This window comes from Syngnathoides biaculeatus, chromosome 16 (assembly GCF_019802595.1).
Source record: "Syngnathoides biaculeatus isolate LvHL_M chromosome 16, ASM1980259v1, whole genome shotgun sequence".
NCBI lineage: Eukaryota > Metazoa > Chordata > Actinopteri > Syngnathiformes > Syngnathidae > Syngnathoides > Syngnathoides biaculeatus.
Window position 1 is genome coordinate 20,073,330 of NC_084655.1, and position 142,911 is coordinate 20,216,240.

Sequence of the window (142,911 nt, forward strand, 5' to 3'; positions counted from 1 at the left end):
ATTAATATGTTTGTTATTGTCTTATACTGCATTACTGATTTTTTTTTTTTTTTAGGTATACCAGGCACATAAAAGTGACTTTTGGGTACTACAATATATATTTATTAAAAAGGTAACTTTCACACGATCATAATACATTTCTATGAAAACAAAACAAAAACATGCATTCACAATAGATATATTTAAAGTTGAACATCAGTTTTGGTGATCAATACATCCCAAAACGTTTGACTAAAAATGTAATTGTGTGAAAACTGAAGCAATGTTTACCATTGGAAATAACGTAAATCTAGCTATTTCGTTCCAGACACCACAAAAATTAAAAAAAAAATTATTTATTTGACAGAGAATAACTGCCGTTTAATGAGCATTAAAGACCCTGTAAATTCGGATTACCTCCTCCCCCAAGTACATTATACATGCTTGAGGATCGTAAAAGGTCTCAAGATTGAAAAATATGAAGTACTAAATTGTGAAGCTATTGCATTTAACTGTTGTTCATTATTTCAGTTTTCTTTTTTTGTGTGTGGCTAAAGTGGGATCCAGCGACATACTTTAGCATGGGGTATGGTGTGTGTGCCCCCCCCCCCACTATATGAGAAATTATGCGCCCACGTTCACATTAGTGGTTATTCAGTGTATTTGCAAATTACTTGGCTGTCAATAGTAAGTAAGTTTCTTTCGGCTTGTCCCTTTCGGGGTCGCCACAGCGTGTCATCTCAGATGAACGCACATATGTTTGGCACAATTTTTACGCCGGATGCCCTTCCGGATGCCCTTCCTGACGCAACCCTTCTCAGGGAGTGGAGGCCCCAGTGGGATACGAACCCACAACCCCTGGTTTATCAAACCAGTGCTCTAACCACTGAGCTACGGGGCCTCTCAAATTACTTGGCTGTCAATACCAAGCCTAAATCTGTTAGCTTATGAGCTAGCCGGTGGCTAGCACCTCTCGTTGCAGCGTGAAAAAGCGCTGTGACAACCGGATGGGTTTATTTCAGCCAGAATTAAAGTGGATATTTTTTTTCACGGCTCAAACGTTCACCCCAATCTCCACAACTTTGGGCAGTTTAGTCTGTCATTTTTTCCGCTGTCCATTTTTGAAGCTGTGAAGATAGCTCGCTAGCGAAGGCGTTTCGCTGAAATAAGTCCTTGTTTAAACACCAAAAAAAAAAAAAAAAAAAAAAACCCGACAAATTATCACTGTCTCCAATTGTTACATTGTCATGGGAACCGTCACTTACTGTAAACATACCGGACTCATGTTATACATCTTTAATATGAACGTGTTGCCTAAGCATTAGCTCGAAGCTTTCAGCCTTTCAGAGCAGAGACAGACTACAGCAACTCGTTTGTCCACTTAATTTTTCAGATTTTAGACTTTTTTTAAGCATATAAAAATTAACCATTTCATGGAAAAAAAGAAAAAAAATGTTGTAACTGTACCTGTCTTGTCTGCATGAACTAAATTGAACATCAACCAAGCGCAAGGTGCCTTTGCGATTCCAGTCAAGAGCTCTTTATTGCCACTCCAAAATGAATTTAACAGCCATCAACGGTAGTGAATGACTTTTGTCACGTCAACAAACAATGTTCCATAGACGAGCTAGCAAGTAGCACTGGTATCAATGTGTTGCAATCTTTCAGGTAATAGATATTTGAAGAAAAACTGTGGCGCAACACATGCAGACAGACAGTCATATAGTCTTGTTCCTGGCAGTTCAGTCAACACAATTGAAGCAAAAAAATCACATTTAATCACATTTAGTTTCATTACGTCATTATCTAATGTTTTTATGTATTATATATCCATGTTTTTATCAAGTACAATATTATAGAGTGCCATTTCTTCATTAAAAACACATTCCCAATTATTTATTTATTTTGTGGGGGAGTGCTGCTTAAATTGCTGCGATGACACGACTCATTTCAATGGAGGAAAGAGGATTTGTGACTTATTTTGACTTACAAATGTGGTCACGGAACAAATTTAAATTTTTACCTCAAGGCAGTGGTGTATTACAAATTTTATTTTGACTATTTCTGTGGTGATTATCAATCATTCCATAAAAACATTGACAATTGCTCCTTATGTAACATCCTAAGAAGCACAGATAAATGCATATTCCATCCATCCATTCATTTTCTTTTGCCACTTATCCTCACGAGGGTCGCGGGGAGTGCCGCAGTCCATCCCAGCTGTCAACGGGCAGGAGGCGGGGTACACCCTGAACTGGTTCCCAGCCAATCGCAGGGCACATGGAGACAAACAGCCGCACTCACAATCACACCTAGGGGCAATTTAGAGTGTTCAATTAATGTCGCATGTTTTTGGGATGTGGGAGGAAACCGGAGTGCCCGGAGAAAAACCACGCAGGCACGGGGAGAACATGCAAACTCTACACAGGCGGGGCCGGGATCAAACCCAGATCCTCAGAACTGTGAGCCCAACGCTTTACCAGCTGAGTCACCGTGGCGATTTAAATGTATATTCAAATATCCATCCATCTTCTTCACTGCTTATCCTCACTAGGGTCGCGGGGAGTGCTGGAGCCTATCCCAGCTGTCAACGGGCAAGCGGCGGGGTACACCCTGAACTGGTTGCCAGCCAATTGCAATCTATATTAAAATAATTTTTAAAAAATTGTCGTCATATTTGTTTATTCTAACACCGGCTCATTTCTCAACCTATCCAAAACATTTGCACATCAACATGTTCAGATTACTGGTACAAGTGCGAGCGCGCCTAATAAACTGGCGTGTAAGTACTGACATCAGTGTGCACAACAAATACAAGAAGAGATAAACCCAACACTTTGCAATAAATAAATAAATAGCGCTTAAAAAAAAAAAGTATGTTGCTATTCGCTCGTCTTTGGTCCAGCGTGCGTTAAGTAGCTTTTAATATTTCCCGATGAGCAATCTTTCTCCCGCAAAAGACTCTTCAAAGATGCGATGTAATTGACTGCACATCTAACAGTATGGAACAAATCCCACTAGCGGAAGGAAGTTGACAAATTGCATTAAAAAATACACACACACACACGCACACACTCAATTGGGTTGAGATTGGCTAGAAAGAAGCTCATGTTGCTGCTTATCCCATTAAACATGAAACACTTTAAGCTCTCAAACTTGCTGACACGCGCGAGGAAGCGCTTAGACGCCGGGGCGCGGCGACCAAAATCAAAGCGGGAGAAGACGCAGGTCCGTGCACGCCATTGTTTCCGACGGCGGGGGCGCTGCGGAGCCGTTTTTAAGGGCGGGGAGGATGGGAGGGTGGGGGGGTCAGACGCTGGACCCCAAGTGTCAAATCACCCACGTTGGTTCCTTCAATAGGTCTCGCCTGACTAGAACACGTTCCGCTTCTTTTCAGCACATGGAAACGGGTTTTGACATGGGTCTTCTTAAATGTGAGGTGGTGAGGGTGGGGGGGGGGGGGGGGGGGATGCTGTCAACACGCAGTGTACCTGCTTTAAATCTGTTCCCCATTCCAGGCAATCTGTGGGAACCAGGCCTGTGGCGTCTAATCCTGTTTTCACCCCCCCCCCCCCCCTCCAACCCATACATATAGGAACCCCCCCCCCTAAAAAAAAAAAAAAAAACCACCGCCGAGCAACCCCTCCATCCTCGTCTGTATCATCAGACTTTCAATTCAAGTCCGCCGGAGCCTTTGTGCGATTTTCATTTGATCTCCGCTTTTAAAATTCCCAAATCTATTCAAGTTTTTTTTTTTTTTTTTTCCCGGTGCCGTCTCCGGCGGAGGAGCCCGATTTAGCGTCCCCCCCATTTTGAAGTGTGCGTCGAGAGTGTGTCATTGAAATGTGGAAGGGGGGGATGATTCTCCAGGTTTAAAATGTTAACAAGGGTCTTTTAGCAAGCTGATTTGTGCAGCCTGTTATTGGCCGTGTGTGTGTTTTCTTATGTACGTGCAGCCGCTGCTTCTATTTCCGGAGAACTCCATTAGGTGCACCTGCACAATTGAGCGGTATCCCAAAATTCTGCCTTCAGAAGAACTCTCAGAAGTTGCGCGAGTGACAAACGGCTCAGTTCAGTGAGCCACTTTTGCGACACTTCTTCCAAGAGATGTTAAAGCTTCTCTGATATTTGTTTTTTTGTCCGTCCAGCCATCCATCTATCCATCCATCCATTTTCTACCACTTCTCCGGGTTGGGTCGAAGTAGCTTCAGCAGGGATAACCAGACTTCCCTTTCCCCAGCCACTTCTTCCATCTCTTCCGGAGGGATCCCGAGGCGTTACCAGACCAGCTGAGAGACATGGTCTCTCCAGCGTGTCGCGGGTCATCCCCAGGGTGTCTTTGCGGTGGGTTTTACCCAGGCATCTGGGAAGCATCCGGATCAGATGCCCCAGCCACTTCATCTCTGGCTCCTCTCAATGCGGAGGAGCAACGGCTCGACACTGAGGTCCTCCCTGATGACCGAGCTTCTCGCCCTATCTCTAAAGGAGAGTCCGGACACCCTGCGGAGGAAACTCATTTCAGCCGCTTGTATCCGGGATCTTGTTCTTTCGTTCATGACCCAGAGCTCATGCCTACAGGTGAGGGTAGGAACGTAGATCGACTGGTAAATTGAGAGCTTCACCATTCGACTTAGCTCCCTCTTTCCCACAACGGACCGATACAAAGTCCGCATCACTGCAAACGATCAGTCTGTCGATCTCCCGCTCCGTTCTTCCCTCACTCGTGAACAAGACCCCGAGATAGTTGAAGTCTTCCACTTGGGGCAGGATCTCATCCCTGACCCGGAGAGGGCACGCCACCTTTGTGTCTTTGTCAGACTAAAAATCGTTTATGGCAACAACTAGTCATTATCCAAGCCGGTTATCCTCACAAGGGTCACGGGAGAGCTGGAGCCTAACCCAGCCAGCTACCCCCAGAACTGGTCACCAGTTAGTCACAGGGTGGAAATCAACACCATCACTGAGCGGGAATCGATCCCACGCTGCCCGTACCAAAGGCAAGCATGTGGTCCACTACACTGTCAGTGACTCTCCATGAACGTATTGGAAGCAAAATCGACAAACCTTACATCATATTTTATACATGCATGTAACTGAAATTTTCATATGATGATAAAAGGAGAGTTTTTTTTTTTCGTTTTCCCCGAGCAGTGAGTTAGAACTGCAATACAACGAAGAAAAACAACAACATACCTGTGACGCACACGTAATCGCTTTCCAAGAAGAAAGACTCCCGCATGGTTGAACAGTGTTGAACTTCTTTTTACACTTGAGAGACAATTTAGAATCCTGAAAAGTGACATGTCATGCAACTCATAACACCATTGTTCTTAAAACGTAACTGAAATGGTATTTGTGTTTACTTGGGCTGTGTAACAAATAAGTAGATTAAAATAATTTACATAAATCTGAAAACATTGCCACACATTGTACATTTTGTCAAGTATTATTGTAGAACACAATTAATGTACAGAATATTATATGAAGTGGACCCGCAGGTTCACCGATTCACAAATTTCTATTATTATTTTAGTTAACAATATTTGTTTTTCATTATATATTTATATATATATATATATATTTTTTTTCAATGCAAGTATAATGGTTAAATATGACTCACTCAAGAACAAAGAAGCTCACCACCTCAGCGACAAGCACTTGCTCAAGGGCACAGCAGTCTAATTTCGCCAGTGGACTGATGGGCAGGCCCTCCACACACCTGAATATTTGTATACAAACAATTAAAAGGTTATATTTCCATAATTTGGCCCCCTTCAAGTCTTCCTCCTTCACAACTTTTAAGATTTGAGAAGCAAATCCAGGTGAAAACAGAAACAACCTTTTCATTCCCGCCAAATGTCACAATATGATATTTCCACAATGCAAATCATCTAAGAATTGTTTGAAAAAGTCTGGGCGATATTTTTTTTTTTTTTTTGTGATTTGTTTATTTTTTTTCCCCCACACCCTTCCGTCAATAGTGAAAGGGCAATATCAATACTCCGCCAAATTAATAACGGAAAGACCCGAGGTGGCAGACATTTCGCTCCATAAGAAATTGCGTGAAAAAAAAAAAAAAAACTTTTGGTCCTCTTGAATATATTCCCAACAGCAATTTATGCAGACTTTTAATAACAGCCGCGCGTTCTCTCATCTCGTCGGCAACTTCTCGCGCTTCATATCGCTCCCATGTCAAGATAAAAAGAAGCTACGCTCGTCTGTTTTCCAAATGTCAAACAATAATAAACAAGTGGGTATTTTTATTTTTTCCCTTCATAAATCCCACAGAACCTGTGCCGTAAAGGCCGGGAGCTTCGCGGCTAATGTGTAAAATATAAACAATGATCGCATTGCACAGAACGGTGAAAAAAAAAAAAAAAAGGCTGTAGCGTTGATACCTGACATGTTGGATTTAGGCTCAAGACCACGACGGGCTCATCGCTTCCTGGAATATATGAAATGGACTTTTTGATGCGAAAAAATACAAAATCCTACATGCAAAAAGAAGCAAAACAAAAAAGTGGCAGCGTTAAGCTAAAAAAGCCGCGAGGTGACGCGAGTAATGGATGAAAGGACCAGCGTGTGGCCTTTTAGCATGTGATCCCGACCACGCCGGCTTCTATTAGAGTCCTGCAGACGCTACTTAGCGCGGAATAATCACGCACGAGGTTAATGGCAAACAATACGGCAGCTATCGTTACATTTGTGCATCGCTTTCTGTTTATTGACGCTAATGGGCCGATCGGATGAGCCACTGCATAATTCTATGAAAAACTAAATGTATTTTTCATGAATGCAAAGTGATATCAAAGGGTCAAAATTAGACGTGAAAGAAAAAAAATGGCTAGAAATGGAAAATTGACTTCAGAAATTCAAACAATACTCTCGTCTAAGATAGACAAATAATTGAGGAGGTGGATATACCTGTGAATAAGAGTGCTCGTTTGTCCTTACGTGTCAAATATTTCTTAATTGTATTACCGTAATTTCCGGCCTATAAACTGCGACTTATTTCACACGCTTTCAACACTGCGGCTTACGCGGTGATCCGGCTGATTTGTGCATTTTTTCGAACAGCCGCAAGGGGGCACTCGAGCGGAAAAGGGTGAGACCGGTGGAATATATGTGCCGAGGAAGTGACTTCTACCGGTATGTTTTATTTTAACAGGCCCTGTTAGCGCTGTGCTACCATGTAGCTGCTGCGTTACTGCCACATCTCAGTGATTTTTACTGGTATGTTTTTTTTTAACTGTCCCTGTTAGCGCTGTGCCAGCTAACTAGCATTTTTTTGCTGTATTACTGCTACGTCTCAGGAATTTTTTTTTTTTTTTTAAATGAGCTCTGTTAGCATTGTGCTACCACGTTGCTACTGTGTAGCTGCCACGGCTGTTTTTTTATTTTACTGTTTTTTTTTTTTTTTTTTTTTAACCAGCCCTGTTTGTGCAACCGTGTTGTTGCTATGTTAAGATAAAATATGGTATTAAAACTTTGAAAACTCTTTGTGTGTCCCATCTTTGTAAATATCTCGTGTTCCAATGTGGGTTTGAATGTGGGCACTTGCGGCTGTCACACAGGTGCAGCTTTATGTATGTACCAAATGGTATTTCTGTTAAAAATGTACTGGTGAGGCTTGTAATCCAGTGTGCTCTGTAGGCCGGAAATTATAGTATGTACGCTCGCTTATGAAAAGCAATAGGAAGCTAAAAAATATTTTAAAAATGATCTTTCAGTTGCAATTAAAATTTTTAAAAAAGTCTGGGGCTTTTGTTTTCTGAAACATTTGACAACTGCACAAGTCGAACATCACACAAAGTTTCCATATTTTGTGATTGTTACAAAACATTTTTACTACTAATAAAGCCTTCACTGCATCTCATTACTAAATATTTATTCAACATCCCGTGTCAGCAAGTGTATTTCTTTTCCCTTTTGAATGCTAGCAATAACGGCGTGGGCATTTCCCGTGACATTTGGAGGTTAATGCGCGCCGGCTTCATGGTCACTTATCGACGGAGTGCTCCGGAACAAGCATTCACCACGCTTCTTATTGGCAGGACTGTTTCGTTAGCCATCGGATGGAGCAAAAGTGTCGGGCCTGCATCTGCAAATCTACGCAGCGGATAAGACGAGCTAAACTTTGCAGGAAATATTCTCTTAAATAAACGAGACAATACAAGCAGGCTATTTTAAGATAAGTTTGCACAGCTTTGAAAAATTCCAATTTTTCCTCATTAGCTTTCACGTTGTTAAGGCGGCACGCAGTCACTTTCCTTTTTTTTTTCTCTTCATTTTACATTTGGTTCTGGAACAGCGCCGCTTGTTCCCAAAGTCCCCAGCAAAGCACCAGAAACCAAAGCAAATGAGAAAAATGAGTTCAAGGCGGTAAAACACTCGGCACGTCAATTTTTGGGTGACCTCTTTTCTAATTCCCGGCTCCTCCGCTCGCTCGCCTTATCTCCCCCGCTCGCTGTTGTGCGGCAGCGTGGATCATTTCCTGCGCGACACACGCCGCCAACCTCCCAGTGAAATATGCTTATGTTCAAAGGAGTTCTAATGTGGAGTGATGGGCGGGTCCACGCGAGCCTCGCTGCCGCTGACACACAGCTGTCTTTGCTGTAAATCTCACAAATCCACTCGGGAAGGGGCAAAAAAAAAAAAAAAAACCTGACTTGTACTGAAGCGCTGCAGTTGTGAAAGTCGTTGTTGTAAGGCGACATTTTCGACTGGAGGAATAAACCATTGATGGTGATTTGGAAGGATAGCTGACCTACGCTCGCTTTAGCTGAAGTCAAAGAGCAAATCGGTACACTTGTACTTCTATTCAGCCCTTGAGCAGTATCAAGTTTGACCAAATTGAAGAAGAATCTTGTTATGTGTGTGTTTCCATTCATACTTTTAAGTTATTATGATGCAGATCTTTTGTGATGCGGAATTCCGGAATGTTCCAAGGAGTACCCATATAAGGACGAGAAAGACCGTCAACGGGGATTCTTACCACCGGACCGGACGTCTTCTGCCTTTCGTCTGTAGACATTTCTGGAGCAGTCGTTCACTTGGAATATTCGCTGGAAAGAACATTGTCCTGTTTGGGAGCATTCGTTACACTTTGGTGACTATTCGTAGCTTGGCTCGACTACTGGTTCTTTTGAACTTCTATTTTGTCTTAGTTGTTTTATCGTGTTTGTTATTAAATCATTTGAAACGGAATACAACTGCTTTGTCACATTTTACCGGTTTGAGCAAAGGGGATTTTAGTCTAAATTCATACACAACAATCTCAAAAATGTTTTTTCGCAGCGCTCGACGCGCAAAGCTGTGTTAAGCAATCTTCCTGTTTGCTTACGTGGCAGCAAGTATTTACGTTACGGTGCAAATTGCTAGCCGAATACGTTCAAGTTAGCTAAAGTTCCGCGTCGACTTCTGGATCGTGTCGACGATGGCGTAACTTTCGGATCACTTATTTTCAATGTCGATCTGAGGCGCAAACAAAAACAAGGACACGACGCTCAAATGTGCAAAAGAGAATCGTGCTGATCTTCTCAAAATGACAGAGTTAGCTAACAACAACTTTCTTTCGGCTTGTCCCGTTAGGGGTCACCACAGCGTGTCATCTCAGATGAACCCTCATATTTGGTTGGCACAGTTTTACGCCGGATACCACCACTCAAGCAGACAAATTTTGCTAACCGATATTTCTTTGACAATCGATGTTGATGCAACTGAATTCAATTTTATTTCTAGAGTACCTGAACAAAGCTGCAGCTGTGATAAAGTTCTGTGCGTAAAACATAGAAGACAACAACTCAAATAATACAACAACGACTTGTTCTTCTTCAGGGCCAAACCCGCTTAGCTTCCGAGATCGGGTGTTCTCGGGGTAGCATGGCCGGATGTTAAATAATACAATAATGACTGACCCCCCAAAAAAATAAGTTTACGAATTAAAATATACCAGCGCTCCCTTTCCTTTGGCATTCAGCCTACAGGAGTTTTACTCCTGTTTGTTGCACGTCTCCAATGGCCAGTACGACGACGTCGGGACCGAGACACTGAAAGTGTAATCTCGCGATCACAGCGTTAACGATATCTCTCAAATTTGCTACACACTGAGTTTGAACGTAAACGAAACAAAACATCAACTGCACATTTTTCTCCGAAATGTCGACGTCGCTTGATTTTGTCCGCAATGTGTTACGGTCTAGGAGAGGCGGCTGAACTGTGGGGTGAAATTTTATAACTATCGATGCCTCCCCCGTATCGGCTCGATGTATCGGTCACAATGTCATCTTCTGCTCTTTTGTAGTTCTACAAAACAACTTCAAATTCAAGCACCGCTAACATCCATAATCAGCACAAAAACGTTGCAAAAATTCACATTTCCTGTGTAATGAATGTTCTATTATTTATACGATAAATTATGGATGAACTGGAAGGTGGAGGCGGCGGGGTGGAGGGCGGGGGCGGACCAGCTCAGCTCCAGAAAAACGACGGCTCGCAATCAATTCCTGTCTAGATGGTCTAACGGCACGTTCAGTTATTAGGCGGCACGCTAACCGGCGCGGTTATTACCTGCGCTCGCTGCCATTCGGGGGGGAATTTCCCCCAAACGGCGATGATTAAAAGATGCATAGTTCACTGATTTGGTGTCATTGAAAAGACAGTTAACGCCGGCTAAAGCGCCGAAGAGAATGCACATTAAAAGAGCTTTTGGATTAATGCACTTTGGAACTTCACAGGCGGCGGCGTTCACACTGAGCCGAGATAGCCGGGGAAACATTATTCATGGTGTTTTTTTTTTTTTTTTTTTTTCATCCCCGACTCCCACTTTATTAGCTTATTTGATTCGCCATTCTCCTCACAGTTGATTCAATACATTTCCTATTTGCATAAAACTGTCCGGTAAGATTATCTTCACTTATTCCATCTATCCTAAGAGTCACCTTGTTCAGGATCTTATATGAATAATGAGATTTTAAATTGGAAGACACTCACACAGAGAATGAGGCATTTACAGTTAATTCATCTCATTGAGTTACATTGCTTAGAGGTATTGGAGGGTTTAGATTTTCATTCAAGCATCATATTTAACACTGTCTGCCCCCCCCCCCCCCACACACCACCATCATTCCACTTTAGCGGCATTGAAATTTGAATGGCCCGAGCCACGACAGATCCAATATTGCGACACACTGTTGCTGTTTTCCTGCGAGCGAGTATATTGCCGCGGTCTTTACCGCCGGCGTTATGAGAAAAGAGCTCATCACCTCGCTCGCGTGCGCCCACCCCCCCCCACCCCCCCGAATAGTTAAAGCGGCCTATTTATAGAAAGACAAGCAAAAGGATGCTGGATCCCAAAAAATGTGCTGCGATTTGACAGCGAGGAGGCGACACACGCAGACTGAAAGGGACAGAGGGGAAAAAAAAGCAGGGGGGGAGGGGTTAATTGGCTTTTTATGACTCCAATTAAATAACATTATGCACATAGTGGCTTAACGGCTTATATGTGGCCTCTATTAACAATCTCCTCTTGATTGGTTCTTCGGCTTAAGGTCTCCTGCAACGCGCCGAGCCTGTCATGGCGCGCACGGAAGACGGGAAGTTGTCGGGTGAATACCGAGAGAGCGCAAGACCGTGACCTAACCAAAAAAAAAAAAACAAAAATCAAATAAAATACCCAAAATGAAATGGTTGCACAGCGACTTATAGCTGCGACATTTCAGCGGATTTGACGAGTTGCCGTTTGATCACAGCGAAAACACTGTGGTGCCTTGATTTAAAAGGTTGAAAGATGTTTATATCCACTATCAGTTCAAGTTTAGCGTGAAACTAAACATAAAACAAAGAGAATCATATTTGAACTCATTAGCGTGTTTGAAACAAACCTCAGAATCACCGCTAGCTGAATCCTAACACGCAATCGGGGCTGCAATTAAAGTTTTTTTTTAAATAATCCTTTATTACTCCCTTCATCGATTAATCATATAATAAAGCATTATTTTTAAAATCTATTCAAAAACAGGACAAATTGGCGCTGCAGAAAATGCACAAAAACTGATTCTGATTCGGTCACTGTTTTGGTCCCATAAAATCGTCAAAAACTGTTGATTTTCTTCCCAAAGCAAAAGCAAACGCTAGTAAATGCCTTACTTGGATTAAACACAAAGATAATCAACTCGGTTTGCTTGGATTACAGAAATCAGATTTGATCTATCAACAATAATCAGCAAAATGAAAAGATAATACATTTCCGCGCTACCGAGCGTTAGCTATTTGCTAGCTAACATCCCCTCCTACCTTTTTTCTTCAATGTAACGGTTTTCCACAGTTATTTTTTTTAAATATGCTACACATTGATCTAGGTATTAATCAATTTATTGATCATTTACTACTGAGTAGTGACTTTTTCACACGCTTCTCTGTGGCTCGCTTACATGACGTGATAAACAAAGCGGTCTGTGATTATTTTTTTCCCCCACATTTCTGCATTCAGATGCAGTCGCGGGTCCAATTTATAAGGCGAAACTTTGTAGATTCAAAGGATGAGGACGGAATCATTCCGTCTGGCGCTTGCAAGGCTTCAAAAAAAAAAGAAAGAAAAAGCTAAGCGGCGCCATTAAGGCTGCCTGTGATATGTTGAAAGGGAACAAGAGAGAGCGCGAGGAAAACAAGCATGTGCCTGTCCTGAAGCGCCACTCCTGAGGTGTTAACTAATCTCTGGTGGCCAGTCCACGCGCTGCCTCCTCTAATTGCTCCCCGTATTTCAGTCTGCCGCGAGAGCAGCCATTGTAGCGAGCGCCCAGTCGTCCCCCAGAGGTCTCGCACCTTCATTATCACTCTTTATTGCACAACCTTATACTGGCACTTGGCACCAAACAGCCTGCCCGTTAAAAATAGGAGCCTCCTTCTCGCCTTCTCCTTTTGCTGGTTTCACTTTTAATTACTAACACCCAGTCAAAGTCCTCAGCAGGCCCCGTGTGCTTCTTCTTCTTCTCTTTTCCTTCTCTCCCTTTCACTAATTAAAGCCAGGATGGAGTTTATTGAAGGGACCCTGACTCTGTGCTCGCTCTCATCTATTATTAAGAGGGCAGGACAAATCATTTTCAAATTTATATGCTGAAAAACTGTCCAGGGACTGACACAAGGTGGTAAAGGTTGGGGGAAGCTGGCGTGAAATGATGCTGAACACTGTTTTTTTTATTTTTTTTTTCCTGAATGTGTCAGTCCATCTAAAGAAGAACTGTTTCAAAATGTCTGCTTCTACAATGATAATAAGAATGAATATTCATCCAGGAATATGTTTAGTATTGCTGTTGCTGTGCTGCACAACCGGCCTGCACCCGTTTTTATCTTGAACTTGGTTGAAATGTTTTACCGTGAGTCACGTAATGCAAATTATGCCATTTTTTTTTTTTACACAACAGTGATGGCAACTGCAAAATTATAATTTTTTTCCTGATTTGATTAGATTTTCAAGTCACTGGCCTTGGCCATGCCCACAAGCTCATAAAATGGCGAAATTCCAGATAATACTGAGGTATGTTTTTTGCCAAATGCCTCAGACTTCTCAACTATTTCACGCAATGATATGTACACAGGATTAAGATTTTGGACGGAGCAGGACGCAACATCAGAGTTACAGCGAAACGTTGGCGATCGATGCAAAAAAAGTTTGACGCCTCACAAATTTGATATTGAAATCTAACAGGATAAAATAGTGGAATCGTACTGCGCATGTAAAGCAGGGTGAGTACTTTTTATTTGGAAAGATCACGAGTAGTATCATTGTAGTCTTTATAAGTGAGTGGGTGTATTCACTTGACTTGGCTCGTGATCGGACCCCGTGCTGTGTCTTAAAAGTCTGATGTGATTCAAATAGGCAAATAGACATTTCTCTTGCATGACATGGCACATTTACGTATCGCTAACCCGTCTCTTCGGCATAAAACATGACACACTTCATTCAGCAGGTCAGTGATACACTAACAATGTGAAAGTTGTTCTCTAGCACTGATAATAATTCAATCAAACTCAGGGAAGATACTTCTCCCTCACTTACCTTCGAACATACAGCCTTGTGTTTGTTGATATTGTCCACATTTAGTTGTACGTGCGCTCTTCCGCGAGCCTCAATCCATCGTAGACACTTCGTCAACTGTCTTTTAGGCTTTGTAAAATGAATCAAGCGGGCCCCTTGTAACCTAGCAGGATATCTTTCATCAGAATTCCCCAAGCGCATCTGAGGACCATTTTCTTCATAACATTAACTTTTCCAAGCGCACGCTACTGACAACCAGCATTGCTTGTGGGACAATAGGGCGAGAGGAGCGTGTCAAGCCAGCAGTTAAGACAATGCGGTCATCTGATTGGCTATTATTGTATGAGTGACTGACAGGTCAGAAAAGGTCCATTGGAACGTCCTTCAAACTCATTCATCTTTGATATCGCTTCGCTTAATTAGAATGAGCGAGACTTAGGAAACCACAGAAAAGCCCCTTTACCCCCATAAAAACCTTTATTTGGACGTGAATCCCTTGCGCACAACGTCAAATGTAAATTGGCAACCGCTACGCTGGCATTTTAACATTGTCGCATTGTGCGTTTACTATTTGCGGAATGCACACAAACCAAACAACGCGGAAAGCAGCGGCAGATCGATGGCGAGTTAGATTTGGACCAGGAAGGCACCGGTGGCACTCGCACGCATGACGCCATCGATCGAAAAGCTGCCTGTGCAGCACGACGTCCGGCCCAAATTGATGTTTCCCTGTGTGGCGCCCCCACCACGCCCCCCACACAAGTTGTACATTCGTAATTGTCTAAACAGGCGCGACCCCGACACCTGCACAGGTGAGCTAGCTTCTGCCGTGCAGCCGGGCGGCCGAGGAACATTGAGCGGAGGCGGTCCCCAAACAAAGATGGCCGCCTTTCGGGTACAATAAGACAACAGAGTTAGCATAGCATTAGCCGAAGAGCAACTGAACGTATTGCACTGAATATTAAATAGCTAAACGGCATTATGATGCACATGGAGAATTACAAACATACAATTAAAGCCAAAGAATGTTCGTCTTTTAACCTTTAATTGGAAAAGGATGGGGAGGAAGGGCGCGTGTGTGTGTGTCAATTGAACGGCAAAATAATGAATTTAGCAGGGAGGAAGAGGAAGGAAGAAAGAGGAAGGCGAGTGGCTGGGCCTAACGAGCAGCTCACACGGTCAGGGCAATTAGTCACTGTCACATGAGGGCAAATGTAGAAGCTTTTTGCAGGCTTGTTAAGTAAAAACTTACACGGGGGGTCAATGACACCAAAGAGAAAAGCAGCGGCGCGGAAACCTCGCGCTGGAAAAAAAAGAAAACTCGACAGTATGTTGAAGTCATGGATGAAATATTTGAAAAGAACGTACACCTGGGCGAGGTCACGAGAGCAAAAATTCCAAAAAATAAAAATTCAAAAAAATTACAGGAAGTCACATTGAGATTTTGTAGACAGACGCCATAAAACATTCTTGGAAAAAAAAAATTAAAAAGTGCAAATGTATTCTTGTAAAGTTATAACTTTATAGCCTCTTCTATCTTTCTTTCTTTTGGAAAATTCTCGTTTTTACAAATCAATTTTTTTTTAAAAATCATAACTTCATGCTTGTGGAATGAAATCTTTTTTTTCTCAACATTAGCACTTTATTTTGATGACTTTTCCCAAACAACATTTCACCTCATGGTCGTGGAACTCATTTCACAATGCAACATTTTTTAATCCTATATTAAAGTGTATCTTCCTAGAAATATATACATGAATTAATTCCGTTGACACAATAACCCAACTGGTTAGAGTGTCTGCCTCACAGTTCTGAGGTCCCGGGTTCAATCCCAACATTTTTCTTTTTTTTTTTCCATATAAAATTCCAACTGCATTCAAGAAATTACAACTTTAAGAGTAAAACTAGGACTCTTTTCTTGTAATATTTAAACATTTTCACAGTAATTTAATTTTTATACTATACTTGTTACTTTAAAATGTATTTATCTGTCAATAGCAGTATTCTTTTTCAGTCAAAAATCCAGACATTTTGGGGGTCAAACTACTACTTTTTACTCCATAAGAAATTCTATAGATATGTATATATCTTGTAAAAGCGTGACGATGACGTTGAGGACCTTTTAAATAAGATTTTGAAGGATAATCGATTCTCTCAATGTGTATTTTTTTTTCAAAAACTTTTTTTAAGATGCCAAAAATGTGTTCTCTGATAGTAAAACTGTGTTCCTCTCCTTTCGTGCGTTGCAAATTTTCTTTGGCGCCCCCCCCCGTCGGTAAACAACCTCCGTCCGCCACATTGCACGGCCACCCGGCCCCCAGTTTCGACCCGCTCTGCTCCTGCGCGGCGGCCTGAAGAACAAAAGGGAAATTTCACGGCTGCTCAATGAATTTAATTCCCTCCGTTCTTATGCATTATAAATGTACATTTCTTTCAGGGAGGATTTCTCCAATTTGCGCGGGGGCGAGGGGTTGCCACCGCCACCGGCGGCGGCGCCGGGCATATATGGGTCACAGACCCCGGCGCCTTATCAGTAATTCGCCATTGCCTGGTTATTAAGGACAGCTTAGGTGGAGAGGGCTGGAGTAGCAGGGAGGGTTGAGGTGAATTGATTGCCTGTGGACATGTTAAACATGACCCTGTCGGGCCTCCACTCCGCGGCTAAAACGCGCCAACCTGCGCGCCTCACTCCGAGTAATCAGCTGAGGCTTTAATAAAATTCAGAAAGCCCAGAGAAGAAGCGCATACACACACATGCGCAACCCCCCCGGCCCCCCAGGGAGCGCGGCAAGTTGAAAATAATGGAAAGCCGCGAGGCGAGAGGCATTTGACGCCGGGTTTAGCTTAGGTAGCGTCGCAAGAATCTGACTAAAATATTTTGGGGAGGCGTCAGTCAAGTTGTTGTCCGACGTTGAGCAAAGCGTTCCCGAACTTTTTTTTTTTTGCTGTACAGACTGGTTCGTCGCAGTGGGCAGATCAATCTGGTCCTGACATCGATCGCTATCGGGTGTCAAACACAAGGCCCGGGGGCCAGATCCGGCCCGCCTCATGACGTTATGTGGAGCGCGAAGGCAAATCATGCGTGTCAACTTCCATAACTCTTGTTCAAATCTGTATAAAAATTTCAAATTGTCATATCATGAATGATCACGGTGATATTTCTGCAAGCCATTTTGTGTTACTAAACATCAATAATAGTTGGGAAAAACACGTTACCCTTGATTTCTGATTCCAAAACTACTTAGGCGATCAAAGATTTGTATGGTCATAACTACAATGTGCCCCACGACAAAAATGACTTTGACACCTGAGTAAGACGAATGCACAAATAGAACTCAGATTTGATTGCATATAAAGTAGAACCGCAATTCAACAAGGGGAGGTTTCATCCGTTAAATATTATTATCCATTAAATTGAAGCCTTTTTTTTTTTCTACCAGCGTAAAACTACTGTAAATACAAAAATACATTAAAAAACCTCAAATGTTTGAAAAGTTTGGAATCCAAACTTCTCTTACTGATGGATGAACGGGGTCACTCTTTTCTATCTGTTAAATCCAAAGTCCATTAAATCGGGGTTTGTTGGATTGAGGTTCCCCTGTAAAAACACTTTTGGCTAAATTAAGTGTATCAACCTTATTTATGAATAAATTGGTATTGAAATTGGCGATACTGGCCCAGTACTTAGTGTGGGATCAATATCAAATTTTGCGGTATCGCACAGCACCACCGGTTTGGCCTAAAGCAGTATTTTTTAACAGAATGGTACACAAACTAATAAGAAGAAGTGATTAAAAATATCAGGCTCAATCAAAAATGCAAAGCACTCATCCAAATAAAGCCCAAAAAGTGTTAATTTCGTCACTACTTATCAATATAATTTCCCTTTTTCTCAACAACACCTCGATGCCAGACACATAAATTGCTGTCTGCCGTGGTTTCTTTCCCTTTTTAATTTTTTTTTTTTTTTTATCGCTTCGCTAACCTGTTGATCACCAAAGTGCTGACCCTAAGTCTTTCTCTGAAAGATCCACATAGTTAAGAATCTGCACGGATGGGGGAAAGGTTACGTTTCTGCACCTGAACCTATCGATGACCTCCCGACCTTTGAAGCCGGTGTGAGGCCGTCATATCGGCGCGAGAGGCTCGTGTTCTCCGCCTTTGGTCCCAGACAGCTTCCTCATGCACATCTTTGCTAGCTTTGGAAAAATGTTTCGGGTCTGGTTTCCCAAAATTCAATCAGAACCAACAGTCATATCACTTCCAAAATGGCTGACAGGAAGCGGACAGGTGATGTTTTGAAAAAACATGTACTTATGCATAACTTTACAGTGCGTTACATATTAAATATCCATCCATCCATTTTCTTGGCCACTTATCCTCACGAGGGTCGCGGGGAGTGCTGGAGCCTATCCCAGCTGTCAACGAACCTTGGACCTCAGAACTGTGAGGCCAACGCTTTACCAGCTGATCCACCGTGCCGCCAACATATTAAATATACAGTAGCTTTTAGAAATTCAATCTCTACTACATTTTTTTTTTTTTTTGGTGGGGGGGGGTAGCTATTTTGACTGATGATAAATTCCTTTTTGCTGATTCGCTGTGTACGGGTCGGTATCAAAATGTCCCACAGAACGGTACTGGTCTGCATCCCGGCGTTTGAAAGCAGCCCAGGAATTGTGGTGCCTCAACCCCTCCCGCCCTTTGGCAGAGGAAGAAGGTGTTTCCCTTGATTATGGGCGACTCGCAGGGGGGCGGGCGGGGGGTGAGGGCCCCCTTACGCAAACAGCAGATTGAAGTCCGCGACGGAGGGTCTCAGCTGCCGCCGCCCAGGCATGAATTGCGGGCGGCGGGAAGGTGTTGACAGCAGCAGCTGGACATCACAAAGTGATGAAACGGGACAGGAACGAGTCCAGACTCCAGTGGGGAGGGGTGGAAGGGTGGGGGTCCTCTACTGGTAGGGAGCGGAACTGCATTCTGTGCGCTTCCACTTGCACCAGGCCTGCGTTTTATCGGTCACAAATGGTGTTTTCGCAGTCAGGTATCACTGGAACGCAGCATACTGACAGTTTCCCTCATATTATTCATTGTTCATATTATTATAATTAATATATTAGTGTATTATAATAATATTATTTATTATACTTTTTCCTGGGAACATGACAAACTTATTCTCATAATGACCTTTTTGCGCAATAGGACAATCCAGAAAAGTAAATGTTTTTTTCTTCAAAAATTATTGTAATAAAATCACAACTTTTCACCCTAAAATACACTCACTCATTTCCTCACGATACTGCAAATTTATAGCCAACATTATTCTTGTAAGAGTACACATTTTCTATGTTAAAAATTCTTTTTCATCATGTTTTGATTTTATTCTTGTCAAATTACAGCTTTTTTCATGCAAAAAATAAAATCTAGTAAAAATTGTGACCTTCCCCCACCTAAAATAATTCCACAAAAGCATGTTTTAGATTTTGATTATTTTTGTAAAAATACTGCATAACAAGATGTTTATCATAGTGATTGCAGTTTGCAGTGTTGCATAACTGCATTGTAATATAATGAGAGTGTCCTTTAATCACTTTTTCTTATAACATTCATTTTAGTGCAACTATTCAGATGAAATCAAGCCTCGAGTAGAAAAAAAAATCATTTTCATGGTAATACTACCAATGTATTGTAATAATAAGAGTTTCATTTTTATGCAATATTCCTGATTTCATTAAAAAAAAGTTATTTGGAGAATGATGACTTCTTCTGGTCTAGCAATAAAATTACAACTTCCCCCCCTAAATATTCCAAATGAAGCCTCAAAGCGATCAGATGGACGTTTGTGAGATTATAGATTATAAAGATATGCACATTTTGTTTTTTTCTGGTCATTTTTCATATCTAGCAAAAGTTGCCGCAAGATGCCCCTTTGCCCTCAAGTGCGCCTTTTCCAGCCGCGACGTTCTTCATGCTTCCGATTGGCCAGAATGATTACTACGTGTTTTTATTTGCGATCCCGTATACATATTTCGGACGCGGTTTACGCTGACCGCTTGACTGGCGGGGCGTCGGCCAACCTCGTTCCGCGTCCGAATGAGGACGATTGACGCGGGACGGGCCTTTTAACACCGCCTCTCTGACCCTTATGCGGGCACCTCCCTCGTCGTCAGCCGCACAATGGAGACTGATGTTATTGGAAATGAGAGGTGTGTGCGGCTTTGATGAATAGAGATGGTGCCCTAAGGTGAGGACAGACTATATTGGTGTGATTCTACTATTCACTATTAATGAACTGCCTAAAGGTGCAAATTAGCTTTTAATGGGTGTTACTTTACTAGCCGCGCTTCTACCGCACACAAAGACATTCGGCTTTTTTTTCCTCCCCCCCCCCACTCTTCTTTTGAAGAGAAAGAGGAGGAAGATGTGAAAAGGGGAGGGGCAAAGCAATTACAACGTGTATTGTCGGCAGTTATGGTGAAATAAAACAAATAGATGATTCTGGGGGTGGTCGCTGTTGTCGTTTCCTTTGGACTGAGATGAACTACTGCTTGGTTGCTGTGTTAGCCACGCGCAGTCTTTCTTTTTGGTTTGGTTTGTTTTTTTTGGAAGCACAATAATGTGGAGTTGGGCCCTGCAATAGCCGTCCATCCATTTTCTTAGCCGCTTATCCTCACGAGGGTCAAGGGGCAGGAGGCGGGGTACATCCTGAACTGGTTGCAGGGCACATCGAGACAAAGAGCTGCACTCACAATTTAGAGTGTCCAATTAATATTACACGTTTTTGGGATGTGCGAGGAAACCGGAGTGCCCGGACAAAACCCACGCAGGCACGGGGAGAACATGCAAACTCCACACAGGCGGGTCCGGGATTGAACCCAGGACCTCAGAACTGTGAGGCTAACGTTTTCCAGCTTCGCCACCTGCCCTGCAATATATAGATTTGGAAAAGTTATATCTCATTAGGTGCTTGTAGCAACCTAATCTTGCGCAACAACTGAGTAGAAAATTGCTCAGAAAGACTCATCATAATTTTAAAAAGGTAATTCCCTCAGAAAAAGTGCCCATAAACATGACAGATGTTATTGTTAGTGTGACTGATGTAAAAAGTTGACACTAATCCCTCATTTGTTGCAGAGTTTGGTTACGGAACACCCCCGCAATAGCTGAAACCTGCCAAGTATGCGCCACTTATATTTCCATTCATACACATTTTAAATCTGTATGAACCTCCCAGACTTCCTCACACTCCGATTAACCCTCACCATACCGTTATAAATACTTTCTATTATTTTTAGTACATACAGTAATGTACAGTAGAACTGTACACCACGTGCCTTTTATTACTTTTAATCAATGTTCCCTCCAATTTTTGACGTGTCTGAGCAAACACAACAAGCCCGTGAGCGCCCCCTTTGACCACTGTGAGCAATATCAGACGTATGCACTGTGGTCAGATCATTGTCATCCGTACATGGCTCATTAACAGATTCACATTACAGCATTTACATTCCCATCAGAACATTTTTAAGAACAATTTTTATGACTTTGAAACGTTGCTTCCAGCTTTGTTTCATTTTTTTTTAACCCACAATGTTTTTCTTGGTTCACGTTGCCCAGACTGTGTTGCTAACTAAAGCACCGGTGGTTGGCGGTGTTAGTAATTGAGTGTACCCCTTTAAGAGCGGAGGGGGGCGGTGTCAGGTAGACTAGGAAGTAGAGTGTGTGGGCCTGCGTGGCCGAGCAGCAGCTGGTTGTTCGAACCGTGTGTTGCCGTGTCACAGGCTGTGGTTCACTGGGCTGCATCGGTTTACATCTGCGCTAAGAGAGTGTGCAACAAGTGCGCAAATGCGCAGTTGCGCAGCTTCGAGGGAACATTGCTTTTAATTGGTTTGAATTTTCTGTTTTGTTTACATAGTTTTATTTTAGAATAGGAAGCCTTTATCATGAAAAAAAATATTAGAGCATATGCTTTAAATCCTACAATATACTGAATTATGTGCAAAATAAATAAAAAAAATAACCCACTGAATATTCACTAGGTGAATAGCAATATAGCCAGGGAACACGGTATTCTCACTCTATCGTTGCAAAAGAGAATTAAACATTGACTATTTAAACATCAAATTATTCAACCAAGCCATATCAATCCGAAAAATCTGTTAGCTTAATGCTAACATACAAAGCAAAAATGTGGGTATTGCTTCAGGGATTTCACCTATTGTCGTGTTGGTCCGGTATCGAATCTTGCGGATTTCTGCACTTTAAAAAATGTGTTTGGACAAGTTTGAATCTGTTTAGAGAGAGCGGGAGGAGTACAATAATGAAAACATATTTTCATATGGCCGTTGTATATCATAGACCTTTGGGTCTTATTGAGTCACTGAATTGCTTTTTTTTCGCTATAATTTGTTTCTCTTGAGCAAGGCTGGTTAGCATCTAATTTCCGCGCTTTAACGGCGCCGCGTCCGAGCGCACGCCACAAAAATCAATTGCCTTATTGATCGCTGACTAATTAGGCAAAGATAAATGGTTGAACTAAATAAATACAGCCGACAGTAACGAGCCGATAGAGAGCGCGACACCCTAATTGACGTCCGCATGATACGGGGGCCACCTTTCCATCGGAGGTCGCTCCGGATTCAGCGGACCACCCCTCAACATTTTATTTTTTCATTTCCCCGAACACGTCTCTGTGAGTTTTGGCGTCACATGACCGTGAATGTGTGCGTGCGATCAAAAGCTAATTAGTGTGAGTTGACACAGGATCTGGCCCAGGGGTCAAAGGTCAGGACTGATGATACTGCAGGAGGTTGCTCATTAAACTGGATCACATGTGAACACGTGTACTTATTTCCCTCTATGAATCGCTATTTTGAAGGCACAATCATAAACATTGGAGCTGGGAGTTGACCACCAGGGGGCAACCTCTAGATGTCTGACAGTGACTCGCCTCATGTGTCAAGTCACAAAAAATAAAAAATAAAATTAAATAAAGGCTGGCAGAACAGTCACTGCCACTTATAGGAATGGAGTGCAACTACATCACATGGTCCTTATTTTTTGGATGAATGGGATCGGACTTGTTTGTTTGGGCTTGGGGGAGGAATGCACTCCACTGAGTCACAATTTTGTTGTTTGCTATAATTCTTGTGCTTTTTTTTTTTTTTTTTTACTGTGCCTTTTTCAGAAATGTATTTGTGATGTGGGTATAATTAAATAGCAAAAGTAGAAATGACCGCAAGTTATAGAGATTTAAATCACATTAAATCTAAATGGAGGAGACTGTCCTTTTTGATTATGTATTATTATTTTTATGATATTTATTTGAAAAGAAATACATTGTGGCCTTGTCATTTGTCGCACGATTTTTGCATAATGATTAAAAAAAATGCTTGTGGTCCACTTGCATCTGGGGCAAAGCTTGCAGATAGCGACTGCCACCGCATATCGGAGTGCAGTGGAATAGAATCTTCCTGTCCTTATTTTAATTTTTTTTAATTTTATCTAACAAGTCAGATGCGATTTTTTTTGGCCTCACAAAAATTAAAAAAAGAAAAGTTCAGTAATTATTTTGTGCGTTCAGTGTTTAGCTCTAGCTCATATTGCCACTGTCAGGCAGAGATCTCGGACGGCCAAATGTGGTCCTCGTCATTAGCAGTGGTTTCTCCCCTCACCGTCTGTTATTTTTGATGCATTAATAACCAACTTCAAATGTTGAAAATAGAACAAATCTAGTAACTCGTGCGAAGTGTCTAAGAAGCCTTGTAAAACTCGGCATCTTCCGTCACTCTGCGGGAGCCACGCACGTCACGTCACCTCAAGATTTAACATTTTTTTTAGACAATTAAAATACATTATATATGTCCATTCTGTTAAAAACGACTAGTTCTAATACTTTAACGCCATTCTGATTGTTTTATAAATCTACATAGGGGATCAAATCTGAATTGAGTCCATTTCCCTCCATTAATCACAATTACCACATGCCCTCGTTTACGTTGGTGGAGCTGAAAAGCAGAAGGCGCAATCTACAGGCTCGAACGTGACAAGCCTCATTCGTCATGCAACTTCCCCCCCCCCCCCCTTGAACGCAAAAAAAAAAAAAGTAAATGAATATGCTCTCCCCTCCCATTCTACGCCCCTCACACTAGTTCATCGCCCGCACTAAGTGCCCTTGTTGACTCAATTGGATTAGTGCTAATATGTAAACACAGGAGGTAATCCTCTAATGAGAGCAACTAAATAAGTTAAAATAGCCTAAATGTCAGCAGGTGTCTGCCAGGTGATGCGTTCGCAGCCGAAAACGCGGCATTAGGACGGCGAGGATGTTCGGCGGTGTTGTGACCTGCCAGGTGACAGCGTAATTACTCGCTTGTAACTCAGCGGGATAATAGCGAGGGCGCCTCCGGGGGATAAGACAAAGACCCGTTAATTATTAAAGCTCGCATCAGGCCCACACCAGAGAGTTGCAATTATTAACGTTGCTGTTCTTGTTTGTGCTTAAATGCCAGCGCCGCCGTTAATATGCTCATTAGGCAAAATGAGTGATTTTATTACTCTTGATTTGGTTTATCCTGGCTCGGCTGTCGCCACTCGTTGAAGGGGAACAAACGCTTCACGTGACAGCCCCGTCACCCCCACCACGAAAACAAATATGACCCTTCATTCATCAGAAAAGAAAATACTAAAGTACAGCATCCAACTTCTGGCGTGCAGGAAATGCTTCGATGTAAAGACATAATGGAAGAGGTCCGAGCGAACCAGAACAAAGTTGAAATGTTCCAGAAATAAATAATCTTTAAAGAATAAAATTGGGGCTCTTTTGGGGGCGGGGGGACTCAGATGATGATACTTAAGTCCAATTTGTTTGAGGAAATAAAAAAATATTTAAAAACTAAATTCCATCTTTTATTTTATTGTATTTATATAATTAGCATTATAATTTTATCTATTTTATATATATTTAAACTTTATTAGTTTAATGAATGAACAGAATTCTCGCAAGAACCTAAATTCAATCATCTGAGATTAGAAGAAATGAAGACTCCCCCTGTCCAAAAAAAAAAAAAAAAAATCTGCAAAATAAAGCTTTTACCCAATAAAACCTTTTTCTGAAAATAATAAATTTTACTTGGAAAATAATGTATATAAAGTCTTTTTTTTAAATCAGCAAAATACAAGTTCATTCTTGTGAAATGCAACCTTTTTTTTTTGGAATAAATAAATTCAGAATTTCCAGGGGAAAAAAACTCTCTCCAAACGATGCTTTGCACAAAACATTTTTCTGAGGTCTGTGTATCATCCAACTTTAAAAATCTTGCTCTCCTCCTGGTTTAAATTCTGCAAAAATCTCTTGTAACTCAAAACTGGAGGACATGCACGTGAGCGGCATTAAATTGAACTTTTAATTTCTGCTCTGTCATCATTTCTCGCGCACAATCGCAATCACTTTAAACACGACATACGGAACTGCGGTCACTCACATTTGACGAGCGTGACCCCGCGCGTGTGGTCTTGACATTAATTTACGTGTTTATTTCATAAACGTTGTTAACAAAACAAGCCTGCTCCTAACCAATCAGTATTCACCCGGAAACAAGAAATTGCAAGTTAACTGTACTGACCATGTTTTAAGGTCTTGAGATTCCATCCCTAATCACACCCGCAACTTTATCTGCGGGCATGACGGACCACACCCATACATTTTGACGTGACTGGAAGTGCGATTAAGGAAATGATAATTACACAATGTTGCTAAAAAAAAAAACCTGAACATGCGAAGAGCATTAATGAAACGCCGCCGAATCAATAGCGTACGATATTACCGCGTAATTGTTAGCAGCTGCAAAAGTCATTCAGTGGCACAACAATTAGGTCCTTCTTGTACGCGCTTATTGGATTGAACCGACTCTCGAGCGCAGATTGTCGGATGATCTCGTCGGACTTGTTTTGCGGAGCAGTCAAACGGGAATTGAATACCGGGCGTCGCGGGACTGCGACTCACGACTTGTGATTCAAGTTTTATCTGCCGTGAAATCCCTCATTTCACCTTATTTCCTCCGGCGGTGCGTCGCTTCGAGGCTTTTGCGTCCGATTTGGGGTTTGACGAAAAATTAGACGAAGAGAAGCGGGGGGGGGGGGGGCAACAAACAGGCAATTAGATGGCTTCTATTGTGGTGCGCGCAGACACGGCCATATTGCACGTGCAGCTCGTTGAGAAGGCTTTTTCTTCTCCATCCTCCTCCGCCCTAATGGGCCCCATGGGGACGAAGGGGTTAATTGATGCAGATGTTGATGGCTTTTACACATGATGCAGGGAGCATCTCCCCAGTGGCTCCTATTAGAGGCACTTTTAATGAAGTGCTAAACACCAGGCTTTTCCTGCGCCGCGCTCTGTCCTCAGCAAAACCCCCCCCCCCACACACACACACACACACACACACCTCCCCCCGAGCCCACCCCCCTTCAGCACCCAGCCACCCTGAACCCGATCAATGCTCCTTTCTCATGGAAGACAGCGTGAGAGGAAGCCAATTGGGGAGGTGTTAACGTTGTAATAAGGTCGTCGTAAAGCAGGGAAAAGAAATCTAAAAAATATATATAACTAGTCAAGATGGGTTTGGGGCAGCACGCTGGATCAGCTGGTAAAGTTTTGGCCTCACAGTTCTGAGGACCCGGGTTCGATCCAGGCCACGCCTGTGTGGGGTTTGCATGTTCTCCCCGTGCCTGCGTGGGTTTTCTCCGGGTACTCCGGTTACCTCCCACATCCCCAAAAAATCCAACAGTAATTGGACGCTCTAAATTGTCCCTCGGTGTGATTGTGACTCTGTGGCTGTTTATCTCGATGTGCCATGTGATTGGCTGCCAACCAATCCAGGGTGTACCCTGCCGTTGACAGCTGGGATAGGCTCCAGCACTCCTGCGACCCTCAGAATAAGCGGCTAAGAAAGTGGATGGATAAACCGTGTTAATGTTTCAGCTCAATAAAGATAGGGGAATAACTCGAAATGAGAGTTTCAAACAAAGTAGTCAGTGTCACAAGCCATTGGTGCGGAGGAGGACACAAATGCAGGACTCCGAGACAAAGGCATAATGTCCAGTGGGTTTTTCTGCATGTGCCCTGCGATTGGCTGTCAACCAGTTTAGGGTGTAGCCTGCCTCCTGCCCATTGACAGGTGGGATAGGCCCCAGCACTCCCCGCAACCCTAGTGAGGATAAGCGGCAAAGAAAATGTATGGATGGAAGATGGGTGGGGTAGAGCTACTTGAATAATTTTAGGGGGCTTTACATTCCCGCAAATTCTGCTTCGTTAATGAGCAACCAAAGAAGGCAGCCAAAGTTTACCTGCATAAAAGAATGATGACTCACAAGCCATAAAGATTATTATTCTCATTTTTTTTTTTTAGTAATATCAAATTTAAATTAATATGTCACCAACCCGTCATTTTGCAAATTATTGCAGCATACACGGGAAACCTGCAACCCGCCTTTGGTCACGTGACGTTCGGCACGTAGCGGGATTGTATCGGCCCAAGTGCGATAATTAACCCACTCAATAAAAAAAAACAACATCTATAAATAAAGCATTTGTCCAACTCCTTAAATTCAATATATTGGACCAATTGAGAGAGTCGGCCAGTAATTGCGCAGGAAACTGTGCAAATATAGACAAAATTAGGGAAAAAGTAAGCGCCGGATTCATTTTTCCCCCACTAATTTTGCACTTGGGGAAAAGACTCCCCCCAAAAAACAAATAAAATAGCAAGCGGCTAAGAATTGTCAGCGGCGTCGGGAGCGCGAGTAATGCTAATGCTAATGGCGCCTCTCACGCAGCGTTAGCAGCCCGCACTCACTAAATTGTGCTCATTAAAATGACAAAACCCAAAGACGCGCACGCGTGCAGTCAGGCGTGGTCTTCAGCTGCGTGCGGCATCTGGCCCCGACACCCCGGCAGCCCGCCCGCCCCCATCCCCCGCCTCCCCCGGGCCGTCACGTCGACGCACCGGTGCCAGCGCAACCCCATCACATTTGAAAACAATCAGCATCCTTTTCATATCCAATTTAGCCACCTGCCACAGCATCCCATTAGCGTCGGCCGTGATCTACTAGCAAAGCTTTATATACTGCGGCTGGATATATAAATACATAAGGCAACGCGTCTGAGTGTCTCCTTCCTGCTCGTCCTCGGTCTCCATCCATCACGAGACGCCAATTTCAAAGCGACGTCTTAATGGCGGTGTCGGCGTATTAATTAGAAGTGTTAATGAGCTAAAAAAGCAGCCCAAATTAAATTAATGCGGACGAGAGCGAGAGAGCGAAATTAGCTCCAATTTCTGCAAATGACTCTGTAGCGCGCAACATATCAGGCGGCCGCGCACGCTCCCCCCCCCGAGCTAATCAAGAGCTACATTGCAATTAGCTGCTTAATTAAGGCAACACTTGGGCCTCGCGCAATCCGCCACAATTAAGTAATGGCTGTTACAGCATGAAGGCGGGCCCGTATTTTTTTTTTTCCTGGTGGATGGAACATATTCTCGGGCTTAATGGCCTGCGGGGGATTTGCGGGGCGGCCCCGAGATGCTGCCAAGATGGAGAGCTTTCCATCTCACGCTTCGCTGGGGCTCTTTTGCTCCAGCTGGAATCGGCGAGGATCGGAGGGGCCGAGTCGCGGCGTTTTGGCGCCGGCGGCCTAATCGCCCGCTTTTTTTTTTGGGGTCACTTTGGCTCAAGGACTTGCAGTTGGACGCGGAAGCGGCACGCTATTGACACTCGGTACATATTTTGGGCAGTGGACGCGTGAGCGGTGTCGGGGACTGTGGACTCTGTTGTTGCCCCACGGTGCCTGCCAGTGTGTAAACAGTGGCTGAGTCAGCGTGCGTTCTAGTCCAGTGAAAGCATTCGTCCAATTTCTACAGAGCTCTGGTACCTCTACTTATGAACATCTCAAGTAGCGATAAAACGCTTACAAACACTTCCCTAGAAAATTATTGCCTTTGGATACAAAAGGAAAAAATAGTGGAAATAGAAATAAAAAAGTGAGCCCAATGCGTAATAGCGTAATGTGATGACCAGCCTTCCTCGGAGGCGGAGTCAAAGGGCCACGGTGAGAACGCCGTGCCGTTACGTAGTCAGGCAAGCGGGCCCGGACGCTTTGTTAAGACCGGCGCGCAACGCCGTCTGCTGCCGCTCACAAGCCGCCATCTGTCGGCGCGACGGCTCGGCCTGTTCTGCCAAAAGGGCGGCGCGTTCGGCTCAAAGCGTCACCACAGGAGGGCGCTGCTCTTTTAAAGCTACTCGCCTTGTTATACATTCAGTACTATTTTAGTGTAAACATATTTTTGTGAAATGGAACTGCGAATACGATGAGGTTTTCAATTATATAACAAAGCAACGGGTGGAGCTCAATGCTTAACTGTGAGCCAATCAGAAACTGAGGAAAAGGCACAGCGGCAACAATGATAAACAATCCAATTTGATTTACAGCAGTTACCTTGTATCGCATATTTTAAAGCAGTCTTCACGACTACGCTTTCACAGTTTATTTACTTACTGTAATGCCCTTCTCATATGGGAAAGGAGACCCTCAGTGTGGGTGTCATCCACTGACCTAGAAAAAAAAAGACTGGCTAGCGCATGCACATCGAGCGGGATGTCGATTGATTGAAGCCACTGGCCACCATCTTGGTACTCTCAAAACGTGTGGAGGACACGGTTTAAAGGTTGGCTTATGGTGGGGTTTTGCCTCAAAGTTTGGCATGTACAATTAAAACTGCACGTGTGAGCTTGACATTTTTGCAGGTCTGGTAACATGAAGGATTTTTAATTGGACTTGGTAAGCTAAAAAAGCCCAAGTGCAAAGGAAAGCCATATAACACCGTGACTAGCAAGAAACCTTGCATATTACCTAGCGCTCGATTTCCGTGACGTTAACTTTTCCCAAAATACGTTGTGAAACACTATCATCACAACACAGCAAAAAAATCTAAGCATTTTTTCCTTCATAAAAACATTGAATTTGAAGTCAATCAGTAAGATATATTTTTGTGAAATAACATCTCACTGTTCATTTGTTGTCTCTGTGGCGTCCGATTTCATACAGAAAATTTCAACGTGTTTCCTCGCATTTAAAAATCAAATTCACTTTGCAGAGTTCTGTATTGTATAATTCATCAAAAATTTCACAGAAATTGTGTTTTTTTTTGCTCATCCACTGATGAAGTTTGGGAAAATATTTACATTGCTTTTTGCGAAAAACCGTCGGCCTTTAAAGGTGAAGCAGAGAGTGAACGGTGAACAACAACAACCGTAAACAAAACTTTGTTCAAGTGAATGAAGCTCACCAGATAATTTAAAAAAAAAAACCTTGACAAACAAACTTTAACAGCGTCAAAAATAAATCTTTCTAACTTACCTGTGGAACGCAGTTAATCGCTGTCGCTGCACAGGTCGGCATGGTTGTTTTGGGAGTATCAAGATGGCGAATGTCGACTCCAGTTTTGGTGGCTAATGAGCCATCCAGTCTTTTTTTTTTTTTTTTAGATCAGTGATCCCACCTCTTAAAGGAAGATGCAAGTACATAAACACTACAATTCCTAGACTACTTTCTATACATTTTATGCATGCAATATTTTTTTTCTGTGTTCAAATAAGTTTACAATGTGTTTAAAACACGTTTAAACAAGTCAAAGTGTTCCAAAAATTTTGCTCCATGCTTGGAATGTGGGGGAAATTGAGCCATTTTTTGGACAAATATGTTTTTCCAATTCATCAGTACAGGGGAATCTTCAATTTACATAAATTGGAACACAATATAGTCTCTCTAACGTACCTTGAGATAATAATCGAATCATCGTTATTGTGAATATTTCTACGAAAAACACTTCTAGGCAAGAAACATAAAATAATCCAACGAAAAAAACGGGAGTATGGCGGAAAGCCTGAGTGGCTTTCTATTTGTTTTTTTTGTTTGTTTGTTTTTTGTTTTTCATGTAAAGTCAGTTTTTGGGGCGAACGTGAGACGGATGAGGAATCCGCAGAGCTCCGGGACACCGATTCCTTTGCCGAAAACCACGACGAGGCGCAGAGGAGAAAAGACACCTGAAGTGCTGGAAGCCAAATCAGCTTTTCAAAAGCAATAATTAGACTTGTGCCGCCTGCAGGTAAATTACCTGCTCACCAACTCAACTACCTTCTAATTATAGAGTTTTGCCCGGTAGCCACAGAAAAGAAAAAAATAAATAAATGAAACAAATCGGGAAAATGGTGTAAAACACGAAAAACAAGAAGAACGGAGGGAAACGCGCTCAGTGATAGATAACGGCGCCAACCTTTGAGAGGATTTCAATGAGATAGTTTCACACGGCAGCCAGGTGGCACTTTTATTTTTGAAAGAGGAGCAACGCTGGCTGGGTGACAAGCTGCTACTTATCTGCGCTTTGCATATTCCACAGTGGATGTCGTGACACCGCAAATTGATTTGTAAGACTCCCAGCCAGTCAAAGCGCATTGAATATTTACCCTCGCCAGAGAGGAGGGCTTAGTCGGCCTTTAGAGGGGGCCCGGGTTTGAAAAATGGACTTCTCGTAGTTTGTTTAGGAATACTGGAGTTGGATCTCTAGTATAGAGCTACGTCATAAAGTCACGTGACTTTTGTTTATCTCGCCATATTGCCGGTCAAGCTAAGCATTGCTCAATGCTAAGTCGTTGGAGACGACAAGGAAATATGTCCTGTAGCACGACGACCAGAGTCTTGTCTGACACCGTCAGACATTTAGAAGGTGAAAATAGACGACGGTACGTGGAGACATTAGATAAATTATTTTCATTTAATGCCGAAATCAATGTTTTCGCCGATAAGAAATTGGACCGTTAATTTGCTTCCGCTTATCTTGGACAACTGGATCTACACACGTGTCTGGTGAGTAAGATGTCGAGATTTACACGGAAGAGTTTGAAAGCGTACAAAAGTCTGGACGCATACGAATACTTGGTTGCTGGATCTGTTCTCACCCGAAACAAATCCCACATAGTGACGGTTTAGACGGCTCGTGAACGTGGACGCGTGTTCGGCGACAAGTTAACCTTTGCCGGAATCCATCGATCTTTTCAGCTAGTACTCAATACAAATACCAATATTTAAATAAATGACCCCTCATTAACTATGATTGAAAAGAGAGAAAAAAAAAAGAGGACGGAGTCGTCTCCACGGAACGTACACGGAAGCGATTGCGGCCACACAACCTCCGTGAAACCTCTGCAAAAGACAGTTTTTTTTTTTTTTTTTTTATCTGCATTGTTCTCAAATGAGCCAATTTGGCATTATAAACACTTTTTGGTAATTTAAACTTGAGAAGAATAATTCCTACCTGAAATGAAGCAATCCCTACACAGGCGTGTGTGTATTTTGGTCGGGCGCCATCCATCACGTTTAATTGCCGAAATCCATCGATATTTTCTGGTCTTCTCAGCTGGTATTCCGTAGAATGACCTATTTGACTGTCTCGTCTGTTGTGACAACCAACAGCACAACATGTCTCGGGTATTGTAAATATTCTCCTCCAGTTCGATGTCTCCCACAATGTCGACCAGTTCTGTTTGACCGGAAATACGGCGCCGAGAAAATGGTGACGTCACGTGCGCGAGCTCTATAGCTGGATGCTCGGAAAAGTGTTACCAGGGGCGAGTCTAGGTTTAGAGGTTTAGGGGTGCTTCAGCACCACCACACCTCCCCACCAATTAAATAAACAACCTATTCAGTAACAGCTTGGCTTTAATATTATCACATAATAACACGTCTCTCAGTTCAATCCAGTGGATGGATTTGTAAGCTAACGAGATAAACGGTGACATCCGATAAACTGCAGCAAAAATGAAAAGTGACAATCACTACGTGTTTTTCCTTTTGGAATAACTGCTGACGTTGTAGAATGTGTGGTTTCACACTGTACTGGAAATAAAGAAAAAAATGTAGTTTGAATGAATCACTTTTTTCCCGCAATTTGTTTGCATTTGTGCATTTTGGCCACAAACGCGTCGCCCGTTCGAAGCGAGGTGGCGGCGGCCGACGGGCGTCAAGTTCGGCGTCATCGCCGCGACGCTGATCAAAACGTAAACCTGCGCATCGTTTTTGTCTTTTCCGACAACGGGAGGAGATCCTGCGCCCGGTTGACGCTCGGCTGGCCCGCACCTCCGAACCCGCCTTGAAATGTAATATTTCATTTCAAAGCACCTGAGAGACAGTCGTGATAATTTATTAAGACGCACTAATTGAGAATCCCATCAAAATATGTAATTAAACACTTAAGCATAATTACCCAGCGCAGTAGGAACCCCGTGAATTAATTAAGCAGGGGGGAAAAAAATACATCAATTTATTTGAATCCATTTGTCCCCTTTCCACTTGTAATAATTAACATTTTAATTGCCTTAATCTGAGCGAAACAAAGTCGCACTTTACTTGACACCAAACCAAGAAATCCGCACTCATTAGGATGCGTTGCCGGGAAAATATACTTTTGGAGTGTGCGTGCGTTCCCGTTTTGCGTGTGTTGTTTTGCCCGTTTACGCTGGGGCGAGTCGTATCTCCATGGAAACACAACAGAGAACCCCCGCCCAACATGGTTAAAAAGGAAAAGGTTGGGCTCCGACTAATCTCTGGAACGTGAATGCCAGCGATAGAACACAATGTAGCCTGATGTGAAACAAACACCACCTTGTGTTTTGTGTGTGTGTGTGTGCGCGCGCATAACTATCAGCAGCCTGCATGGATTTCATGCATACCTGGAGAGCAACTTAATATCCTCAGGCCATAACCGCATGTCAGGGCCATGACAATGACACACACACACACACACAGAAAACAGCAATATCTGCGGCCCCGCTGGAGCCATTTACCTTTCTCCGAGTAAGTTCAAGATATTAATTAAGATAAATCTACCACAATTCTCACATTCTACCATCTGCTTATTTATCAGAATTATGTTAATCGTTTCTGTAGGGGCCCCCGAGAATTATTGGCCATTTTGAGTGCGTAATTCCTTTCAACGTCGGCGCGACGACTTGCTTTGCATACAGACGGCGTGACATCGCCAAGACGGGATCTGGGCGGCCGGAGCGGACGGTGAGCGCGGATGGCGAAAATTTGCGCTAAGTGCATTAAAAGACGTAGAATGTCCAAAAAGGTAATGTAAACTTTGTTAGCTAATTCAACATAGCCTGCCACTGCACTGCTAGCGTACTATAATAGCACTGCACGTGGTCACGGAAACTTTAATCGCTTATTTCGACAACAGAAACTCGTAACGAGCAAGTTCGCGCATTAACTTCAGCGACCTGCAAATGCAGACCGGCTAACAGTTAGCCAGTTAACACTCGGATGCTAATCATCCGCCGACACGCGCTAACGACACGCTCGTTCACTGATGCACTCATGTGGCCGGCCCCGCCACGCACATTCAAAGTCACAGATATTACAGTGTGGAACGGGAGGATAGGGACACCGAAGAGGATAAAAACAACATACACTTTATTATCGGACTGTGCGTTGGATTTGATTCATTATCCAACTCAATTAATATCTGATTACCACGACCAGGTCTATCAGGTAAGGTTTTTGGGCCACGGGTATTGGACTGTGTCATGTCATGTCATTATCCAAGCCGCTTATCCTCACAAGGGTTGCAGAAAAGCTAGAGCCTGTCCCAGCTAGCTTCGGACTACACCCTGAACTGGTCACCAGCCAGATATCGACACTATCACTGAGCGGGAATCGACCCCACACTGCCCGGACCAAAGGCAGGCAAGTGTACCACGACACCATTAGTGAACATAAGTAGTCATTATCCAAGCCACTTATCCTCACAAGAGTTGCGGGAAAGCTGGACGCTACCCCAGCTAGCTTTGGGCGAAAGGCAGACTACACCCTGAACTGGTCGCCAGCCAGTCGCAGGGCAGATATCAACACCATCACGGAGTGTGAATCCATCCCACGCTGCCTGCATCAAAGGCAGGTGTGTGTACCACTACACCATCAGTGACCATGAGTTGTCATTATCCACTTATCCTCATTAGGGTTGCGGGAAAGCTGGAGCCTATCTCCGCTAGCTTCAAGCGAAAGGCAGACTACACCCTGAACTAGTCGCCAGCCAGTCGCAGGACAGATATGGACAGCTACACTGAGCGGGAATCGATCCCACGGTACCCGCACCAAAGACAGGGGAGTGTACCACTACACTATCAATGACCATAAGTTGTCATTATCCAAGCCACTTATCCTCACAAGGGTTGCGGGAAACCTGGAGCCTATCCCAGCTCGCTTCGGGCGAAAGGCGGACTACACCTTGAACTGGTCACCAGCCAGTAGCAGGGCAGATATCGACACCATCACGGAGCGGGAATCGATCCCATGCTGCCCCCACCAAAGGCAAGTGTGTGTATCACTACACCATCAGTGAGCATGAGCAGTCGTTATCCAAGCCGCTTATCCTCACGAGGGTTGTGGGAAAGCTGGAGCCTATCCCAGCTAGCTTCGGGCGAAAGGCAGACTACACCCTGATCTGGTCGCCAGTCAGTTGCAGGGCAGATATGGACACCATCGCTGAGCGGGAATCGATCCCACGCTACCCGCACCAAAGGCAGGCGAGTGTACCACTACACCATCAGTGAGCATTGGACGATGTGGTTTACATATTGCTGGGTTCTATCAGGTCAAGGACTGCAGGGGTCAACGGAGGACATCAAGCTGAGACGTGGCTTGTCACGCTCCGGAGTTTGGTGTGGTTAAGCGGTAAAAGCGGCAGAAGCGGGACAGATCGGATTCCCGCTCGAGCCGGGGAGGACTAATGAGGGCGAGGCGATGCGTCGTGATTAAATTTAGATCCGGAGCGAGATCTTGACCTCCGCCGGCCCGCGTCTCTAAGTGACATTTGCTCAAGAGAAACACACTGCAGCTGAGGCTTATTAACCTTTTATAGATCCCAGCACCGCCTCGCCGTTTAATTGGCCACTGGATTATTCAATAGACTGAAATCACAGCGAATTCATCCCAACCAATCGGGTGTGTGGCGATGCACTCGCGTCAGATGTAATTCATCTCAGAAAACTTTTTGACCCGCACCAAGAACAAAACAAAAAAAAAAAAAACAACAAATGATTCTGCCAAATCGGTTTCCTACTCTGGACAAAATGGTTTTCCAGGTTAACAGTAAACAATAACGTTTTCAAATACTGTAATATTTTTCCACCGCCGGTGAGAAAATAAAAGACTGACCTTTTAGCAGAAGCTGTCAAAGCTGCTAACTTTTTCAAGATATGTTCTAGATGTAGTATTTCATAGGGCAAGGAAGCACATTTGACACTTTAAATTGGAGTCCAATATAATATACGAAAACTACAATATACAGTAACAGCTCTTAATTTAGGGAGTAGAAGGGCTATGGCTACAGGGTACTGGAAAAAAGTTCGTTTTGGGGTCTCTTTTACAGATTGGCAGTGACAGCTGGTCAATAGAGGGCGCTTGGGCGCTGCCCCGCCACTTGTCATTGTCATCTAATCATTTTCCTTGAAGACATGAATAAAGATCTTGATAGTAATACAAATGTATATTTATTCTTAGATGAACAGGATAAATGGTCTTTGTCATCAACGCCAGCGGATATTTTACGTACTTTGGCTAAAATACAAGGACGAACTTAAACTGCAATATAATCTTATCAGGGTGTCTTTTTTTTGTAGTACAACTTGCCATTTTTTTAAACAATAAGTGCAAATGCAAGATGTTATAAATACAATACTTAATAAAAAATATTCTGAAAAAATACATATATTCCAGCTGCAGCAACTGTTTTAATTTCCATAATTTGTAGTTGTCAATTTAAAAATATACAGTACATGAATGAAACCAACACATATGTTAAGATTTTCCAAAAACGTAGATCCTGACCTGTAAAAATGAAAACATACGCAGTACTTTTGAACGATGACGCATACAAAAGAACGCGTCCCCTGTGGCATGCGGCGCATTATTCGATTGTGGATTATTCAATCTCCACTTTACAAATGTCACGTCGGGGAGCGGCTCGAGCTAAGTAATCCGAGATTGCGAGGGAAAGGATTCCTGGCACAACTTTCAAAGTGATGCCAAATCTCCACGCGGAGATCAGCATCAGCGCTCGGCCAGCGTTGATGCAAACGTGAACCGGGGCTGACTTTGCTGCTCGCGTCCCAATCGGCGCAGATGACCGACAAGGAGCCGGCGGAACGTCGCTCGTCAACCAAAAAAAAAAAAGGGGGGGGGGATCAACATATTCCAAATGAGCAGACATAATCCCAGTGAATGTGAAGTTAAGCCATTTCATAATTAGCAGATTTTCCAATGTATGCCAGGCTTTAATGACCTTTGCAAATGAGAACGCTTGTTTGAATTCTCGCCGTCGCTCACATGCAATTTTTTTTTTCTTTTTTATCATCCCCGCCACATCGTCCTGATGATATGCGTAAGCTTAATGAACGAGTTGAATGGGGAGCGACGGGCTCGGGATGAGGCGGATTGGAAATGCATTTCCACACCTTGCATCTCATCAGCGCGCCTGTAAAGTGGCCCCCCCCCCCCCCACACACACACATACCCATCACCCCTGCCTGACCCGTTAACAATGCATTTTAAGCCTTTGCCTTCAATTAGGTACACTTCGTCTGACTCGCGTCGCTCTCGTTAAGGCGCCATTAGCATATTAGCGCACATCTACATCACACCCGAACGCCAGATCGGCAGATGACAACGCAGCCCGAAACAGAAGTCACTTTATAAACTTCCGGAGGCTGCGATAATACCGTATTTTCCGCACTATAAGCCGCACCTAAAAACCTTTTTCTCAAAAGCCGACGGTGCGCCTTATAATCTGGTGTGCCTTATATATGGATCAATATTGAGCCTTTAGTGCAGCGCCATCTAATGGATCCATAACGTAACCCCAACCTCTCCTGTAGCAGCTATTCTATGCGCCTTATCATGCAGTGCGGCTTATAGTGCGGAAAATACGATAAATAAATCAAAGGAAGGGTTGAAAGAGGACATCAAAATTGGAGTATTTTTTTTATCTTAAACTTAAATGTTCTATTCTTTTGTAATAACGATTTAAAAATGTTATGGTTTTGCCATTTTTATATTTTCATCTGATGCACAAAGAATGTTTTTTAAGCAGTCTTCTGAAATATTACCTTTTTATGTGACATAATGAAACATTTATGCTTATATTTTTGATTAAAAATGAAACTGCTGAGTTGTATATACAGAGAAATTGTTCTGTTTTGAATCTAAAACTGGTAAAAAAGTAAAGTTTCCATTCAAAGAAAAAAAAAAAAATCAAAAATACTGCTGTTATCTGACTTGCAAAGACGTTTTTTGATCAATGAAACTCCAATATTAGTTTTTGACTTTTTTGAAAAACAAGTAAAAATATTTTTTTTCAAAAACTGACACCCAAAAATACACAAAAAATTGTGACTTCAGTGTTTTATTTATATATGTATATTTTCTCCAAATTGTGTGACTTTTATTATTGTCTGACGTGCAAAGAAAATTTTGTTCAGTCGTTTTAAACACTGCAAAATTATTTCTAAATTGTGCTACTTTTTAAAATCCAAATGTTTTTAATTCAACCCTGCCACCTAAAATAGTTCCCCTTTTAATGACTTTTATGCCATTTTTAATCTAATAATTTCTTTCATTTCTAAAAATCCCCGAACTTCGCAGATTTTTTCTCATTTGAAAAAATATTATCTGATAAAAAAACAGCATAACATATTTCCAAATGTTGTGATTGATAATTTATGTTAAAACAAACCCCGCCCCCAAAAAATATTTAAAATTTTGTGACTTGTATTATTGTTTGATACTCAAGTAGGGAGGAAAAAAACAGCTATTTGTTGATTTTTAAAGTAAATCCAAACTATTTTGAAAATTCTGTATTTTCATCTGAGACACAAAAAGAAAAGAAATTGAGGGGGAAAGATTGAAAGTACCAGCTTCTGATTCTAAATGCTGTTAAAAATTCAAATTCAAATAGCTAACTTTTGTTTTATTTGTTATTTTTCCTTTCCCGCAAATGTATTATTGGCTACAGCACCACATTTAGCATGGACTTGACATGCCTACGAGTGGTTTTTGCTGCTTTTTGGTGTTCTTATGTGCAGAATATCAACAAAAAACATTGATTGCAGTGGGTAAGTTTATCATACGGTTTACATATTTAGCGTATATCGGAGAGGCAACACGTCACGCAATCTGGACGACAGAGCAAATTAACAGTCGGCAATCAGCAACAGAAAATGACGGCTGTGATGGGGAGCATTTGGCAAATGCGCCGGCGGCGGGGAAAACACGCGTCGCTTACGTGTGTCAGCTCTCGCGCTTGCTCATAATCTGTCTGGGATTTCCCGTGTGTTAACACAGCTCCCGATGCGGAGAGCAAAACACTTGAGCGCCGCTACATAAATGTCTCCATGTAGCAAGTTGACAATAAACAAGCTATTCACTCGCGGGGGGATTTGCATGGGAAATGGGCGCATTAGCAGCGCGGATGGGGAAAGATGGCTGCCGAAGAGACGCTTTGTCAGGGTGGTAGACGAGACTCTTGGCAGATTAGCGGCGGCCCTGACCACGGAGCTGGAATAAGCTAATTGCTTAATTAGCTGACCCAATTCCGTAAGCTTCTTTGGGCATATTAACAACAGCTAGGCCGCAAATACTTCACAGAGGCTTGTGTTTGTTTTTTATGGAATTACAGTAATGAGGATCAAACACAAGTCAGCGGTGAGGATGAGGTGCGCATGTATTTATTTATCCCGCTGAATGCAGATTTACACGGTAAAGGGAAGCTAATTTGCCGCCGCTGTTTACGCGCAGCTATCCCTCGATGTTTGTCTAAACAATTACGCCGCTCCGGGGAGTTTTCCCGGACCCTTTACAAGGCGTCGTTTTTGAGCAATGAGGAAATAACGAGGAGGAAAGTATTCGCATTAGACGGCGCGATGACTGAAATTGATTAATGTACAGTTTTAGTTGTGGCCTCTGCTCTTTTTACATACGTGATCGCGGATGAGCGCAAGGGAGGCAAAAGAGTGCGATTTGTGCGAGAGGAACTCATCTATATGCTAATTCGTCAGCTTCATTTCGGCCATACAGGACTGTTTACCTATTAGCTTGCGTGCATGTAAAGGGAATTGGAACATTACAAGCAACGGAAAGAAAAACCAAAGGATGAAGAATGGCAAGAATTAGCATTAGCTTATGTTGCTGCTTTTTTTGTCTAAACTGGAATCAGAAATTGACTTCCGTGTTTGTTTCCATGAATCGCGGGTGGAGCCGGTGAAGCTGGAGCCTGTCGCAGCTGCTGCTGGGCGAGAACCGGGGATCACCATGGACTGGTCGCCAGCTAATTGTTGAGCACATACAGACGAATGACCATTCATCCATTCACAATCTTTTTGTTTTGTTTTCACTTGGTTTAGCTTTTTTTCCAAATCTTCTTCTTCTCCTCTCAGCTTGTCCCGATTAGGGGTCGCCACAGCGTGTCATTTTTTTCCATCTAAGCCTATCTCGTGCATCTTCCTCTCTAACACCCGCATTCTTCATGTCCTCCCTCACAACATCCATCAACCTTTTCTTTGGTCTTCCTCTCGCTCTTTTGCCTGGCAGCTCCATTCTCAGCACCCTTCTACCAATATACTCCCTCTCTCGCCTCTGGACATGTCCAAACCATCGAAGTCTGCTCTCGCTAACCTTGTCTCCAAAACATTCAACTTTGGCTGTGATGTACGGATTAGAGATGGTGGCACTGAAGAAACAACAGGAAGCAGAATTTGAGGGAGCAGAAGTGAAGATATACTTTGCGGAGACTCTTCTGTCACATAGAACACCAGACACCTTCCGCCAACTGTTCGACCCCGCTCGGACCCGTTTCTTCACTTCCTTACCACACTCACCATTGCTGTGTATTGTTGACCCCAAATATTTGAAGTCGTCCACCCTCGCTATCTCTTCTCCCTGGAGCGTCACTCTTCCTCCTCCTCCGCCCCTCTCTTTCACGCACAAATTTTGTTTTACTTCAGCTAATCTTCATTCCTCTCCTTTCCAGTGCGTGACTCCATCTCTCTAATTGTTCCTCCGCCTGCTCCCTGCATTCACTGCAGTTCACAATATCATCTGCAAACATCATAGTCCAAGGGGATTCCAGTCTAACCTCGTCTGTCAGCCTATCCATTACTTCCGCAAACAGGAAGGGGCTCAGAGTGGATCCCTGATGCAGTCCCACCTCCACCTTAAATTCTTCTGACACACCTACAGCACATCTCACTGCTGTTCTGCTGCCCTCATACATGTCCTGTAATATTCTAACATATTTCTCCACCACACCGCGAATGCACATTTCCTCTCTTGGTACTGTCATCGGCTTTCATTAGGTCTACAAAGACATTTTTTTTTTTGCCAAATGTATTAGTTAATATTCCTTTGATTGACTGATCCAATAACTTAACAATAATGGTCCCAACGCCCTTTTTTTTATGTATTTATTTGTAGCGGCACAGTGGGTGACTGTTTAGAGCGTCTGCCTCCATGTTCCGAGGACCGGTGTATAAATCCCGGCCCCGCTTGTGTGGGTTTTCTCCGGGCACTCCGGTTTCCTCTCACATCCCAAAAACATGCATTAATTTAACACTAAATTTCCCATGGTGCAAATGGTTGGTTGTTTCTATATGTCCCGTGATTGGCTGGCAATCAATTAAGTGTGTACCCTGCCGCCTGCCCAAAGATAATTGGGTTAGGGTCATTGGGAGGATAAGCAGCTCAGAAAATGGATGGATGGATTTGTTTTCATGTATTATATTCTCATTTATGAGGAATTGACGTGTGTCCTTAAAATGCACATTTTGGTACATTGTGCATTAGGGTTAGGGCTAACCCTAACCCACAGTGCAAATTTGGTCTCCACAATTTGACATGACGAAATGGTAAATGGTTAGCAATTGTGATTAGCATGACTGCGCTAGGGTTGACAGTACAATCTTAGGTTAAAAAAATAAATAAATAACCTACCATTCAGATCACTTATACTACACATCTAACATCTATCCATTTTCTTCACCGCTCATCCTCACGGGAGTCACAGGGAGTGCTGGAGCCTATCCCAGCTGTCAACGGGCAGGAGGCGGGGTACACACTGAACTGGTTACCAGACAATCGCAGGGCACATAGAGACAAACATACACACTCACAATCACACCTAGGGGCAATTTAGAGTGTCCAATTAATGTTGCATGTTTTTGGGATGTGGGAGGAAACCGGAATGCCCACTTGGAGAAAACCAACGCAGGCACGGGGAGAACAGGCAAACTCCACACAGGCAGCTACGGGATTGAACCTTGAATTGTGAGGCCAAGGCTTTACCAGCAGAGCCGCCGTGCCGCCACAAATCTAACAGTTCCTTCAAAATCACTTTAGACGCTCCACTGTTGTTTTTGGCAAAGTTCGTCAGAGGCCCAACACTGCGTCCGTCTGCCATAAATGTCTGTGTGAAACATGACTTCCGGCGGTGTGACTATTGTTCCGGGCGGAACCTTTAATTTCTAGTTTTAGTCCTGGCAGAGCTTCAAAGGCAGAAAGTTTTGCATCGCCCTATTTTGTAAGTTGGCTTAGCTTTTTCCCAGATCTACAAAACATTCCATTGTTGTGGAAGGTTGTTAAGGGCTTTCGAATACAAAATGAGATGATGCCAACCTGACAACCGCATTCGAGGAAGCACGTCAGAACACTCGTAGAAGTATATTAACGCGATTTCACTCAACAAATATTGAACCTCAAGTGGCAAATGCAGGTTTGCAAATTTGCAAATGCTAATGTATCAAAAATATCGAGATAAAGAAGGGCTGGTTGACCCTGACCCCTCCCCGCTGTTAAAAAAAAAAGTCAGTGTGGCTTTCCCAAAACGCTCGCAAGGACTTCCGCTTTGACCCTTTGTTTAAGTCATACCAGCATAACATTCATCTTTTTTTTTGCTTATTAGCCTGAGCGTAAAGACAATCGGGAACATGTCAGAGCACAAAAACGGGATTAAATGCGTGACGGAGACATTCAAACAGCCGTATGAGGACTCGGTTGACAGCTTAACTTACAATGTTAATGTCATTCTTCATGAACCGGGCTGAAAGAGATGCAATCAACCCGTCCCCGTTCAGACGTCTGTTGTGTTTAAGAGGATGAGGACGCCCCCCTCCATCCTTCCCACCCAAGGCCCCCTTTTGCCATTCTCATTGTCTGTGGTGAACACAGCAGAATTGCCACTTACAGCCGCTAAGAGCTGGACGTTTCATCTCCAAGCTTCCTCTGGACTTTTCGCTACTCATCCCATTTCCACTTCCTCCAAAAGTGCCGGCACTTCATTAACCTTGCCGTCCGTGAGATAAAGAGGCAGTTGCATCAAAGCGCGGGCGCGCGCACACACACGGACGCTGTGGTGTCGCACACACGGGCCCGCCTAACATGCAGGAAGGTCGCTTTTGTGTAACAAACTGTCATATTTGTGCAGAGAGCGGTGTAAATTCACATGAAGGGGGAAAAAATGACTTCACTGGTTTAAAGACCCAGGAAGGAGTACTTTATCCATTTTTTTTACTCAATGTCTCCCCCTGTCGACAGGAAACTTGAAAAAAACAAATTGCCTTGAACACATTCCTAAATGCTAGCAATCTCCTGCATTTGCTTCTCACCACGTTGGAAGTGTCAAGATGTTTTCTGAGCGGAGACTGCGGGCAGCAAGTCAACGAACCACTGCGGCCAAATAGAGACTCTGGAGCCAGACGTCGAGCTGAGCTAAAGGCCCGAACCGCCGCGGTGCGTGTGGATGCGACATGCTCGTGAGGCCAAACACGACTTGTTTGAAAGGGCATCACGCCAATAATGTGTTTTCGAGTGACGTCACACGTCTTCCGATTTAGAACGCGGCCGCCATTTTGGTTTGGTGAATTCAAGTACACAAACAGTAACTAAGCGGGAATCACTTCAGAAAGGCGTATGAATGGGGGCGCACCGCGATGTTATTGGTTGCTCAAACGAAAACAGGCCTTGTAAAGCGACTTTTTTTCGACTGCCAGCTGTGATCAAGAAGCAGTGTGAGAAAATGGAGCAGTTAGCAACCAAACGGCGACAACTGTGGCTGTCTCGTATTAGCAGAGCCGATTTAGCAGCAAAGTCATTCCCTCCAGTCCGAGTTCGCTCGGAGCAAATAGTTCTTGGGAAGTATTGGATACCTTTTACAATTTCACACCTACTTAGCAATATTACTTGTTTGAATGCAACGCATGTCTCCAAAATCTGTATTTTCTGTTTTATTATCATAAGTTAGCAAAAACGCGTTACCGCACCACTAGCTTTTCGTGAGTTGAGTTAAAAATGTAGCCATGGGAGTGGAGAAAGGTGTGCGGGCTCGACTTGGGACTGATCCCGGTCAAACCTCTCAATCTCTCGGTAATAAAAACAAAAATAATAATCCACACCTCTTTTGTGGGTAGAATCAACATAATTGAACACAATGCTGACAGGAATCACGCGGTACATATTTAAATTGCATTGTGCGGTACGCTTACCTTAGCAGTGTGCTTCCAATGGATACCGCCGCATGATGAACCCAGTCATTGATGAATCGGTTGTAGGCCTCCAGACCTTTGCAATTCTTTAGTTGGTCCACGGTATAAGCGCTTGTCGAGGAGATAGTTGACGATGTCTGGATAGGTTACCGACGCCCACATTTGTGTGCTCCATTTGTGTTTCTCCAAGGCATATGGGTCGATATTGTCAATCAAATCACACTTCTTGCCGTGACAACATCTAACTAGCCCCGATAAGTCTTTTTTAGCCATCATGCGCCACTTTTTAAGTCGTACGAAGATTTGTGTCAGTAGAGTGAACCCATCCGACGTGACCTGGTGCCCCGGATGTCGTCAAGTGGTCGAAAACAGTCTATAGATCAACGATTGCTCCATTAAAAACATTTTAGCTCTAATTAAATACCATATATCAAAAGTATCGTAAACTACCCATTTTTGCTAGCAACATGAGAAGTGTCCTGGCCGGTCCACCACGATCAAGCTACAATGGGTCTCCGATTCTGTTGTGTGATTTGGGTTACCACGGTAACAAAAGACAAGCTCCACTTCTTCCTGGAAAGCCGGCGCGCCAAACCAAGCGATTCCCGAGCTGTTATTCGGAGCTGAAGCGACTCCACGTTGTGGCTTTAAGGAAGATTGATTGGGAGGTGATGCAAGTAATTGGCGCTGTCACAAAGTGTGACCCGCACACTTCAGACTCGCAGGCTCAGCCCGATGAGTAACGACTCCCGTTTCAGAAATAAAAAGAATTTAAAAATATAAACATGAAAGTGGATGCGAGCAAACGTATCGACTGAGTCACGACATTGTTTTACTCGCGCCACATACAAATCTCTGTGCTGCATTTAATCCCTCTACCCACAGTTTCTGCAAAAAAAAAAAAAAAAAAAAAAAAAAAAAAAGAGGATATAAATTATTTTCCTTTGGTGGAAACGGCAAATCCCCGTCTGGATTCTGTTAAAAGGCTTAAAATGTCACTAAATGCCAAGGCTGAGACTCGCGCTCGTGCGCTCGGGGTCTTTAAGACAAGATGTTCAAGCGTTGGAAGTTACCTGAAACCGATGAGGTTAATATTCTTATCGGCAGGCGGAGGCTCGTGTGAAAGTGGATATTGAAAAATAGCCAGGTAACCCCACGCATTAGCAGCTATCACGCGGATTAGCCTCGTAAATACAAATCGCGCATTTTAATTGTTTATTGTCGGGAGTATTTGGTTGGCGTGATAAAGCGCGTGAATGGGAAGCGGTGGGATGGAGGTGGGAGAAGCTGGCAAGTATGTCGACGAAAACAATAATAACTGCGCAAAAGATACACACCCCTCCAAAAGTATCAAACAGTGAAACCAGTTCCCCGTTTGTCTCTTATGTGCCCTGCGATTGGCTGGCAACCAGTTCTGGGTGTACCCCGCCTCCTGCCGGTTGGCAGCTGGGATAGGGTCCAGCACTCCCCGCGACCCTCGTGAGGATAAGTGGCAAAAAAATGGATGGATAATAGAAAATAAGTATTTGAACACCCATATTGCAAGTTCTGCCACTTAGAAATCATGGAGAGGTCTGAAATTTTCATGTAGGTGCATGTACATTGTGAGAGAGATAATCGAAAAAGAAAAATCTAGAAATCACAATGTGTGATGTTTTTTCATGATTTATTTGTCTAATACAGCTGCAAATAAGTATTTGAACACCTGTCCATCAGCTAGAATTCTGAGCCTCAAAGACCTGTTAGTCTGCCTTTAAAAGTCCACCTCCACTCCATGTATTAGACCAAAATGGAACTTTTTGGTCATAATTCCACTAACCGTGTTTGGAGGAAGACGAATGATGAGTTCCATCCCAAGAACACCATCCCTACTGTGAAATGTGGGTGTGGTAGCATCATGCTTTGGGGGTGTTTTTCTGCACATGCGACAGGACGACTGCACTGTATTAAGGAGAGGATGACCGTGGCCATGTATTGTGAGATTTGTGGACAACCTCTTTCCCTCCGTCAAAGCATTGAAGATGGGTCGTGGCTGGGTCTTCCGACATGACAATGACCCGAAGCACACAGCCAGGAAAACCAAGGAGTGGCTCCATAAGAAGCATATCAAGGTTCTGGTGTGGCCTCGCCAGTTTCCAGACCCAAACCCAATAGAAAATCTTTTCCACAGCCCAGAAACCTGTCTGATCTAGAGAAGATCTGTGTGGTGGAGTGGGCCAAAACCCCTTCTGCAGTGTGTGCAAACCTGGTGAACAACTACAGGAAACAAACACCTCTGTAATTGCAAACAAAGGCTACTGTACCAAACAAATATTAACATTGGTTTTCTCAGGTGTTCAACTACTTATTTGCAGCTGTATCACACAAAAAAATCATACATTGTGATTTCTGGATTTTTCTTTTTAGTTAATCTCTCTCACAGTGGACACAGACCCCTTCCATGATTTCTAAGTGGGAGAACTTGCAATATAGCAGGGTGTTCAAATACTTATTTTCTTCACTGTATACAACTTAAGACTTGGAACAAAAATGAAAACCAGAGTGGTACAAAAGTGGGGGGAAAAGCAACGCTGAAACTATTGAGCTTGTCACAGCTCTACGGTGGCCCTAAAGGGTTGAAAAGGGTTTAAATCGGACTAGTAGAGTAAATCCTGAACTAGCTACACAGTGACTGCTTTAGCGTAGCATATTAGCATAGCCGCGGCCTTGAAATGGATGACAAAAGGCCACCGGGGTGAACGAGTACCACAATCCCCGTGAACAGGCCGCCAGGGTGAATCACGGGTAAAACGCGACCAGCGACGAAAGACGAGGCCGAAGTGAGACGTGGCAAAATCTATCCGCGCCATGGCGTCACACGCTCACGTTGCGTCGCCGGGGAATTTCACTGATCCTGGCACGCGGCGGGAGAGGATAAAAAGTGAGTGGCTCAGACCACGAGCGCGCCTCGCGTGAATCTTCTGCGGCGTCGAGTCCAAAGTTGCGCCCGCCGTTGCGCCGGGGGAAGGGGGGAGGAAGTCTGTCAGAATCCTGCGTGCCCGCTGATAACATGCTTGGATTAGGGATGTTTAAGGCAAGTGAAAATTATTCATTTGAGATGGATGAAAGCCACACTTGTCAAGTCTACCAGTCATGCACTTTAGATATTTCATTTCCCACTCGGCCGCCATGCATAATTTCCCCTCAATGCAAATTTTTGCACGCTCCGCTTTCACCGCTAGCGCCGCGTAACAGAAAATGGATCTTTCCCAGGCAATAGGTAACAAAAACAATGCCTTTTTTTCCCCCTTTTTTTTGGGGTGGGGGCTTTGCAAGAAGGTGTGAGAATCTCATTCCAAGTGACAGAATGTAAACAAGCTTTTAAAGCATTGCGAGGCTGCGAGAAAAAACAAAAAACAACATAACGATAGAAGTCACACGTAGCGGAGCGTAGATCTACAAAAAGGTTTTAAGCTCGCTACTGAAACGTTACGACTGGCATGACGTGGAGGCTCGTTTTCCGCCGCGGACGACGGGCCCAATAAATTGGAGGCGCCCTTCTCGTTTACTCATCGGAGCTAATGAGGCTGATCAAATTACCTGGAGGATCGTAATTACAGGCCAGTGGCAGCTGATGAGGCCTGGGGGGGGCAGTGGGGGGTGCTAAAGATCATGCAACTGAGCTTAGGACCGTCTATGGCAGGGAAGGTCTAACTTTAGTGTTCAAGGGCCTTCTTGTTTCTTTCTTTTTTTAAACATTTTTATCCATGTGTAAAATGTGCTATATTTCAACAACAAAACAATAAGGAATTATAATGAGTATCCAAATTGTTTGGTACAATAAAAATGACAAACCGATCTGTCGTGTAATTTATTTGATTCATTATTTTCCTGTTTATTACTTAAAATGCATATCATGAAATGAATTAGAAGAAGCCACGAGGCAAAAGCATAAACAAAAATGTCTCTTATTGCATCATCACTGAGCGGTATTGCAAATGTTGTGGTCTGCTTGTTTAGCTCCATGCAGCATTCACACACCAATTTCAATTTCAATTTCATATGAGCACATATTTTGCACTTCAGCATGTTAAGCGATGCTACAAACTGACAAAAAGGATGTTTCGTTGCAAAGGAAAACCAAGGAAATATGCATATATTATATATTTTCACAAGTGATACAAATAAAAAACATTTATATTAATAGTATTAATAATAATAACAACAATAACTTATGATATTAATTAACAATTATTATTTATTTAAAATAAATGGTAAATAAAGGTACAAGTAATATTCACATTTTGTTTGGATTAAAAAATATATATATCCCTGACAATTTTCAGGAGAGAAATATTTTTGCACCATACTGGAGGATCAATTTTAAATGCGGAGCATCGAGAGGAAATGCATGTGCAAATATGAATCATTGTGAACAAATGTCAAACTTCTTTTTTTCCTGCAACAGAAATCTTTCCACAGTTTTTTTTTTGCATCCCTCACCAAATACAAAAAAAAAAAAGAAATCACCAACTATTTGAACTATTTTGGGCTTTGCCATGTTGAATTTTTAAGGCGGGATATTCAGACAAAGGCAAAAACCCATGCAGTGGACTTTTTGACTAACCCGCTCCTAAAGATTTTGTTAAAAATTGCATTACAACGCTTGCGAAGGAGTCGTTTTGGCGAGACAAAAAGTGGCGTGGGCGTAGCGTCCCGATTGCTGCGTTCCGGTGAGTTTGAGCCGTGGCAAAGTTCCCCCAACAACAAGATTACAAATTCAGTTGGAAAGAGACTTTTCATACAGATTAAGCACTTGACGGCTAATGGCGTATTCTAATGAGCAGCCTGGACACGAGAGCTCACCTCAGAGGATTCCATTTCATCACGCACACAAATTGTTTTACTTATGAATATTAATGTCCCTCTAATTTGAGGCTGTTGTTAATGCTTGTCGCTCGGCGCTAGCTGGGCGAATCGGGTCCCCCTTCCTGTTCCAACCGTGTATTAGACACCCCAACCCCCCCCCCCCCCTGACACTAAGCCCCCTCGCCTTTGATTCTTAATTGCACCAGTGCAAGCATTTGCAGGAGACGGGGCGCAAAGCTTTAATTAACTCTAATATCACGCATTCAAGTCTCGACTGTCACAAGCATCACACGCGTGCCACTTCTTCCTCTCTTTTTTTTTTTCTGACCCCCCCCCCCCCCAAAACATCATCTCGGAACTCAGTTCCGACTTCGTGATCACAATTTCATGCATTTCAACGTGAGATGTGTGTCATATCTGCTGCAGTTCATCTACATTTTGCTTTCAAAAACAAACAAAAAAAAAGGTGGGGTTGCTTTCTGCAAAAATAAATTAATAAATAGATGTGCATCAGGAAAATTTGATTGGTAGGTAAATTAAAATATTCAACACCTGGAGAAATTGCCAGTAGATGGCGAACGGCTGAACTGAAATGCTGAAGAATTTAATGAATTGTTGAAATGCAGACTGTGAGACTTGAAGATGGAATGGTTTGAATCCATTGAGAAATATACAGGGAGAAGGCAAAATATATCAAATTGCTCTCAAATTCATAGTGAAAATTTGTGATTATGTCCCAATAGGTCCTGAAAGGGCTGAATATTTTGACGTTGGAATCGGTCATTAAAGAAAGGAAGGAGGACGTGAAAATGGAAAATATCTCTTCAATTCGGATAAATTGGAATGTAACTTGAAAAACAACAAAAAAAAAAAAAACTGTCACGAATGTATGGAAGTAGATTCGTGCTACCAGGATTTGAATTTGAAATGTGAAGTATAATAGGATTTGAATTTTAAATGCCACAGAATACAGGATTTGAATTTGAAGTGTAAAGTGATCACATTTTCAATCGTTGCTACAATTCGCTGTCTAAAATTCACCGTCTGTGCCACCAGGCAGGGTTACTTCAGGTCAGAACCGAAAACCCAGCCAATCCAGTTACGCTTTCTTAGTATGTGACGTCACGTGACTGAGAAAGTGTAACTGCGATTGGCTGGGTGTTCTGCCTGGTGGCACAGACGATGAATTGTTGACAGTGAATTGTAGCCAGAAAATTTTAAGACAGCGAATTGTAGGAAATATTGAAAATGCGATCACTTTATAGAGTTCAAATTCAAATCCTGGTGGCACTAATCTGCTTCCATACAAATGATCTTAATATCTTTAAATTGGAATCAGTTGAATCGGTCAAGAAATGTAAAAGGAAGAGGTAACAATCTTAAATATCTCTTAAAAAGGAAATTTTACTGTAAAACTTTGGGGAACGTGATAACTAGTTCACAATATGTCTTACATGAGCTGAATATTTTGATGCTGGGAGCGGTTTGGATGCGTCAAGAACTTTGGAAGGAGAAGCTAACTGTAGAATATCTCAAAATTTGGGAATTTTATTGTAAGGTGTAAAAAATTGGGAAATGTGGGAATTATCGGAATGTGGCAAATATTGCGCAAGATGTTCTGAATGAGTTGAATATTTAAAATTTGAAATGGGAAAGACTATCGTCACGTGCTGAATTCTGTGAATATTTTGACGTTTGAATGGGTTGAACCCGTTGTGAAGTTCGATAGGCAGCATGTCCCAAAAAAAAAAAAAAAGCAGGCGCAATAATAAAAAAAAAAATAAAAAGTGTGCGCAGGATGACATACCCTGTATGTGTGAACGCTCTTCATCTTGCGCACAATAATTCCACCTCTTGCACATGCACACACTAATCCTCAAAGAATTGGTCGGAAACCCAAGTTTGAAGTTGCCACAACGCGCCTTTCCTTGCTTCACCAGCCGAAAACACTAAAAGCGAGCAGGCCCCACGGTCCGACGGCTCAGGTGCGGCGTAATCGCCGCACAGATATTAGTAAAGAGTAATGTTTAATTAAAGCACGTCAGACGCGTGATAAGGCCGCACTATAGTTTATAAGCCTTGGCCGCCATAAGCTAGCGCTGGAGCTAATCCTCTTTCACGTAGTGTTACTGCGTTTGCACAGCTCAAACTTTCTCTCCCCGTTTTTTTTCCTTTTTTTTTTTTTGCAGCATTTATAAAATTAGCAAAGAAATTAACTGTCTGCAAGTGTGGCAAATTGGATTTTGCAAGTGGTGGCTGTGTGTGAGTGTGTATGTGTGTGTGATAGAGCATAGCCAGGCTGCCACCTACAGTACAAAATGGAGGCTGCTCAACACGTGTGGCTTAATTAACAAGACTAGCGTCCCCCCCCACCCCACCCCCACCTCCTCTGTCTTCTTCGTGTGCTAATGTCGTTACAGGAAATTTGTTAAAATCCATTATTGAAATTATTAATAAAATAATTTCAATTTGGCTTGGAGACTGTGGAGGGATTACACGTGTGTCTAATATGCACATAATTCAGCGGGAATTATTTCAACAGCAGACGACCTACTTTTGACCTCGTGCCACCTGATTGGCTGCGTTTTGGGTTTTTTTGGGGGGTAAAAGATTAATGACTCATTAAAGAAGCGCACGCTGGCATAACATTGAAAGGTAGAGTTTAAAGAATAAATATCGGATCTTAGGTAGCGGAGTGTCACATGGGGAAATGTGAGCTGCAGGCGGTATTCAGTAAGTCACAGCAAACTAAAGAAAATGTGCAAAAATAACAATTTAGCGTCCAAAATCGGACATCTTTTACACAGCAGTCAAAAAGAATAGAAAGACAAGCGTACCAAGGAAGTCCAGACCTCAGCCAAGGCCAGATTTTGTCACACAAGTCTTTATGTTGCACTTTAGCGGTAGGTAATCTTGCAAAAGTAGGGTGCACACACGTTGAAAATCATTGATAATTTGGGCATTTTTTCTCTACCCTTACGATCAAAGGACGAATAAGCAAATTATCAAATTATTATCCTAAGGGATTCTCTTAAGAGTGTGGGGATAGGAGGGGGGTGAAGAATGCTACCTCCACAGCTGGCGTGGAAAACAGTCGCGTTGACGATCGTAAATAATAAACCTGTTCAATATTTACGATCATAAATCTCAACCGAACTCTGTCGGTTAAGATGTTCTAAAATGTTTGTGAGTGGACCCTGCTTTACACACATGAGAGCCTCAAGATGTTTGAAAGTTGTAAGACTAAAAGCGATGTTTTTTTTTGTCCGACAATTGTACTTTTATTCCACCCGCCGCTTACTTCTTCGACCGAACAGTTTTGAGACGGAGGACTTCCTTTTAGGTTTGCCTCTCTTTGTTCCTATTGATAGCAAAAAAGAAATGAAAAACGAAAAAAAAAATACTGTCACTAAAAATTGCCCCTGAAATGTTAAAAAAAAAAAAAAAAAGATACAAGGTACATACCCAAATTTTTCATCATCGTGTTAAGCGCCTCATCCTCCGCTAATTCTCTGAAATTGAACCAAAAAAAAAAAAAAGTTGCATTCGTGAATGAAATAATAGTGACGCTGCAATCGAGTCACTAATCCACCACAGGGTTTAATAATCAAATTAATTATGTCATTGATTTATAGACAATCATCACCTTAGTATCACCTGCAAAAAATATGAATATTACCCACGTGTTTTACATAAAACACCTTTGGAAATGAACACCAGATGTGTTGTTGTCCCTTCGTAATAAACCGCTCACCTTAGGCGGTCCTCATCCAGGACCTCCACGATGGCGTTCCTTCCGTCCACGATCGCCATCAGATTCCGCATCAGCGTTTTCTCTCGCGCCAGCTCCTCGGCCGACTTGGCGCCATCTACCGCACCAAACGCGCTCATCAGTTCAAAAAGCGGCGGCGGCGGCGAAGGCGTCGGAGCGCCGTGTCGACTCTTACCGGGCTTGTCCAGCAGCCTGCGTAGTTCCTGCTCCACGCAGGGCTGCTGCCGCTCCAGCTCGTGAGTCCTCGCTCTGAAACACAATGTGAAGACATTACAGGGCTTCCACTGATATGAAATAAAAATTTTAAAAAAGCTCAAGCAACAGCTGCTCATTCGAGTAGCGATTCAATCCCCACTCACGTGTAGACAAGTTCGGACTCCTTCCTGATGAACATTTGCTTCTTTCGGATGAGCTTGAACCAGTCGACCATCAGCGGGTCCATCAGCAGGTCGCCCTCCCCCTCTGGAAAGCGGCAAAACAACACGTTGCGGTTCTCATCCACGCAATTCTCTGCTGGGTACCAGCAAGAAAGGATACGGACATTGATTTTGAAGCACAACCACGCAAAGGCCAACTCCAATGAAGGCGTAAAACAAACAAAAACACAGACGCAATCATGCGCAAATCTTTGTGTGCGATTGAATACGCTACAAACGATCAAACTGATCTTTTTTTTGTTGTTGTTTTTTTTTGAAACCAGACCATTGTTTCGAATTTGAAGATGAAGATTAGCCGAAGTAAAACAGGATATATGTGCGTGAATGAGAGGGGCGGAGGGGGAAGAGTGAAGCTCCAGGGAGAAGAGATGGCGAGGGTGGAGGACTTCAAATACTTGGGGTCAACAATCCAGAGCAATGGTGAGTGTGGTAAGGAAGTGAAGAAACGGGTCCAAGCGGGGTGGAACAGTTGGCGGAAGGTGTCTGGTGTTCGATGTGATAGAAGGAAATGTTTATAAAACAGTAGTGAGGCCGGCCATGATGTACGGATTAGAGACGGTGGTGCTGAAGAAAAACAGGAAGCAGAACTGGAGGTAGCAGAAATGAAGATGCTGAGGTTCTCACTTGGAGTAAGCAGGTTGGATAGGCTTAGAAATGAGCTCGTGAGAGGGACACCAAAAGTTGGATGTTTTGGAGACAAAGTTAGAGAGCGGACTTCGATGGTTTGGACATGTCCAGAGACGAGAGAGTCTGTGGATGGAGCTGCCGGGCAAAAGAGTGAGAGGAAGACCAAAGAAAAGGTGGATGGATGTTGTGAGGGAGGACATGAGGACAGTGGGTGTTAAAACAGGAAGATGCACGAGAAAGGCTGAGATGGAAAAAGATGACGCGCTGTAGTGACCCCTAACCGGACAAGCCGAAAGAAAAAGAAAACTCTCGTTTCGAACTTGATGCCTGCAAGACGTTCCAAAAAAAAAAAAAAGAGGCTGGTACGGAAGTAAATTAGTGCCACCAGGATTTTAATTTGAAATGCCACAGAAAACATCACTTCAATTTCAAAGGGATCACATTTTCAATAGTTGCTACAATTCGCTGTCTAAAATTCACCACCAGGCAGAGGACCCAACCAATCGCAGTTACGCTTTCTTAGTCACGTGACGTTACATACTAAGAAAGCGTAACTGGATTGGCCGGCTGTTCAGTTCTGACCTTAAGTAACCCTGCCCGGTGGCACAGATGGTGAATTTTAGACAGCGAATTGTAGCAACTATTGAAAATGTGATCACTTTGAAATTGAAGTGATGTTTTCTGTGGCATTTCAAATTAAAATCCTGGTGGCACTAATCTACTTCCATAGCTGGGGACATCAGCACTGAAACTAAAACAAGATGTTTTGAGGTTTCACCACCAGATTTACCCCCAAAAGTTCCTTATCGATTTCCTTAAAATATCATGAACAGGACAACCAAGATTTCCATATCTCGTAGTTACTTTTAAAGGCCCACACTGGTAACCAAACCCTCGTAATCAGATTGATGGAAGACATTTTATGTCTTAAAGGTTTACTTGGGATTGTTTTTGTCTTTTTTTTCTGACTGTTATCTCTGAATTGTGCTTCTTTTTTGCCGTTTTCTCCACCGCCCGAGCGGGAAGACGAGTATGGACGACGCAGGCGAGCGCACCTCCCTCGCAGCGGCGGAGTTTCCTCTCGAGCTCCACACCTTCTCTCTCCAGCAGCGCCAGGTTGGTCTCGATGGCGACCAGCTCGCGCTCAATGAGCTCCGTCTGGATGCGATAAGGCGTGCGCTGATATAAAACAAAAAAAAAAACGCTTTTAAGAGCGCTAATCAAGTCCTTGACTTATTCAGAAAAATAAAAGTCTGACTTCTGATAAGTTAAATGAAAAATGTCCATTTTTGGGAGGGGGGGGGCAGGGTACGTGTCTCGCTGTTAATTAATCTCTTAAGAGACTTAATGGAGGGAACTTACGGAGGGTGACCTCATTTCGGCGCCGGAGGCGTTGGTGGGTGACAAATACTTTCCCTTTTTAGCGCCTAAGAGGTAGACGAAATAGGATTAGACGTCAGCTTTTGTCACATCTGACTCCGCCGGATGCTTTTCCAGTGAAAACTCACATTTCGCCAACAAAGATGGCTCGCGCGTGTTCAGGCGACGGCGTACCTGAAGGGATGTCCGCCGCGGAGGTCGGCGAGCTCTCGGCCTCCGCCGCTGGCCGTCCTGCGGGGGATTTGACGGGCGAGCGCCTCTTGGGAGGATCGGCTGGAATAAGGACAGGGAGCTTTACGTCTTATTGGTTCAATTTTCACGGGATTTTCATCGCAAACAAATAACGGCCTGGAATGAGCTAGAAAATTAAAAATGTGTCATCTTAATTTTTTTTTTTTTTTAATTAGAAGTCTCACAAATTTTCAACTGACTTTGTGTACATTTTCTGTATCCAGTAGTGGTACAGCTATTGATTTGGGGAGTATTTCGTATACCTTGTCATGCTGCAGCGAGTCCCCACGTGTTCGTGGTTTGGTATTCCTACATTTGCTGATTTGAAGAGATTTTTCCTCCGTTAGTCATTGAAAAACGCGTCTATTTCTTGTTTTTACACTGACATCAAAATCATGTCAAATGTAAAAACATTGCTTTGCTGCCAGATTAATCGATAGTACTGTAGTGACACACAAGATGGCGGACATATAGATAGGTTTCCAATTACCGGTGGTGACACACAAGATGGCGGACAAGGGAATGTGGTGACATCATCAGAAATCTATGTATTCTGAACATTTTTGTGGAGAGTGTCAGTGACATGAAGATAGCATCATAACAAGAACACGTTTAATTTTTCACTCAGCGCTCTAAAGTTAAACCTTGTGAGTTTTCCAGTGCATCCATTTTCCATTTTCTTCATCGGTTGTCCTCTTCCGGGTCATGGATGAGCATGATCCTGGACTGGTCACTAGCCAATCACAGAGCCCCTATAAACTAACAATCATTCACATTCATATTCACAGCTATGAACAGTTAAGACCACCCCGCTAAAACCTGCTCCATTCCTAATGGTTTTGAACACTCCGGCCTACTATGTTGTTTTATTGTGTGTTATGATGGTGGGAGGCCGCACGGTGGATGAACTGGTAAAGCGCTGGCCTCACAGTTCCGAGGACCCGGGTTAAATTCCCGGCCCCGCCTCTGTGGAGTTTGCATGCACTAAATTGCCCCTAGGTGTGATTGTGGGTGTGGCTGTTTGTCTCTGTGGCCTGCGATTGGCTGACAAGTTCTGGGTGTGCCCCGCCTCCTGCCCATTGACAGCTGGGATAGGCTACAGCGCGACCCTCGTGAGGATAAGCCGCAAAGAAAATGGATGGATGGACTATAAACTATTGCTACACATAGTACAATAAAGTGCATGTGAGTTGCAGGTATGAATTTTGTCCACTTGGGGCCAGCATCCTCACATTCTATGCGACTTTGAGTGTGCGTGGCTTTAAAAGGCGGGGCCTGGCCTGGTGAGCGATGTGAGAATGAATGACAGAGATGAACTGCTGCCTACTCATTGAGTGTCCAAGCCAATGACGTCGAGTCGAATAAAAACTAGACTGCGTCCAAACTCCTTTCACGTGGTAATTCGGTTTCAACCTCTGGCCGGGGCAAAACATCGCTTTGGGTACTATTTCACGCGCAAAGTTGACATCCTTTGATATCTTTACAACTGTACAATGTGAAACATAATATTGGAATACGTTGGTTTAGCTTTTTCGATGTCATTATGGTTCATTCTAGTTGCTGTCAAAACCGTGCAGGCGGTCGCAAAGAAGTAACTTTTCGCCGGTAAGTGTGTTTCACTTCAAACTTTGCAATTAATTTTTAGAATTATGACTATAGAAACTATATCATTACAATATTATGAAGGTCTGTACCTCCTATTACATACGTATGTGTCAATGTATCTTTGAAACCTTCCTGGCATGCTGCAAATGTTTAGATTATATTCATGCCTCTAGGAATCCAAAACATCCCAAGTACATAGATTTATCGCATCGTTTTCCATAACAATGTGTGTATTTTTTATCATCCTTTTTACCCTGACCGGAAGTCAGAGCCTGTTGACCACGGCAGAACCAATGTTGGATGCAGAGTGCGCAGTCTAGTTTTTATTTTACGTCACCGGTCCAAGAACCAGTTGTGGGCGAGGCATAGAAGCTAGTGTATTAATGTGTTTATGACATGTTTATGTTGTTCGGTCAAGTGACTAAAATTGCACATGCAGATGTTGTGTCTATCGTTGACCACTTACGTTCTAACCAGCAGCGGTGGGCGACTTTAAATTAGCTAACGATGTTTACATTACCTTGCGCGTTATCAGTTTTTAGGCATACAATAATACCAAAACTTTGAACATTTTTCTTTTATATTCCTTCTTCCTGGCTTCCTAGCATCACGCCAACTTTATTCCTACAAGGAGTTGCGCCTCCATCTGCATAAAGATTAATTCAAATGGAAAAATGACCCTTGCACAGCTTCAAGGCAGAGATTGTTAGTCAACTTTCTATTTGAATTAAATCATTTGAATTATTCGATTAATCCTTTCAGCCCTAGAAGCAACTCACCCAGATGTCCAGGACGAGGAGGCGGTACGGTCACTGGAATCGAGGGAGCCCTGGTCGGGGCGGTGGAGCCGCTGGAGAAAGATGTGGACTTGAAGTCACAGCGAAGTTCTTGGCCGGAGGGTTCGGCGTCTTTTCTGCACGATGGAAAGAACCACTGTGATTAAGGCGGATGACAATAAAGGAGGAAAGGAAGGCCTCGCCTTCTAATTTGACAGTGCTGAGAAGGGGATGGAAGTCACACTCGAGTCGTTAGCGGGGGGAGCATAGAAACGAGATGACTTGCTGTTAAAAGGAGGATAAGGCTGGGGGGGAGAAGCGGCGGCGTAGTTTGCAGATGCAAAGTCAGATTAGATAAGACCAAGAGTGACGGGTCCAATTAGCCAGTTAGTGATACTGATAAAACTTTACCTCGGCAGCTCTGCTTTGGTTTCCACAGGTTTAGGTTTTGATTGCCTCTCATAAGATGGATCTGCAGGTAAAATGGAACATTTATTGTGATTATAACATTTTTTTTGGTCTAGAAATACACAACGGATGATTTAATGGACTTTGGATTTAACAGACACAAAACAGTGCCCATTAGGAAATCCAAATCCCTCCCCACCCCCCTTCATAAACCAGTGAGGTGTGTTTGGATAAACTAACAATTCACTAACATTTTATACCTACTTCTTGACAATAATCTCGTGCTTGTAAGTAAATGTTTTTAGACAACGGGAAACAAATACAAAATAATAACTTTGTACTGTACTGTCAATTCAACGGAGAATCTAGTTTGACGGAAAGCCCCCCCGCAACCCCCACCCCATTAGCCCATTTACCTATCCAAGCTATCTTCAGGCGCGACACTAAACTGGTCATCAGCCAATTGCACCATCTTAACATGTCAAATACATCAAGTTGTTTAAAAATACAACATTTTATACCCATTTGACCACATTCAGTGCTGCATTTCACAGATTTTCCACCCACAAATTACTCCAGCTTTACAGATGCCATGTTTACTGCAACATATGGGAGTTGTATAGGTAATGACAGCCCCCTAGTGGTGGCACCTGGTATTTAAATTCTAAAAGGGCCGGGAAGCCTTTTTTTTTGAGGGGAGGCGTTCATTTTTTAAGCGGGAAAAGCTCAAGGAAAGAATTTGACTTTTTTGTCCATTAGAGCACAGGCCACAATTCCATGACAAAGTACAATCATTTGTCCTTTTAAATTTTGTTTTTGTGAATACTTTGCGGTGAGTGCCACTCATAAAATTGCAACTTGACACATGACAAAGGACTTTTGGCGTGGTGTAGACGGTGTGTGTGTGTGTGTGTGTGTGAGTGTTGGGTGCATGACTAAAATAAACAGCTACATTTGATAGCCTCCGGACGTGAAAATTCTCCACTGCCGGTGAGACAGTTCCTTGCGGAACTTTTGCGGCACGGCGTGGTGGAGTTTTCAGCTGGACCGGACTCTCCTCCAAAACTGCAGAATGTAAAAAATATCCATTGTCTTAATGAATTTTAAAAATTGAGAGAAAATCTAGTAAGAAACCAAAGGTCACCGTCTCTCTGCCGAGCAAATGGTAAACAGACGTTTGTTGTTATTGTTGCGGTTTTCCTCTGCCAGTATCTTTCCAGTTTGGACCCCGTGGATGCGCGGCCACTGCGGGAGCGCCGGCCTTCCCGGGGGCTCTGCGGACTTCCTCCACGGAGGAGAAGGCGGCAGCACCGCTTGGAAAAAGCTCTGCCGGGCTGCTTGAGTCTTCTGCGCCGAGACGGTCCAGCTTTGAGTCGGGGCGACGGGACGGACGGTCTTTGAGGCCGCCGCGGGCTGGATGTGGAGGGCGCTATCCAGCAAGCCAGATGCGGGCTTGAGCCAAACCTCACGGGAGGGTTTGGAAGTCTTCTCAGGGTGGACGCGGCAAACAAAAGTGTCCGGATCTTTCCCCGGCTTGTAGCCTCCCGTGTGGAGCGTGCCGGAACACTCGCAGCATCTGAAATACCGTCACGACAAAACCACCAGCTCATCCCTTAAGAAAGAGGTTTCTCAAACATTTTAGGCCCAGTGAATAACATTAAAGATACTTTTTAGGAATATAAACTTTGGCACTCAGGTCTATGGTCCGGTATTGTCATGATGGTGGTACTTGAGGAGAAATTATTTGGGATATTAGTTGGTTTAGCAAAAATTGGGAACCAGTAACTCACATGAAACAGCTCCGGTGAAAGAGTTTGCCCTCCACGAAGTGTCTTTGGACCAGATGAACGTGACTCTTGCAAGCCACACATTTGCTGTTAAGCGTTCCAGTTTTGTGGGGATTCGGCTTCTAGAAAATAACCGTCAGAACCACAATCAGATCTCATTGGAGGACACGGACGGCCGTGCCAAACGATGTGAACCGACCTGAGCCGAAGTGTTTTCCAACTTAGGAGAGGATCGGCCGGCGACGGTAGGAGGAGCCTGATTCTTGATGGCGGCCACTGGGAGAATCTTTTTCTCCGACGGCGCCGTCTTGGAACCCTCCACCGGCCGCTTCACTCCTACTGCGGTGCAAGGAAAAAACTTTCAAAACATGATAGAGTCTGTCGTTCTGTAGGAGCTTGGGAATAACTTTTTTTCCATGAAATCTTCTGTCAAATCTTTTAAATACGTTATATAAAAATAATAAATATGTAAATGTTTCATTCATATAAATATAGTTATTTTAAAAAACACATAACTTTGTGATTATTTATTTGAGGATGCAACGTACTGTAATTATAAACCGTGACTTTTTTTCACACACTTTCAACCCTGCAGTTTTTGCGGTCATACGGCTAATTTGTGCATTTTTTCTAACGGCTGCAAGGGGCACTTGAGCGGAAAAGGAATATATGTGCCGAGCAAGTGCTGTTTACCGGTCCGGCCCTATTAGCACTGCGCTAGCGTGTTACTGCCATGTCTCAGTGATTTTTACCAGTATGTCTTTTTTAACCGGCCCTGTTAGCGCGGCGCTAGCATTAGCGCGGCTCTTGCGTTTGCGTGGAGCTCGTGTTAGTGCGGCGCTAGCGTTAGCGTGGCAGCGCTAGGGTTAAACTCTGTGTACAGTCTTTGAAAATATCTTGTGTTTCAATGTGGGTAGGCCGGGAATTACAGTCGTTATGTTAGGCGGTTAATCGTCATCATTAAATATTATAGTTGTATTGGTAAAATAAACACTACATTTTTCAAAACTATACTGTAATTTCTTTTTAGATTTCCAAACAAATTATGAACAACATTGGCAATTATTGTGAAATAATAATAATAATAATTATAATAATGGTAAAGAGTTTTACAGTCTGTCACTTTCTAGTGTGTCACTGTCCTCACTGGGCGCTCGTGCTTTAAAGTAGTTGTAGTACTGAGACACGTAGGTGAGAATGCTGAGTCTGTCGGGGATCCTTAAGGCCACCATGTCCTCGGCGTCCAACAGGGCCGGGATCCCCAGCTTCTCCTCGGCCACCTGAAAAGCCTTGACAGGGGAAAAAACTCTTTGACAATCGGGAGGCCTGCGTCGCGTCACGTCACCAGTCTGACAAACACAATCGTCTTGAAATAGATCGAGATTGCTCACTTCCCGTGCGCTCCCGGGGATACAAGAGGGAAGTCGCCGGAACATGACTTTTAAATGTAAAGTCTGAGCGCTTTTGTCCAAAACTGTTTCTTATCTAACAGCTGAGCAGGAAATGTGACACTTCATGAAATATACAAAGGGTGTCCGTTACCAAATTGGGGTTTGCTTGACGAGGAGCCTCGTCGGGAGGAGTGGAAATGCTCTCAGAACCGCAGCTTTGTTGCAGGAACGTCCGGTAGGTCGTCATTCAGGCGAGAGCACAAAGTAATACGCCGGAAAGGTGCGACAACAACAGAAATGACGGAAGAGTCCCAGCTGTGGGGCTTTGCAGGTTAACAGAACTAGCGAGGTCAAGTAAATGTGCGCTAAATTGACAAAAAAATTAAATGCTCTTTGCATTCAAGCGCTGTTTTTGACCTGCTGATTTCATTTTCACCAATCGTTCCATTTTGCATGCGCAGAGCGAGACGCTTGGATTTTCCAAATGAAGATTTAGGCTGACACAGAAGACCGGAAATGACAGAACATATTTTTGAGCTCCAATCATCTGTTTTATACATTATTTGTCCTCACTCATCTCGAAGGCGAGCTGGAGACAACCTGTAAAGTACAAAATATTTTTTTTTTCATGTTTCAGGTCAATGAGACACTTTGCGAACTTTGCTTCTCTGCGGGGTGTCGAGATTGTGTGCAGTCATGTGACTTCCCTGCAACCCTTAGGCGAAGGGATTGCAATTTTTTTTATCATCCATCTGTCGAGGGTAAATGCCTCCGATTGGGCTTCATCTGGGCAAATCCTCTATTAGGAGTTTGGCAAAATATGATTCGCGGAATTCACAGCAAAATGGATGCTTCAAACCAAAACAGTCGACAACGTGTACAATTTTGAGCGTGACATTTTTCCGTTCGTCCTGTTATGACGTCCACTCAATTTTATGTCAATATGTGAATTTAGCGTTTGTCCGTATAGAGCTCATGCACCTACGTCACTAAATCACGTCACTGGCCGGAAGTGCCGGTCAAACAAAGCATTCTTCAATGCTAAGTCGGTTGGAGACGGTACGAAAATACGTCTTATAGCACGACGCCCAGAGTTTTGTCCGATGCCCTTAAAAATTTAGAAGGTGATAATAAAGGAGGCTAAGTGGAAAAATGAGAGACACTTGGGCATAGAGGATCCATATTTAATGCTGAAGTTGATGTTTTCGCCGATAAGAACGTGGACTGTTAACCCACTTCCACTTGTCTTAGGTTTCTAACTGGATCTACACATGGATCTGGTAAATCGGCGAGATTTACACGGAAAAGTTTGAAACCGTATTCATTGCTGGATCTGTTCTCAATCGAGAATAAATCCCACATAGCGATGGAGCCAATAAGACTTTTTCAATAATACCAATACCATTATTTAAATAAATGACGCCTGGTTTTACACAAACTCGCATTCACTAACTATGATTGGGGAAAAAAAAAAAAAAGACAGCGAGTCCGCTCCTCCGTACACGAAGCGTGTTGCGACCACACGTTAAACTTTGGTAAACATCTCCGTGACAGACGTATTTTTTTTTCCAAATATGCATTGTTCTCAAATGAGTCCAATGCATATTTAAAAAAAGAAAATAAACCGCTGGGATTGGCTTCAGCCCCCGTACACGGAAGCGTGTTGCGGCCACAAGTTAACCTACATAAATGTCTGCGTGACCAATGTTTTATTTTCTTTTTTTTAAATATGCATTGGACTCATTTGAGAACAATGCATATAAAAAAAATAAATAAAACAAGTCTGTCGGGGAGAGGTTTACCAAAGTTCAACGTGTGGCCGCAACACGCTTCCCTGTACGTTGGAGACTTTTTTTTTAAACGCATTTTTCTTAAATGAGCCAACTTGGCATAATAAATACTACTCGGGAATTTGAGATTGAGAAGAATAATTGGTACCTAAAATGAAGTGATCGCTACAGAGGCGTGTGCGTATTTTGGTTGGGCACCATCCATCATGTGTAATTGCCGAAATCCATCGATATTTTCTGATCTTTTCAGCTGGTATTCTGTAGAATGACTTCTTTGAGTATCTGTCTCGTCTGTTGTGACAACCAACAGCACAAGAAGTCTCGGGCATTGTGAATATTTTGCTCCGGTTCAATGTCCCCCACACTGTCGAGCAGCTCTTTTTGACCGGCAATATGGCGCCGTGAAAATGGTGATGTCACGTGCACGAGCTCTATTGAAGCAAATTAACTAAAAATGATTAATAAAGAGTGTAATAAATAATTGCCCTTTTGAGTGGCCCCCACCCTCAAGTTGCCCTTATCTAGTGAGTGCACATTGCTGGAGGCGCAACATCACCCGTCAAAAGTTTTAAAGGGCTCAACGAGACGACGTCTCACCAGCTTGTTGTTGTCAAACACGTCCTCAATGCGGAGAGAGTCGTAATCTCTGTACATAGACACACACAAACACATAGATGCATCTTTTCTACTCACAGTACAACTTTTTTAGAACTCATTTTAATTGTAATAAGAAGGATACGAAGCGAATGAAGAACTTGCCCTAAGGCCGTGTGACCACCAGGGGCTCCCGAGAGGAATTCCTATTTAATTTTTGCAGGAAGAAAGGAGATACTTAAACACATTGACTGCCATTGACGGCTTTTGTCGTCAAAACATCCAAGCTAACTGGGAAGGCGTGCAGTGACTTAAAAATAAGTTAAATGCTTGGATTAATGTTAAATATGATTTATTTTGCCCACTTAAGCTTGTGCACATCTATACACAGTTTGCACACTTGTTTTTAAACGTTTTATTTTACACAATACACGAGCATGCTGCGAGAGAGCATCACGACTGACAATTGGTCCAAATATTAATTTGCAACAAATAATACATCTTCATTCATCCATCTATCCCAGCGACACAAGGCAGAGCAATGAAATGTCCTTCCCTCAGCTTTAACCCATTCGTGGACTGCGTCCCATTTTTGGGACATCATGATTTTCATGCATTATATCCTTCAGTATATCAAAATATTTAAGTGTTTTAATCTGAAGCCATAATTTGGTGTCAGGAGAGGATAACTCATCGGTCAAAGTTAGCACGGAGTTATTTCCTTTTCCTTCCTGACCCCAACATGGCTGCCTCAAGTACACATAGAGCGTTTTCCAAGAGAAGAAAGGTCAGTATGCAACCACGTTTGTCTTCAAAACGCTAATCCATCAGTATTATCAATGCATAAGTGTCGTTCTAGAATAAGAATTAATTAATAAACATATGTCTAGTATGTACTACTTCACAGAACTGATAATATACCCGTCCAGGTTTTGGGACGCTGCCCGCGAGAGGGTGCATCATTTTTGCCCTTTGTTTTATGCGTTAAATGAAAACGAAGTATTTCCTTGATTGTGGCCTATTAGGAGACTTTTATCTTAATAAGGCAAAAAATTGCCACCCTGCCCATAAATGGGTTGATTTAGAAATGGAGGGGTGAGTATTTTGATTAAAAATCCAGTTACATACTTATGGAGCCCACAAGTGATGTTTTATAAGTGTGCGATGCTGTAATTAAGTGAAACTTTGCGCATTTTAATATAAGAAAAGTTCACTTAAAACATTTTCACCACAAATCCAAGATGTACAGGTAAAAGCAATATCAAATATGTGCGCTTGGTATGAAATGCAAGTACCTGTACTTGTACTGAAGTCACCAGTAAAAACGTAAATATGTAATGGAAAATATGTGCACATTTTGTTGTTCTTGCATTACAAATTATTTTTGGGACAACCTTGTTGCAGTTATTTGAAATCCAAAAACAGTTTTCACTGAACGTCTAATACGGAACGTGTACTGGCTGGTTTTTCTTACTTCACGTGGCCGATGGAGTGCAGTACTTACATGAGGTCGGGTCTGTGCCTGTGGATGAGGGCGCAGAAGGCCAGTCCGCTCCGGAACGACGTGGTCATGTTGGTGATATTCACGTCCCGGTAGCCGTCACACTGGGACCGGCACCACTGCTCCAAAGCCCGGATGGCAGCCATGCTCCACCGAAACGAGCGAAAGGAAGACGGGTGGGATGGGCTCGGGCTCGCTCAGTTGCGTCCGGTTGCTTTTGTCTGCTAGATTTTCATTTCAGGCAAAGAGATGAACTTTTGCCTTCAAGTTTCTTTCTGCGCCCCCAAAAATGACCCACAACTCGCCAAAGTCGACGGAGCGAACGAACGTAGAAAAGTCCACAAGACACTGCCAAAAAAAAAAAAAAAAAAAAACCCTCACACGTAGGGATAGAAATATATTCAGGCTAATTTCAAAATACTATATAATACTGACGAGTTATGGGGCAAATAACACGAAACTGCTCATTCGTCACAATTTAACAACGCCAAAGTGATCAAAGCTCACCTGTTGAATCTATATAAAAATAGCTAATAATGTAAAAAAAAAATGGAGGCTAATTTAATAGACTCATAATACAATTGTATTATTTTCTTCAATTACTGTGAAGTATGACTCGCCGCGACGCCACAAGGGTACTTTGTGGGTGGCAAAAGCTGCAAGCTTTTGTTCTGTCCAACTAAAGTAAACTAACGCTTCCAAGTCACGTGACCAAGAAAAAGGCATACAGAAAAACAATAAATGGCTCGAATGATTTTTTTTTTTTTTAAATAGAACCCCATAAGCACAACTAGTGTCTTCTTATCCTGTTTGCACAAGACAATGGTCACTTTTTGATCATCTTGTGTACCCAATTGTGAATGTTCTTATCGGGTGTGTTCAAGATAATACCCCACATTATATTGTATATTTATATATATTTTTAAAAATGTATTTTGTTCACGGATGTTTTGCAAACCACCACTCGTTGTGGATTTCTGAAATAATGTACCAAATATATGGAAATTATTTGTTTCTTGGGGTTACAATTGGGACAAGAAGAGTTTTTTTCTTCTTCTCCCCCCCCCCCGCACTGCATAATGCTGTCTGCAGATGGAGTCGTCCAGCAGGGCGCAGTATTAAACCGCACTAGTTCATGGCGATAAGGTATAGTTCTCATTTACAACATTCAAAAAATTAAAGTTGTCAAATTATTATAAATCCGTCCGTTTTCTGAGCCGCTTATCCTCGCAAAGGTTACAGGAGTGCTGGAGCCTTCTGGCTGTCATCGAGCATAAGGCAGGCAGGGTACACCCGGAACTGGTTGCCAGCCAATCGCAGGGCGTATGGAGACAAACAACAGTCGCACTCACAATCACACCTTGAGACAATTTAGAGTCTCCAATTAATGTTGCGTGTTTTTGGGATGTGAGAGGGAAACCCACGCAGGAACGGGGACAACACGCAAACTCTATATATGAGGCCAACGCTCTAACCAGTTGCTCCACCGTGCCGGCGTTATTATAAATGTAAACCATAAATGAGGTGTGCCAGAAAAGTTCCAGGACTGGCGTCAAAAATGTTCCTCTTCAAAGCCCCCCCCCCCCCCCCCACCTCCCCAGGAGTCCAACACACGTTTTCAGCCTTCTCCAATACATATTTGTCCGTGTTCCTTTGCAGCCGCGTCATCCATCAGAACCATCTTGATGTCGTCCACGTCTTCAAAGTGGTCCTCACGATGACCCCCTTTGACTTTGATGCATTTTCATCAAAGTGAATTCAGTACATTGCTTATTCTCCTGTATTTTCACACCGATAATTTCATATCTCTATGTAACGTGAAAAACTGGATTCATTCACTCGCTGTGATTTCATCCTCCAGCTATTTCCATTGTTTATCTCGCAGGGGCGAGCGCATCCTGCCTGTCAGCGAAGAAGGCCCCGGCGGTCAAGGATGTCGACATCAACGGCCCGTGACGTGTAAACATGTCACTGGAATCAAAGCTGCAGGACGTTTTAGTTTTCAAATGTAGAATATGTATTTTAATTGGCACAGGAAATAAGTACGACACACTTTCCGGCCACTGTATTAGGTACACAGACACTGGAGTCTCGGGGGAGGATACGAATCTCTTGACTGTGAGGCGGACGTGCTCACCGCTAGTGCACCGTGCTGCCCTGCTTGATCAAATGAGGTCCGATACAAGCGCTGCACAAAAAATGTCTTTAAAAAAATGTATTAGTCCTATAAAGGCAGGCATTTTTGATACAGGTCTACATAATGAAGTGAAAAATCCAAATCATTTTTTCATCTCGCATCAGGACAGCATGACATTTTTTTTTTTTTTTTGTCCGTAATGGTGATATGTAAAAACAGGAAGGAGGGAAGTGATCAGTCACCGTGTACAGCGTCCACTTCCTGTGCCGGGGACGGCGAGATGCCCGCCGCCACGCCGACGGCGCCGTTGATCTCGGCCTCGTGCTCCCTGGCTTTGGCCCTGAGCTGAGCGATGCTGCTGGAGCGCAGCTGCTCCGACCTCTGACCGGCCGCCGTCCACGGGTAGTTGTCGCCCCCGCCGCCGCCGTCATCTTCCTGAGCTCTCGGCCGGCGCTCGCCGTCGCAAGCGTCCGCGGGATGTTTTAAACGATGATTTGTTTTATCCGGGAGGTCCGCGCATTCTCCTTTCGGGTGAGGCTCGGCGCGTTGGCCCTGCAGCTTCAGCTGACGCCTCATCTTGGCACGCCGGTTTTGAAACCAAACCTGGAGGCGCAATCAGAATCCATCTCATCAAATATGGCGAATCAAAATATGTTTTTTTCAATTCAAGAACTACAATATTTTTCAGACATTTCCCATGATTGTCTAATTGAGATCCCCCAATAAATATACTGTACATGGAAAACAAACTTCAACCCTGCTGTTATATCCATTTCTCAAGAACAGCGAGAATGTTGCTTGAGTCACCACTTTAAGACCAAGTACATGCTTACCGTAATTTCCGGCCTATAAACTGCGACTTTTTTCCACACGCTTTCAACCCTGTGGCTCATGTGGTAATGCAGCTAACTTGTGCATTTTTTCTAACGCCCGTTAGGGGGCACTTGAGTGGGAAAGGTAAGAGCGAGATCGGTGGAATACATGCGCCGAGGAAGTGACTTTTACCGGTATGCTTTTTTTAAACAGCCCTGTTAGAGCTGCGCTAGCATTAGCGCTGTGCTAGCGTGTTGCTGCTGTGTTACTGCCGCATCTCAGTGATTTTTACCGGTATGTTTTTTTTTTTTTTTTTCCCAACTGGCCGTGTTAGCACCACGCTAGCGTTAATGCGTTTCTGCTGTGTTACTGCCACGTCTCAGTAATTTAGGTGTTTTTTTTTTAGCTGGCTCTGTTAGTGCTGTGCTACCGTGTTGCTATTGTGTAGCTACTACGGATGTTTTTGTTTTGTTTTTTTTCCCCCCCGGTATGTCCGTTTGTGCTACCGTGTTGTTGCTCTAGTAAACTAAGCTAAAGTATTAAAACTTAGAAAACTCGCTGTACCGTCTTTCTTTGTAAATATCACGTTTCAATGTGGGCACTTGCGGCTTTTACACAGGTGCGGCTTATGTATGTACCAAATGGAATTTCCTTTTCAAATGTACTGGGTGAGGCTTATAATGCGGTGCGCTCTGTAGGCCGGAAATTTATCCCCAAAAAATGTGTCCCAAAAAAACCCCATTAACATTGTTCCTATCACCATCACTACCAGTACTAACCAGTTTTTTTTTTTTTATATCGAGAAAATGTTTAGCAATATTTCATGGTATTTCTTTACCTTTAAAAAAAAAAAAAAAAGAGGAGTGTGAGTGAGGAGATCACAATCAATCCAAGTCCACTAAATAAACATAAAAAAGGGCAGCATAGCTTTAAATGAGTCACGTTGCAGCTGCTTCAGCCACGTTAGTTTTGGCTAGTGAGCGTTAGCAGGTGTGCAATCTCACATCCATCTTGACGCACTTCAAACTGATATGTCAGCGCACACCTTTTTGTTAATAATGTAGATCTTCCATTTCCATGCAAACTGTTTTCCAAAAGCCATTAGCTGCATCTTTGTTGTTGTTTTTTTTTTTTTTACTAACACATGAATTTGGTTTTTAAGGCGCTATCGGTTTATTAAACAGGACCCAACCACCCAAATACGGTATGAAAACACACGCAATGAGCCGTCGTTGTTGACCCCGACCACCATCCAGACGCTCACACGCAGACAAACCCGACCGCAGCTCATGATGTCACGTCACTTGGCCACACCCCTTAAAGTACACTGCAAGTTGTCGAGTAACATACGTCCACAAAATCAGTTTATTTCGTTACATTGTCTCTCGTGTTTTATTGTTTTTATACAACACAGCACTAATTTGGGGGTGCTGGAACAGATTAATGGCATATTAATTCATTTAAAAATTGGAAAATATCTTATCTATTAGTTTACCAAGTGATGCCATGACATCATGGAATATACCCTCGCTATAATGCACATATAAATGCAAAGCCTTGCACATCAATAAATTTTGAGTGTATGCTGTAATTTCTTTTTACGGACAAATAAAGACTTCCTACCCTAAAGCATTAAATCAGTAAAGACACGAAAAAAATATGATGAAAACACATTACAAGAAATAAAATATGCATATTGCACAATACTCCAATGCATTACTATGTTTAAGAGTTTTTTTTTTAAGAGTAAAGACTAATAAGTAAGAGATTTACATAGCTTTAAAAAAAAATAAATCTATTTATATTTGGTCAATTCTTCACAGATTTCACCTAGTGCAGGGAGCAGTCCAGAACCTAACCCCTGCGATAAAAAGGGAAAGCAATTATGTCGCGTATTACCAAGCCCAGGTAGGCTCACCTGAACTCTGGCTTCAATGAGGTCCAGTCTGAGTGCCAGGGCCTCCCTCATGAACACGTCGGGGTAGTGGGTGCTTTCGAAGGCCTTCTCCAACTCCTCCAGTTGCCAGCTGCTGTAGTTGGCGCGGGCGCGACGCTGCTTCAGCGGCCTCTGTTCGTCTAGGGATGGGAGGGGGGGTGAAAAAAATAAATACATCCATAAATAAATAAATGGCATGTGGGCAAATTAACGGAATTCGCCAAGGGGTGACAAGAGCTAATGGCTCGAGATTGGCTAATTAGCATCGCTGTCATTAGGTCCGCTTCGGGAAGGCTTGATAATTGATTGTTCGTCATGAGCTGTTAGCGGGTCTTTTGTAAACATTTACACTTGACGCTCACGTCTTTTGGACACTTGAGGGCAATTTTGAGGGCAACTCAAACTTTTTTTTTTGGCGTCCGGGGACCTGTCTGGGGGAGAATTTTTCCAAAGACCCCCTCACCATCCTAACATCAATTAAGCATTCATTCATATACGAAATACTGTTGCCCATTTTGTGAGAAAAGTGGTGATGTTATGACAATTTATTCTAAAAGTTGCAATATAGCAATTTTTTGGGGGGGATAAAATAGTTTTAGAAGGCAAAAAGTAATATTTTCAACAAAAAAGTTGCAATTATATGTGCAACAATTGATCAATGGACAATTGATATTTTGATAATCATCAATCTTTTCGATAGCTTGTTTAGCTTCGAATTGCCTAAATGCCAGAAATGTCAGCAACAATTGAAAATATTCTTATATTTCGGTGGTCTTGCATGAAAGCAGACTAAATGTGTTGATGCAAAATAACATTTGCAATTTTCTGCTTTTGGAAATCATGAACATTTGATTGTTGATTTTCCGATATGTTAGTGACCAAACCGGTCACTGAACCCTAATGAGTTCCCGTTCGCCTGTTTTTGAATAAAGGGATGGAAATAATTTTTTTTTCATGCGATTGATCAATAATAATAAAAACGACAGATTATTCGATTAAAATAATTGTTCGGTGCAGCACCAGTCGTGAACTTTACAAGATGTATTTTGTTGATGTGAGAAGTCGTAATCTCGAGATTGAAGTGGTATTCTTCCAATAGAAAGTTGTAAAAATGACTATTAAAGTCAGCAATTAATGAGATTATTAAAATATGATTTTATTCTTGGAATATTCCGCATTTATTTCTCCAAAAATTGAAAAATCCACCTGTTGATTTTGGACAAAACTGCACATTCTTCTTTTATATAAACTGCCTTTTGTTCCCCGCAAAAAAAAAAAAATATTCATGTAGATATGTGAGAGTTATGATATTTCGTAGTCATATCAGAACTTTTAATTTTAATTGGCCCAAAACAATCAGTTTATTCTGTTTAGTTAATTGCTGCACCTGTCCCCGTTTAGGCATGCACTTTTTGTTTTTCCAATGACAACATAATTAATTGGAATTTATTTTCTGGGCCCCACTTAGAGAAGCACCGCACGAGTGAATTCTGACCGATTCGGCGAAGTATATCATATGCGGTTTTGGCCGGACTCACCCACGCCATCCACCAGTGGACCCATGCCTACGGCCTGTGAGGCCAGCAGCAGCGCCTCCTTGCATGGTTCAGGCTGCAGGTAACTCCTCAGAGACTCGTAGCTGATGTAGGGCCCCGCCGGGATCAGGATCTGCCGGGCCGGGAAAGCGTGGAAAAACGGCGCTGCGGGTGAGTGGAAAACCGCAGGCAGGAGAGCGGAGACCAGTTGCCCGGGCCCGAACATGGCCGACGTGATCCAGTTCAGTCGGAAGGCATCCCAGTGAAGGAACAATCTCTCTTCTGGTTTCCCAGCTGGTTCTTGTGTGTGAGAGGCTCTGGGCAGGGACGATGTAAAAGGTGAGAGTGGTTCGGGTGGTCCCGCCCTTTCTCTTCCAAACCCCTTGCTAGTCACATGACCTCCTCTCACATCTAACCCCGTCTCTCATCGGATCGTCAGTGTCGTGTTCAGTCTGCCTGGGCGGGGTGAGACGCGAGTCTCGATCCGACCAACGTGTCGCAACATCTTCCGGCCTCTGAGGTTTCAATCGGTACCATAGACAGAAACTCAATCGAGGGGCCGTCTGTTCAGACACGCAAGCGACGCATCTTGAAAATGACTCGCCGGTCTTATCTGTGAAGAGTCGTCAAACCAGACCCGAAAGGCTGCGGCTTCCAGAATAAACACACGCCTGCTAACCGACAACTCTGGAGCGATGGCACTTTATCAAGAACACCTTTGCTGTTGTTTGCGGAACGATACGTCATGCTAAAAACTGATGATGTCACCTTCTTGGGACCAAAGGGTCCAGTGTTCAGAAAACAGTTTGACAAAACAACCAATCGTAAAGTTGTTTAACACTGAAGATCACGAATTCTTAAGATCCACAGAGTTTGGTCGATCTACGGACTCCATGGTTGTGGCGTGGAAACGGAACAATAGCTAATTAGGAATCGGGGTAGACCGATGAGTCTACGTCATTTTGACAAAGGATCCAAAAAAGGTTCTCAAAGATTAACCTGAGAGATTATCCCGTACTGTGTATTGTTAGTGATTTTTTCTCCCTTATCTGTCACGAAAACTGTCAACAATCATGAGTGTTAAACCGGTTCAGTATTTAATTGGGACATGAAACGGAACGATAGCCAAATGGACATGTTCTCCCCCCCCCGCCTCCATCATTTGCCAACTGGATACTAATTAACATAGATCAGTGGATGATGGTTTATCCATTGAGTCCTTCCTCTCACCCAGCACGCGTGACGAACACGACGATGACACGCCTGGTGTTACCCAACCCGATTAAAGCCCCTCAACACATTTGATCCCGATTAATAACACTCTGGCTACGTGAGCGCGCCAGCTGTAGCCTCGGCGTTGACGGAGCGCTGACGGAGTCGACGGTCGTCGCGAATTAAAGCGCAGGTGTGCGTGGATTAATCTCATCGCCCGGAAACGGCGAAAACACCGGCCTGTCAACGACGGTGACGCTCGGGCGGCTTTGATCAGCCCGCCGGCTCGGTGAAAGAGGCGACCAGTCAGAGTGCGAGGATGAGTCACATGGTGGTCATTCCTTCGCGCTCACCTGCAGCCCTTTCATCTGCACCTGTTCAAACACCGATTTAACACCTTGGCGGAGAAGGATTAAGGCTTTCCGCGAAGCTCTCATTCCACTTTCCAGGATTATTGCACAAAATAATGTCACTGATTTTGAATGGTACCGACACAAAATGGCCAAGTTAAAATTTCTGACTAGTTTTTAACCAATTTTTCTCAAATGGATCAATTTTTGCACTTTTTTTTCCTCCTTCAAAATACTATTCTTACTGAAAAAGGCAAGTAAAGATAGAATGAAAAGGTATTTTATATGTTTTATCCCATCATTTCTGATATAGTTATCAATGACTAAAGACGGAAAATACCTCATAGAACGCCACTCCGGCGCAAAGCGTATTTTCAAGATGATACAAGTACTTTGCACCTGGTCCCTAGCAAATAAACTAAATAACCTAATTTGTTTTGACTGTAAAATAATTAGTCTTGTAATTCATAAATATTCCAAACAATATTGCAGACTCTTTTCTGAAGAATTTATTTTATACCAATCTAAACATTGCATGACCTTTTTAAAGACTGAATGTCATTATGCAATTATTTAAAAAATATATAAATTTAATGGAATTTTATTTAATACCTACGTGTACTTAATTGGGTTATTTTATTTTAATTTGATTCATTTCATAGATTTTATTGATTTAATATTTATTTAATAATTACAATTAGTTAACTAATTATTTAAATAATTGACTCTTGAATTAATATTTTTTAAATAATAATAAAAAAACATTTAATTGACTTAATGACATTTACAACAGTCCCACTGATGACTGGTTAGCACATTTTCCCCAGTTCTGAGCTGCTGGGACAAATAAGGCCTCCCCTGTGTGGCAATCATAAGTTCTCCCTCTGCTTGCGTGAGATTTCTTCGGGCACTTAACTCTCCTCCCACATTCCAAAAACATACACGGTACGTTAATTGAAAACTAAATCGTCCGTACGTGGGAATGTGAGTGCAAACGGTTGTTTGTTTATATGTGCCCTGCGATTAGCCGGCAACCAGTGGAGGGTGTACCCCGCTAAGATAGCTGGGATAGGCTCCAGCACGCCCGTGACCCTAGTGAGGACAAGCGGCTAAGAAAATGGATGGATGTCTCACAATCCAACAAATCAACAACTCAGTCAATGAGGTGGAGGGTGGGGTCAACTAGATGAACTGAAATATATGCTCATATGCGCGATAAAAAAAGAAAAAAAAAACCCTTCCCGAAAAATTGGGGATACATGATTTTCACTGGACACCACAATAATTCATAAATGTACCATGAAATGAACTTCATTATTTGTCGCTGGAGTGCAGCCATCTTATTGGCTACTTAAGATTGAAATGGGTGCAAAACAGCAGCGAGTGTGAAGAGCGGCCGTGCAGTGTTTGCACAGCGTCGCGGCGACTGAACATTTGTCTAATGAATTACAGACCAAATGAAGCCAGTCAGCCTCAGTCGGATGCGTATGAAAATGTGACATGTCATTAACAACGCGGGCTTCACTTAGGCTCTCATTAGACGTTGCTCTTATCCATCCTGCAAATGACATCATACTGACAAATCATAATTGATGATTACCATCCATCGACGCACGACATTTAGCACAACTCTCGCTTTTTTTTTTTTTATGGGCTCAAGTGGCGGAGGAGGCGGTGAATCATAATGTAGGCAAAGTCCATTATGTCAGATCGGATCTCGTCACGCCGAGGGCGCCGGGGCAGCCCGGCATGTTTAGGGGGGTGGGGGGGTTGGGGCTTTCATTTAGGTGTCAAGTGTGTGTTACAAAATGTTCAAGATCTGATCATGAACTAATGTTAAAGTCAATATGGTTTTGGAACAACTGGCGTAAAAATGTGTTGATTCAATATATCTTATTATTATTATTATTTTCTTTTTGTGCAGTGGTGTTTCTATCGTCACTTCATTTTTGACTGCCGCTTTGCCTTCAGCCAAATGATGCCTGGAGAAATAAGCATATTGTCAATTTCCAATGAAAAGTCGTACCTGCTAATTTAGTGCCTTTTTATACACACAAAAAAAATAGATCAAAGTAAAAAGGAAAAAAAATGAACTACATGTGGACGTACACTACACACTTTAAATTTGAACAATGTGGTTGACAACTAAAATCATTAAAATGCCGATAAATGTAATTTGTGACATAGTAATCCAAACAAAAATGAAAATATAAACAAATTAGTATGTACCCGACTACATTGAGTCTAAATAAATCGAGCAAGATGCTTATTTTTAATTACTGTATTTTTTTTTTTTTTACATTTGTTTAACTCTGTTGTGACGATGATGTCGCTGTCTCAACAACTGCGAAACATCTACAGCCGGGGTGGTTGGAGCTAAAATGGCGTCCTGTGCGAGACACTTCTTTGTTGGCCCGTCGTCCAATAAGTGAACAGCATCCAAGTGATGAACCTCTATTTTTCTTTTGAAAATCCGCACCTGACAGCTTTGACCTTTTCCTCTCCATGTTTCCAATGTATAACTACATTTCCCATCATTCCCACAAACAAACACGTCTAGCGTCAGATGGCATTACAAACAGGGGGTCAAATTCCCCATGCAAACGCTGATAAGTTACATGATATGATGATGCCAATAGAAATCATTTCCCAAAAGCATTTTCATTCAAAGGTCTAATTAGCATCCTTCATGTCTTAAGTGCCTTGAGACAATATTCGCTGTTATTTGGCACTACGAAACTCTTGAACAGCTAAAAAAAAAAACCATACTGGTAAAAATCACTGAAACACGGCAGAAACAGTGCTAACAGGGCCGGTCCGGTAAAAGTCACTTCCACGTCACATATATTCCGCCGGTCTCACTCTAACCTTTTCCGCTCACGTGGTCCCTTGCGGGTGTTAGAAAAAAATGCACAAATTAGCTGCATAACCGCATAAACCGCAGGGTTGAAAGCGTGTGATAACGTCGCGGCTTATAGGCCGGAAATTACGGTAAGTGCACTCGCTGTGATAGTCTGACCACTCTGAAACCATCTGAACATCTGTTGCAGACCAATACCATCCTCTCGCACCTGACTAGCATCTGCAGCGCTTGCAAACTCGACTGAGGAGTACCTGCAACATTCGCACAATCGACAGACTGTCGCACCACTAGTGACTTTAAAGTCTTGACACCCTTTGCACAATGGTCACTAAACTGGAATATGGCTCTGATGGGCATCCTAACTGCTCTAAATGCTAGAAGACTGCATCCTTTGCACCAGTGTGAGTTAAAAACGAAAACAAAAACAAGTTCCCTGTCAACTGACTGCCTGTCTGCTGTCCTACTAGGGCGGCTCCAACTACCGGAGACAAATTCTCTCTGTGTTGTTTACACACTTGGCCAATAAAGCTGATTCTGATTCTGAAATGACACTCAGCCATTGACAGATCACAAAATGTCCTTCCCAACCAGAGATGACTTGACCTGTAGAGTTTGGGTCCCGATAGAGGAGCACAAGCTCAAACAAGTCAATACCAATTTCACCCCGAAAGGACATCTCATCGTTGGCTGCGTAAACCCACGGAAAACATTTGTCGTCTCGCTGCTGAGAACACAATGCAATCTCCGTGTGGTTAAGAGTGTCATCCTGGCAAGCCGTGCAACCACCGGAGAGGCGCGCAAGGCCCGACGCGTGAAGCCTGACGCGAGCCGTTCCCATTGTGGCCTTAAGGCCTGCTTCAATGATCCACCAGTGACTTCTTTAGAAGTGTCTGTCAAAACCTCAAGTCCTCCCCCAATTCTGTCCCTGATTATGTGGATCAATTGGCTTTAAAAGGACAGAAGCAAAGAATTTTGGCAAGGCGGCTCTGAGGGTTTACCTTCAGACTCTAAATCCTCCATAGGTAGGTGTGCACCCAGGACAAACGCAGGTGTCTATTCAGTTCGACAGTTGCGCCGCAATCTGTGATTGTTCAGCTTCAGCTCTGTGTGGACACTTTCCATCTATATGACTTCTACTCTGACAATTTGAAGGAAGTTCCAGAGCTCAAAAATGACTTTGCATGTGTTCAATTAGTAGAATTTTAGGGCAAAAGTCTTCTTCTTTTCCTTTTGGCTTATCCTGTTGGGGGTCGCCAAAGCGTGTAATCTTTTTCCATCTAAGCCTATCTCGTGCATCCACTCTCCTCATGTCCTCCCTCACAACATCCATCAACCTTTTCTTTGGTCTTCGTCTTGCTCTTTTGCCTGGCAGCTCCATCCTCAGCACCATTTTACCAATATACTCACTCTCTCGCCCCTGGACATGTCCAAACCGTCAAAGTCTGCTCTCTCTAACCTTGTCTCCAAAACAGTATCATCATTTCTGCTACCTCCAGTTCTGCTTCCTGTTGTTTCTTCAGCGCCACCGTCTCTAATCCGTACATCATGGCCGGCCTCACCACTGTTTTATAGACTTTGCCCTTCAACCTAGCGGGTACTCTTCTGTCACATAGAACACCAGACACCTTCCGCCAACTGTTCCACCCCGCTTGGACTAGTTTCTTCACTTCCTTACCACTGCGTGCCTCCATCTTTCTAATTGTTCCTCCGCCCGCTCCCTGCTTTCACTGCAGATCAATATCATCTGCCAACATCATAGTCCAAGGGAAATCCAGTCTAACCTGATCTGTCAACCTATCCATTACTACCGCAAACAGGAAGGGGCTCAGCGCGGATCCCTGATGCAGTCCCACCTCCACCTTAAATTCTTCTGACATGTCCTGTATTACTTTTAGAATTGAAATTTAGAATTTTAGGCCAAAAGTACTTTCAATAAATATTTTGTACTTAAAAAGTAAAATTTAAGTGGGGATTTATATTGGTTGCAGTTACAGTGAAGAATGTTAGAGACCAAAAATCACAAGTAATTTTACACCGGTTATATTTGCAGATAAATGCGTCAGGATGGAAGCCACGTACAACGCTTGTCTAGGTGAATATCCTCAACTCACTCTGACATCATTCCTTGACACCAAGATCGCAGCAAGGTGACACTTTTGCTGCTCTGACACCTTTTCCCGATCCAAAATTATTCCTCCCAGTTGTCGTGGTAATAAAAGCCAGGGTTGTCGCTAATCATTTCTTTTCGTTTTTGTTGTTGTTGCTTCATTGCATCTCCCGCCTCATTGTTGGCAGAGTCACTGGCGACATTGCGGTCCTGAGATTTGTTAACAGCTTAACTTTGGTGTAGGGCTATTCTATTTCTAAATGGTTTCAAGGCATAATTCAATCAGCACCCCCTAAAAGTCTTGTTTAAGTTGGAGGAAAAGTGGATGTCACGCCTGAGGAGGCCTCAACGCCTCGTGCCTCCTTCCAGGGTAATCGTATCCCGCAGAGCGCCGGGGCCGACTGTTTTAGTCGTGGATCAGAGGCCGTGGGACGAAGTCGAGGCCCGCGGCCCGCTTTTCATGTCAGCGGCATCAAGAGAAAGCAGACGCGATCCAAAAGCGAATCATACTTGAGACATCAAAGTGGCAGAGTGAAAGGCAGGGGGACGGGGGGGGGGGGCACTTTTTTGTTGTTGTTGGGTTTTTTTTTTCCAGGCAAGGACAAGTCAAGTGTGGCCGTGGAGGAGATGATCTAAGGCCAGCGTGCCACGGAGAGGAAGACGGAGAGCAGACAGATGTGCGACGGGGCAGGTCGCGGCAAATTCTCGGGAGGGGGTCGCGGGGGGCTACCTAAGACACCGGGGAGCGTCTGCATTCCTGCCAAGTTGATCACTGCGATCAATACGAGGATCACATGCTCAAGCGGGCGTGGAACCTCCCAGCTCTGGGCGAACAGGTTGGCACTATCATGATGACGATGACAGCAATAGTTTGTTAACTTCTCATCCCTGCCCTTCTTCTTGCTGTCACTCATCGCCGTTCCGCCTGGCTGCTGCCCGGCCGATCGGATGCTGGCGCCGGACCAAGAGCCCAGGCTGTCGGGACTTGTGCAGCGAGGTGATAGATCACCATAAACACAGCTCTCGGCGAGTTATAGGACACCATACAGCTGCAATTAAGGCATCAGGGGGAGACCATGTCAACGGGGGCACCGTGTTTGAAAATACAGTATTCCGTTGGCTACGTTGCATTTTTGAAGCCCTCGTTTTTGATGGCTTTTTACACGGTAGGTACTTACTGTAATGCCCTCACACGTATTTACTGTAATGCCCTCACATGAGGGAGAGTCACAGTCGCCAATTTCGACAGCCCGTGCTGTCGGCCAGGGCCCTCGCGGACGCTCAGCGCACTGGCGCAGCAACTTTAACTTGGCGTACTTGTCGGACAACTTCATGTTTCTAGTGAGGCACAACAACTAGTGATGCGATTGTTATGGTTCAATCGGACCAGGTATGGTTTACTAGCACAGCGCGCTAAGTTTAGTACTGTAATTGAGCACAAGTGCCGTAGGCCAAAAGTGGCATCAGTATTGCAAAAAGTAGTAATAATGTTCTATGAGTGTACCCAATTTGTTCTACTGGTGTGCTGAATTATCTGGCAAAGAGAACACTAGAACATTGATGTTAAACTCATCTGACTCATGACTATTTGGCTTGATATCAAGGTTCTCTTACAGCAACGGTGCCCAGACCTTTTTACCCCAAGATCTACTTTTCAAGCAGCCAGCCTCTCGCGAGCTACCGACGGGGGTTGGGATGATGACGATGCTCCCAAATCGTTTAAAGGTTAATGTTATGTTGCCTCCCATATTTAAGAGAAACAGAATTAGCTTTTTGTGCACTGCATTGTCAGTGCTTTCATCTTGGATTAGGCTGTGCCAAGGTGGAATTTTAAAATGACACACCATCTCATCCTGCACTACTTTGGCTTCAGACCAGACGCACGCAGTTTAGAGGGAACATTGGCTGACGTCTTTTTTTTTTTTTTTTTTTGGCACGCCGTCCCGCAACCGACCAAGACTGCCTCGCGATCGACGGCATTGAGCACCCCTGTCTTACGGTATTATCATGTGCAAAAGAGCTTTCCATAATATCTACTAGTGGTGAGCCCCCCAAACCCCCCCAAAAAAAGAAATCACTGCCTAAATACAGTTCAGTTTATATAATTTTTAATTAAGAAGTTTGTTATGACATTTACTTTTATTTTCAATTTACAATAAAAAAAATCTAACTACCTTTTTGCTTTGCTTGTGATATTTAATTGCAGGGTTTGTATGACTTACAACATTAATGACGGCACTTTTTAGGATGAAAACCTGTCCGATTTCTGATGTTTTTTGATCACTCCGGCCTACGATGTCATTTTATTGCTGGAAAGCAAAGATTTTTTTTTTTTTGCAAAAACACTTGGGAGTAAATTGTTTGAGAAGCACTGTGTTACAGGCACCACAGTATCACTTCGTTTCGGTTGAGAGACACTGAATGGTATAAATTACACATTAAAGTAATAGCTGGCGAGCTGCGAGCTGGGGGGAAAAAATACACTCAAGCAAATGACCCCCAAATGGTGTTCCTGCATTACAGTGTAAAACAAAGAGGTAGAGTAGAGCTAAAAGCTGCTCTCATTCATCCAGTTCAAGTATGTTATTGGACTTTTGATTAGTGAGCGACAGCTTCCACTGAACGACAAGTGAAGGCACGCCTGAGCCTTACTGAGGATCCTCAAGTTCCACGTAAGGCAACACCAGCGGCAAAGTGTCCGCATGGCGTCATCAAAGTGGACCTCTGGCTCGAAATGATTGAACAATTACCGCCACGGTTAATTTGGCCCCAATGGGGAAGTCCACTTTCCTCCTTGAGCCAGCATGCCTTCGCTGTTTGACTTGGCTCTTGTGACTCCGCGACGGGGCTTTCACGTCAACTCGGTGGCAGCGGGGCTAAACAAGATGCACTTTTCATGGCAAAATGGTTCCCATCGCGGCATGCTCATCGGCACCTTTAATCTGCCTGCCGCGCGCCGGCGAGGAGCGAGCCGCCAGGCAGCGTGACAGCCGCTTCCAGCTTTTGTCTGCGACCAAATGAAAGGGGGCCGCTGCTTATCTCGCTCCCCACCACCACCACGCGCCCCTCAATCTTTGGAATTTTACATGAAAGTTAATAATTGGCTTTGGTGCCATGTTTTATTTACAATTTTAGCTCATCATTTTGGGGTAAAATGAGCAGCTGGAGGAATTTGTTCCGCTACTCAAATGAAATTAAAGACGAATTATGTATATTTTTTCATTTTATTATTCAACAGGGGTACTCCATTAATGTTTCTGGGTGTCAGGAAAAGACTCGCGTCTATCATACAGAGGCTTTGTGGTCCCTCATTTAAAAGTCAAGCAATGTAGGCATTTTAGTTTCAAACATTCATACTGGACCTGATTTTATTTACAAGTGAATCCCAATAAATTAGTTGCGAAACACCAAATTTTTTTTTCCAGAGCGTGAATTCAAAAAGTGAAACTCATACATCTATATAATCAGTACACCCAGTTATTTCTTTTAATAATTTGGATTCCTATATCTTACAAAAACAAACCAAAAAAAAAAAAAAAAGAGAAAGCATGAATGAAATTAGAATATAACAAGAAACAATTTAAATGCTTTTAAATGTGGAATTGGGGTACTGAAAAGTGACCTGTTTCTTTGGGCTTCAGGTACTTTGCAAATCCTTCATTTGCTAAGAATGGGTCACAGGCATCAAAAGGGAAAAAAAACAAAAAAAAAAAAAACAAAAAAAAAACATACCTTATGGAGTCAAGGATTCGGAAGTGATGCGGAATTAGTAACATTTCTGCTAGACAGGCAAGTTTTTTGCCTCTTTTTGATTTAGAATTAATTGCAGAGTCCAAAAATAAAACTTTAAACAGGTAACATTTGTTCAGGGTGTAGGCCGCCTTTTGCCCGAAGCTTGCTGGGATAGGCTAAAGCTTTCCCGCAACCCTTGTGAGGATAAGCGGCTTGGATAGTGACACGACAGATAACATTCAGTGGCACTGTAACACAATCACAAATGTTATGCTGTCAACGTGCCAGCCTTAGCTAACATCAGCTAGTTTATGATAGCTTTTTAATACTCGCGCTTATACCTTGATGAAGCTGGACAGCGTTCTGTTAGTATCCATCACAACTGGAAACTTTCATAAAACGCAGGCTATTATGAACGGCGATGTTTGTGCTCATGCTCAGTGAGGGGCGGAGCTTTGGTAAAGGACTCGAATGACGGGGAAGGATTAGTGTAGTGGGGCTATGTTAAAATCTAGCTAGTGGTATTAAAACTGCAGACTTCCCTTTTAATGGATCGATATAGTACATATTTTTGAATCCGCTGACTTAAAAAAACAAACAAAAAAAAAAAAAACAGTGACAACGTTCAAATTTGAGACGCACATGTACAAACTAAAATTTATGTTTCCCCTAAGAAAGCAGCCTGAATGAAATAAATGCATTTGAACTATGAACTCCCCAATAAAAAGCTGATAGACAATTTCCCATGAAAATGCAACTGAATGAAGTTAAATTGCTTCCATGTGAAGGACCTTCATGGACTCTGATATCATTGAACTGGTGTCGATTTGTCCGTAGACGCCCACTAAGAACGCCTTGTGAAGCAAGATGTCTGCATGTTCTGGAGAGAAGAGGAAGGAAAGGAAACACTCACATGGTTGTCGACTGGAGGTGGAGCTGCGTTCACAGCAGTCCCGAGCAGAGGAGTCCTCGTGCCGACGGGGACGCCTCATCTTACCTTGGCAGAGCAGCACGTATTCCGGAAGATTCCTCAAAGCAGTCTGCACCACGTCGAAGTCGCTGCTGCCCATGCAGTACATGAACGTCGGCAGGAAGTCATTAGCCAGGCTGCAGGACGTAGATGCGCACGTCAGGTCAAATGTCACATTAATTAGTACATTTTGGATCTACCTTCCTCTTTTTTTTTAAATTACAGTAAAGCCTCGGTTCTCGAACGTCCCTGTTTTCAAAGAAATCGGTTTTCGAATGAAAATTCAAAGATTTTTTTTGCTTGTTTTCGAATAACAATCTGTTCTTGAACGCCCCCACAAAATCCAGAAATAATATAATGCGCGCAGCACAAGCAGATGACCCACCTATGACGTGTTTTGTTATTGTTAATTCGAACGCCCCCCCCCCCCCAAAAAAAAAAATAAATTGGAATGATATAACACGTGTGGTGCAACCAGCGCACTTTTGCTATTCTGTATAACGCAGCCTCTGTACACAGACGTGTCCCGGTAGTGGCTGTTGTTTTTCTTCTTATCGAAGACTACCGTATTAACCCCCAATCATTGCTCCAAAGATTGAAAGTTGCTTGTTTAAAGTTATTCTTCACTTTTTTTAAATAAAAAAAGTTTACAAGGCTGGGGGCCGAGTGGCTACAGATATGGCAGTGCACTCCCAGCTTAGCGTACTCTACTACTAAGGCATACAGTTTGAGCAAAAATAAACACATTTCTTAAATTATTTTATTGTATAAAGTATTTCAACTATACATGTATTTCTAGTATGCAGTTTATTATCAGGAAAAGTGAAAAAAGTGCTATAAAAAGCCACATTTTTTTTTCAGGTTTGGAACGCATTATTTCTTTTTCCATTCATTGTAATGGGAAACATCGATTCAGTTTTTGAACAAATCACTTCTCGAACCGTTTTCTGGAACGGATTGTGGTTGAGAACCGAGGCATCACTGGAGAGTCAAATTCGGTTGATTGAGACTTTACCGTGGATTATTCTGAATGCAGCGAAGCGCCAGGCTGAAGGCAATGTTCCGACATAACTCCTCCGAGGACATCATGAGTCTCTGCAGGTCATTCTGTATGAAGCCCAATGGTGAGAATATACATGACATTCTAGACAGTTCCTATTGTTTATTAGGGGTACTCTAAACGGCATGTTTTAATATCAATTTAGGATGAAGAATCGTGGGTACCACAGTTAACTAGCAGTTAACATATCTGCCTCACAGTCAAGTGGTCTTTGCGTTTGAGTCACAGTTCAGGCCCTCCCATGTGGATTTTGCATGTGCACGTGTTGGGTTTCTCCCATAAAATGCAAAAAACAGGTGCAAGGTGTTGTGGCTGTGAGGGAGATGCGGTAAATATTTGTCCATTGTGAAAAATATGATAGTCCACATATTTGTGGATTCACCAATTCACCCCAACCCCGCTTATTTTTCCACATTTCCCCACTTAATGGCCTGATCTGTTTTTTTTTAACCTAATCACCCACCTTTTTTTGTAAGAAAAAAAAAATGGAAGTTACAGTGTCATAAAAAAAAAATCTATTCAAATGTCAATAATTGACAAAACGGCACTTAATTTTTTTCCCAACCATTTTTGATTTGGATAAATCTAACAAAAACATTAAGCACAAACTTTTTGTTGAGTCATTTGTATTTGACTTTCTTATCTAGGTGCAACTATCATTTGGCAGGTGAAAATATTTAACCCAGAGGCCTGTGCTCTCTTTTCTTTTATTTCTTTAGTGACTCACGGTGAAGTACTGGATGATCTCCGGGCTCCTCCTCGACTTCTCATCCACCTCCGTCAACACTTCCAGCACATCTAAAGGAGGAGGAAAAAGCAAAAACCGGTGCGTGCGTCACCGTCAATCTACCGCGCTCGGCGCTCTCTCCGGCCAAAGCTGCCGAGTCAGCCTCACCCTCCATGGCCTCGCCTCTCGAAATCTTCCTCAGATACGTCGTCATGTCGGCGCTGCTCAGTGGAACCGATGCAGAGATATTGACCAGAGGGAGAGAACCGGCCGCCATCTCATCTGGGGAAGATGAATAATGAAAACTGCAATCTAAAAGGGTGATGGATTATGTTATGAATATGTCGAAGGAATCCTTTCAAAGTTTACCATCTCCATCTTCTGTGGAGACCTCCGTGGAGGAGCTTTTTACAGGGAGAGTGAGCCCGGCCAGCAGAGACTTGAGCTGGACCAAGTCTGGATTTTCTGCACTCATGCTCCTGGAAGAAGAAATTCCAAAAAAAGGGAAAACAATATTTTCAAAAAGCACAGGTTTTTATACAGCTCTTGTTCTTCATCAGTGTTTCTAATAATAGAACAAAAAATAGAATTACACGTATTACACATACAAAATCTTCTATCTTATAGCTAACGTTTATGTAAAACGCTATAGATAGGCGGACAAAATTAGCATAGAAGTTGTGGCATAAATTTTTAAATAAAAACTTGAGTACAAACACACAGCAACATATAAAGAAACATGACAATGCCCACAACTAAATACTGTTTCTACTCTTTAAAAAAGTTACTATGAACTGTTACTATGTTTCACTTTTACTAGTTACTATAAAGCGCTATGACAAGCTCCTCAGCTGACTTCAACATAGTTCCTTGGTTGCAAGATGGCACCAAAGCAACCCTTTTGCCCCTTTGGCCCAAGCACAAAAACAACAGTTAATCTTTTCAAAGAGTCACAGAATTCTGCGAATATGCGGCAGTTCACTTTACTAGCACGCTCTGCGTACTCACTAGTAAGATCATTCAGACAATTGATAGAACAACTGTCTTACTAGTCAATTTTTTCCACTACGAGTACCGCTTTTGGCGTGAAGATGGATTTTGATCAAATGCTCAAACCCTTCAATATCAAGCTTCAGGTTCTACTAGTACACTTCTTATTCCGACTGATAAAACAATTCAGGCTACTAGTAGAAAATCAACAGTACACCAGTAGAATGTCTTACTACGACCATTTTCCATTATTAGTACGACTAGTATGATATTAAGATGCTAATCAAGGAGATCAAATCTAAATAAATGTTTGGGCAAACATTTGATATCCTTGATAGAAGGCCCATGTTCTGTGTACTAGTATGCCCTTCGTCACAACTAGGACCACTTTGGAATAGTAGTATGACAACTACATGCTAACCTTGATACAAAACTGGGGGGGAATTGATTTGTGCGCTATTAGTACTATTAGGGATGCACTAAATGCTAACGAAGGGCGAATTTTTCAATTTCCTTATCATTTTTGTAAAAGTGTTATATTTGAGTGTCGCTTATGCTATGTTCAAAATAAGATTTTTTTTTTTTAACAATATTTAAAATATACACCGTATCACAACAGAAAGATGGATTGGCATCACTAGTTTTGATTGGGTACATTTGCTTAAGATGCCGTGACTTACTGCAAGATGTCAGAGTGCCTCTGCAGGTACGGGATGGCGGCCGCTGCATCGTGGGTAATGTACTTTTGCGTGAAATGGAGGAACTTGTTGATGAAGACCAAGGGGGAACGACTCCTTTGAAAGTTCTATAAATCAGAAGAAAGACACCGCTGGAAAACTCCACAAAGTCGAGTCAGGGACGCGTGCAGTGTGGAATAACCCTCGGACCACGAAAACGGAAAGCTCAATGCTGGTACTGGAAGCTAGGTTTTAGTTTTAAAAAACACAATATGGAGTCACGACTGAGCGCAAGTGTAACCTAACGTAACCCTAAAAGTTGGCTTCCGGTATCAGTGTCAAGCTTCTGCTCATTACGGTGCGGCATGCACATCGGGATGTGAGGCAAGTCGTCCACACTCCACTCAAGTCTTGCCAAAGCCACTGGCTTCCACTTCAGCACTTTGTCACCAACCTTAAGGACCTTCATGAAGGACAGGAGGCAGTCTTGAAGCGCCCTCTGGTGGTCACTGTGAAAGACGAGGGGCTGCAGGAGTTCCAGGATGGCGAGCACATTGCTGAAGAACATCATGTGGTTCTGTTGCCGGAACTCGCTAAAGTTGAGGTGAATGCGGCCGTGAAGGAGGCCGGCGATCATGGGCAGGTGCCTGAACAAGAAGGAACAATAATGTTTTATACTTTGAGTTTGAACAAAAATAAGCAGGTGAAGAAAGCGCGGAGGTGTTTGTCACCTCAGCAAGAGGACGGGATGCGACACGGCCAGTTTCCTACAGGCGAGGTTGGCGTCAGAAATGCGTCCCTCAGCCGATTTGGATTCAGCTACATCGGCGAGGAGCGTGACCAGACGGTGGACCAGCATGTCAAGCTGACAAAAAAAATAATTACAAGAAAATCTCCAAAACTTCCTTCATCAACAAACACTAACACCAAGTAAACAAAAAGACTGAGGCTCCAATTTGCCAGTAGTCATGCACGTGCCAAAGCTACAGCTGTTCCTTTGACCCATAACAATGTGTCCATTTGGGGCAAGATTTGACCCTTGAAGCCGTTCATTCTTTACTATACAAAAAACAATTCCGAGTGTCCATATTTGATCACAGTTAGGTTCAGTGCTATTACAAGAATAAAAAGATAAAATTATAAATATCCAAGATATAAAATTAGATATGGAGGAGTTAAAAATTCACAATACAGTGAGACTGCAAAAACTCAACTGTGATATGACGGAAAGAAATGGGCATTAAATAAGAATTAGGTACTTGGAGCTTCAGTGTAAATCCAACCTTTGTCACCTCGGGGGCAAGACAAACAGGGATTCGAACAAAGTGGCTTTACCTTACAGCTGCTGCCATCCGCCGTCCCCCCGCTGCTGAGCGTGCCCTCAGGCAAGGCAACGTGCTGGATGACCTCGGGGAAGTGGAGGTAGATTTGCACAAGCAAGTTCTGGCAACGCTTACTCATGGCACTGATGGGGGGAAAAAAAACAAAAAAACTTATCCACATGCAAAATGACCACCCCTATTAATCCCTCCATCTAGCTGGGGTTGAACATTGGTATTAATATTAAGTTGACAGTTTTTCCAGCTTCTCTGATGTAAGATCATACAGCGCAGTCATTTTCCTCGTGTCCATTCACAAGTGACAACAATTCAAAAGCACTGACACAAGCTGAGCGCATGAAAAGCAACAACAGTGTTTGCCTTCATGTCTGCCGCAGTTTCATGGAAATCCTCTTAAGACAGGCCGCTCACAGGGCGAGAGCTCAACTCCGCTAACGAGACAGTTTATTGCAGCCAGAGCGACCTTGAGCGCCAGCTAAGAGGCGCTCGTTTGCTGCTGTGTAATTGGAATCAACAGCAGCTTATCTAATAAAACATACACTGAACACAAGGCCGAGCATTTTTTTTTTGTTCTGTTTATCCGGGTGTGTTTTCACCAGCCACATCTCAGCTGCACTTAAGAAAAATACTGTAATTTGCCAGCTAATTTTATTTGACCTTGGCCGAAGTTTCCTCATTAAAGCGCTTTTAATAAGTAGAAGACACGTTGGTGAAAAGGAGGGTTGGACTCCACAAAGAGTTGCACCCTGATCTCTGACAGCGGCTCACAACACAGGCGAGTTTAGCGCTTGAGCCTTAATCCTCTCGGCTTCATTATAACAGCACTGAGCTTTTAAAGAGATCACGGTGTCGACGACTTCTGCCGGTTTTAATTTCACACCAATAGACCTAATTATCGGGTTTTTTCCTGGTCTGCGGCGTTGCGGCTTGACAGAGGAAAGGCTACAAAGTTCATCGGCAAGGGGGAAGGAACATCAGGCGTGATTTGGCAAAAGTTAATCAGCAAAGAGATATTAAAAACACGCTGGATGGGTTGAGTGGGGAGAGCAACAATGGATATACTGAAACATCCAATAAAATTTAATACAAGGGCTGTATCAATTTTTGCCCAACACTGGCAAGAACTTGGGGAAACAAACCATTAGAAACAGTTCTCAGTAAAACAGGAGCAGAATCTACACCACTGCAAGCAACCACCATGAAAATAAATGTAGGTGCAATAACATCATAAGTTCATCAATTTCAATAGTATAGTAATAAATAAATAAAACAGATTCATTAAACACATTGGAAAATACTTTTCAGAAGAATTCTTGTCTTTTTTTTACATTAAGAAAAACATTTTTTATAAAAATAGTTTTGTTTGCTGTAGGATATAGCATAATCATCAAAACTATATAAAAATAATCTCTGTATTGAGTATTTTGGTGAACAACAAATTCTTATTTATGATACTGTAATTTATTGATACACGTATTATTTTTAAGATACAGTTGTATAAGTAATTGTATATAACCGTTTTTGTGCTGATAAGTACTACGTATGTATTATGCGAGGCCTCAACTGATACATTTTTAGCAAGGTCTACGTGGTGCACACCAACCTGTCCTCCCACTTCTTGGTGCAGCCGATTAGGTACTCGGACACCTTCTTGATGTTGTCCAGGTGGCCGTTGCAGTAGGAATGGAGGAGAGGCAGCCGGGCCTGGATGAGAGAGCAGGACACCTCCTCCTCCGGCGGGCTCCCCTCGCCACGACAGGTGAGCTCCGACTCGGCCAGGATCAGATCCACGAGGCTAATGAGCTCCTCGGAGCTGAGCTGCATCACAAATTTCTCCGTTTTCTTCTGTACAGACACCAACAAAATAGTGTGAGACTTTTTTTTTATTTCTTTTTTTTGACAATTGGACTTGTCTAGTTTTGGAACAGACTTGAGGGATCTTCTGGTCACGTCCTTGCCAGATGCGCGGGATGTGACTGCACGCCCACAGGAAATCCAGAGCTGATGTTGGGTCCAGTCTGAAAAGGGATTGACACCATGTTCAACGCACAAAACACACACCGTGGGTTACGACATAGTATTACTTGTACTCTACTTGTAGTCTTTGGGCTTGCTGAGCAGCGTGCTGATACACTGCAGCAACGTGGACCAGTTGGACTGATGCGTGAGCAGGGCCAGAAGGTAAGGCCTATAGGCCGGAGTACCTCGCGCCTGAGAGATAGGAAGGTCTATCAGGAAAGAAAACCACTATAGTGTGACACGATAAAGGGAAGCCTCTCACCTTATTGAGGGCAAACAAAAGTTTCTGCTGAAGGTCGGGACACACGGATGTGACCTCGGGGTCCAGATACTCCATCCAATCCACTAGTAGACCCGAACTCAAGCCAGACTTAGTCAACTCGGAGCTGCCAGGAAAGGGAAAAAACATAATAATGTTGACACAAGCTGCTGCTAGAGGAGATGACAAAGCCAATTGAGCCTATGAGCGCCTCTAACATCTTGCCGTCCGTGTTGAAAACAGAATCGCGAAACTCACATTGAATTTGCGTCGGGGTCCTTCTTCACGGCCCGCTCTTCACTTTCTTGCAGTAGCAAAGAAATAACCATGGCAACCGGGCCGGCCATCCCGTTTTGGGTGCTGACTGTCATCAACAGAGACAACAGCTCCTCCAAATATGGAGACTTGGCCTCCATCAGCCCTTGTAAAACTGAACAATGACAAATACAGCAAAAAAGTTCAGTTCAGTAGCAGCACAGAATTTCAAGAGGACAAATCTTCTTATCATTGTCATACTATAATTACAACCTTTTCCGATAAGCTCCGCCTCCGCGTTACATCTCTCGCCGTCCTTCAGCATCGCTATGATGGCTCTCAGTGGCACCTCAGTGTCGCCGCAATACGCCAGTGCCTCAGCCAGGTGGAGGAAGCCCGAGCGTACTGAAAGGAAGGGGGCAAGAAATTAACTGGAAACCTCCGTCCATCCATTTAACTACACCGCTTATCCCATCGAGGGTATCCTGGACCTGTCAATCACGGGAATATATACAAACGTCAATTCAGACTCACAGGTTGACTGTGAATGGCCAGTCAGGTGGTTGTATTACAACACCATCGGTGACTCACTTGAAAAATAATTCACACGAAATGTTCATCGTTTAAAAAGATGGAGGCGCTCACCATCATTGTGCCTGTGTGTGTGAGAGTTTTGGCCAATAAAAGACTTGAGGAGAGTCTTTAGTGGGCCCGCCTCCACAGAGGGATTGTCAAGCCAGATGAGCATCTCAACGTTGACTTTGAGGAACAGGGAAGAGAAGCCGACGTCATGCGGCACGAGGCGCTGAGGGTAGAAAAAAATGTCACCACAGTGGGATAGAATACATAATAAAAAGTTGATTCGTGTATTTATACCTGGTAGAGGTGAAGCTGGCGCATGAGTGGGCAAGCGAGGGCGTGATTATGATGCATGGACAGAACGATGGGGCCGGCATGGGTCGAGCTGAGCAGGGCGGCGATGGCCTGGATGAGACGCAGAGCCAGCCCGGCCTGATGAACTTGACCTTGCTTGGCCTGCATCAGTTCTTTGGCCAGAGCCTGCTGCAAGGTAAGGGAGAGCCGGCCGGGGGGTGGGCTGGGCCACCGGGCCTCTGCCTTCAATGGGAATATCTGCGGAAGAACAAGTCCATTAAAGCAGTGCCAGCTGAGAAACCCACCACAAGAATCATTTTCATATTATGGAACCCCCTGGAAGACAGTCGCAGTCATTTGCAGTGAAGAAAAAAATGCACGACGAATACTATTGAGTTGTGATTTATATTGGAAACATCATAACTCAATGTGTGTGTTTCCTACCCTAAGCATCAAGCCCGTCAGGTCATCATCTGGTCCGACTGTCGGAAGCTGCGTGGCTCCTCTCATCTTAACAGAGCCGTGAGGAGCCTCCACTGCAACTTTGGTTCTGCTCGTTTCAGGAGCATCTGTTGGATGGAATATCAGGAATTAGAATATTTTCATTTATTTTTGACAGTGACTTTCACTGGAGTAATCTGAGTTAAAAAGGGTTGAAGGCGATTGACCTCTCTGCGGTGGAAGGAATGACATCAGCAATCTGTGAAAAGCGTGCCCCCCGGTGGCACCTCGCTCATGCTGCACCTCCACCAGGTGAGCCATGTAGTCTGTCGCAGAGGAAATACACAACCCGAGGCGAAATCAGAAAAGGAAGCTATCCATTGGGAGGATTACCTAGAGCAGCCTCCTACCCTTGTCCATGATATTCTGCTCCAGTGCCCGTTGTTCGACGGTGACGGCCTGGTCCAAGTACTGGAGCAGTTTACTCATGCTCGAGACGGGAATTCCAAAGGACTGCACAAACAGTAGCAATTGCTCAGGTTCCAGGTCTTGCAAAGCTGAGGGTGAAAGGGACACAATGTTAAGTTTACAAAAAAATAAATAAATGAATAAGACAAACTACACATTGTGGTCAAAGCAGTACCTGCATCCACCAATCGAGGCACCTCAGACCGAATCATCCTCAGTTTCAACCAATCAGGTAACAGCAGGGCCTCCTCTGACGTGTCTACTAGAAACGCAGTTGGCAATGGTTTCTTGTCAGGGAACCAAATGTCCAAAAGATTGTAGAAGTCACTTTCTCCTGTATGGTCACACAACACAAATCTTTTTGTTAATTATTGTTGGACAACTACGTTGATTTGGTTTTAGTTTGTTTTTGGAAAAAAAATAAAAAAGCTCTCATTCATTCAATAATAAGCAGGTTGTTTTATTCAAGGACCACCTTTAGGAGGGCCCAGAGTCAGAAGGATGACCATCGCGTGGACAACAAGGATGTGCATAGTGGCGGTCTCCCCTGTGGTCCAGCGCAGAAACACCTGATCTTGAGACTCTGACTAAAAATTACATAAAAAAAAAAAAAAGAAAAAGATCCAACAGTTGATCAAGTGAGAAAGATCAAATTTCATGCGTGGGGCCGGAGGGCGCATGTACCCAGCTGTACAGATCCTCCCCATCTTTGGTCTTCCTCATCCTCCTGATGTAAGTGGAGAAGATGGAGAGGAAGGCGCTGAGGACAGCCTCCGACTCCGGTCTGCAGGAGTGCTTGGAGAAGAGGTTGTTCATGATGGTGGAGCGTTCCACAATGAGCCGGGCCACATCCTGCAAAAAAGCGAGAAGTTTGTCTTCATGTGGCCAAACCCAACTCATTTGTTTTTGCAAATTGTGTTTGTGGCGCTGCACATCTGAGTAATTACCAACGCCAGGTCATTGTGAGAAGCCTGTTCCTCCACTGGTGCATACTGTGACAGGTAGATAAGATAAGCGCTGATGGTCTGAGGGTCAGTCTCCATGTGTATGGCCTTGATTGGACAGAACATGCGAGAAAAGCTTTAAAACACAAATTTTCCACTGGTGATCACCTTCTAGTGTTTACATGCTTGTAATGCGGACCTGCTGCAGGGCGGTGGATGTCATGCCGCGGACGCTGTCAAACATGGGGAGCTTGGGGAGGTCCTGCAGCAGCCACTGGTACACAGGCAGGAGCTCGGCATCGGCAGAGTCCTCCTCCATGGGCTGGTCCCGTTCCTCTCCGTCCTTCAGGCCTCCTTCAGTCAGTACCAGTGACAAACCCTGCAGATGAGTGCGCAGTGAATGGTGAAACGAGGTTTTCAGCACAATGAGCCCGGAGGTTATTGATTAAAGCAAAAATACCTTCATTGCCAGGACTCTCGAAGCCACCTGGGAGGAGCTGAGGCGGCGCAGGAAATAATCCAGAACTTCGCATGTCGTCTGCTCATCGGCCTTGGGACCCAACAAAAGGTCCTGGAGCCGTCCGAGGAGCTGTCTTTGTTTTTGCTGTCTCTATTGTGGAAAAAAAAAAAATTCAATTAAGATTGGGTGTAAAGAGACCAAACAAAAACAAAGTATCCATGGCAGTACCTGTCTTCTCTTGGCTTTCTGCTCTTTACTCCCTCCCTCGTCGTCGTCATCTATTTGCAGGCTGTCGTCCGCAGCGTCGTGCAGAAGGAATTCGCACAGGCACTGCACTGGTAGCACATCTAAGGACCCCTCGCTGGACTGGACCAGATCTGCCAACCATGGCATGGACTGGGAGGAAGCCTGTACGAGGAAGTTGCATTAGAGTGGCAACTCTGCACAAACCAGCTCTTGTAGACACTATTTATTTTAATTAACCATTTTCCATATCTTTACTAACATTAATTCAGCATGGCAGCCTTGACTTGTGCTGCCATCTAGTGCGTAACTACCTAAATGCCTACTTACCTGTCTCTGTATGATGTTGAGCAGGAAATCCGGGTTGCGGCTACGGCATAGAAGATGGCCGAGACGGAAGGACTGGTTAAGGGCCTTCACTTGTTCCTGAACCTGAGGCGGAGGTCGACGAGGCGGACCCCTGAGCAAAAACAAACCACCCACCGTTTAGTCTGTATTTACTACTACGTTGATCGTGTCATGTGGGCTTACTGGGGGTCCAGACTGGTGAGCTGGGAAAGCAGCAAGCTGTTGCTCTCCGTGATAGTCTGCTTGGTGGACGCGGCGGCTAAGTGGCTCTCGAAGGCCAGGATCTCCTGCTTCTCCCGCTGTGAGATCTGCAGCTCGCGCCCGATCATCTCCGTCTTCGTGTCGTCATCCGCAACGGTGCACGGCGGGTACGTGTAGTTGCTACGGGGGTGTGAACGTTTAGGTCAGGGGTCTTGAAAATCAGGAATAATCAGAGTTCTTATGAGGAGGGGCCTACTTGGTCATAACCATCTCCATGAGCATTTTCAGGGTAGGGTAACCATCCCAGGCAGTCAAACCTGACGATGAAAATAAAAAAAATATTAAAATAGACAGAGCAAGTGAGTTTAGTTTTTTGATTGCCATGAGGGAAAATACATGTCTTATAACACATTCATTAAGATATTTTGACCAGTTTTTATGCTTCTGACATTTTGCTTATCAGACATTTCTGGAGGTATATTGGCAAGGTGTCCCAATAATTTTACAAATACAAATGAGGGGAAAAAAAAAACAAGTAAAGCATAGTACCTATTTTCTGTGGATTGAATGCAGCTACCACCAGCAGCAGAAGCCAGGCTTTCCAATAAAGGGTAGAGATTGCCAAATTTGGAGGCTGATACCTTCAAACATTTCAGGCCATTTGTTATTCTTTATTGCAAACATGAGTGACATGCAGGTTGTTTAAAAGTCTTGTACCCTGCAGGCAGCTGGATGTTTTCAGGGTGATGGTATGTGCACAGATTGAGGACGGCGTCTATGAGCTGGATCCGCTCCACAACCAGGACCTCTAGATCTGTTTGACAAGAGGAGACATAGTCCAGATTGGGACGGTGATGTCAAATGAACATTTTAATAACAAATTGTTGGGTCACTGGAGTTCCTGAACAACATCAAGTGTGACAATAAACCAAGTATATCATTTATCAACATACTTCTGCAAATGTGTCCAGGGCTATTTTACCCCCCCAAAAATTAAAATCTCTATACCATCACCAGCTGGACTAGGCAAAGATGCAGAGCCACTTCAAATAGTAGCACTGTCTGAAAATGTATCATGCATAAACAAACACATCCCCTATGGATGCCAAAGCCAAAAGGTAAGCAGAGCTGAATTGAATCTTCCTGGATCCAAAGATTATCTTTAGCTAACAGTGCTTCAGAGTCAGCTTCAGAGATGAGGTTGCTCGGTCTCTCTATCGACACAATGGAGGTGGGGTACTGGTTTCGTGTCCAAATGCCACATGCACACAAAAAATGAATGAAAATGATGAAAATGCTTTTATCATCTTCATAGGATCTCGCTTTTCTTCTCCATAATCTGGGCTCTGCAACCATAATCTTGGGAACTGCTTTAAAATATAAGAAATTACAGAATATGTTTCATTTCCATTTCAGAGTCTGATGGTATTCGCTCACCGTCGGACTGAGCGCCAGCAGCCCTCTTGACCAGGTGGTCGGCGAGCTCCATGGCGTCCGCCGGGCCAAGCGGCAGATCGCGAGACAGCCCGATCACCAGGATGCGCATCAGCGTGTCCTCCAGCAGGGGCACTTCGGAGCAGAGCCGTAGGAAGAAGCTGAGGGAGCAGGAAAGACAACACAGTCTCGTGCGAGCCGCTCAACAGACGGGCGGGGGCGACTCACTTCCTGTCACTCTCTGGCGGCCAGTTGTCCCACTTGTAGTAAGTCTCGGGCTGCTCCGTGAAAAGCACTTTGTGAAGGCTGTGGAGATAAGAAATAGCAGAAATATGACACATTGCAAACAAAAAACATAATCTGAGACATCAATACGCACCAGTGCACGTAATCCTTGGCACCCACTTTGCTGATGGTGGGAACCACCGTGTGAAGCCACCATACGGCGTCCCTCTGGATGGAGGCGATCTGATTCTGGAAAGATCTCAGGACCTCCAGGTCTGAAACAAAGCATGTCAGCACGAAGGGTCACGTTAACGCTACTGAATGCAGGCTGACCCAGAAATTTTTACATTATTTTGTGTATATATAACAGCTCATAATCTCAAGATATAACAAGATGAAGGAAAAACTAGTTTCATGTTAAACCCAAGTTTAATGTTATTTTATTACATTTTCCATTTTTTTCCAGTGAAGCATGACATTCACAAGCAATAAAAAGGCATTTATCCAGTTTTATTTCTCCTATAATCAAGTGCAGTTGTAATGTTCAAACTGAATTTTGCATCATGTTTCAATGGCTTGCAATATTGTTTCGTATACTTTTTAGCAACAAAACCTCAGCGTTGTTACTGATGAATGCTTGGACCCTCTACATTACTGTACTTTAAAGTTAACCATTGTGCTGGTACTAGGAAAGCCAAGTTCTGTTTGATGTGGTACTTGATGTAAAAAGTTTGAGAACCATTAGCCTAGGACAAGTGGGTCACTATATATTAAAAATGATGACATTTTTTTCAGGGGGAGGTCACCCTGCATAATGCAAATAACTCACTTTTCTTCTCCCCTTTGTCCCAGGCGATGCCGGCTTCTTTGACCTGAGCTGTGATGCCCAACATCATGGAGACAGTAAGCAAATCTGTCACTTGGATGACAAATCGCTCCTTTGGGTAGGGAGACAACAAAGTCAAACTTGAGCAACCAAGCAAATGAGCTTGACCTGAAGCAGAACTGAGACACTTACTTTGAACTCCATGTCCACGTAAGTGGCTTCCTTCCTTTCCTGCATCAAACCGAAGCAGAAGGACTGGAAATTGATTTCATGTTTGGTTTGCTTGATGATCTCCCTCAGCAGGGCTCGCGAGGCACGGAGGTAGTCGTCCTTGTTGGTGAGTAGGTCCTGGAAGACCATCGCCAAGAACTACAAAGAAAAACCTTCATGTCGAGACGACCAAGATGCCACTGCAAGGAATCGGAAACTGAAAGAAGGACCTTCGGCGCCTGTTCCGGGCTGTGCTGCAGCAAGGTGTGAAGAACCTGCATGTTGTTGGGGTTCCTGGCATTAGACAACTCGTTGAAGATGACCAACTTCACCATCGTGGCTAAGTTGTCTCTGTGCGCATTCAGAAGCTCCCTGCCAGAGCAACAAAAAGCCTCCATTAAATAATATCAATATTCACTTTTGGAATAAAATGCACATTAATCTGTTCTAGCTTTCAAAATAACATTTTACGGGGCTTGGCGTAATGAGTGATGTCGGCAGCTGAAGTCAGGTTGGCCCAACTCAGTTGTTTGTACATGCATGCCTGCGCATGGGTATTGGCACACTACAGATATTTGCAAATCTTTTTATTTTGTATGTGTGTGTTTGACTCTCAATTCTGGCCCACAACACAAAGCAAAATAAAATTCATTAACTAGGGAGCCTCATAAGTGGAGGTACAATACTGCTTGCATTAAAAGGGTGTGAAAACGTGGTTGCGCAGACCTGACGCAGAGCATGTAGTGGTTGAGGAGCACTTTTGGCTTGAGGCGGATTTTGATCAGGTTGGAGATCACCTCCATGTCGTCTGCCCCGTGGGTGTTGCAGTTCATACACAGCGACATGAGGAGGTCCTGAGCCGGCCTTGTCAACTGTACAAGTGCAGAATTGTCAGAATAAAAGACACAAGACTCCACGGTTACTCCTGTGGGTCGTATGTCCATTGCAGGAAAAAGAAAAAGGTGATTTTTTTTGTTTTCATTGTTTAGACTTTGCATCTCTGATGTGATATTCCTCCTCCAAAAAAGGATTAGTAAGCATATTTTCTTTCAAGTGCCACACAGGCAAATTCCAAGCATAAGGAAGAAAATCGGCACAAATAACCTTTTATATAGAAACAGGAAAATTGAGGAACAACAACTCATTGATAAATTGACAATATATTAATTATATAATGAATCCAGTATTTTGACAATTGAGAATTTTTTTTTCCCTCCAGACATTGTTAAATCCTTGGTAATTCAGCCCCATAACAGGAATAAATCTCATATTTCTGTAGTCCTCCATGTATGCCTCATGAGTTAGTTTGAACATTCTATTACAAAAACACAGATGGAACTAGTTCTAAATATTCGTATTCCTCTGAAGTAATAAATGACTTGATCTCAGGAAACATCAAAAGAAGAAAAAAAATATTAAAAGAGACATTTATGTATGTCATAAACGGATGGGAAATTTCACTTTTCAAAACTGGGCCAATCACAATGGCTTGTTGAAAGAGGAATTGGCGAGCTGTCATGTCCGTTTTTGTTACGGGAACAGCGGGGAGGAGCATTTAGAAACATCACCCTAATATTTGGACCTCATCTTTACCTTGGGGTTCTGAAGCCACATCTCCAGCCTCTGCACGGCCATGAGCCGAGCCTCTTTGTATCCGCACGTGGCGGTCAGCAGACGCAGCAGATTACGTGACACGTTGTCCATGGGCTGCCGGCGGTTCAGCTGATCCCGCAGGACGTCCAGCACATAGTCCTCCACGCTCTCCGCTAGTTCCTCGTACCTGCGTTGAGTCAGACAGCGAGCCTTAAAAATGACATGCAATCGACTCGTTTTGGATTTTACTTTCGCATTGATGTGTTTTAATACCTCGGCATAATCTGCCCTTCATCCTCGGGACTGAGTTTCTCCTCTGCTATAAGCAATTCTGCCCGGCTGTCGTCCTCATCAGGGGTTGACGGATGAGGGCTGTTACCTAAAATAAAGTTGGCGTTTAAGTCTTTTCCTGTCTGAAAAAACAAATGTAAACACTAGAGTATCAGTCAAAACCTGCACTGAGATCTCCCGCGGCTCGGCCCGTGTCGGCCTGCAGCAGCATGCTTTTGGGGGGCACCTTGGTGCCGAAAGCCGTCTGAATGTTGTCCACAAAGTTCTTGCAGTGAGAGCTGTCCACCCAGATTCTTTCCCCGAGGGAGTCTTCGATGTACACCTGAAAATGGCATATTATATTGAAACCGGCAATCATGAGACAATCGTTAATTTAGCCATTTTTATGTCCATCCATCCATTTTCTTTGCCGCTTATCCTCACTAGGGTCGTGGGGAGTGCTGGAGCCTATCCTAGCTGTCAACGGGCAGGAGGCGGGGTACACCCTGAACTGGTTGCCAGCCAATCGCAGGGGAACTTGAGACAAACAACCGCACTCACAATCACACCTCGGGGCAATTTAGAGTGTCCAATTAATATTGCATGTTTTTGGGATGTGGGAGGAAACTGCAGTGCCCGGAAAAAAACCACACAGGCACGGAGAGAACATGCAAACTCCACACAGGCGGGGCCGGAATCAAACCCGGGTCCTCCGAACTGTGAGGCCAACGCTTTACCAGCTGATCCAACGTGCCGCCTCATTTTTATGTATGCTCATTAAATATCAATATTTTTTCGCATAGCTTTGGGTTGAATTTTAAAAGAAGTTAAATGTATATCCAATATGTTTTCTAATGCAATACGATTTCTTGTTGGTTATTTAAAAAAAACAAAACTGATTGAGTTGGAATTTGATTTCCACAGTTTTGAGAGACTCATCAGTGGAAAAGTCAGAATCAGCTTTATTGGCAAAGTATGTAAAAACACACGAGGAATTTAATTTAATTTTAAGTGCGCTCAAAATAGTGGACCATTTAATACGAAGGGATTGAAATTAACAAGGGACAATTTTGTTAAATTACTGTGACATGTGAAATACTTTTTAGACATCAAATCGATAATAAAACCTACATTGGCAGAACATTTGGATCCTTGCTAGTCATGTCAAGCTAGTAAACACCTTTCCATAACACACTCATTCATGAATCCATTTTCAGAGGACATCCTTACTTTGACAAAAATCTCAGGCCAGTTCTCGTCCTCTTCGTAGGCGGCCATCAGCAGATTGCAGGCCAGCACAGACACCAGGCTGTTTCCCTTTGCTTTAAAGTTGATGGAGGCGTCTCGACGCAGGAGGCAGCACAAAGCCTAAAGGCAATAAGAAACCAGAGAAGAGAAAAAAAAAACATTTTATAATTGTTTGGTAATCAAACAATAACGTTTTGTACGTAAACACATAAAGCCCAAACCTCTATGATTCCTTCCGTAGCAAACACGTTGGGTTTGATCTTGGCTAGGAACATGAGGCTGAGGTACAGCGTGATGTCCGGCTTGGCTCGGTTCATCTTGAGCTGCTTCACCGCGCCGCACAGCAGGCCCTCGATGCGCTCGTCGTTGCCCTCCGACTCTGCCGCCTCGATGTCGTCCAGCAGCAGTGCCGGTGAAACTGGCACACAAACAGAAAAGACAAAAACAACTTAGGATTGGCACAATTCAGAGCAGAGTGGATAGAAAAAGACGTGAAATCAGATAGCTTCAGATCATAATCATGCCTTTTGCAAATGTGAAGAACAATATTCCGAAATGAGGAGTGCAGCTTAAACACAGACATTATGTGGAACTGTGCAACTGGACCTGAAGATTTGTAACCATTTAAAACGAGTCAAACTATCACTGTAAATTACCTTCGATCGGAATAACCGATGGTTCCTTAATGGAGGGCGATATCGCCCTCTTGTCCGCAGCCGCAACATCGGCGAGGCGTCCCAGGGCACTGACCGGAGGCGTGGTGGAAAGCTTCGGCCGCTTGGTGAGGCTGGACAGACCTGATGAGGACGGGAGGGTGGAGGAAGTCTCTCGCTTGCGGTCAGCTGGTAGAACGGCGGCGGCTGGCTTCAGGAGGACGGCAGGGGCTTTAGATTCGCCGCCCTGGTTCTTTGAGCCCAAAGCAATGAAGTCTCCAGGTGGGGGATGACCTGGAATGGGTGAAAAAAGTATTTTTTGCTCCACCAATCACAGTTTCATAGGGAGAATCTATTCATTGATTCAAGGGCTGCAGCTTTTAATTGTTTTTAGAATCAATTATCTGATTGATTAATTGAATACATGCATAAAAAATGAGGTATGTGTTTCAAAGCCACATATATATTGCCAAAATCACCTCAACTTGCTTCTACACCTACATGAGAATCAGGCATTAGAGGAGCTGCTTGGGGAATCGGTGTTACTCTTTGATTCGTAGCTGTGACTCCCTATTTTAGGACTTTCAATTATTGAATCAGTAAAATTAACATTTTTTTGAAGGATCATATTTACGTACATTTTGACAAAAGTAAAATATTACTTTCCTTTTGTCCGTAAAGAAACGTTTCTTTTTAACATTCCATTGTAGGTAGTTTGACTTTCCAGTTTATTTTTATTTGTTTACAATATATATATATATATATATAGTTTTTATAAAGAAAATTGCAGAGAGTGAGGAGCAAAACTTGTTTTTATTGACAGAATAATATAACCTGTCATTTATAAACTAAGGGCAACTCCTGATTTACACAGTATTGCCCAGCCCTACTGTTATATTTCACATTATATACTACTACTGCATTATCGTCTCGTTTACATTACTTTTTGTTTGGACAAATATATACTTATATTTTATACTTACCCGATGTTTTCGCAGCACTGGGGCGGCGCAGGGCCGCTGGCTTTGGCCGATTCATCTCCACCAATTGTCTGAAATGATCGCAGCAGGTGATCCACGCGTCACGTCATCTGCTCGGATGCTCTGTGCGACAAAATGACAAATCGGTCCGATTAGCTGAACATCAGCCACTCTTCACATGTAAAATAGCACACAGAGCGTTCAAACACAGGGTCCAGAACAAGCAATAACTTCTTGTTCAATCAGACTTTAAAAAAACAACAACAAAATTAGTATGTCGTAGAAATATTTACTCTCAATTCACGGGATACTAATCAATACTGTGCTAAAGCTAAGGCTAACAACAACCATACTGCTGCTGCTAACTCACAGTCACGCCTCCAGGAAAGTTTTGAGTAAATCGAACGATGTCGGTCGTGAGAAATGAAATGTAAAACGACTCAAATGTTTTCGCAAAAGGGATTTCGATTGGTATCACATTGTGTTTAATCGTTATCGCTAAATGACAGAAAAAGGTGCTGATGGATGGAAGAGCCGAGTTACCATTGCGTCTTCCTTGCTGAACCAATAGAGCGCTGTAAAAAGCATGGTGGTCGAATGCTGCCACCTAGCGGGAGTCGGGTTAACTGGCGCTACTCGGTCATGCGCAATCCAGTCGATTCAAATCTATTTTGACGTTATTTTCTTCTCAGGGTTCCTCGGTTTATGAAGATCGGGAACACAAATCGGAGCATATTTTAAGACTCATCTATGCTAACGCAAAAGTAAAATCATACAGTTAATAAAAGTATGGAAAAACAGCAAGTACGGCGATGACTGAGCGTGCCTTCTTCCGTTGCGCCCTTTCGTAACGTGGAAATGTTGTGGCGTAACCTGAGGAGTCTCTCTCACAGCATGTTGTTTTCAGATTTTGATTCCCCCAATCAAACACTGGGTGGCAGCAGTTTCCATGATATTTGAACGAAAACCCCATTTGGTCTTGAATGCTTGTGGTCGTTCATTTCCATAATGCAATGTCATGGAAACTTCAATCGGTGAAAAATCTCCAGAATGACTCGACAGAATCAGTGAACTGATGATGTAATAGTTTTTCTAATGTGGCCCCACCCATCGTGAGCATTTGAACACGCGCAACCCCTGGTTCTTCCCTTGAGATGCCATAAAACAAGTAACAATAAATCAATATATCTCAGCACTGTAAATACTTCTAATAGTCTCACCTGACAGGCTTTGCTACTGGGTCTAGAATATATATATATATATATATATATATATATATATATATACACACACAGTATGATACAGTTTTAGAAACAAAACAAAAAAAATAAAAGGTGGAGGAGATACAGGGGGGAGTTTCCAGCCGGTTACGTAAAGTGTTTTCATCTTTTTGGGTGAAGTCAGTGGAATGTTCAGCGGTGTCATATATGGGAAGCGTTCTTACGATAGTGTAACGGCTCAGCAGCAAATCCAGAACAATGCCAAAACATCTGGACGGGGAAAATGTGAGGTAACTGTCAGCAATGGTCAGCATCAAGCCCGACCTGAAAGCTTGAAGGTGTTGGCGGCTGGGAATACGCACCAGAAGGCCTCTGGGTGCCAGATCACGTTTCCAAGTTAAAGTGAATGAGTCAGACCGTGGGGGGCGGGGGGGGGGGGGGCGAAAGGAGATTAGTGACTCAATGTTACTTCCTGTAATCCAAAACTGTTCAGACCGCACAGTTCGCAACTCTTACGGATGCCTGAAACATGCTCGACTCCCTTCGCTCTGCTTTACACTGGCAACTTCTTCACGTAAATTCTTTCGCTCTTTTAAGATAATAATAAAAAAAAGCGATGTCGTTATTTGTCTTCTGGGGAATTTTCAAGTAATTTTAAGGTGAAGTCTTATTGGGAAGCGAATAAAGTATTTTCAGGCAGAATTGACCCAAGATTGGGTTGTGATAACATTACATTTAATGGAGCTCAATTAATTCCATATTAAATGCAGTGAGTTACATTTTTTTTAAATTAATCTAAGGCTTTTGATACCTTTGATCATCTTATCAGAAGTGCTTCTGTATTAATGTGGGTAAACATTTTGTGGCTTGATTTGCTAACTAGGCGGGACGGTGGAGCAGCTGGTAAAGAGTTGACCTCACAGTTCTGAGGTCCTGGGTTCAATCCCGGACCTGCCTGTGTGGAGTTTGCAAGTCCTCCCCATGCCTGTGTGGGTTTTCTCCAGGCACTCCGGTTTCCTCCCACATCCCAAAAACATGCAACATTAATTGGACACTCTAAATTGCCACTAGGTGTGATTATGATTGCGGCTGTTTGTCTCGATATGCCCTGCGATTGGCTGGCAACCGGTTCAGGGTCTACCCTGCCTCCTGCCCGTTGACAGCTGGGATAGACTCTGGCACTCCCCGCGACCCTTGTGAGGATAAGTGGCAAAGAAAATGGATGGATGGATTTGTAAACTACGTGTCTGAAAGATAGCAACGCGTTCAGTTCGATAGGCTCAATATATTTAATGGAGTTCCTCAGGCCTCCATCTTGGGCCCACTGCTATTGTCTCTGTATTTATTTAAATATAACTAATTTTGGTTAGCCCAATTTGAATTTATTTGATGACAATACCCAAGTTTATCGCGCTCGTCCCTCCAACTCAGATTTTTTTGCTATTTTCAACGGCGTCTTTGACATTTTCTAGAATCCACTTTCTTTATAATGATGTTGTGCTACAGGAATAGAAGTACTTGGATGTGGTTACATCGCTGAGACATTTAAGAATTGGTTAAACGAATCTGAAAATCGTTATCAAACACGCTCGGGTCATCCACATGTGCCGTCCAAATGTTAGCTGATAGCTACCAGATTGGAAAATGAAAGCACGTTTACTCATCCGATGATGTTCACAGGAGAAATGTGGCCTGGCGTCAACAAGCACCTCCAGCGCCACGTGCTACGCAGAGCGACAAGCTTCGCTATTGACTCACTGGCTGTGAAGCACGACCGCACTTTCAATCACAAGTGGCAGAAGACGAAAGAGCTCCGAGAGTTTCTCCACGCGAGGATTCACGGAGGGAGTGGTCCAAGTCTGACCACATTTAGGCACATGTTTGGTCGCTAAAGACCCTGCAAAGTGACTTCTGAGATGTGTTTCTAAATATACGTGTTTGAAGACAATTGCTGGAAGCATGTAAAGACTGGGAACTATGTAGATCTCAACTATGTCCAGTACCACTCCGATGAGTTTTCCTGATCTTTTGGGTCGTGGCGACAATGGACAAGTAAAAAAAATGACACATTTGATTCGTCTCTCCCTCACCACAAAAGAACTGGAGTGCCTTTGTTTGAATCAGTGGTTTTCCAGCGCAATTGCAATGTGCAGTAAGCTCAAGTCCCCACTTTAGAGCGCCTCGTTGTTGGGTGTGAGTATGTGCATGTCATGAAGAGAAAGGGTAAACAGCGAGATGGGGGGAACATTTTTTGTACCAAATAGTCAGACTTGACAGCAAGCAGTGGAATTCAATGGGTTGTTTTCATTGACGTCACATTTTTTGCTGAATTACCCAAACACCATTGCGCGCCGACATTTAACCTCTCCACCTAAAGGGTACTCGGTGTGGAAGTCTACGGAATGCTGAGTTTTTGTGTTTCACGGTCGTCTTGGTACTCAAGTACACAAGATAGGACTTGTTAACCATGAAACCTTCTCGTGACTTTTTTTTTGACAACCCTCACCAATTCGCTGAAGCTTTTTCCAGAGTTACTCGTCAGCGCGCTCTTCAAAGCCTCGAGATCCGGTACACAAGTCCAACTTCGAAAGCGGGGACATCGTCTAACGCTTCCGACGAAAGACTTTGGACGTTCCGCGGCGCTGTGCTTCACGGAGACTCGGCTTTGTGGACGATTGCCCGAGGCTGCTATCCTGCTGCCCGGTCTCAACCTCCAACGTTAGTCACTTGAAAGATCGGAGAATTTTGTTAAATACTGGATTTGTTTATTCTTTTGTCTTTCTGCCATTGTCGTTAAATTTTCAACACATAATAAACGTTTCGATTTGGTTGTGGTGAACTAATATACAGGTTTTACTTTTGGAAAAAAAATTGAATGAATGGAGTAAATAATATTCCACCGGCTTTCGTTTTCCGTGTTAGCATACAGGTAAGTGCTCCTCCTTCGTGATTTCTGTCACGTAGCGTAAAAGATCCAGGGCACAATACTGCGCCTTTGTGACGCAATCCTGAATCCCATGATGTGCGTATGCCAGGTAGCCTAGTAGTCAGTCTGGGCTTGATGTGCTGTCACTCGCGTTCAATAAATAATAACAATGCCGTCCACCTTGCCTATGCATGAGGAGCTCAGGGATCGAAAATGGCCGCCGTTCGAGGCAGCCCAACGGGTGACGTCACGTGAAAACAACCCATAGCAGTCTAAAGTCAAGTGGGGTTTCAGTCCATTCAGCTGATGTGGGGGGGGGGGCTTCAAGGTAAACGTGTGTGAGTGTTATTTTTTTATTATTATTAATTTAAGCACATTCAGCATTTGATTGGAGTGCAAAAATAACCTGTGACTGCAGCAGCCCCAGTAAGACCAATCCTGTGACTGCTGCTGGCCTGCATACTTTCCTCAGGAGTGGAATGCTGCTCCGGGCAAGCTGCACTTTTCCCCCTGCTTGTCGGGACTCAAGTTCACTTTAAAAAAAAAAATACTAATTATAAAAAAAATCTTATTTATCTTCGAAACGAGACGCTTTCTTCAACCACATTTGCCCCCCCCCCCCCCCAACCAACTTTTGTTATTTATTTGATTTTTTTTTTGAAGAAGAAAAAGACTTCTATTTATGGCTTCCCCCTCCCGGCGCTGACGTCAGCACTAAGTTATTTTCATGAATGGAGGGGGCGGTCATGAGGACGCGGTGACGTCAGTGCTTGCGGAAGCGGGAGCGTGGAATGTTAGTAACATTGTTGTTGTTTTGGAGTGAAATTGACTTAGCAGGACGCTCCGCTCGCAGGCTGGCTGGCTCGCCTTCTGCCGGACTCAGCAAAGCGGCTTCGACGGCCTCGTTTGCGCCGGGGGGTTAGGTTCCCACCTAACCGGACATTATTACTTTTTTTTTTCTACCCCTGGGATATTTTTTTTTTCCACGCATTCCACGGTCCACGCGGATCCGCGCGCTTCCACAGAGGTGAGGCTGTTTTTTTTTTTTTTAAATCTAGTCAGAGATAAATTGAGATATGTTGCGAAAACGCAGCACCCAAAAACAAGTTTAAGTCGACACGTGTAAAACAAACTTGAATTAAAAAAAAAAAGGCACAGTCGGGAATTTGTGGTTTGTACGTTAATTTGTACGTTAAAATAAACAGAATTGAAGTCCCCGTGAAAGTTTGAGCGCTTCAGTAAAACCAATCTAAAAGTTTGACGTGAGCGTGCGTGCTTTAAGAGCGGTTAAAACAGGAAAAGTTGTGTACTTTAGTCAAACAAGTGCACCGCTAATGATTTAAATAACGAGACACCAATGTACTGTACTCTCATTACTAAGTGAAGTTCTAGCCAATGTCGCCACTATTATCCGTTATCATTCCAGTCAACAAAACCAAGTAAACAAAACTTAATGTTAAAATGAAAAAAAAAGAAAAAAAAAACGGGTATCCCGGAGCAAAAAAAAAAAAAAAAAAAATCCCATGCGACGCTTGACATTGGAATACAACACGTGGTGTGCATTTTCAACATGTGGGACAAAGGGCACCATAAGTAAGTCAGACCACCGAGGCAGGCGGTGCTGGTGGGGGGTGCACACATCTCCATAATCCATACATCACTCACCAACAGGAAAAAAACAAAACACGTTTTATCCTATCCTGTCTCGTCTTATGGACCATGTTGAGCTGCAAAACCATACAAATCCATTCCGTAAGAAATTCTGCACTTCTTAATTACAATTTTTTTTAAAATATTGAATATGTAAACTCTGGTGAATTTACGACACAACTCTACTTATGCGTATGGTCAAAGTTTCAGTCACTTCTTCTTGCACTTTAAATGTCACAGACTTGCACTTTCGGTCCAGTTCCGGGTGGGTGCACAGAATGTGGGAGTGGGCACTCTCGTCTGTCATGAGGTGAACATGTGGCTCCGTTCAACCCACCCCACCCCATCACACTCATATTATTATTATTTTTTTTTTCTATCAGATCCCAGGCTGAGTCACTTCTTTTCCACTGGCGTGTTTGGGGCGCACACGGGGAGGGGGAGAGGGTGGGGGAGGGGGGGGGTTAGGATAGCCAGACGAGGCAGATGCATTTAAATTGTCACCAGTCATTTTACTACTTTGCGCGGATGAAACGCGGCAGCTGAACGCGGAGAAGCTCCTGTGGCGGAGTGTTGTGAAAGTGACATAGCTGCGGTGAGCAATGTGATGACTCACAGGGATGTTTGCTCTGATGTGCCCCCCCCCCCTCCACCCCCCTACACCCTTGCAAGAGGGAGGGAGGCGGATGGTTGGCTATGCAAGCCTGCGATTTTACGCCGCGAGTAAACATCAAATGCGCAGCTAATAATACATTGGGTTACACCTGCCCAAGCTAATGAGCTCCAAATCCCCCCCTCCGCCGCCCCCGTTGAAATGAATTGAAAATAAACATTTCCATGTTTGTTTTTGAAAATTGCAAAAATAGCACTTTCCAAGTCTTGCAGACGCAAACAAGGAACAATAGTACTTCTTCTCGAACAACTACTGGGACTCATTTTTAGTAGAAGAGAATCTTTCCCTGTTGCTATACCTCCATCTTTTGTTCAGTCATCCATTTTCTGAGCCGCTTATCCTCACAAGGATCGCGGGAATGCTGGAGCATTTCCATTCGATTTTCTTCTTCTTTTTCTTCCGGCTCGTCCCATTCGGGGTCGCCACAGCGTGTCATCTTTTTCCATCTAAGCCTATCTCGTGCATCTTCCTCTCTTACCCCGACTGTCCTCACGTCCTCCCTCACAGCATCCATCAAGCTTCTCTTTTGGTCTTCCTCTCGCTCTTTTGCCTGGCAGCTCCATCTCTCTCGCCTCCGAACATGTCCAAACAATCAAAGTCTGCACTCTCGAACCTTGTCTCCAAAACATCCAACTTTGGCTGTCTCGCCATTGCTCTGTATTGTTGACCCCAAGTATTTGAATTATTATTGTTAAGTATTAATTTTATTCCATTTTCTAAGTCGCTTATCCTTTCAAGAGTTATCCCAGCTAAGTTTGGGGAAAAAGGCCGACCACACCCTGGTCGAGTCAGTCGCAAGGCACATATCGACACCCTCGCTGAGCAGAAATCCATCCCACGCTGCCCCCACCAAAGTCAGGCTTATCCCTTAATTCTAAAACTGCAACTATCAATGCTAACCATTAGCTTACTAATGTCGATTCGCATTGTTTGTCAGCATTAAACCTAGCAAACTAAACAACTATGTTGTTTGTTTTGAAGACACAAATTGGAGTTTTCTTATGTTTCATTTATGTTTTGAGAGTAAACCTGACCTAGGAGTGCCTCAGGGCTCTTTTTTAATGTATGGTTCATTGTTCTTCAAAGTGTTGCTTACGTGAGCTGAAATGAGTTTACTGCCACCGTATCACGTTTGTACATATACTTCAGACAACCATTCACACTTATGGACAATTTCATCTTTACAAAAAAAAAAAAAAAAATGTACGTGTTTTGGGAAAGGGGGAAGAAGCTGGGAGAGAAAAAACATAAAAGCATGAAATGAACATGCAAACTCTTCACAAATGCGTCAAGATTTGAACCCAAACCTCAAAAGTGCGACACAGATGTGCTAACCGCTACGACACTGCGCGACCTCCGTATGCTTTTTATAAAGGAATTGTTGACCTTGTTTTTGGCAACATGAGGCAGTTAAACACAATTAGAAACTGCTGTCACTCTGACACACAATTAGTGTCCGTCAGAATTGAGCATTATGATTTTTGTACAGGCAGACATTTTGGACGCCTGCGCAGGTGTCTTGAAATGACCTCACGGTTCCACGGCGCGACTTTGCATTCCGCTTTCACGCCGACTGGCCCGTCGTGCTCATAGGCGTGGCTCTGGCCAACTTCGTTTTAATTATTCTGTGGGACGTTATTGGGAATTCCTCTCTGGGTCGCTGATGCAAATTTTGCAACTTCCTGATTCCTTACGGAACGAGAATGCAAGCCGTCAGCATATTGTACATTCGGAATGCCTGAGCTTGTTTTTTCAGCTCATGGCAACAGCGGCAAGTAAGCGTAACCAATATGAGCTAATGTGTGCTCCCCCCCCCCCTTTTATTCACACATGGTTTTCCTTGTAGGCGCTTTTTCCCAGCCCTTGTTCTGCATTCTTGAAATTGTCTTCGGAATACAACGAGTTCTCCTCCCTTTCCGCACCAAAGCTCTCCCGGTGGTCATGCCAACCGTTGCTCGGGCTACTTTTCCTTCCTTTCTCGTGAAACAACGGGATTTTCCAGGAAACGTCAGATCGGGAGGGTGCGATTCCCTGCCTGCCGCTTGTGGCTTTTGCCAGTAAACAGCGTGACTCACCGCTTCGCTATGCACTGCGTTTCCTTCGCATCGGATCCCGGCGAATGTGCTGCGCTGGGGGAAAGAGTGGAATCTGCACATGTACGGGGGTCTGTCGGTTGGATGTGTTTCAACAGCCGCCTGGGGGAGAGAGAGAGAGAGAGAGAGAGAGAAAAAAAAATAGCGCCAAAAAGTTTATCTGCCAGAGGGCGGCTGCAAGTCTGCCCTCTGAACTAGCAAACACAAAGAAGGAAAACAAGGCGCCCAAACTCGACCGGTGATGTTTATTTTCGGAGCGGACTGGGCCCTGCAGTTACCTGCTGCAACCTTGAACTTGGCCAGATGCCTGCAAAGAAAAAAAACAAAAAACAAAAAAACAAACAAACAACCTCATCATCAAAACGAAGGGCAGCGAGAATAAGCCCTTTATAAGCCTTCATTTTCACATTCTTGTTTACTTCTGGCACGGTGGGCTCAGCTGGGAAAGCTTCGGCCTCACACTTCTGAGGACCTGGGTTTGATCCCGGCCTCGCCTGTGTGGAGTTTGCATGTTCTCCCCGTGCCTGCGTGGGTTTCCTCCGGGCACTTCGGTTTCCTCCCACATCCCAAAAAAATGCGACATTAATTGGACACTCTAGATTGCCCCTAGGTGTGATTGTGAGTCCGGCTGTTTGTCTCTATGTGTCCTGCGATTGGCGTACGACCAGTTCAGAGTGTACCCTGCATCCTGCCCATTGACAGCTGGGATAGGTTCCAGCACTCCCCTTGACCCTTGTGAGGATAAGCGGCAAAGAAAATGGATGGATGTTTACTTCTGATTTGACACTTTTTTATGTTGATATTTGTGGAGCTATTTACGTACATTTTGGGTCTCTGTCCATGTGGGTTAGGATTGGATAAACGCCGCCATGTCAAATGCGCGTCACTTGAAATGTACATCGCAAAACACAATGTGAACAGGTAATAAGCACGATATAACACTAGCTGCACGGGCACAATTGACTAGCAACGCAGACTAGCTAAGAGTTAGTCAATGAATATCCACCTGCTAACCTGCTACCACACCAGGCAACTCTCCACTCTCATTTACTCACTCCTAACCACACCATTCGGCCTCTTAAAAGCACACACACTCAAAATCGCAGCTATTAGAATGTGGAATGTGGGCTCGGCGACCTCGAGTGGACAACAATAATACTTGCAACTCACAAGCCCATTTTGCTCCAGCCATCCATTTTCTTTTGTCGCTTATCCTCACGAGGGTCACGGGGCGAGCTGGAGCCTAACCCAGCTGTCAATGGGGAGGAGGCGGGGTTCACCCTGAACTGGTCACCAGCCAATCACAGGGCACATAGAGAAAAAGAGCCACACACACAATCACACCTATGGGAAATTTAGAGTGTCTAATTAATGTTGCATGGTTTTGGGATGTGGGAGGAAAGCGGAAGTACCCGGAGAAAACCCACGCAGGCACGGGGAGAACATGCAAACTCCACACAGGGGATGGGGTCGGGATTGAACCTTGGTCCTCAGAACTGTGAACACGTTTTGTTGTATAACGCAATTTATATATTTTAAAAAAAACATCAGATTGCTCAAACAATTAATGGGATGACTCGTAGATTAATAGGTTATAAAAATGTTTTAGCTACAGCTTCCTTTCATTCTCAATCTTCACACTCGTAAATTTCCGTCAAGACTGAGTCGATCAATCGCCTAAATGGTCTGTCGTCGTTTTTCTTGTTTCATTAAGTGCAGCGTTGAGTGTCCTCTCAGGACCATTTCTGGAAAAACAAGAGGACGAATAATCCTGAGGTGGCCCAAAATACTCTTGAAAGAGTTCCTCCTTTTCATAGCGACGCGTCCACCAAAACAAGGCTCTGCTCTTCACATCAGTCGAGGGCCGGCTGGCCTGTTTATGTATTTCACGTAGTGACTCGCCTCGCCGGCTTTTGATCTCGCCGAGCTTTGTCGTGGACCCGCCGTTGCGTCATTGTCGCGGTGTTATTGCCGGGTTGGCGAAGAGGGGATTTCTGAGGTATTGCTGTTCAATGAGGTCGAAAAGGGAAAAACAAAATTCCAGAGGCGGGCACGCAACTCCATAACAGCCCCACAAGGCATAGATTACATTGAAACCGCAACAAGTAGCGTTCTTGTAGGATAAAACGTAGATATTTTTAGGCAGAAAAAGTCAGTAGGTGTGGTTTAAAAAAAAAATATTTTTTTACTCATCCTCACATGAGGTGCGGGTGACCTGGAGCCTATCTAAAAGGTAAATAAAACCTCTTTCCCCCCCCCACACCACCAAGTTATTGGCCTCTTGTGCTGCGCTTTCTGTTCTGTCTTGGCCACCTGGGGGCAGTGCAGGAGACACTGTACTGTTTAGTGAGAAGTCTCAATTATTAGTACGGCACAAATTTAGGTGTTCTTTGCAGAGGATCAGCAATATATGACAGTAGTGTTGCTTAAAAGATGATAGCAATGCAAGACAGATGCTATTTAGTATTAGCATTAAGAGAGCAGACTGGAAGGCTAAAATGTGTCAATTTTCCAAGACGCTTATTGTCCATTCATCCATTTTCTTTGATGCTTATCCTCACGAAGGTGGCGGGGAGTGCTGGAGCCTATCCCAGCTGTCAACAGCCAGGAGGCGGTGCACATCCTGAACTGGTTGCCAGCCAATCGCAGGGGACATAGACACAAACAGCCGCACTCGCAATCACACCTATGGGCAATTTAGTGTCCAATTAATGTTGCATGTTTTTGGGATGTGGGAGGAAACCGGAGTGCCCGGAGAAAACCCACACAGGCACGGAGAGAACATGCAAACTCCACACAGGCGGGTCTGGGTTCGAACCCGGATCCTCAGAACTGTGAGGCCAATGCTTTAACAGCTGATCCACCCTGTTATTGTCTGTTTTTTTTTTTTAAATACACAATGCGTAACTTGGAGTCTGACATTTTGAAGGAAAACTTCAAGGGGAGATTCAAAGCCTCTTTTTTGTTGTTTTTCAGTACTAGGTGGCACAGTGGAGCAGCTGTAAAGTGTTGGCCTCACAGTGCTGAGGTCCTGGGTTCGATCCCGGCCCTGTGTGTGTGTATGTGTGTGTGTGTGTGTGGAGTTTGCATGTTCTCCCTGTGCCTGCGTGGATTTCCTCCGGGCACTTCAGTTTCCTCCCACATCCCAAAAACATGCAACATGAATTAGACACTAAATTGCCCGTAGGTGTGATCGCGAGTGCGGCTGTTTGTGTCTATGTGCCCTGCGATTGGCTGGCAACCACTTCAGGGTGTCCCCTGCCTTCTGCCCATTGACAGCTGGGATAGGCTCCAGCACTCCCTGTGACCCACGTGAGGATAAGCGACTAAGAAAATAGATGGATGTTCAGTACTAGTCAAAGTGCTTCTATTGCGAATTAAGTAGAGTCAACGGTCACTGTGCAGCACTTGTATCTCAAATTCGGGCTTTCAAGTCAAAGTGAAACTGGTATCTGGAAAAACAGCAGTAACTTACTGTACGTCGGGTCACTCGTATGCGAAGGCAGCACGGTACATGTGAAACGTGCGGGTTGCAGAACTCCCGGCATGTGCACACAGGCTACATTTGATTTGTTTGGGCACGTGCATGACACCAGACGCATCGGAATCCCAGACATTTTGTACACTTTGCAACTGTTGTTTTACAAGTGGGGAAAGAGTCTCAGCTCCGCCTGGCCCAACCTCGTCCGCTTGCAGAGGAGCGCATGGCGGGACGTACCGGGTCCGCTCCGGTCAACATTTGCACGAGAGGCTCCAGCACATGTGTGTTTACTCAGGAATGTGGTTTTTGTTCTCAAAGCGAGCCATCTGTGGCTTTTTTTTTTTTTTTCCTCCTCCTTCTTCTTCTTTGAGGTATTTTCCCAGAGTGGCTTTTCAGAATGGCCTCGCACGAGTTGTTTTCTTGATTGCGTCTGTTGAAGGGGGGAAAAAAAACAAAACAAAAACATCTGTCGCGTTTGTACACGAGCGCCTGGGTTCTATCATCCGAGCTCTCGTGGAGGAAACGTTGGCATCTTGATGAGGAGGACCTTAGAAAAACAAGCACATGCCTGAAGAATTTCAAGGAAACAAGCCGGCCTCTTGGTTCATGCCAGAGGCCCCCTTGTATGAAGTAACCCCCCCTCCCCCCCCCCCGCCCACTGCCACCATGCACTTTTCCATAATCTTTGCAAGGAATACACCCAAGGACCTCGTACTGACGCAACCTTCCGAGACATTTTCTAGCTACTTGCATAAGAAGAATTCCACATATTAATAAATTGACTTTGGTTACGCAGCTGGGATGTGGGGTGGGGTGAGCAGATGTCACTGAAATCCCGAAACAGGACTTAGCGGTTCGCTTTAATCATGCGTTTCTGCAGGCCTGGACACTTTGATGTTCATCTACTTCCTGTCAAGCGGGCTGTCATGATTCAGCTTTGGACGGCATCTTCGAAATAGCTTTCAAAAAACACAAACACCCTCCCTTAAATTGTACACTCGCAGTACGTGAAAGAATCGCCAAATTACATGCTCAAACTTTATATAATGTTAGAGTGGCTGTACACAAAACAAATTTAAAATAATAATAAAACGTATACAGTTGAACCCCCACGAGGTTTGCCCTAATAATATGAAATGTGTTTTGAGGAATAAAGCCTCTGCCTCAGATTGATTCCCACTTACCCCGACTATGCTACTGTATTCAAGTGTTGGTCAGGATGACTTTGAGAGCCAAGTATTTATTTATTTTTTTTTTTTCAGAGTTACTTTGCGTAAAAAGCTCGAGAATCGTCGTCCTTAAGAATCAGCGCCAAGCAAGTGAACAGTCCCCCTCTTGCCCAGATATCACTTATCGCTTACTTAAAACTGTTGACTTGGCAGAAATTGGTCTGAGCGCGGCGGGCTAAATTTACCCAGCCGAGATAAATAAGGGCATGCGGCGGCTCAGGAAAGCCCGATGTAAGAGGATCCGAGCAGCGGGACGCTGATAAACGACATTGTCTGCTGGTAAAAATACACCCGTGACTACGGGGGAAACTATTGCGCCGTGACACGGGGAATTTTCCACACGCCGCCCCGGTAAAGGTCAGCGTGACTGTAAATGTTACGCTGACGTGACAGCAATTCGGACAGCGTCGTTTGGAAGTGGGTGCTGCAGAAGGGGACCCCCCCCCCACCTCGTCCTCACCCGCTTGTTGGGGGGGGGGGGAACTTTTGTTTGTACGCTACGTGAGCTCTGCTGCTGCTGCGGTTATGAATGAGCCTTGTTTACCGATCTCGCTGACCATGTGACTCACACTCCCACGCCCATGCCCAGGGGCGTTGCCATGACAGCCACTAAGCATGGAACACGGCACTTGAAGTCCAGAAATGGAGCCTTGACTTGGGGGGGGGGGGGGGCTGCAGAGGCTTTTTTTGGCCGTGACCAGGCTGCTCTGCGACGAGATGGGCTTTTCCTAAAAAGAGATGAGCTCCCATGAGCGCGAGGGATGCAGGCTTGATCTAGTGAACTCCATCGCCATGGAGACGATCGGCTCAAATGAGGTCCTGCTGTCCTCTGCTGGTCCACGTAGCAAATGGCAAGATGCTCTCAGTCCTGCGTTTTGGAATAAACTACAGTTTTATTTAGGGATTGTGGGCTTTGTTTAAATTCAATTTCAGCGTGCTTCAAATTTTGCCGTTCTAAAAAGTAGTGAAACAAACAGTAGGCGGAGGCTGCAGTGTCCCAAGAAATACATTACAAATAATCTAATTTCATGGAACTCATAATTTAGGCTGTAAATGTGTACATGTGAAGAAAATAAGTATTTGAACACCCTGCTATAGTGCCAGTTCTCCCACTTAGAAATCATGGAGGGGTCTGAAATTTTCATCATAGGTGCATGTCCATTGTGAGAGAGAGAATCTAAAAAAAAAAAAAAAATCCAGAAATCACAATGTAGGATTTTTTTTAATGATTTACTTGTGTGATACAGCTGCAAATAAGCATTTGAACACCTGAGAAAACCAATGTTAATATTTGGTACAGTAGGCTTTGCTTGCTATTACAGAGGTCAAACGTTTCCTGTAGTTGTTCACCGGGTTTGCACACACTGCAGGAGGGATTTTGGCCCACTCCACCACACAGATCTTCTCTAGATCAGACAGGTTTCTGGGCTGTCACTGAGAAACACGGAGTTTCAGCTCCCTCCAAAGATTCTCTATTGGGTTTTGGTCTGGAGACTGGCTAGGCCACGCCAGAACCTTGATATGCTTCTTACGGAGCCACTCCTTGGTTTTCCTGCCTGTGTGCTTCGGGTCACGTTGAAAAACCCAGCCACGACCCATCTTCAATGCTTTGACAGAGGGAAAGAGGTTGTTCCCCAAATCTCAAAATACATGGCCACGGTCATCCTCTCCTTAATACAGTGCAGTCGTCCTGTCCCATGTGCAGAAAAACACCCCCATAGCATGTTGCTACCACCCCCATGCTTCACAGTAGGGATGGTGTTCTTGGGCTGGAACTCATCATTGGTCTTCCTGCAAACATGGTCAGTGGAATTATGACCAAAAAGTTGCATTTTGCATTTTCCAGTAGTGTGGAGTTGTACAATTTTGTCTCTGGCATCTTTGGACAGCTCTTTGGTTTTGGGCCATGTTACAAGTTTGAGTCTTACTGATTGTATGGGGTGAACAGGTGTCATTATGCACATAATGACCTTACACAGGTCTATCTGATTCATGATAATACAGGGAGTGGAGGTGGACTTTTAAAGGTGGACTATCAGGTCTTTGAGGGTCAGATTTCTAGCTGATAGACAGGTGTTCAAATACTTATTTGCAGCTGTATCACACACACACAAAAAAAAAACATACATTGTGATTTCTGGATTTTTCTTTTTAAATTTTCTCTCTCACAGTGGGCATGCACCAATGATTAAAATTTCAGACCCCGACTGCATAAAAAAAAATAATAATAAATAAATAAAAAAATATATATATAAAAGATGATGCTAAAAGTATCCTTTCTGTTCATTTCTGCTGCCTAAGTGCGTCTCCTGTGCGAGGGTGGCCGGTTGTCCGCATGCAGGGAATGACGACTCCTTTCAAGACGAGCAAAGCTTTAAAGGTAAGTCCCCGGGATGAGACGTCACCTCGGACCGGACGCTCCCCGACGGGTCCTCACGCCGCCTTTTCCCGGCCGCAGGTCAAGAAGGAAGCGGGCGAGAATGCCCCGGCCCTCAGCGACGACGAGCTGGTGGCCATGTCCGTGCGGGAGCTCAACCAGCACCTGCGCGGGCTGACCAAGGAGGACGTGGTGCGGCTGAAGCAGCGGCGGCGCACGCTCAAGAACAGGGGCTACGCCGCCAGCTGCCGCATCAAACGCGTCACCCAGAAGGAGGAGCTGGAGCGCCAGAAGATGGAGCTGCAGCGCGAGGTGGACAAGCTGGCCCGCGAGAACGCCAGCATGCGGCTGGAGCTGGAGGCCCTGCGCGCCAAGTACGAGGCGCTGCAGTGCTTCGCCAGGACTGTGACCCGCGCCGGGCCCCTGTCGTCGGGCAAAGTGGCCACCACCAGCGTCATCACCATCGTCAAGTCCGCAAACCACAACAGCTCCGGGGCGACCCCCTTCTCTGCGGCGTCCTAGTGGCCGCTGGACTGGGCTCTCCTCGTCCTCGCTCATCCTGTACTGAGAGGAAGCTCAATCGTAAGACTGAAGGATGCCCGACGGGATGACAAGCGCCACCGTATCTTGTGCCCCTTTCGCGATTCTTCTGTCCTTTATCTTCGCGTCCACAGACCTGACATCCGCGTTGGCTTCGGGGCCTTTTCCCCAATCCGTTCAGTTTACACTTTGGCACAACATTCCCAACCTTTTACGAGGGCTTTTACATTCTACAGGGTTTCCCAAAAGACAATACACTTCCTTTTTTCCTATTCAGTTTCAAGGTATGCCAACTGGCATCGGATCAGTGTCTCCAACTGTAGTCTTGCGACAGTTCAAAAAGATTAATGGCTGTCAAACTAATCCAATCCATGGCAAGTTTCCTTCAGACCTCAAGATCTGTTTGACAAATCATGCAGCGGAAGGAATACTACTGCCACCCAAGATGGAACCAACAAACTCTTGTGTGTGTGTAGGGGGGGGGGGGGGGGGCTGCAATGCAACTCAACAAAAGCTCGATTCAGCGGATGCGTCTGAGCCGCAAAGCTTTATCCATACTAATTTTATCTTGTTCATAGGCTTCCGCGTGCTTACAAAAACTGCAAAGCCTAAGCTGTCAAATCCTGATGGCCTCAATTCTGTCTGAATGACACCTGAAAAAAAACAAGGGGGGTGGGGGGGGGGTCGAAGAAGCAAGTGTTTAGTGACTTTTGGGACACCCTGTATTTGCACTGTGTAAACCACCCGCCCTTTGGCCCCTGACAACGTCCCGACAGCACCGGCGGGGTAAAGGTCCTCTTCTTGGATGGCGGCAGAGATTTAGACGGGGCTTCAGGAAGCAGCACCAGTTCCTATTCTCATTTTAAACGGGTGTAATGCCACACCAGATCATTTCCAAGCACACAAAGTGTTGCCCAACCGAATGGCTGAGAGGTTATTTCCAAAGAAATACCAGATATCTGTTCGTGGTGTCAGGGGATTTACTTTTACTCGCAGTCCAGCAAGCTCCGTAGATTGCATTGATTTGTCTTTTATTTCACACCCCGCACCATCTTCCCCACTCAGCACTCATGAGCTGTACTTTTTAGCTGCAAATACAGAAGGACGACTCGAATCAAACGGATCTGTCACCCAGTCAGGAAACTAACGGCGCGCCACGAAAAGTGCGGTGCCAAAATTTTGCTGCGAGAGCCTGATACAAGCTAACCGCGATTATATGCTACACATCGGCACTTATTGTGTGAATGCTCAGAGACAAGCACTGAAAAAAAGAACTTTTGCTCTCATAAATGTTACATTTCTATTATAAAAACTTTTTTGTACAATTAAAGCATTTTTTTTAATTAGGACTTCAGTCTTTCATAACTGGCCCCCCCCCGTAAAATGGTACCCTCTCTCATAAAGTTATGAACTGATCGTAATATTCTTTTACGTGAAATTACTTGAGTCACTTAACATTACACCTTTATTGCCATATAACTTTATCACAACTTGGTTGTAAAATCCCACCCCCCCACCCCCCCAAGAATGATAATTACAATTATTAATGGCTTAAATTCTGAAAAAGTAAACAAAGTTTTCAAAAAAAATGAAATCATTCAAAAAGGAGTTGGAATAAGTAAAACATATTTACTCCTAACCATAAGCCTTATTTGTTTTTGTAAAATTCTATTTTTTGTAAAATTATATATTTTTTCACAAGATTTGTAATTTTTCCATAATCATACAACTTAATTTTTTTTTACTATCCCGACTTTTTCTATAAATTACACATTTTCTTGTAAAACTGAATAGTTTTTTTTTCCTCCCTCTGGGGGGTAAAATTTGCAATTTTCTCGTGAAAAATGTGTTATTTACACAAAAATCTCATCAAAATTATTACCATAAGACCACAATATTAAAACCTGTGTCTCATTTGAAGTTTGTGAAATTATATCTCATATCCTCATACGGGGCGGGACACTGGATCAGTTGGTAAAAGCGTTGGCCTCACAGTTCTGAGGACCCGGGTTCGATCCCGGCCCCGCCTGTGTGGAGTTTGCATGTTCTCCCAGTGCCTGCGTGGGTTTTCTCGGGGCACTCCGGTTTCCTCCCACATCCCCAAAAACATGCAACATTAATTGGACACTGCAAATTGCCCCTAGGTGTGATTGTGAGTGTAGTTGTTTGTCTCGATGTGCCGTGCTATTGCCTGGCGACCAGTTCAGGGTGTACCCCGCCTCCTGCCCGATGACAGCTGGGATAGGCTCCAGCACTCCCCGCGACGCTCGTGAGGATGAGCGGCAAAGAAAATGGATGGATCCACACATTTAAGATTTGACAAATGTAGGATTTATGCCACCCCGCCATGATTATTGTTGAATAACACGTGCTTAGCACTTATTTTTGTGTCAGTCTTGGCACTTATCGGAGAAGCTGCCACACCGATGAGAAACGATGTCATGTGATCCTACCAAAGCACTTAAGAATCTTCCCAATCTGACGACCGATGTCTTCCCCTTCAGTTTGATGCCCACGCCCGATTATTTTTTGCATTATAGTATATGGGGATTGGCGAATAATTGTTGTAGCCCTGTTTTTTTTTTTTTTTTTTTTTTTAAATGGCATCTCTCAGCATTCACACACAATTTTGAGTAGACTGCAATTTCTAGCTAGGTTATTTTTGCCTCTTAAATGCCACTCTCTGGAAGGTAATCCATATTGGATGAAGTTAAAATAACTTAATGACAGGTCTTTAGGAGTGAAATACTTCCTGCATATTAAAGCTTTGGACTTCGAGCTGGCTTTCAGCTGCGGTCAATCGACTCCGTCCAGAAAGTAAAAGCGTCATTCCTACAGCAGGCGAAAGCCAAGTGCTGCTGCTGCTAGTGACTCAGACACAGGGACTATTTTTTTTTTTTTTAATTTTTGCATTGTTTGACTTTTTTTTCCTGAACAAAAACTCCCGATGCTCGCCTTGTGAGCAGGTAGACAATCAAGGAACTATTTGTTGGCATGGCGACCAAACACAGTAAACACCCACGCTCTTAAGGCCTCCTCAAACAAGGACTCAAACAAAAACAAACAAACAAACAAAAAAAAAAACACTCTCTTGTCAAGATCCTTTGGCCAAGAGAACACGACTGTTGCCCCCCCCAAAAGAAAATAAAGGTGGGGGGGGGCTTTGCTGCTGTACAACCTGCTGTGACCTTACAGCTGTGTTCTTACTCTAATTTTGTTCATCATTTGTGCTCTTCCTGACAACACATAGGTTTTATATGCATAAGTACATGACAAAAAAAAAAATATATATATATATTACATATTTTTCTATATTTATGTTACTATCCTGGGAGTGGTGTGATTTACGTAACCCTTCTTTTAAAGTCTGCTTAGTATATTGATGCTGAAAATGTGTCTTATACAGCGCATTCACAATGAGAAAAAGACTATTGTCATGAATTTGTAAGTATTTATAGGCCACGGATAGTTGCTCTCAGCACAGCATTATTTTTTTATGGCAGCAAGACTGAGGTTACACACACGATGCAGTTGTTGTTTTCCTTCACTTGAATAAATTGGCCTTCTGACGGTTCACTTTTGACATAAAAAAAGTGCAAAATCCAGACGCCCCATGTGGGTTGAAATACATTTTGACTCTCATGTGTCATAAGCATGCATGTACAGCACGCCTTGTATATTATTGTTGACTGCTATTGTTCTGACTTGATGACGGTAATGCTTTTACAACAGCCGATAAACCTTACCTGAAAAGAATTCCCAGAGCTGCTAAAATTCTCTCCCTCCACAATGAAGCCTTAGTACGGTTACGTACACAACCTTTGAGCTGACAGCGCTCTCATGTGGTCAAACAAGGTATTGTTGAATCTCACCACTTAATGTTGACAAGTACTACACAGTATATCATTTTTAAAAATGTCAAAATAAAAGACAAACCTTTTTCCAGGTGAATGGAGTACATTCTTGGTTCCCACACTCGTGCCACCTGTACAGAATCAAACATTTTATTTTACACAAAACAAATAAAAGGATCTTGCTTGATACAAAGATGAAACGTTACCTTTTTTTGTCCGTTTTATCTGTGATTTCCTCCTCCACGTGACTTCTTTGAATCTTTTACAAGAATTCTCATATGAGCCATTATGATAGCCTAGAAGTCTTCTTGGAATTATTTAGTCGTTTCAACAAGCTTGACCAGCCAAACAAGCTACACAATGTTTAAAAAAAAAAAAAAAAAAAAAAAATTTAGCGCCTCCAAAAATCTATCGAGAACATGGAGGAAACGTGCTGCAAATTGGTGTTGATTTTGTGGAGGCTAAATCGGCTATGGGAAGGGTGCACTCTTGGATATTTATTTTATTCATCGCTTATATTTTTATTGGGGAGACGCCTAAATTATTTTTGTCGCCTTTCATTTCCTTCCATCTTTCTCCTCCGATGAGCTATTCTGGTGTACAAATCCCAACGACGGCGTTTGTCTCTGCTGCAATTTTTTTTACCCGCAACTATGCTAAATTATTCCATGACAATGTGTCTGCTGTTTTGTTTTTCTACTGGCAAATAAAGACTTCCTGTCGTTAAAAAAAAAAAAAAAAAAAAAAAAGGTTACAAATGGACTTATTTTAAATCAGTCACACACACAGTTGTTTTTATTTTGCACCATTTCAAATTCCATATCCAAGTTTATTTTGCTCTTGTTTGCAAGACAGCAATGATTGGCACAAATGTGTTTTAAAATTATGACAATCATACAAAAGTGGTCAATCGACATTTTTTTCCAATTTGTGTTTTTATAGTCTCCGCACATCGCAGCTCATAAAAATATTCACAGCTGCTTCTCAATAAATTAGAACAGGGTCCATTTAGGAAGTGAAACAAATACAGTACATGGCTTCATTAAAAACAGGAATATTCAAATCTCTTTGTATGCAATATAAGAATTTCTTAATGTGAATTTGGGAGTTTTGTTAGATAAAAGCTGTACCCACCAGAATTAGGAGCAATGTGATTACATTTTACTATTTTCACTATTTTGAATGAAACGCTTGAAATACATTTTCCCACAATATAATAATTTATTGAGATGTGTGTATAATGGAATTCCAGTACAATCAAATCTGTACATATTTCAATAGAGAATCAAATGAATTATAAATAGTGACCCTGACACTTAAAGGCTTTGCCAGATATAATCACAATTGTGCAGATGCTACAGAACCCGCCATCTTGGTTGACAATTTCAAATGAATACAACTCCCCACTGTGACATGGAGTCACAGCCAATAGATAAAAAAACCCTCTGCAGCAAAATATTGTGCATTTTGAAGTACCTGCTCCAAAACCAGCATGTCTGTCTGGAACTTGCACGTTTCTTGAATCATTTAAAAAAAATAATAATAATAATTAAAAAAAATTAAAATGAAGGGGGGTAGATGCAGTCCTACTGGGTGGCTGCCACACTCCTGGAGTCATACTTTTTGCTTGTCTAATTTCACAAAGATCAATTTTATAAGGCCAAAAAGGCAAAATCTCATGTTGCCAAGTAAAAACTGGTTCATCCTTTCAAATGTGCATTCGTACAAAGCAGTCACTGCTCGACACTGTGCTGGTGAAAATAAAATACAATCCAGTGTTTGCACCCGGAGATACAGTACATCCGCTTTCCCGGGGGGCGGGGAGGCAAGCGGCGATGAGGACGCACGCACCTGAAGCAGGCATCTTAGAACTCGTCATCGGACATGATCAGCACGACTTTGTCCGGCTTGCGGGAGACCTTGTTGGCGTTGGAGGCGACTTTCCCGTTGGCGCAAGGCGGCACCACCTCTTGCGTGGACTGCTGCGTGTATTGCTGGTAGGCCGGGGAGAAGTTGTGGATAGCGTCCTGCACCATGTCGCCTGGGTTGATGGTCTCCTTCAGACCGCTGGAGATGCTTTGCATGGATGGGAAGATCTCTGCGGGAGACAATTAAATGTTGGTGTTGTGGGATGCGCAAAAGAGACGGAATGGTACATCATCATACATCATGACGACAATTTGAAGTAAGGGAAAGAAAGTGGAACTGCTACACGTCTATTTTGTAAAGTTACAGCATACCTCAGCCAACTGGCTAGTGGACATAAACGTCACATCACCTCTACCAGGCTTGTTAGATAGAGGCAAAGTGATAAATTAAAATTTTTGTGTTGTTATAGCACAATAATTAAGTTTGCAGTTTGCATTGTTCATGTCATAAAATGAAGAAAATCTGGCACTTTTAAACATCAAAATGTATTACTAATCAGAGTCCAGCTGACAACGATGGTCATGACTAAATGTGTAAATTAATCACTCACATTTCATAAATGTATAGGTGTGGTCAGTCATGGCAACAGATATAAAGTTACAGGTGTGGTCCACCAGTCATGCCCGCAGATATAAAGTTACGGGTGTGTGTTCTGTTTGGAATTATGAGTGTACCCCTTTAAGAGCAGAGGGGGGCGGTGTCAGGTAAACTAGGAAGTAGTGCGCTTCCGTGATTAAGAAAAAAAAAAAGACGTCCTGCTGTGGTTCACTGCGCTGGATCGGTTTTCATGTGCGCTGAGAGTGTGCCACAAGTACGGAATTGCGCAGTGGCGCAGCTTAGACGGAACATTGGTCAAGACTATACAAAATAAGCGACGTCTTTCAATATCTATGTATTTCTACTCGTAACAAATTTTACACGCTCGACTGTGCAGATTTGCGAGTGCGACGGCGCGCAAGTCACAGTAACTGGTAAATATTTGCCCATTTCAGCTCATCCCTCTCATAAACCAGGAACGGGATTGGGAATTACTGGGGACCGAATGTCACTCACGTGGCACGTCATTCTTCTTCTCCTGGTAGACCGTGCAGGTGAAGGCATATCGCAGGGCGATGGCGGCAAAGAACATCTCAATGCAGATGATGAAGTTCTGCCAGCCGGCGGCCACCGTGCCGGCGCCGACCTCTTGTCCGTCGATATAGAGCGCGATGGGAATGACGGCGCAGCGTTCCAGAATGGCCAGGACCATGCCTTGATTTAAAGGTGCACGGCTTCGTTAATTCTCTTCTCTGTCACTTAATGTCAACCTTACGTATAGACCTTACCTTGCCAGAAGGACAGGAAGATGACAGACTTGATGGTGAGGAACTTGAGCACCGGCTCGTATGGCCTGAGCAGGTCGCTGGTGGCGAAGAAGAAGAGGAAGAGGGCGTAGAGGGACAGGCTGACCGAGAAGTTGTAGACGATTGTGATGTACAAGTATCCCCCGTTCACGCTGCGCATAAGATGACATAAAAGAAAACAGCGTGATGACTGCAGGCCTCTTACTGGACTTGACTTTGTACAAGGCTGCATTTAAGACACATTTGGAGGGGGAAAAATGGTGCTTGGTTTAGGTGACACCATAAATACTTTTATTTTTTTGCTCTCAATTGGCCCAAATGAGAAATGGATCATGGTATTGTCCACACTGTTGTTGGTACAGCTGGTGCTGTGCTCATTGTTCTCTCACTTAAGGTCACCAGAAATTGGATGGAACCATTTTTAAACATGTACAGCTGTTTAAATTGTTTTTAAAAAGAAAAAAAAAAACAGAAAAAAAATGAGCAAAACCCACAATTACCTATTCCTATTTCCATTATTTCCTCTCTATTATTGTGTTCGTCCTTAAGAGTTTTAACCGTATTTTGGACAGATGAGCCAAAAACCTCTACGAATAACTGCAGCCACATTACACAGATAATTGTGTTGTGTTTACACTTTTTACCTCAGCATGCATCTTATCAACGTGTTGTTTATTTAATTGTCAGCAAGCTTTTACTCGTCCTGGAGGACAGAAGAGACTAATTACTGCGGCGCGGGAACGAGTGCACAGCGGGCTGAACAACAATTGGCGAATCAACAGATTATCAAAAGGAAAAAGTAGAAATATTCCTAATAAACAATGCGGCAAAGTCAGACACGAAGAGAGGAGATACTCGTTCAGCTTGATGTAAGGCGAGCAATACGAAGCTGAAACGGCATCCGTTTTGAGTGCTGTTCAAGAGGAAATCAAATGGTTTGCATTAACAATGTATCCAATACGTCATGTAATATGTGCTCTTATTTTGACAATGTGTTGTTAAATCTTCTCTCATTTAATAGTGTTTTGAGAAGATTTTTATCGACAATTACGAATTTTCAGGGGCGCTGCCATTTTCGCGAGTCAAAGTCGCCGTTAGTCCCGGAAGCTGAAGCTAGGCTAAAGGCCTCGGCCGCCACCGAAGGCGGGCTACGAGCTTGCCGTGAGCCGAGCTTCAACGCCCGGGGAGGCCTTTAGCCGAGCTTTGGTGGCGGCGGAGGGCTTTAGCCTAGCTTCGGCGTCCGGGGCTAACAAAGCGGGTGGCGGCGAGCCACGAGCCGAGCTTCCAGGCGACGGAGGCCGTTAGCCCCGGACGCCAAAGCTAGGCCAAAAGGTCTCCGCCACCACCGAAGCTCGGCAAAAAGGCTTCCGTCGCCAGAAAGCTTGGCTTGCAGCTCGCTGCCAGAGCTCGCTCGTCAGCCTCCGCGTCAATGCCATCCCAAGAACTATCGGTGGCTGCCGGCCCGGAGCTCCCGGGGCCTTTGTTTACGCACTGATGTCGCGCATGTAGGCATCAGAGTCAGACTCAGCATCATTCCGCCCGAAGAACCATCTGAATATTCAACATTAATTACAGCCACAGGTTGAAATCTGTATGAAAGTATTCCTCCGTCTTCCCGATCAACTGATACTGCTATTTCTTCATCAGATGAGGACAAATAAGAGAAATCAGCCCTGGGCATAAATGGTGTCCCTTGTAATTGAGCCTTTGTTGCGGCACGTAACAAATCACATCCGCTCAGGTAGGTCATGTGACTCGCAAAATTAGCAGCGCCCCTGAAAATTTTTAATTGTTGATAAAAAAATGTCTCAAAACACTAGGATTTAACATCACATTGTCAAAATAGGGTACATATTACATGTCCTATTGGATACATTGTTCATCCAAACCAGTGGATTTCCGCTTAACAAAGACACCAAAGTGAGAGCTGAAGATATCAAAATAAGAGCTTTAGAGGAGATCCTTTGGGGGTTCTTGACAAAGGGTCTCCATCATTCACACACACCCACTGTTACAACAGAGCAAAAAAAAAAGAAGAAAAAAAGCTGTTCAGCTCACTTAAAATCCCCATCGTGATATTTGCCGTAAGCCTGCAGGATGATGGTTATGGCCGCCATGATGGGTTTGACGATGCAGAACTGAAGAGTAGCCTGGAACACACAAAACAAAATGACCACAGCATAGCAATGGGAAGACGGACGTAGAGGGTTTGTTTGTACAATTATTATACCGCGCCCAACAACAATAACCCCAGAGTGGACGATTCATAGTTGATATACTTGCTCCACCAACTCGTTGACCCCCTCTTTGCTCCGCGACGAGTGGGCCGTTTGCCAAAAACCAAAGCGGCTTCAATTAAAAAGAGGAGACCACCTGGTGCTGACCTGCGCCAGCTCAGGTTCACAGAGGCCGTTGACCCTCACGCGACCCTCAAAACTCCCACCGTTGCCGCGGCACTCAAAGGCAACGGTACGAGGGTGCACGTTTTGATAAGGAAGGTCGGACAGGGCTTGAGAGAATACCAAGAATAATCATCGCTAAAACAGTCTGGGCTTGTTCTTTCTGCCAGCTCTGGTGCCATTTTGTCTCTCAGCGTGTGAAAAGAAAACAAGCTGGCATGATAGCATCTGACAAGCGTGACATTCAAGAGGACGCAGCACGTACAAAAGTCAACTGTGTTTCTTGCCTCAATTTAATTGAGGGAAAGAGAGCGAGAGAGTAGAGACGGTGCCCACGCCGTCGATGTTGAAGTATTCGCAATGTGCCCACTTCGTCTGCAGCTTTTAATGCAGTTATATTTTATCAAGAAGAAGACCCAATAGTGCAGTGACGAAAGTGCATTAGAGTCAACATTTTGGTTTCCCGGCGTATGTTGCCAACCTGCTGGTATTTCCCATTAAAAATGACTCAATCAATTTTTAATCATCAATTCCCAACCGGGAATGACCCGGGGCTTTTTTTTCCATTTTCATACAATTTGCTTTTGGGATACTTCACTGGTGGGAACTATCGACAGGCCAGATTTGTTGCGTCCTCCCGAGTATTAATTAAAAGTAAAGCTACTCTGCTTTGACTTCCAGTACAAGCACCCCAAAGCCCAGCTTCTAAAATTGATCAGGCCTGACTTATGCATGGAGTTTGTTTAAAAAAAAAAAAAAAAAAAAAACAGGGCCCCGTTTTTCATATTTAGCTCAATAATGTTGGTGTACATGCTAGTGACAGTATCACTACATGAATGAATCTTTCTTCGAAATTCTATTCTCTTTCACATTAAAAGTCAGCTGTGTTGTGTTCAGGGGTAATTTACCACACTCCACCCTCGACGCCATTGGCCGCAGCAACAAATTTCTACTTAGTGCAGCTAAAAGCGTTTAATTTTCTCAAAAGCAGACGCTGTGCCTTAGGATCCGGTGCGCCTTATATATGGATCAATATTGAGCCTTTAGTGCAACTCCATCTAATGGATGCATAACGTAACCCCAGCCTCTACTGTAGCGTCTATTCTATGAGCCTTATATATGTGGTGCGCCTTATATATGAAAAAAAGTCTTAAAATAGGTCATTCATTGAAGGTGCGCCTTATAAAGCGGTGCGCCTTATAGTGCGAAAAATACGGTACTTTAAAACAGCACCAGGGGGACTTGGGTCATACAATCTGGATTTCGACCACAGTTTTCTGAAAGAATATTTCTCTTATGAGAAATTTGTCAAGTCAAAGGAGCAGAAGATTAGAGCTCACCTGTTTGCAAAATCTTAAAAATCCAATGGAGTAACTCATTCCACTCAGACAGCAGGTTCCATACAGGCAGCTTGACCTGCGCGGGAAAAGAGGAAATCATTCAGTTCCACTAGTCCTAAACAGAACTTTGAAAAGAGTCCAATTTAACCAGATGCGCGTCGTGAATTTTCCGTGTGAGAATATCCAGAGATGTACGGGGAGAGAACTTACTGTATAGGCTTCCCTCGAATCTCGGACATGATTGCGCTCTCTCCTCCCAGGTATTCAAAGGACAGACTCAGGAAATTATAAATGACGAATGCTACAACAAAAAGACGAGTTACTTTTTACGCTGTACAATATAAGAAAGCCATTCCAAAAGTGTCAAATGAGTTCCCATCACCTTCAAATGGAACTTCATTTAAAAGAGGCCAAGTCAACTTGGGCGCGATAAAGAATAATTAGTGCTACTTTATGGAACAATAAATGTTTCACTTCTTACATTAACAGGCTTGCAAGGATTGTGTGTCTTGGAAATCTCTTCCTAATCCTTTGTTGCTATTTAAAGGAGGGATTAAATGAAGCTAATGCAGATGATGTCCAGTAAAGAGCAGGGGCGCAGGGGGATGCTTGCTGCTTTTTACTCGCGGTCGAATATGGGATGGGTGTCTTCCTGCCGTCCGACGCGCTGCCGCAATCAATCAGCCACAAAATTGCCCCTCACATTTGAAATTCATCAGCTCAATAATATTTAGACACCTTTAATTTGTGCTTGGTGGTGGACACTGTCATTATAAAACACATTGATGGGTTGCGTAAGTACTGTAACATTTGTAATTATGACTGTAAGTCTTTAAGAGCGGGGGGGGGGGGATGTAAAGTAGGAAAAAGAGAGTGTGGCGGAGCACCGCGGTCGTTGTTAGAGAAAGTTCCGTGTGCTGAAACCAGTGGCCTCCTCTTGTCATTTTTTACAGTATGTATGTGGATTGTGCCATTGGATGTAACAACCAGTTATCCCTCACTCATAGAATCACATTGCAAAATGCCACAAACTGAATAGCTGTATGTTATACTTTCAATTTGCATTGGATTCTCATCTTTATTTATGGAATATCTGTGAAGAGACTGCACCAGCAGTGCACAATTGCGCATGCGTTTCATTTAGAGGTAACATTGGCTGACATCTTTTTTTTTTTTGTTTTTGGCACGCCGTGCCACGATCGACCAAGACTGCCTCACGATCGACCCCTGGTTTAAAATACAAAATAACGAGATTACTATAAAACCATGAAGGAGTATCAACTTTCTACTACACAAGAAACTGGGTGGACTGGTATTGGAAAAAAATTGTTTGGTCATTTCTTTGTTTTTCTAGGCAAATGTGGAAATGCCAGTAATGGGATGTTTGGGAGATGCCAAAAACACATACAAAGCGCTCATACATACCCTCGTAGCAATCTCGAACCGAGTCGAAGTACACGTAGTACTGGTTGTTGGTGATGAACAGCAGGCTGAGCCAAGAGTCGAAGGCGTAGATTGGCACGATGAGGAGGATGCGGATGATGTAGCGCTGCTCGTTGGGCACCGTGTATGAGCGCAGGTGCGTGTAGATCTGAGAGATGACAAAAAATAAATGACAAGAAATCAAGTGTGAAAAGATCAGAAAAGACCACTGCATAAACATCCAAACAACATACTTCTTTGACATTGCGTTTTTACACAATGTATTCCGGGCAGCTGTCTGCGTATTAATAATGCACTGTGTGCGTGTGTGTCGAGCAAGGATATGATTAATGGCTGGATTTTTATTCCTTTTTGTGAGGATATGCCAGAAGAATGCAGCAGCAGAGATTCAAAATGAGAAGAAATCATTCATTTTCAGACAGTAACTTGCCGCTATGCACTGATAAGTTACAACATTTATTAGAAGTAGAAAAAGGGCTGCTCGTGAAATGATGAAAACATTAACATGAGAATCGGGGCCGCAAATGTTATTTTCCAAGCAGCTTGATTCATTGCTAGGGCTGCATGATGTGACATACGCCCCAACTATGTTTTGTCTAAAAGAACTTTTCAAACATTTGGTTGCTGTTCATCGACTTTTCATGAAAGTTTTTCCTTCAGTTCTGCCTGCTAAAATGGGGTTGTGAGTCTGATCCCACCTGTTGCTTATTGTGCCCTTGATTGGAGCAAATTGTGATTATTTCCCACTCCTGTGATGCGGAAAGAATACTTTTCCAAAAATATATGGAAATGTGGACAGACTGAGCCAAGTCTTGCAATGAGACCATAAAAGGCAACACCTGACAGAACAGGAACCTCTGCTGCTTTTACAACTGTGCGAGCAAAGGGCAGTTCCAGTAAATAGTCCGTCTAACAGTGTAGCACAAAGTAGGGAGATGCCAAGCAACTGTCGTAGCGAAAATCAGTAACTCTAATAAGCAAGCAAGAGCTTGTTTCTCTTGTATTACCGTCAATGCACAGGTGAACGCACTTCTCCAGAACTATCCCAGTGAGGTTTTTTTCATTATTAATATGTCATGTAGCAACTCATTTTCCCCCCAGTCAAAAAGCCAAGCCAGTCACCCGAGATGATGTGGAAGTTTCACTGGAAACGGTTTCCAGAAGAACACACACACACGCACACACACACACACACACCACACACACACACACACACACACACACACACACACACACCACACACACACACACTAAATTGTGTTCATGTTTGCCAGAAACGTGCAAATGACTGCGATTGATTCCTCCAATCTATCCACCGTTTTATTTGTTTAACTCTACTTGGTGCACCGCCTCTAGATATTTCACTGCTGATACTGCGGCACGCAAAGTACGCGATAAAATCACGATAAGCTATCGACGCCAGAGGAACTCGTGTACACTTAAAAGAAATATATGTTCAAAATCCGAATCTTTCTTTATAACGGCAATGCCATTCTGCAGTAAAATGATAAAAGAGAGGTGGCGTGAACCTGGATAGAAGGCAATTGCTTTGTCACTACTGGCGACACTCGAGTGCGGCCGCAAAAACTGAGCCCGGAAAAGGTGAAGTAATAAACCTTTATGGATGGAACAATTGGTTTTGGTCCCCTAGCGAGGGAGGTGTCATTTGCCAGCCATCTCTGATTACCCATATTGTGAGGCTCGCAGCCCCTGACGCATTCAATAATGCGTACATTGGAGCAGTCAGTTTTTGAAAGTACGCACAGTACACACAGCACAGCGGTATACAAGAGGAAAAAGTGGAGTTCCTATGGTGGCGGCGGAACCCGAATTTGTCCAGTATTCAAAATGTGCCATACCGCGACTATTTCTAATCTACGCCAGCAGAAAAGTTATAATTACAGCAAATATTTGTATGAAAAACACTTGGGCCATTGACGTGAGTGTAAAATATAAACATATATTTGGGGTTGGACTTAATACAAAAAAAAAAAAAAAATGGGCCCAATTTATGAGATGCTTTATAACATGGGTGTCAAACAAATTTTTGTCGGGGGCCACTTTGTGGTTGCGGTTTCCCTCAGACAGCAGTTATAACTGAAACCATAAAAATCTTTCATCCCCTCATCATATTTACACATCAAATTTATGAACTAGTTTTAGAGTCAGAAAACAAGGGTAATGGCTTTTTCAACTGTTGTTGATGTCTGATAACACAAAAATGTTTGCAATATCTCAATTTTATCATTTATGATATGACAATCTGGAATTTTTGCCCAGATTTTAATAAGGATCATGGAAGTTGACACACATGATTCGCCTTTGCGGGCCACATAAAATCATGTGGCGGGCCGGACCTAAGCCTTGTGTTTGACACCTGTGCATTATAATTACTGTTAATGAGTCACATTTTAATCATACAACACTGTATTAAAAAGGAAGCTGGTTACATTTAAATGGATGGACAACTGCAGCAAATAATTGACAGACAGGAATATTGTGAACTCTAGAACAAAGTATTGAATTGCATTTGAATACATAACAGTACTAAAACTTATATCCCCTGGCCAAGATGGAACTGCTCTGATTGGCTGGCGACCAATTCAGTGAAAATCCCGCCTCCTTGTACGATGATAGTTGGGATGTGACATTGGTGGAAAACGTTCAAAGTCTGCACAATGTTAGTGCTGTAAAACCTTTTTTCACCAGTAAAGTCCAGTTTAGGAGTATTTAACTTTTAAGTACAATAAAGTTACATTACAACAACAATATAATATTTTAAAAGGACTCATTTTGTGTACTTTATTTTCCTATCCTCAAGTTGTGCCTCGTTTTGATGAAAACATTTGTCTTTAAACAAAACAAAACAAAACACAACAACAACACCACAGCATTGTTTGAAATCTTCTTTCTTCCATTTCCAGTATTTAATTTGAGAACCACACCTTTACGTTTGCCAACAATAAAACAATGCAACTTTCTAAATTAGTCACCCGAAGGCAACATGTCGAGCTCACCTAGTCACGTGCCCCTTGGTCGTCATGGTAACAAAAGTCGTACTCAGCATATGCATGCAACAGAACCGCCTTTCCAAAACCGAGTAATATCAACAAGGGTAAGACAAGTGGATATTAAGCGTATTACTGTGATTATCTACATTTTACGTCCTTGGACCAAATGTCTATTAAAAAAAAAGATTAAGTATAACAGTGGCTCTCTCTCTCTTTTTTTTTTTTTTTTTTTTTTTTACTTGCATACCTGTAATGTTATTTCAATAATTTTCACACTTACCTGGTGGCACGTGATGAGCAAGGCGGCCCAGACAAAGATGCCGGAGAGGGCACGAGCAGCCATGGTGCTCAGAAATATTCGGTCCTGCAGGATGGTGCCGTTGGCCGTGCGAATGATGGTCATGTTGGAGACGTCCGCCCCGTCCGGGAGGATGGGGGCGGTCAGGTGGACGATGGAAGTGTTCTCCGCCGACGCGTCCATGTCGCCCACGGAGATGTTCATCTGAGAAACCAGGGATGATAATCACACAATCGACGAGTTTCCAATTACCCGTCATGCATGGCGGCGGCCGCCATCTTGTGTGTCATAGAGGTCAGAGAACAATTTGTGAAGTTTTTTTTTCTATCATTAACTTATCCAACTGGTCTAAGGCAGAGGTGTCAAACTATGATGTGAAAATTTTGGTACAGATTTTAACAAAAGTCATGGAAGTTGAGAGACACATTTGCCTTAGCGGGCCACATAAAATCATGCGGCGGGCCAGATCTGGCCTCCGACACCTGTGGTGACGTCATTGGAAACCTATCCATTGGGCAGACCTTCACGATGCACACTGGATATAGAAATTCTGCCGTTAAAGTCCTGTTTTACTTTGCCCCCCAAAAAAAAAAAAAAAATTACACACGTTGATTCTGTCCCAACTTTGTTTTTAATTGTGGTAACCAAACAGTTCTTTTTTTTTTTTTAGATGTAGCTTTTAATATTGTAGAATTGGAATGCACAGGTGTCGTTAATGGCGTGTTCGAAAGCTCACCTTGTCACTGAGGCTACTTTATCCCGTTTACTGCCCACAAAAAAACGAGGTAGGAGCGTCAGCAGGTCAACATCAGAATTTAATCGCCTTTCAGGGTCGGCGACCAAGCGCACGAGGCGTCATTTATTCTGAGCCGGCCGAGCGACAGCTTGAACTTCCTTGTTTGTGTCTGCTAGGCCCCAAGCTGACACCGTCAGGTCGAAGTCCGGAGGAAACGCCACAGCCCCATAAAGAGAACAAAAACAAAAAACACTTTACAGCTTCAATTTCTACTTTCTCCTGTTGAATAAATGTGTCAAAACACTGTCTCGAGTAGAGAGAGCTTCGAATGGGGGTAAAAAAAAAAAAAAACACCGAAGTGAAGGAATCGACCGACCGAGGGGATAAACAGGTTGGGAAAACAGGTGAAGGCGTCACGTGACCGCGGCGTGTGTCGTCACCGTGCTGCGTTCAAAGCCCGAGGAGACGCCACGGCCATAGCACACTTCTAAGTAGACCACCTAGATCTTACACGCGCTTAATTTTCCATCGACGTTGATCGAAATTGACCCGGCCCAATTATATCCTACAATAATTTTCCATCAGATTATGAAATAAAGATCTTTTCTTTTTGATGGCCGTACGATTATAAATTGGATCATTAATACTTAATGTTTCAGAGAAAAGCGAAAGTGAATTTTTCTGTTTTGCACGACTCGTTTTTGGACAAAGACATCTACCATCATGAATTTTTAATATTTGAAATACATTATCGTTTTTTAATTATTATTTCAAATCTTTCATTTTTCAAGATTCACGCTAAGCCTTCCAGATGTAACAATATGTTTCTGTGGAAAGCTGCGCATGTGGCCGGAACACAATATGTCACCCTTTCATTTGTCAATATTTTTGTTTCTATATTTTGGATCACTATTGCAAAAATAATCACATATTAGGGTAAAAGACAGATTTAGGGATTTATTATTATTATTACGTCAAATGTTTCTGTCATCAAGGTAAGTATGAATCAAGACGACTGGGCTTTTCCTGTTTGCTGAAGACGTCGCACCTTTAATGAAAATCACTTTTTTTTTGTTTTAAATTTTGAAATCAAGATGATTATCAGTTTTGAAATTTATCACTGAAGAAGACTTTTGGAGGAGAACAAGAACAGTCCAGTTGCATTTATTCAACCTTTGTGGCTCGATTAAATATCAAAATGCGAAATTTCACCAAAAGATCATTTCAAGAGTTTTTTTTCCAGATAATTCAAGATATGCTTATTATTGACTGCGCATTCACACGAACATTTCCTCTCACATTCGCCATTTTAACTGCTTTATATTTTCATATTGTTATGGTATTGCTTGGCTTGTTTTAACAATGTTTGCATGGTGACCTTGTGTGGCTTGAAATGAATATTTGATACTTTAAGATTTCTATTTTAAACCAGTGTATTTACAGCGGATCAGCTGTAAAGATTTGGCTTCACAATTGGCAGGACCCAGGTTCGATCCCGGCCCCATCTGCGTGGAGTTTGCATGTTCTCCCCGTGCCTGTGTGGGTTTTCTCCGGGCAATCCCGTTTCCTCCCACATCCCAAAAACATGCAACATTAACTCCAAATTGCACCTAGGTGTGATTGTGAGTGCAGCCGTTTGTCTTGACGTGCCCTGTGACCAGTTCAGCGTGTACCCCGCCTCCAGCCCGTTGACAGCTGGGATAGGCTCCAGCACCAGCACACCCCGCGACTCTCGTGAGGATAAGCGGCAAAGAAAATGGATGGATGGACAGGTGTATCTAATTTTGCTGACAGCCAGTGTGGATTCACTGGTTACGTGGAAAATGTAATATATTATCTAAATTGATGACGTCACATCAGGACAAATCTTCGATCGACCAGTTTTATTGAAAATGTCTAGTTATGAGATGCTATAGGATATTTACATTGCAACAAAATAATATGATGAGCCATCCTAACATGTGAAATGACAAAGAAATACAAACACCCGCTGTGCATTGTTTTTGCAAACTGGTCAAATGTGACAACAACTAGAAAAAGAAAAAAAAAGGAGCTGATTGGTCATATTTCTGTCTATTTTAGTCTTCCTACCAAACTTGACAACTTTTGATCAGTTCCTTTATTTGATTGATTGCATCCACGGACGAGTCCTTGAGCGCCAGTCCCAGCAAGACGGGCCTGTTGCCGGCTTCTTGCGACACAAACGTTCCCAGGTTTTTGCCGCACACGTGTGTCAGCGGCTGAAAAACCAAGATGTACAACAAAACATTAGCGCATAACATAACTTTTCTGAAAATACCATGCACGCATTTAGTGGCGAAAACTCATCGCACGCACCTCGTCCTTTCCTAGCAGCACTTTGGTGGCGAATATCGGGACGCTGAAGTCGTCACACCGCGACTCAGGCGTGACGGACACCAGCGTTCCGATCTTGCCGTATTGCGTGATGACGATGAATATGTAATTACTGAACTCTGTGCAGACAACTTGCGTGGCGATGCCGTTGATTTCTTTCTGCGTCTGTCTCGATGAGATGATGGGCTCAACCGTAGACATTGTGTCGATCCTGAGTAGGAAAACACCACATTTTATTCATCAATAATTAAAGGCAAAATAGTTAAAAGTGTGGAAATATCACACGAGAATGATTAGCTTTGTAGACCACTAAAAACATCTTTGAGACACTGACAATCAAATTATTGTAATCATCTCATCATTGTACCTTTTTTTGTGATTTGTGTATTAAAATGGAGGCGAATCAACCCATAACATCGACGTAAACAGTGCTCGTAAATCTGCAGCTTCTGTCCAGGCGCAGAAATCAACCGTATTTTTTTTTCGGCCACACGACTATCTGGGAATTTTCTCTTAGTTTTGTCTTCAAATGAATTCCCCCACACAAGCTTTAAAAATTCACACTTTGTCCGGCGACGCTGACTTTCGCTTGGCGTTAGCTAAACAGAAGCTAACATTAGCCACAACGGCTTTAGCTGACGAAAGAGACAAAAATGACAAGAGCAGCTTTGGCATATCAAGCTTCCATCACTTCCTTACCTTTCGATAACCACCCCGACGCTTCAGTTTCCGCGACACGCACTTTGTTCCATGAAAGTTCGCCCAACGTGACTGGGGTTTTGTTTTCAATTGGAACGTGCGCTGCGGAACCGGGTCAGCGTCGTGACGTCACAACGACCTGCTTCCGGGTTGCTTTCGCTTGCACATTAATCAAATAATGAAACGATACAAATACAAAATAACAATAACAAAACAAATACAACGAAAGACTAAACAAACTAAATAAATAATTTTCATTGTATTTGGTACGGTTTGTCTTTTTAAAGTTGCAAAAAAATGTTCATCTTCCTACCGTCCAAATACTTTTGTTTCTAAAATGTCAATATTCTCTGATTTCTATAGTTCTCAAAGAAATCAGACTGATTATCCATCTTTCCTAAATAATATATAAATAATAATAAAAATAAAAACATTTGCAAACATTTATTTTTACTTTATTTTTTCATTTATTTATTTTTACTACTTTACTTTTACTTTAAAGGACACTGATCAACATGTCACCCCATTTTCTGACGTTACCGCTCAAATCTGTAAATGGATCGTAATCAAGTTCTATAAAAAATAAAATCTTGTTTAATCTATGACAAAAATATTGGTGACTTGGAGGAAAAGGTTGGTAAGCAAAACACCACTACCTCTCATGTAGTATTATTCATAATCATTAAGCAATAACAACACAGTTAATAGAAACAAATTAAAAATATAAACTTAAATGAAAACTTCATCATTGTCGATTAATTGATGGAATAAACAGAGAATATTCAATTGTGAATATTCGATCTTGACTCCTTGTGACAATATACAGTATCATACACAGTACATCGTTTGAGTTTCACCCAGATTTATTTCATTAAAATGTCAGCTTTCTGTTAAAAATTACATTTCCCTCCCCTGGTACTGCAAGGATAATTTCATGTAAAACTTGCACAAACTTGCTCGACACTGGTAAACTTGAGTCCATAAAAGTGGAACAAGACACTCTGGCAAGAAATCACAGGGAATTTGGATTTTACATTGAGCCAAACTAATTTTAGATGTCATATGAGTCTTTTTTTTCAAGTTAAACTTAAAACATTTCAACCTATCACCACAGGCTTTAAGCTTCTTCTTCTTTTTTTTTTTATTATTGGCATAGATGTTTGAAGCCCCAAGGTCCTCGCAGCAGGGGGGAAGGAGGGCAGGAGGAGAATTTCTAATCTGTATGACTTCTTCTCTCGTCTGTTAGTTTTCTTTTGTAATGGGCCCCACTAATAACCGCTTTAAACCAACGTGACATTTGAACAGAACCAGGCCGCAGATAAGCAGACGCAGCTTCATGCGAGACGAGCGCCTGAGGAAGTTTCACAGTCATCAAAAGTGCTTATGAGACTTTTTTTCCCCTCCCCTCCGGGTGGATGTGAAGCACCAGTGAAATCTGCGAGTGCTGCATCAGGCCGATCGGAAAGGCGGCGTCCCGGTGACACATTGGCAATGTCAAACGGAGCACCAGACTCAGCAGAATTGCTATGCATTGTGGGTAGGCGGCACCACGTTTGAAATTGGGAGGATAAAAATGATCGTGTTGTCGCCTTGATGCTGACGGACGACGACCCAAATATCAATAAGCAACATGTCAGCGTTAACGCATGGAAACATGAAAGCAGAAGGTGTTCAGATGTGATAGTGCGGCTGCAGTATTTGGATTAAAAATGGGTTATTCATATACATCTAAAAAAGACGATATTGTCGCGTATCTCATTTTGCTTCCACAATTTAAAGGGAGCAGTTTTACTTTTTTTGATGACTGTAAAGTATTTTTTGAAGTGTGTACGTGACTGTGAATTACAGTGCACTAGTATCACTTTTTCTCCAGTATAAATACTAACGGTACTGGGTACATCTTGCAATTGTGATGAAAATGTGTTTTATTTTCAGCAGATATTTCTCAAAACACCCATTTTCTTCAAAATAGCATTCAAATATAACAAGAGTAACAACTTGTCATTGCAGACATTTTAACATCCAATTGCATGTTTTTTTCCCCCAACCGCCCTGTCACATATTTCACTTACATAACTACGGTATATGTAGCCTGCAATACAAGGTATTTCAGTTATGTGGTGTCTCAGTCTGAACACCAGGGGGCACGATGTAAAAGATGGGGAAAGAAAAGGGAGGAAAAAAACAAGATGAAGAATGTAGACTCCAGTGGCTATCCAAGTAGGAATATGGATTTCATTCGGAAGGGTACACCCTGAACCGTTTGCCAGCCAATCGCAAGCCACATTGAGAAAAACATCCACACTCACAATCACACCTTGGGGCAATTTAGAGTGCCCAATTAATGTTGCATCTTTTTCAGGATGTGGGAGGAAAAACGGAGTGCCAGGAGAAAACTCACGCAAGAACAATGAGAACATGCAAACTCCACACAGGCAGGGCTGGGATTGAACCCGAGACCTCAGAACTGTGAGGCCAACGCTTTACCAACTGCTCCACCGTGCCCCCTAATAGGTGATAAACATTATTTAACAAGAAATGAAGTACTGCACATATGTTGGATGTAAATTTAGGTTTCATAAAAATCTTTTCAAACAGGCAGCATGGTGGGTCAGATGGTAAAGCGTTGGCCTCACAGTTCTGAGGACTTAGGTTCGATCCCGGCCCCGCCTATGTGGAGTTTGCATGTTCTCCCCGTGGCTGTGTGGGTTTCCTCCGAGCACTCCAGTTTCCTCCCACATCCCAAAAACATGCGACATTAATTGGACACTCTAAAATTGCCCGTAGGTGTGATTGTGAGTGGGGCTGTTTGTCTCCATGCGCCCTGCGATTAGCTGGTGACCAGTTCAGGGTGTACCCTGCCTCCTGCCTGTTGACAGCTGGGATAGGCTCCGGCACTCTCCACGATCCTCGTGAGGATAAGCGGCAAAGAAAACAGATGGATAGATGTTTTCAAACACACATACCACCATCAATGTTTTTTTTTGTCGTGGCACCGTGCAGGTCGATATATGAATCTCAAAGGGGGGCTGCAGGCAGTCTGTGTCAAAGTGTCACCTCGCTTGAAAAGAGAAAAGTTAGGACGGAATTTTACCAATCTCATGATCACACCTCATCACGAGAGTGAAACTAATTGACAGAGACGGACAGACGCTTGGCCTGAGGAGACACCCGAACACACACAAACAACACTCTCTTATTACCCTGGTGGCCACTAGAGTGCTGTGCTGTATTGCAGATGGCTCATTTGCTGTGACTTTTGAAAGTTGCCATCCAGCCACGCGGGATTTCACCACAGAGGCCACTTTCCATCGAGTGTTTTTGAAAATACAAGACAAGCATAAACCGTAAGGGGGGGGGGGGGGATGGGGGCGTTAACATGCTCAGTGCATTTGTCTGAAAGCCTCGACAAGTTTTTTCTCTCCAACTCCCCCCCCCCCCCCCCAACCACCCCCTCACATAAAAAAAGACACTTTCTTGATCTTGTCTTGGCGTTTCAGCTCTATTTATTTGGATTTATCGCACAGAAAGCAATTCAGTCAAGTCGCCTCACATTGCTTGCTAAATTTGAAATCCGGCTAAACTGATTTCATTTGCAAAGTTAATTAACGTTAGGCTAATTCAAGACTAAAATTGTTCATCGGTGTGAACGCGAATGGTCATTTTGCTGCGTGTGCCCTGGGATTAGTCAGCGTCAGAGTCGGCGTACTCCGCCTCTGGCCCACGAGTCAGCTGGGATAGACTCCAGCTCACTGTGACCCTGCACAGGATAAGCGGTACAAAGCGAACGATTGAATGAACATCACTGGACCTGCACCAACACACAGCAAACCGTGGCAGACGACCCGCACTGAAAATGTACTTTTTGGGCCCCAAAACACGATATTTTGCTGTCATTTCAAAGTGCTTATTACACCATCATTTGCATACCATTCAAATGAAAGCATGTTTAACCACACGATGTAAGTTTTCTACAGATTATTGTCATATCTGGTCACAATAGCCTTGATTAAATTGAAGCAGTGATGGCAAACATATGGTCCGTGGTCCAAATATGGTCCATGGAAGCACTTCATCCCTCGCATTTCACTAAACAAAAGCGACAGAGGAAATGTTATTTAAAAAAAAAAAACACATAACAGGAAGAGTGCAAATCCTCATCTATTTTGTAAATACTTGCATCACATTTTTAAAATTACATTTATTATTACCTTGGAAAGACTACTGAAATATACTTAAAGAAAAGAACTAAAGGCATATTTCACCATTTCAAACGTGAGGAACTTCATACGACGAGGGCCGTGAGGACTTATAGGAAATTGAACCCATTCGTGGGCAGAGTCCCATTTTTGGGACATCCTGATTTCCACGTATTACATCCTTCACTATATCAAAATATTTAAATGTTTTAATCTGATTCTGGTTTTTGGGACGATCTACTAAGAAAACCCAAGTACCCTCTTGCGGGCAGCGTCCCATTTTTGGGACGAGATTATAAACGAGTAAAGTTATCATATAACTTAACCATAAACGAAAAAGAAGTGTTATTTCCTTGATTGTGGAATGTTAGGAGACTTTTATCTCAATAAGGCAAAAAATTGCCACCCTGCCCATGAATGGGTTAACAAGTCTTATCTTAGTACATCTTAGTTCCGAAATTGGTGCCGTACCGTTCGCGTTGAAGCTGCTCGGCCTACGTTAGCCTAGCGGGCTAAAAACATTACCTACGTAGAGTATACAATGAAGACCAAACATCGAACGCGGACTCAACCTTCAACTACTAGAGTGAGGGCAATTGTGGTTTGAATCCCTTCCATCCACATGTCCTTTATATTTTCACACAGGTAGTATGTGATTTGTGTACCTTATGTGCTGACTGTGTGTATTTAATTGCTTGTTTTGATTAGATGGTTTGGACATGTTCAGGGGCGAGAGAGTGAGTATATCGGTAAAAGGGTGCTGAGGATGGAGCTGCCGGGCAAAAGAGCGAGAGGAAGACCAAAGAAAAGGTTGATGGATGTTGTGAGAGAGGACATGAGGACAGTGGGCGTTAGAGAGGAGGATGCACGAGATAGGCTTAGATGGAAAAAGATGACACGCTGTGGCGACCCCTCACTGG

At 43.4% G+C, this 142,911-nt stretch overlaps 6 protein-coding genes, 1 long non-coding RNA gene and 1 other non-coding gene across 10 annotated transcripts; 2 read left to right on the plus strand and 6 right to left on the minus strand.

Annotated features, from left to right (window-relative positions):
- Positions 1–807: 807 nt before the first annotated feature.
- On the minus strand, positions 808–880 carry trnai-gau (transfer RNA isoleucine (anticodon GAU)). The gene has a single exon. It is a non-coding gene; the product is annotated as a tRNA-Ile (tRNA).
- A 51,386-nt stretch (positions 881–52,266) lies between these two features.
- Positions 52,267–66,493, minus strand: micall2a (mical-like 2a). Its single transcript, XM_061845007.1, has 18 exons — positions 66,305–66,493; positions 65,801–66,145; positions 64,300–64,348; positions 61,669–61,810; positions 60,721–60,860; positions 60,525–60,643; positions 59,879–60,310; positions 59,687–59,799; positions 58,738–58,798; positions 58,330–58,463; positions 55,889–55,987; positions 55,697–55,761; positions 55,390–55,513; positions 53,630–53,732; positions 53,446–53,519; positions 53,253–53,367; positions 52,964–53,010; positions 52,267–52,859 (listed from the first exon to the last, which is right to left on the minus strand). The coding sequence occupies exons 2-18, from the start codon at positions 65,941–65,943 to the stop codon at positions 52,780–52,782; spliced, it is 2,040 nt and encodes a 679-aa protein (XP_061700991.1). The 5' UTR covers positions 65,944–66,145; positions 66,305–66,493; the 3' UTR covers positions 52,267–52,779.
- Positions 66,494–67,839: 1,346 nt separating this feature from the next.
- On the plus strand, positions 67,840–72,291 carry LOC133513922 (uncharacterized). The gene is made up of 3 exons (XR_009798649.1): positions 67,840–67,971; positions 68,154–68,336; positions 72,152–72,291. It is a non-coding gene; the product is annotated as an uncharacterized LOC133513922 (long non-coding RNA).
- si:dkey-43p13.5 (visual system homeobox 2) lies at positions 67,966–74,335 on the minus strand. Its single transcript, XM_061845008.1, has 3 exons — positions 72,222–74,335; positions 70,666–70,823; positions 67,966–68,537 (listed from the first exon to the last, which is right to left on the minus strand). The coding sequence occupies exons 1-3, from the start codon at positions 72,442–72,444 to the stop codon at positions 68,169–68,171; spliced, it is 750 nt and encodes a 249-aa protein (XP_061700992.1). The 5' UTR covers positions 72,445–74,335; the 3' UTR covers positions 67,966–68,168.
- A 6,033-nt stretch (positions 74,336–80,368) lies between these two features.
- On the minus strand, positions 80,369–102,733 carry ints1 (integrator complex subunit 1). Its single transcript, XM_061845006.1, has 48 exons — positions 102,567–102,733; positions 102,200–102,319; positions 101,220–101,510; positions 100,785–100,981; positions 100,546–100,683; positions 99,499–99,658; positions 99,319–99,424; positions 99,046–99,232; positions 98,179–98,324; positions 97,683–97,824; positions 97,435–97,611; positions 97,246–97,354; positions 96,571–96,691; positions 96,420–96,497; positions 96,195–96,352; positions 95,475–95,571; positions 95,307–95,398; positions 95,014–95,074; positions 94,740–94,937; positions 94,539–94,668; positions 94,194–94,373; positions 93,966–94,115; positions 93,705–93,884; positions 93,509–93,613; positions 93,246–93,413; positions 93,037–93,148; positions 92,737–92,895; positions 92,504–92,650; positions 92,321–92,419; positions 92,097–92,221; positions 91,656–91,910; positions 91,425–91,584; positions 91,053–91,184; positions 90,783–90,954; positions 90,528–90,651; positions 90,342–90,457; positions 90,177–90,264; positions 89,850–90,091; positions 88,242–88,371; positions 87,638–87,771; positions 87,361–87,553; positions 86,910–87,034; positions 85,609–85,718; positions 85,408–85,521; positions 85,240–85,310; positions 84,468–84,559; positions 83,480–83,589; positions 80,369–83,362 (listed from the first exon to the last, which is right to left on the minus strand). The coding sequence occupies exons 2-48, from the start codon at positions 102,252–102,254 to the stop codon at positions 83,250–83,252; spliced, it is 6,549 nt and encodes a 2,182-aa protein (XP_061700990.1). The 5' UTR covers positions 102,255–102,319; positions 102,567–102,733; the 3' UTR covers positions 80,369–83,249.
- Positions 102,734–107,109: 4,376 nt separating this feature from the next.
- mafk (v-maf avian musculoaponeurotic fibrosarcoma oncogene homolog K) lies at positions 107,110–119,734 on the plus strand. Of its 3 annotated transcripts, none has more exons than XM_061845010.1 (3): positions 107,110–107,369; positions 117,770–117,848; positions 117,927–119,734. In XM_061845010.1, exons 2-3 carry the CDS (start codon positions 117,804–117,806, stop codon positions 118,365–118,367), a joined length of 486 nt encoding a protein of 161 aa, XP_061700994.1. In that variant the 5' UTR covers positions 107,110–107,369; positions 117,770–117,803; the 3' UTR covers positions 118,368–119,734. The 3 variants fall into 3 exon arrangements, with proteins under 3 accessions (XP_061700994.1, XP_061700995.1, XP_061700996.1); XM_061845011.1 differs by lacking the exon at positions 107,110–107,369 and adding an exon at positions 107,996–108,094; XM_061845012.1 differs by lacking the exon at positions 107,110–107,369 and adding an exon at positions 112,985–112,991.
- A 3,706-nt stretch (positions 119,735–123,440) lies between these two features.
- Positions 123,441–135,230, minus strand: tmem184a (transmembrane protein 184a). Its single transcript, XM_061847171.1, has 10 exons — positions 135,115–135,230; positions 134,739–134,922; positions 133,985–134,206; positions 130,676–130,841; positions 129,461–129,551; positions 129,251–129,326; positions 127,570–127,661; positions 125,494–125,663; positions 125,222–125,419; positions 123,441–124,337 (listed from the first exon to the last, which is right to left on the minus strand). The coding sequence occupies exons 3-10, from the start codon at positions 134,204–134,206 to the stop codon at positions 124,105–124,107; spliced, it is 1,248 nt and encodes a 415-aa protein (XP_061703155.1). The 5' UTR covers positions 134,739–134,922; positions 135,115–135,230; the 3' UTR covers positions 123,441–124,104.
- A 1,374-nt stretch (positions 135,231–136,604) lies between these two features.
- Positions 136,605–137,951, minus strand: psmg3 (proteasome (prosome, macropain) assembly chaperone 3). Its single transcript, XM_061846376.1, has 3 exons — positions 137,793–137,951; positions 137,076–137,304; positions 136,605–136,978 (listed from the first exon to the last, which is right to left on the minus strand). The coding sequence occupies exons 2-3, from the start codon at positions 137,292–137,294 to the stop codon at positions 136,826–136,828; spliced, it is 372 nt and encodes a 123-aa protein (XP_061702360.1). The 5' UTR covers positions 137,295–137,304; positions 137,793–137,951; the 3' UTR covers positions 136,605–136,825.
- Positions 137,952–142,911: the final 4,960 nt, after the last annotated feature.

Bases quoted from the DNA above. Each gene is read 5' to 3' on its own strand.
- psmg3 (XM_061846376.1), bottom strand. From the start codon at position 137,294: ATGTCTACGGTTGAGCCCATCATCTCATCGAGACAGACGCAGAAAGAA. The intron at 136,979-137,075 runs GTGCGTGCGATG...TTGGTTTTTCAG, and splicing joins TGCTGCTAGGAAAGGACGAG to CCGCTGACACACGTGTGCGG.
- micall2a (XM_061845007.1), bottom strand. From the start codon at position 65,943: ATGGCTGCCATCCGGGCTTTGGAGCAGTGGTGCCGGTCCCAGTGTGAC. The intron at 58,799-59,686 runs GTAGCTGTTTAT...TTTTACCTGCAG, and splicing joins ACGTCCGGAGGCTATCAAAT to ATCCATCTTATGAGAGGCAA. The intron at 58,464-58,737 runs GTAAAGTTTTAT...TCCATCGTGCAG, and splicing joins ACCAAAGCAGAGCTGCCGAG to AAAAGACGCCGAACCCTCCG.
- si:dkey-43p13.5 (XM_061845008.1), bottom strand. From the start codon at position 72,444: ATGTTCGGGCCCGGGCAACTGGTCTCCGCTCTCCTGCCTGCGGTTTTC. The intron at 70,824-72,221 runs GTGAGTCCGGCC...TCCCATCCCTAG, and splicing joins TCCACTGGTGGATGGCGTGG to ACGAACAGAGGCCGCTGAAG. The intron at 68,538-70,665 runs GTGAGCCTACCT...TTGCGCCTCCAG, and splicing joins TCATTGAAGCCAGAGTTCAG to GTTTGGTTTCAAAACCGGCG.
- tmem184a (XM_061847171.1), bottom strand. From the start codon at position 134,206: ATGAACATCTCCGTGGGCGACATGGACGCGTCGGCGGAGAACACTTCC. The intron at 127,662-129,250 runs GTGAGCTCTAAT...TGTGTGTTCCAG, and splicing joins TTTTAAGATTTTGCAAACAG to GCTACTCTTCAGTTCTGCAT. The intron at 125,420-125,493 runs GTAAGGTCTATA...CTTTAAATCAAG, and splicing joins CTTCCTGTCCTTCTGGCAAG to GCATGGTCCTGGCCATTCTG.
- mafk (XM_061845010.1), top strand. From the start codon at position 117,804: ATGCAGGGAATGACGACTCCTTTCAAGACGAGCAAAGCTTTAAAG. The intron at 117,849-117,926 runs GTAAGTCCCCGG...TCCCGGCCGCAG, and splicing joins AGACGAGCAAAGCTTTAAAG to GTCAAGAAGGAAGCGGGCGA.
- ints1 (XM_061845006.1), bottom strand. From the start codon at position 102,254: ATGAATCGGCCAAAGCCAGCGGCCCTGCGCCGCCCCAGTGCTGCGAAA. The intron at 85,522-85,608 runs GTAAACTTTGAA...CATCTTCCCCAG, and splicing joins CTCCACAGAAGATGGAGATG to ATGAGATGGCGGCCGGTTCT. The intron at 85,311-85,407 runs GTGAGGCTGACT...CTCCTCCTTTAG, and splicing joins GAGAGGCGAGGCCATGGAGG to ATGTGCTGGAAGTGTTGACG.